Source organism: Phoenix dactylifera, chromosome 1, assembly GCF_009389715.1.
Source record: "Phoenix dactylifera cultivar Barhee BC4 chromosome 1, palm_55x_up_171113_PBpolish2nd_filt_p, whole genome shotgun sequence".
In the NCBI taxonomy this organism is placed as follows: domain Eukaryota; kingdom Viridiplantae; phylum Streptophyta; class Magnoliopsida; order Arecales; family Arecaceae; genus Phoenix; species Phoenix dactylifera.
The window spans coordinates 20341165-20485343 of NC_052392.1; the positions used below are offsets into that span (position 1 = coordinate 20341165).

Consider the following 144179-nt stretch of genomic DNA (forward strand, 5'->3'; position numbering starts at 1 on the left):
ATTAAGTTATCAATCTGACCTCTTAGATCGATGGAACAATTTAAGACAAGGTAGCCGCACAGCTACTGAATACATCGCCCAATTTGATGAATTTATGATGCGTAGTAATGTAGCTGAAGATGAACGTATGATCTTGAGCCGATTTCGACGAGGCCTAAATGATGAGCTTAGGAAAGAACTTGTCCTTCGTGAAGTGGCCACCTTAGACCAAGCATATAAATTTGTGCAAAACTACGAACAATTCTCCAAATCTATGTTTGCTAGGCGCCCTGACACCAGGCGTGTTCCCACTAGTGCCCAACCATCTGGACCCAAAACCCCAGTCGGTTCTGTCCCACCTAAACCCTTTTCTTCTCCACCTATCCAAAATCGAGATATTAAAGGCAAAGGAATTTTAGGTGAACCTCCAAAAACAAGTTCAAGAATTCAGTGCTTTAAATGCCAAGGGTTTGGTCATGTTGCCTCCCAATGTGCAAATCAGACCCTTGTTATTGATGCACATGAACAGAAGGATGACATAGATAATTTGGAGGAACAAATTTATGAGCCTAATTTAGATGATATTCAAGATGTCGAAGATGAACCCGAGGAAGAATCACACACTTTAGGTTGTATCCGACCTACTCCCCAGATAATTGCCCACGAACCTGACCGATCCACTATGAATGTAGTAAGGTGTGCAATTACCCAGCCTAAAGAGACTGATGACTGGAGACGAACCTCAATTTTCCACACTTACATTAAATGCGGCGAAAAAGATTGTAAAGTTATCATTGATAGCGGGAGCTGCATTAATGCGATATCTTCCAGTATTGTCGCCCGCTTGGGTCTGACTCCTGTGTCCCAACCTCAACCTTATAAGGTCTCCTGGATCGACACGTCGTCCATTCATATTAAGGAACGGTGTCTTGTACCTATTCAAATCCTCTCTTATTGTAATAACCCCAAATTTTTTTTTTATATATAAAAAGGGATAGAATAGTCCTTTAAAATTGATATAAGGGGTAAAATTGGAAGGAATCAAAAGTTAATGGCATAACCGTAGATATATTGAAGTGTTAGGAGCAAAATGAAAATTTAATAATATTAAAAAAAGGGTGAATAGTATCTTGATGTGATTTAATTGGAGGGTTTGAGCTGGCTTTTGGAATGAAACCGAGAGAAAGAGGGAGGGGGTTCTCAGGCGTGAAACAGAGGAAAGAAAGAAAGAAAGAAAGAAAAAGAGAAGAAGAAGAAGAAGAAAGAAGAAGAGGAAGAGGATTCGAGGAGGAAAGAGATCCCGGTTGCACTTCCAGCTGAAGGAAAAAACGTAGATCTCCTTCTCCTCTACGCAAGGACCTCGATTTCCAAAAAGAAAAAGGTAAATGTCCATCCCTATCTAGTCTTTTGATAACATTAGGCTATACAAAGGGTGAATATAGTCTAGAGGGGTCGGATAAGGGTTGTAGAGGCGGTTAAAAGAGGAAGAATCGGATTTTGACAAATTTTTCCGGTACTACGGAAAAACTGTGTCGAAGTTCCAACTTCGGCGAATTATTTAGGGGGTCAAACGGCCTCCGATGATGATGCATGTTATCTCTTTGGAATCCCCTATGAGTGTAGAATGTTAGGTAAAAATTTCATCAAATCTGGAGTTTGGAAAGTGGATCAAACCCGGGATGAAGTAACCGGCTGTCGGTCCGGGTTACTGTTCATCCGGGTGGAAAATAAGGGATTTCATGCTATAATAGAGTATTAAGCCTAGATCAAGCTAAAAGGGACCTTGTACTCATGCAAGGGAATCCCTAGTATACATAAATGATGAGTTAATTAATAGAAAAAGAAAAAAAGAAAGAAAAGAAAATATTTAGGGAACGGGGGAGTTGAATCAATTAAAGTTCCCTATATTATAAATGGCACGTAGATTATAGCCCTTGATACAGGACTAAATGTATTATAAATGCATGTCACAGTTGGGCAAGAAGTTAGGGAGCAAGAAGAAGAAGCCCCTACTGCCTACCATAAAGTTTTGGAGGCGTATCAGGGCTGTGTCAGATTGACAGGTGAGTGGGAGTTTGTACTTTGCACCATGAGCACATTCCTTATTCATTTTCATGAATGTTGCCAAGTGTGACTTGATTCCACTTGAGCATATTGATTGATATTGTAGTAGATTCCTCTATAATCTTGATTCTCCATGCTTGATTATTCTGTACATGCATTTGAGGGAACATTGAGAGGAATTACGAGGGGTTGATGAGTAATCAAATTGATTCCGAATTGTGAAATGATTTCTTTTGTAAATTGATTTCATTTCCTCTATTTTAAAGACTTGTGAGTCGTAGCTTGATTATACTCTTTTATGAGTAATTAAATTGATTCCAAATTGTGAAATAACTTCTTTTGTAAATTGATTTCATTTCCTCCATTTCAAAGATTTGTAGAGCCTTTTTAGTGGTATATTGAGTTGTATTGCACTTCCTTGACCCTCACTCCTAACCCTGATGTTAGTTTATGATTGGGTCATGATCGAGTGAGTGGTAATCTTGATCATACTCCTTTTTAGTAGAGTATTGGGAGGGTGCATTATGACATTTATGCATGGCTTGGCAGTATCTGCAGGACACCTATAGTCGATGGGGTTGAACATCGGCCTTTGTGCACATAGTAGCCTTCTGGGTGGGCGGAGCCCAGTCCCTTCCTAGGGGGGACACGGCCCTAGGCGTAGGATCGGCCGGTCCTACGACTTATATTCTGCTTGCCGCCGGGCATAGTAAGACCCCGCGAGGTGCAGTATGGCTTTCCGCGGATGTAGAATTCCCGCGAGGTGCCGTTTAGTATGTAGATGTGAGATGGATTTCTGTTCTGGATACTGGCCGGCATTTACATGATTAGTGTGGTGTCTTATCCTGCATATGCATGTGACAGTAGGGAGTTGTTGCTGGTTCGCCTGGGGCGTAAAACCCACCTTCCGACAGCTGTCTAGCATTTACATTATCGATATGGTGTCTTATCCTGCATATGCATGTGACAGTAGGGAGTTGTTGCTGGTTCGCCTGGGGCGTAAAACCCACCTCCCGACAGCTGTCTAGTGATGATTTCAGCATATTGACACCTGATTTGTATGTTCCAGCATTATGATCTGTTGAGCATATTCATGAGTAGCATATATGTTTGCTTGATTATTCCATATATGCTTCAGATGAGTTGATATTGATTGAGGTGATATTGATGATTTATTCCATATTCTCTATGTTGAGTTCATGTTCATGTTGTTATTAATCTTGAGATTTCATCTCGAGCCATGATTATATTCTGTCTCATGTGCATAGTACTCTCTACTCCACTCACTAAGTATTTATATACTCACTCCCCAGTTTGGTGTATTTGATTGCAGGGCAGGTATTGTATAGAGAAGAGCAGGGTTAGAGATTGCCTGCTAGCTGTGCCGCTCCATAGTATAGTATAGTATAATGTAGATAGAGGTTTATACCCTTTTGGTGTATTATAAACCTTCTGTTGTATATAGTATATATTTACAGTCATAGATCCTGTTGTGGATATGGGTTTGACCATGGATAGAATGGGAACCAGATTTTTATACAGTTGAGTTATATGCCTGTGATGATGTATTGATATATATTGTCCAGGTTCGTTATGTGACGGATTATGTGATTGCTGCTCTGACAGGTAGTGTGTTGTATGTATTGAGATAATCCTGACAGGTCACTATAGGAAAAGTGATCATTTTGTGCATGCATCATGCCAAATTTTTCAAGATTTATTGATGATTGATAGGTAGTTGGGTTCTACGCGGTGGCTGGTGGCCTTATGCCTACCCGCACCCTAGGACCGTCGCGGCGGCCCGCCGGGAACGGGGCGGGGGTCGTGACACTTATAAAGACACTGTCTGGTGTGACGTACTCCCAATGGACGTAGGTCATCTGATATTAGGTAGGCCTTGGTTGTTCGATCTCGATGTCACCATCTACGGTCGAACTAACTCTTGCTCCTTTGTATTCCAGGGCAAAAAGATTAAGCTTAATCCTTTACGGCCCAAAACGCTAAATAAGAGTACAGACAAGAGTAAATCAAAGGGGAAGGAACTGCATATCCTTAACCCCACAGAATTTGAGAGGAACGTCTTTAAGGACTCTCCGGTGTTTGCCCTGCTAGTTAAAGAACTTCAGCCACATCTTAAAAGCACATTATCGGCTGAATCCCTCGCTATTCTCGAGGAGTTCAAAGAAGTTTTTCCTGAAGACCTTCCAGATCATTTACCCCCTTTGCGTGATATTCAGCATGCCATTGATCTAGTCCCGGGAGCTACCCTTCCTAACTTGCCCCATTATCGGATGAACCCTTCTGATCATGCAGAGCTCCTAAAGCAAATTAACGAGCTTCTACAAAAGGGATTTATTCGAGAGAGTCTAAGTCCTTGTGTCGTACCTGCCCTTCTTACTCCAAAAAAAGATGGGACTTGGCGAATGTGTGTAGACAGTCGGGCTATTAATAGAATCACGGTCAAATACCATTTTCCTATTTCCCGGCTCGACGATATGCTGGATATGATGGCAGGTGCCACGATTTTCTCCAAGATTGACTTAAAAAGTGGCTACCATCAAATCCGGATTCGTCCAGGAGATGAATGGAAGACAGCCTTCAAGACAAAAGATGGCCTCTATGAATGGCTGGTAATGCCTTTCGGCCTCTCGAACGCTCCAAGTACATTTATGCGAGTGATGACTCAAGTACTCCGGCCTTTTATGGGCAAATTTTTAGTCGTGTACTTTGACGATATCTTTATTTATAGTCAAACTAAGGAGCAACATTTAGGCCATTTAAGGCAAGTTTGTACGACTTTACGCAACGAGAGCCTCTATGCTAACATTAAGAAGTGTTCATTTTTTACTACTCACGTAAACTTCTTAGGGTATATAGTCTCCTCTGAGGGCTTATCTGCTGACCCTGCGAAAATCACCGCAATTGTTGAATGGCCTGAACCTAAGAATATTACTGACATCCGTAGTTTTCACGGCCTGGCCACATTTTACCGTCGTTTCATTAAGGGCTTCAGCACACTTATGTCACCTATCACAGATTGCCTTAAGCGAGGTGATTTTCAGTGGACACGCGCAGCTGCTAACGCATTTAGTGCCATAAAGCAAAGAATGACGGAGGCGCCAGTTATGCGGCTCCCTGATTTTAGCAAAGTTTTTGAGGTGGAATGTGATGCATCTGGCTTAGGAATAGGTGGTGTGCTTAGTCAAGAACGTCATCCTATCGCCTATTTTAGTGAAAAGCTGAACGAGGCTAGACAAAGATATTCCACATATGACAAGAAATTTTTTGCCATAGTCCAGGCACTACGGTATTGGCGACATTATCTCCTTCCTAATGAATTTGTTCTCTATTTTGACCATGAAGCACTTCGTTTTCTTAATTCCCAGAAAAAACTTAATCATCGACATGCCAAGTGGGTTCAATTCCTCCAGGATTACACTTTTGTCCTTTAGCATATGTCAGGTGCCGCGAACAAAGCTGCTGATGCGTTAAGTCGTCGAGTAACTCTGTTGTCCGCCATGTCTGTTTCCATCACCGGTTTTGACAGACTTAAGCTCGATTACTTGTCTTGCCCAGATTTTGGCCAACTCTATAATGCCCTCGCTGATGGACAAGGACCTTTGATTGATGGTGTTTATCTTCAAGACGGGTACTTGTTCAAAGCTTCCAAGCTCTGCATTCCGCGAACTTCTGTGCGCGATTTCTTGATATGGGAAGTACATGCCGGCGGTCTCGCTGGACATTTTGGCCGTGATAAGACCATAGAAGAAGTTGAACGTCAGTTTTTTTGGCCAAGTTTGAAACGGGATGTTGCTAAGATTGTGGGACAGTGTCGCACGTGTCAACTAGCTAAGCACAAAAAACAAAATACTGGCCTCTACACTCCGTTACCTATCCCAGATCGCCCTTGGCTTGACCTTAGTATGGACTTCGTGCTCGGCCTTCCTCGCACGTTTCGGAAACATGATTCCATTTTTGTGGTTGTGGATCGTTTTTCTAAAATGGCCCACTTCCTCCCTTGTTCCAAGACTTCTGATGCCTCTCGAGTAGCCAAGATATTTTTTGATGAGATTGTTAAGTTATACGGTCTACCGAAAACTATTGTATCCGATAGGGATGTCCGCTTCATGAGCTATTTTTGGAAAACCTTGTGGCATCTGGTTGGCACCAAACTTAGATTTTCTACTGCTTATCATCCTCAAACCGATGGTCAAACCGAAGTCGTCAACCGAAGTCTAGGTAACCTTCTGCGAAGTCTAGTAGGGGATCACAATCGTAACTGGGATTCTATTCTGCCTGTCGCCCAATTTGCATATAATTCGTCGATCAATAGGTCTATCGGGATGAGTCCATTTGAAGTGGTCCATGGTTATAAAGCTCGCAAACCTGTAGATCTCCTACCTATGTCCACCCATATTCGCATTTCTGAGTCTGCACATGCATTTGCACAATACATTCATAATCTGCATTAGGAAATTAGCAAGCGCATTCATATGAGTAATGCTCAATATAAGCTACAGGCTGATTCTCATAAGCGAGATAAACAATTTCAAACTGGGGATTATGTTATGATACGTATTCGGCCTGAGCGGTTTCCATCTGGAACCGTCAAGAAACTGCAGGTTCGTAGTGCTGGGCCCTTTCGGGTATTGCAACGAGTGGGTACTAATGCTTACGTTCTTGATCTTCCCTCTGATTTTGGTATTAGCTCCACTTTTAATATTGAGGATTTGGTTGCTTACAAGGGCCCCCTTTCTATTCCTACTGATCCTTTCGCTCAGCCTTCACTTGAGCTTGATGATACTCCTATTCTTGATTCCATACCATCTCCGTCCACTCTAGCTTTACCACCAGCACAAAAAGAACATATTGATGCCATTTTAGATGAGCAGACTGTTTCTACCAAAGATGGGGGTGTTCAGCGTTTCCTGGTTCGTTGGCGAGGACGCCCGGAGTCTGATACTACATGGATTACTCGTGCGGAGTTGCAGCGCGTTGACCCAGATCTTTTGGAGTACTACCAGAGTCATTCGTCGGGGTCGACTTCTTCTTACCCGGGGGGAGTTGGTGCGGACACGAGTACTGGACTGATTATTTTGCAGGATCATGGTTGTCGCAGGAAGACGGTCCAGCCACTTTCGTTGTGGCTGGATTGATTGATGTCATTTTTATTATTTATTTTATGTGGGTAGGATTAGTTTGCATATTATCTTTTGAGGGCCTCTTTCGAATTGTTTTCTTTATAGGGACTTATTTGTTATTTGGTGGCCCTACATATATAGGGCATGCATTTGCTTAATTTTTTAATGAATGAATTCCAGAAAAATTAGCCTTCTTCTTCTTCCTCCTCCTCTCCTCTTTCTTCTTCTTCCCCTCTTCTTCTCCTCTTTCACGCTGCCTACCATCTTTTACATCCGTCCTGCATCAATTAATATATATATATAAATAACTATCTGATCCATATTTAAATATTTAATTTTATTTATAATTTTGTTTAATTTTATATAGCGTCATAAGTTTTTAAAGTAAATATATAATCATATTAGTATATTATTAACTTAATTTACCATACACTAGTAATATCGTTGATTTTGCGACTATAAAATTTAATTTTCTAACTTATATCTGTATTTATATTCATATCCGATTTATATTCATATTTATTTAAAATAAATATAAATATAATTTTTTATATTCGATAATATTTATATTTATATATTATTTATAAAATAAAATAAATTTGAATATGTTGACTTATTAGTATCCAATTCTTTTTTTTTTTCAACCTTACTTTCAAAATAAACATGCAATCTTTTTCTGCACAAAAGGCTTGATGGGCGACTGCGCAAATTGTAGTCCTGCTACATTGTGAGCTCAACACGAGAGGGCTCAACAAATATGCTGTTGGGGGCTATAGCCTCCTTATTTGGTTTGTAAATGAATATATATGAAAAAAAAAGGCTCAGCTAATTTTGTTCACGCAAATAAGGAGGCTCAAACTGTATGTGGTGAGCGCTCAAACTCCCCAAACGCCATGTAGTTTGCCATGATCGCTGCTTTTTATGGCATTTGCCGCTCCAGTCAGTTTCACAAGAGTTGAAGCATCCATCTTGGAGGCCAGCAGCCCACCAGTGCCGTCTTTTTCTAATTAGAGCCGTTGTCTGTTTTCGAGATAGATGATATGGTATCCAAATGCGAGGTTAGAGAAGACATCTTAACTGAGTTTCGGAATCATTTAAGAAGGGAACAATGAAAACGAGGTAAGACGTCTAGATAAGCAAAAGCATCGAGATGAAGATACCCTGGTATACGTTTTCCCTGCGAGCTTCGTGGTCATTAGCTCCATCAACAAAATATTCTGGTTGGAACTGGTGCTTTAGGGCTGTAGGGCATTTTACCTAGGATGGTAAAGGGCTTTGAGAATATTTGAGATTGAAAAGAAGGAAAAAGAGCAGCTCCTTCGACTTTTAGAATCATTGTTAGACAACATGAAATGAACTCTTTCAACCTGACACGGGCATCCAGTAATCTGTAACATCTAGAAGACAGTTCCATTGAAAGAAGCTTTAACCACAACATGAGCAAATAAATTTTTTTTTTTTCATGTATACCTCCCAAAATATATAAAATTATGTAAATATTCTCGTAAAATTATTATTTATATGTATAATATCATAAAATATTTATTTTGCATGTATGCCTTTCCTTTTCTTGCTATTATATATATATATATATATATATATATATATATATATATATATATATATATATATATATATATATATATATATATATTTATACTATCTAATACCGTTAAAAAATAAACGATTTAAATTTAAAATGATTGAAATACTCTTACAAATAAATATGTAAAAAAAAAAACTTTCTAACGATGCACATGCAAATAGCAACTTTTGCAATGGTATTCATGCAATTACACATATTTAGGAGGATATATTAATATTATCATGTCACATGATCTCATGTTAATATCAATTCTTATAGAATGAATTATATTACTTTTACAAAATTTTCGACTAAAAAACAAATAACTCAATATTTATAAATTACTAAAAAATATTTTACCAAATTAAGCATCTATATTTAATTTTAAATTGATATGTTTTAATCTTTAAAAATTAATGAAGAATATATATATATATATATATATATCATAGATTCAATAATGATAATTATTTCAAAATCAAATAAAAAATAGCATTACCAAAATGATCCTCTAATATGAGTCATGATCTTAAAAAAAAATTGATAATATGACTCAATATTTTTGACTTATCGATCTAACTGAATCATAAAAAGCTTAACAAAGTTTCAACCGAGTTTTGATTTTTATAATAATTTTTTATTTGCATACTTTTTTAAATATGAGAAATTACGTGAAGATCTTTGTAAAGTTGCTATTTGCGTATATACCCTTATAACTTTTTTTTTTTGTGGCAAATCTACCGATAAAGATATTTTAGTCATTTTAGTTTTAAGCCGTTTATTATTTAATGGCATTAGATGGCATGGATACATATGCAAATAAAAAAAAAGAATATACATACAAATAATAATTTTACGAGGATATTCATATAATTTCATATATTTAGGAGGGTATACATGCAAAAAAAAATTTCTAACAAATAAAACCCTCTAGATGATGAAGCCACCAAAGATCTTCATTTGACACACTAAAAGTTAGCATTGTTTTATTTCTCGAAGCTCACATAGCATTGCCTGCCCCTGCTTGCCTTTTATGGCTTTTTGATGCTTTTATGCTTAGTAAGGCATCACTTAATATCCATGGGAAGCTCAAGAATCTATTTTCTGAGTAATAGCTTGGATGGTAGGTCACATGATACCATGCCGACGCCATCCTCAATGACTCGCTCTCTACGCAGCTACTTTTGAACCAACCTTGAACCTCTTTGTGCAAACTCTTAACCCCAATTAAGATCCGGTCCTTCATTTCCCCATATTTCTTCTTATCCCTCTGCAGATACATTGATCGGCTACGCAGGTTACCTGTTAATATCTCATCTTCATGCTCTGCTCCATAATATTTCATTAATGAGCTCAACCTCTCAGAATACTGATTATAGTAATCTTCAGCGACTTCGAGAAAAGCCTCGAATCCTTTGATTTCCAGGTCATGGTCATATGCAGATTGAGGGAGCATTTCAGCATCCATAGGGTCAGTGTTTGGCCTCTCTATATGTCTGGAGGCTGCACGGTAGAGTTTTCCAAGTACCCCAGTGGAGACATACATCGTCCTATCCCATCTTTCCATAAAATCTGGGAACATTTTTGGTTTGAGTATCCTTGGCATTTCGGCTGAACTTCCTGTCTTTGCAAAATCGACGGCCATGGAATGAAGGTTTGCTAGCTCAAGGCATTTGGGGCTCTGGGCTTTGCCTGGTTCACTGTCAGCATAAACCAAGTGGGCAGTTGAAATGATCCCTAGGGTGTCGTTGATCATGTAATCAACAAAGAACTTCTGAATTTCCTGCAATTGGTACATGTTGAGGCCAAGAAAAATGATATAGCTATAAGTAACAATCAAATAAACCAACAAGCTCCATTTTAGAGCTTCTAAGAGAATGATATGCTTTTGAATATAGAAGGAATCTGACCGTTAGCTCTACTAAAATTCATCAACACACTTACCAAATTTTCATAGATTTAACATTTTAAATAAAAAGAAAATATTTTGAAAGCAGACACCATATCCTGAAAATCTCATGAACTAGTTGAGGGCATAAGTCAAATGCTATAGAATATAAAAACTCAAATTGCAAATTGACTATAATTCAAAAACTAGCAACTTAAAACCTCCTAACATATTTAATATTCTATTTTCTCATCTTCTGGAAATGTTAGTACATTTACACCACTATAGGACCAAAATATATACCGTACCATGCTTATCCAATAACATAACATGGTATATTAGCAAAGCAAAACTACAATTTGATATATACCAGATGATTTTGGCATGAATAGCTTTTCTTTTCCTGGTGCAAACTTCCATTTATAGCGGCATCACAAAATTCATCTTGTATCAGTCATATTGCTAAGACATAGTTATATCTAGATTGTGCAAGCAGCCACTCTTAATTTAAATGTTCATGGTCACTATATATCTTTATTTTCCAACTGCAAGAATGCATCAAAATAAAAGCAATGAAACAGAACCAAATAAGTTTGAATTCAAGTTAGAGCATGCCTCGAGGGTTACATCATGATCTGTATGGCGTTGCCTTCGTGCATTATAGTCCATAGGTGTATCCATCTTCGGTGGGATAAGTTTTTCATCCCAACAAACAAAATATAGATCGCCATCCAGATCTCCACCAGAGCATTCATTTGGATGAGGCCTGCACATATCGACAGCCCATTATCATAAAGAATGCGAGGAAGATTAAGCATATTAACAACTTATTTTCCTAAAAAGATGAAAAGTTATGCTCCACAACAATTTCAAGATACGGAGGATTTTTAATTTTCAACATCGAAACAATTGAAAATAACTTGCTAAAACCAGATAGCATATACATCATCAGCCTGATAACTAATGGACCCTTTACATAGAAGATGTTTCAGCTTATGTGACTTATACATGTCTACCTGGAGAATCACAATAGTAGATGCAGTTGGCAAGCAGACTAAGCTCTGTTTGCTATCGTATGTTGTAATATACATGGCGAAGTCAACTATTAAATTAAGATTTTAAACTAATACATGGTAAAGCAAAAAAACTTAAATATCCAAAATACAATTGAGAGGCCAAATACCCCTTTTTGCTTATTAAAATGTGCTATGACAATGTACATCACTCAGCATCCGAATATTATCAAATTGAAACAAAAAAGATTAGCCGACATTGTTTCCGTAAATGGACAAACATGACATTATCTGCATGCCATTTAATGAAAGAAGAAAATTACATCGCAAATGCCAAAGGAAATTTCCAGAGGCCATGGATCATCTTCTTTCAAAGTTATGCTTAAAAGAGTGGACAACCACCTGATATAATTTCTTCCTGATCGACAATTTATAGATGCTTCAAAAGTATCCTTGTTGTTTCAGTCGTTTCCTGGTTCTCATGTGTATATTTTTACTCCAACCCTTGAATATGGATTGTGAGCTGCTCCTTTGGTGGCAGCATGCAGTCAAGATCAACCGCAAAGCAAAAAACTCATCCAACATCAGTTGATGTCAACCATTTTTAAGCTGAGCTAAGAGCAATCTAAACAGATAAGAAAAGCATAGGAAAGCATGAAAGGTTCCCTCAGAATTCTTTTTCCCCTATTCCCCTTTCCCTCTTGTTTTCTTCTACAAAGAACTGTAGTTCTTATCACGTTAAAGCCCAAAAGATCCTAGTTCTTCATTCAGCATTTTTACCTTAACAGATTTCTTTAAACAAATTTACAGCCCTAGAAGGTAATAGATGAAAACTTCAATGAGGAAAAGAAGAGTGGACTTAAATTTTCAGAAGAGGTGGCTTGATTAGAGTGGCACCATGATGTCATGCCATATGAAAACATAATTCTGTTTCTCTTTTTCTTCTTAACTTGTACCTTGGATAGTTGGCTTGCAACACATAAAATGGTTCCATACAAAAAAGGCACATAAAATGAATTTTGAACTCTTTTTGTGACTGCAATAAGAAAGTAATAATAGTAACGCTTCCTATTCTTTATTTTTTTAAAAGAAACATTCAGCATAAATGATTGATTTGAACTTTACTCAAAATGGCTGACATAAGCACACTAAAACTTAAAGCTGGGGCCTTGGTCTCTAATATGTAATATTTCCCAAGCAATACAGATCTATGAAAAAACAATAATACAATATAATATGTTGAGAAAAAGGAATCAATTAAGACCAATAATCTTTCTCTATGCTACCTGAATTAGTAAAAGCTTGTTAATCATGTTACTTATGCAATTATTTAACTCAATAAAAAAGGTTGGCTTGGACAAATAAAACAATCCATTTTTCTTAATTTAAAGAAAAAAATTATAGAATCATATACCTTCTACCTTTCTGAGGGAAGACAATGCAGTCAACCAAACCCATGTTATCCAATTGAGGGTTATAGACAGCCTGAAGTATTCTAACATCACCAGGGTGGAGGCAGGGATTTCTTGTGACCACGACCTTTTGGACTACTACTGCTGCTGTTTGGTCAACCTTGTCAAAGCAAGTTTCATATGTATGTTGTAGCTCTTCCTTTGTCATAGTTACTTTGACATATATTTGTCCATAGTCTAAGGACCCTGTTTCATCTAAGCATCCAAGGAGGACACGGCCCTTTGGAACAAAGATCCGGCATTTACTTCTTATATCAGATAACTGATATTCCCGGTAGGCTTTAAGCATCATTAACAGATAAGGCTCTGAATTTGGTTCATAACCTTGCATCAACATCTTTACAGTTGTTCTGGTATCAGGAAAAGCCATTTTGTCCAACATTCTCAAAGCAATTTCTCTGTTGGTTAGCATTTCATCCAAAAGACTCATTTGATCATGTTGCATTGATTCAAATACTTCATCTTCTATCCCCAATGTGGAGAGGAGACATATAATTTCACGATTCAGATAGCATGGCAGATATTCACTCCATTTAGTGACACAGAGCATGGTGTTCTCTGACTCGAACTTCAGCATGCTAGGACGTAATGAAAGCTTCTGAAAGGAAGTGCGGTCTACAGCTATAACTCCTTTGTAACCACCATATCTAATTTGGAAAGCTGAAGGAGTATGACTCAATCCACATTTCTGAGCAACTTGCCTGGCAAATGATAAAGATATTTTTCCAATACCATCCGAAAAGCAATACGGTATGCCATCAGTTGTGACTGTAATATCTGAAATTGTCCTTACATCCCGAAATGGAACATCTATTGTTTGCAAAGAGGAACTGAATAACTGACCCATTCTTGCCGCACATTTAGATATACTATGAATTTTGTTAAAATGACCCATCCATTCTCTAATGCCCTCTGCAGTCACCTTGTCATTAGAAGCAAACATCCAAACAGAATTTGAACGAAGCTGACTAGCAGAAAATGCCAGAAACTCAAACTTCTTTGAACCAATCACAATCCCATCTCTGAGAATTGATAATATACGATTATATATCCCAGTTCTGTAGGGTTTAGAAAACAACCCTTGCTCAATACTTGGTGAAATTGCATCAGAGGAAAGCTTGCCCCAGTCTTCCTCAACAAAGGAAACCCTAATGAAGTCAGAAGCATATTCAGAATAATGTTTTACGACATAATTGGAGGTTTCAAGTTCAGGACCAAAAAAGTAAACTTTTGATGGAGTAACAAGAACCCTATGACAGCCCATTATGTTTTCTGCATGGGCGCTTTGGATGGGTGACGAAGCATTTCGATTTTTTCTCATGTTAGCCAACTGATTTTTGATGAATTGCATGGGCTCATAGCAAGTTGAGTTCAACTTATGCATCCTTGTGAGGATTTTCATAGTTGTATCTAAAGATAGTCCTCTGAGAATGTCAAACAGATCATTATTGACTTGTCCACAAGAGATTTTTTGCACGTGAACTAGAGAATTAAGCTGAAAAAGGATCTCATATGCCACCGAATGTTCAGGTGGGCAACTTATTATGGGAACTAGTTTTGATGGAGCATAAAATAGCTCCCCCATAGAGAGGGCTAATTCACCAAGTTCTCCTGCAAATGGCAATTTTTTTTGAATTTCTGAACCTGGCAATCCTTCCACGAGTTCCAAACATAGATAACAAGACCTCCCAATGGAGCTGTTTGATGAAAAATCTGTCGCACGAACCCACAGGAACCGGAAGTCTTCTTTACAGGCATGGTAACGATCATTGCTAAATTTTGAACTAATCGTACGCCCAGAAATTCTTTTATAGATTTTTGGTGCATAGTGGAGCTGAGATATTAAAGTTTCAAGTGAGATTGCAATCAACAGAGGTTTTTCTACAAAACAAAAGATAATACAAGATATCAAAAGTACAGAAAGATGAATATGAGTAACATGCTTCTATTTAAGAACATCCTTACAAAGCTAAGTCTGCACAAACTGAAACACTTCTATAAGTATATAATCTACCGGTTAATCAAATATACAAGATGTAAAATATTTTTAATACCCAAATTTTAAATAAATTTGCCTTTTCTTCAAGAATTACTTAATTTACGTTCATAAGAATTTACAAGAAGCATTAGGAAATGCCTGGTGCACAAAAACAGTATTCATACAGGAACCTTTTTTTTGAAGGTATAAATTATGAGGGATTAGTTATGGTAAGGATTGGAGTCCATCCATCACAAATACATAACCAAGACTTCTTTAGGAGAAAAGGGTCAACCACTGAGATCTACTCTGTCACGATTACTGAGTTTATGAGCATTTCAAATATCTGCTGCAACATCTCTACACTTTACATCCAGGAAAGTCAGTGAGACTTGGACCACCCTCCAAGAACCATATGCCAGTTACAGTTAAACACAAATTTTGCAATAATGGAAAATCCTGCTAGGAGGATTATTAACTTCATCTCTTCTTTGGTGGAGGTAAATGAACACACATAGGCTTTTATGCACATAAAAATGTACATTCATATTACATGCACGTGTGCATGAATACACCCTCCACTCCCACCAAAATCCCCCAAAAAGGAATGCATACGTTAATATAATACAAGATGTATGTATCCATTCATAGTAATGGATATATTAGAGCCAGAATCACTAAATTGTTGTGCCTAACTGTTCCAATGTCATGCTCTCATTCCACCACCATGTCTTTGCTACTTTGAGCAACATAAAATGCATTTTTTCTTTGGCCATATTCTTGCTTCTGCAACCAATCTTGATTTTAATGTTATCATACAAGCAGTCTAGATCGAACATATGGCCCTTTCATATATCAAATGACCATCCACACCTCATCCTACTCAGAATTTCTAAACAAGTTTATAAAGCAATTTTGCAGCACAACTGCAGATGAGCTTCAGGAGACTTTTTGTTTACTTGACAAAGTTTTCAAATAACCTTTCAATATCTCAAAAAGGCTCAGTAATCAACTATTTTAGATGGTCAAGGCATTAAAGAAACAATAGCTTATTATGCAAGATGTGCTATCCATTCAACATGAATGCAGACTATTTATATTTTATATTTTTCTAATAGATTTAAAAAAGAATAAACTGTAAATTTGATGCCCCGCCATCAAAATTTCTTCAACCTCTGATTGTAGTGGCAGCTATCAACTAGGCACGGACCATAAACTGAAGTCTTAGATCAAATTTCATGTCCCGTAATCATAACAACTTTGATCATGCAGACCATTCAATCATGTTTTCTTCCTCCACCAAATATGCTTTTTTTCTGTCCTGTCATTCTTCTGAATATGTTGAGGAGCTAATAACATGCAAGATTAAGTCACCAGGCTAACACAAATCATCTATTTTGGACCTGTTTTTGGCCAAATTTCTAGAAGGGATGCATGGGCTTTTTTCGTATTATATTAAATAGGCAATGCACTTGCTCATGAACTCCAATTTAACAGTAAATGCTTTCACTGGCTCCTGTAGTGGCAGCTATTTTTTGCATCAGGGCTACAACTGATGCATAACCTGGTAAATTGACAAGCCAGGTGCAGCCTGAATGAAGCTCGGCTCTTTAATGGCCTTCTCCTTTTTCTAAAAAGCATTGTGCAGTCCATAGCCAAACTTCAAACACTAAAGGACATATACATCTTTCTAATTAAAAGAAAAACCAAGGCATAAAATAATATGCCTTCACCTCGTAATATAATTCAATGTGATCTTTCATTCTTTCAAATGCATTAGGCACAACATTGCTGAGAAAGAAAGGGTTACATATAAGAGATTCCTAAATTGAACAATAATATGTGCAAGATAAGTTGCTCCTAATTCTCATGGGGAGCACTTGCTGCTCTATAGATGAAGCTGAAGTTATATAAACAGAGCGAGTACTGCCAGGCATACCCCGATGCAAACATGGGATGACTGCAAACCTGGTTTGGTGCCCCACTACATGGGAGGTAGGTGCTTGGGCCTTAATACTCATTTTACCCATAGCATTTCACGGAAAATCCAGTCAGTGTACATGCTGGGGTACGCTAAGCACCATTCAAACAGAGCGTATTCATTACCAAATAGACCAATTGACAATTCTAAGGGAAATTACAACTGAGTACAGCTTGGCATATCTAGATTACTAATAATTTTTGGAAGAATGTTGGATACCTAGTGGTGATATGCAAGGGATATCATATACCTAAATAGGAGAAAGGACCAAGACATTATTTTGGAGAAAGAACCAATAAATTTGTAAAAAAGTTTCCAACCTACATTTGTTTACCTATATAGCAATAGGGATTATGCAGAAAATTTCTACCATGGTCTGCCATGCCGGTATCAGGCCCCAGACCGGTTGCTCGGCAGCACAGTTTGGTACGGGCCGCGCCGTGCCGGGCCGGGCCTATACCGATGCAGTAGAGGAGGCGGGGGAGAGGGTGAACGGGAGAGAGAAAAAGAGAGGGGGAGAGGAAGGGAGAGAGGAGGGTGGTGGAGGCCGGTGGAGGGCCGCCGACCCAGGTAGGAAGCAGAGGAAAGCTCCACGGCCGAGTCCCCTGTTTCCGGTCCTTTTTTTATTTCACGATTTTGAACGAAATAAGGGTCCAGCATCTTTTTTTTATTTTACAATTTTTAAGTAAAGTCGGCAAGTGATTTGAAGTGCTAGAGAGAGAATCCCAAACCTCTTTCTCCACAACTCTGAATTAACATGGATAACAACAAGAAAGATTACAAACATGAGGAAAGATTACAAAACATAATATCAATCCATTGTCGGTTTTGACGTGCTAGAGAGAGAATTCCAAGACTCTTTTTCCATGTATAGTTCTGCTAATAGCTGCTTCACATCCTTTGTGGTTCAGTTTCCATAACATCTTCAATCTATGACTTGATAGACCGCACCAGACTTCTTTTTGGTGGCACATGTGCCATCTTTTCATTGAGTCATAGTTGTTTTTGCTCACTATTACATGTGTTATTGAATTATTAGTAGTAAAAAAGTCGGGAGCATAGTGGTATAATGATCCAACAAAGTCCAAGATGGACGATTTCTGCATCAAAAAGTTGGCCTAATTTTCCAAATACAAAACAAAGTGGATTTTCTTGCAAAATCCCCTATCGCCATCATTTTATTTTTGTGGCATCCAGAAAATCATGATGTTTTAGAGTCCACAGCCTCTCCAGTCCGTCCTACTTCTTTAGCTCTACTCAGCTAGAGGGAAGGCTCCATATTATCTTTCAAAAGAAATATGTAGGGTTCAAATAGATAGAGAAGCAACGTGAACCTGTTGGGTAAGATTTATACATTTAGCTTCAACTAACCCAAAGTTTTATACATTTGAAGGCACAAAATGCTTTCCTGGTAGATCTGTCTCTTCATGTCAAATGAAAATTACACTATTCTTGCACAAATGGAACATTCTGTTTCTTTTAGCAAGAAAATGCAACATTGACATTCCAAAAAGTTGGCAAAGGAAGCACCACACATGACCGCAGAAGAGGAAGAAAATACCAATCAGAACGGAAGCTACTGTGTTATCTCTATATGAGAACATTCAGATTCAAGCAACAAATAGTACTAGATCACTAGCTGATGAAGAAACTGATCAAAATAAAGAAATCTGAAAAGTTGTACACAGATTACGTGCATCATTATACAAGCATGCATAGTCCCATAGCACCATGCAAGCCCATGGAAGAGGGAGAAGATACTCATTACATAATTATATGCTTCATCAGCGGGGAAAGACTCGTCCAGACAATATACAGCACCATGCAACTTGAAGCAACGAATAGTACTAGACCCCTAGCTAATGAAGCGCATCCAAAGATAGAAATCCCAAAATTTTATGCAGCTAGCATACAATAAGAGCAGGTACAGTTCAAAAAAATGCCTCAAATCTAATATTATATAACCTAACTTCCTCATTGTGTATTTTATTATCTTAAGAAGCTTTGTAACGCTTTTAGAAGGTATCATACATTAAGTCAGCAACTACAAGTACAATGCAACCAATAAGAAGGGGGAAAACCTAAGTGTTATGTTGATGCATTAATAAACACATGAACAACATACTATAAAATGCCAATTCCATATCATCTGTCCTACCACCAAAAAATCCAAAGGCACAACCACTGCCAAAAATAGCAATTATCACAAAAAAATTTCAAATTTCACTCTTTTGAGGCACAACCAATGTACATGCTCGCAAAATAGTAATGACCATTGCGTGGCATTTTACCCCATTGGGGTTCAGCTGACAATCAAAACTAGAACCTTTATATTATTACTACATTTACATGACAAAACACTAGCAAATGCCGAAAATTTATGATGTAAAACAGTTCCATAAATATGCAAAAGTATTGAAGAAAGAATATATATATCTCTTAGCTTGGAACTTCAAACTAAAATAAAAGCATATACAAATACACCTAAATTAGGCATCAAAAAGAAGTGTTCACCTGCAATAGAATGGCATCTGTCCCCCGTCCAGCCAACCGGCACCCGAAGGTGGCAAGAATGTCGCCGAACGTGATCTCCAGCTTGTACCTCACCCCGCCATCTTCCATGAAAATGTCCAATTTCTCCCTCTCAGGCATGATCTCGGCCCTCACGCGATCCCACGAACCGAACATCTCCATGCACCGCTCGGACACCAGGACCCCCGCGTGGAGCGCGGCGCCCTCGACGCGGTTCCGGGCCTCGGCGGCCCTGACGATGATGTCCTCGTTGGAACGGCGGACGGCGAGGCGGGCGCGCTGGAAGTCGGGGAGGTGGCCGCGATCGGCGAGGAGGCAGGCCCTGTCGGCGGCGGTGAGGGAGTCGAACTGGACGCGGCCGAAGCCCCGGGACTTCCAGTTGCGGTGGGCGGTGGCGATCTCGCAGGCAAAGACGGAGCCCACGGCGGAGTCAAAGAACTCGAAGAGCTCCTGCGCGACGGCTGTCAGCGGAATGTTCGACACCTGCACGGTGGCGCGAACGCCACCCATCGGAAAGAGAGAAGAAGAGAGTGGAGTTCGACGGTGGAACGGGAGGGGGTTTAGGGTTTTATTGATAGATGGACCTCTCGGCCGAGGCTGGCGGGAGAAGAAAGAAAGACACAAGTACGCATGGGGTTTACCCGTAGGCCGTGGCCTTTCACGAGTCCTGGCGAGCTCCGGCTTTTTCTTTCCCCCGAAAGAAACTAGACCGTCCCAGGGGGTGGGCAGCGTGCTGGTGCCTAAGCCCTGCAAGCCGGCCCAGCTCAGACTGTGCCGGTTCGAGCCGTGACACTCGTGTGAGACTCTTCCGTCACCTAAAGTGGGCCTTGCAGGGAGAACAGAGCTCGGCTGAGAGGGATTATGCGGAGCTGGTGAGCAAAGAAAACTCTGGACTTGGGGAGGGGGTCCATACTATTCCCAAGGATAATTGATGAAGGTTTTACTATAGAATTATCGGACGGCAGGAAAGTCCTTCTTTGCTCCGGCTTTTCGTAGGTTGGTGCAGCTCCATAATCCTGATGTATGTGTCCTCTTCGAGATCCGCCTGTCAGTAGGGGTGGCAATCGGGTTGGGTTGGGTCATTTCTCATAAATGGGTCGGATCACATGTAGATCGGATCAGAAAACCATAAACCTGAATCCGACTTGTTTATTAAACAAGTCGGATATTACAACCTGAACCTGTCATGTTTAATAAACATGTAACCCGATCCGACCCGTTTAATCTATTTAATAAACAGATAACCTGTTTGCCCAACCCGACCCAACCTATTTAACTTGTTTACCCAATCCGTCCCGTTTAACCTGTTTAGACCGGTTTAACCTGCCCAACCCGACCTATTTAGACTTGTTTAGACCCGTTTAACATGTTTAGACTTGTTTAACCTGTTTAACCCATTTAACCTGTTTATACCTGTTTAACCTGCCCAACAGTTAAACAGGTTAAACAATTTAAACGGGTCAGATATCTAAAATCCGTATCTGATCCAATTAATAAACAGGTTAAACGGGTCGACCTGTTTATGACCCGAACCTGTTTAGGCCAAATCCAAACCTGTTTATGGCGGGTCGAACACGGATCGGGTTGGCGAGTCGGGTTATATTTTGCCACCCCTACCTGTCAGGGAAAAGTTTACAATAGGCTAGATGGACCTTCCCTAAATCATAGGGTTTCTATACTATGGAGTCCCGTGGTTTGTCGGGTGGGATAATTGCTGTCTGGAGGCTGGGGCTTGGTGATTTGGATATCTTCAATGTCTGTGAGCAACAGGTGGTGATGGTGATCTCTAAAGGTAACAAGAGACTGTAGGTCCTAGCTGTTGTATATGCTAATAGGGAGTTCATAAAAAAAAAAAATCTTGTGGGAAGAGGTAGCTAAACTGTCTCAGTAGGGACCCCCACTACTGGTAGCTGGAGACTTTAATTGTATTGATGACCCATAAGAGAAACTGGGAGGAAGGCCTTCTCTAACAAAAGTGAAGTTAGAGAGTTCCAGAAGTTCATCACTAGCAATGGCCTGATTGATCTTGGCTTTGATGATTCGAGGTTGACATGGTGCAACAATCGTCAGGGGCAGGCTGGTCTGGGAACGGATTAACAAAGTCTTTGCCATGGCTGGATGGGTACAGAGCTATCCGAACTATCGGGTGAACCACCTACCTCGGATCGCCTCGTACCACTGTCCGATCCTGGTGAATACCTCCTCCACTATTCCTTATCATTGTCCATTCAGATTTGAGAAGTTGTGGTTGTCATATCCCCGCTCCTGGGAGATGGTCTAGAAGGTTTAGCGGGTGCCAATCTGGGGTAATGTCATATACAAAGTTTCTCGAAGGTTGGAAATAACTAAAAGACGGCTGCGGAAGCGGAATAGGGATGAGGTGGGCAACATCTTCAGGAGGGTAGAGGAGGACGAGGAGGCAATTTCCAAACTGCAGTCCCAGGAGGTATAGGGGGGCCTATCAGAGGTGGATCTGGAGGAGTTTGGATTCGACTTATCCACTCATGAGTCACTTCTTCGCTAGTAGGAGACATTTTTGAGACAGAAATTCAGAATTTAGTGGATCAGGAAGGAGGACCGAAACATCATATTCTTCTATCAGTCTACCATCATCAGAAGGCAGAGGAATAGGATCCGGGGTATTAGGGGTACAAATGGCCAGTTGATAGAGGATTTGGATGCTATCAGAAGGGTCTTGGAGCAGTTTTTTATATCCAAGTGGACAGACCAGACTAGCAAGGGGAATTCGCCTTTTATGCCACCGCCCTCTGCCTGTGTCATGGAGGAGGAGAGTGTAGCTATGATCAGACTTATGTCGGCCGAGGAGATTCAAGAGGCTGTGTGGTCATTGAGAGAGAACAAGGCCCCGAAGCCGGACGGTTTTCCTTCGATTTTCTTTAGGAGGTCTTGGCCGATCGTCAGACGGCATGTGGTGGAGGCGATACAGTTCTTTTTTAGCTCGGCAGTCCTACGAGTTGACTGGAAGAGGATATTTGTCATCATGATCCCAAAAAGACGGGATGCTATGGGGCCGTGTCACTACCGGCTGATCAGTTTGTGCACTACACTGTACAAGGCTATAGCGAAGGTTCTTATTGCTAGGTTGCGAGGCATCCTACTTAGACTGATCGGTCTGAAGTAAGGGGCCTTTGTGGGAGGGCGGAGTATCAGAGATAATGTCCTTATTGCCCAGGAGTTCATGTTCGACTTACAAAGAGCCTCAAAATTGAGGAGTTTGATGAGCATCAAACTAGACATGGAGAGAGCTTATGATAGGATAAGCTAGGAGTTCCTACGGAGTTCTCTAGTGTGTTTTGGCTTCCATGAACAGTGGATTGATTGGGTCTTGGGTTGTGTGTGTACTCCATCTTTTGCCATTCTAGTGAATGGCTCTCCCACATAGTTCTTCAAGTCCGCAACTGGCCTCCGTCAGTGCTGCCCGCTATCGCCCTTGCTCTTCATCCTATGCTCGGATGCCTTATACATGGGCTTTGCGGCACGCGGAGGAGACTCAGGCCTTGGAGGTTTACAAACCGAGGGTGGAGTCGGTTCAGATCTCGCACTTCCTCTTTGCCGATGATTGCTTGTTGTTAATTCAAGTGACTAGGTGAGTTGTGAGAGTGATTCGAGACATCTTGGTGGGTTACTGTTCTGCCTCTAGTCAGCAGGTGAATAGGGCTAAGTCTGCCATATGCTTTAGCTCAAAGATGTTGAGCTAAGTATCAGATGCATAATGGAGGGACAGCAAAGGGATGCTCTTTTCATAATGGGCAGAGTCATCCTGGTGCGGTAGGTGTTGAGCTTGATTTCAGTGTATTAGCTGGCGAACACCATGGTTTCACTATCACTACTGAGGTCTCTGGAACAGCTATTCAAAAACTTCATTTGGGATAGGCGGGATGGCAGAGGAGGCACTCACTTGGTGGCGTGGGAGGTGGTCTGTCAGCCGCTCCGACAAGGTGGCTTGGAGATTGATTCACTGGCAGCAAGGCAGGAGGTACTAGTTGTGAGACGCTCCACTAGGTTTGTCTTGGAGACGGACAACCTGTGGAGGACCTTATTGAGGGCCCAATATGGGGCGTTCATGGCGAGGGAGGAGTCTCAGGCTAGGCGTCACTACTCCCTCATATGGAGGGAGATTGCTCTCGCGCCCCGTCAGTGCTATCGGAGATCAGTTGGGCGATTAGGGATGGACAATCCATTGATATCCTAGAGGATAAGTGGGTGACGAAGCTACTGCTAGGTCAGATGCCGACGATGGTCAATATGGCGAGGGTGGCTGGGCTCAGAGTCAACGATCTGCTCATCCACGGAGAGGGTTGGTGGGACGAGGTGCTGATCAGGGAAACGTTCAGGATGCAGCTTGCCTAAAGGATCCTAGCTATCCCACTACCTAAGGGTGCTTCAGAGGACAGACATATTTGGGCAGCCACAAGGAGGTCAAGAGTGCGCTCTACAGACTTATGTGCGGTGATGGGTGGTGAGGCCTCCAAGCGATTTGATGGTGGATGGATTTGGAGGATATAGGTACACTCCCGAGTGACTTTATTCACCTGGAAGGTGGCCTGGAATTGTCTGCCGACCAAAAGTCTGTTGGTGAGGAGAGGGGTCAGGGTCTCTCCGATGTGCGTGGACTACTCGGAGTCGGAAAGACCATCAGCCATGCTCTGATTGAGTGCCCACGAGCCACACGGATCTAGAGAAGGGTCTCGTTCCCCTTATCGGGGTCTGTCGTGTCAGTTGGAGATCTTATTCGGCTCATGAGGTCTGCCACACGGTCCCTAAGCACCACTAGGTGGGGTATTGCTGTCGTCTACTTAGCTTATCACATCTGGTTAGAAAGAAACGAGAGAGTCTTCGAGGATAGGAGGGCACCCCTGAGGTCCGTCGTGGAGAGAGCTCTCCGTTAGGCTGCAGAGGTTACTGAGGCTACTGTGGTGGTTTCTTCTGGGATGGCTAGAGACATATGGGACCCCTTTTCTGCTATAATAGCGCCTAGGTATGTCATTGTTTCTTGGGTGCCCCCATCCCTTAGCCATCTCAAGGTGAATTTCGACGGTAGCGTGCCTATGGGTAGAGACAGAGCTGGGATTTGTGGTCAGTGACCAGAATTCTAGGTTGGTCACTGCCGGTGGGCATCGTTCCTTTGAGGTGTCAGCCTTTGGGGCAGAGCTAAGGATAACATGGGAGGGACTCTCTTATATGAGACAAGTGCTTAAGGCGGGGCGTATCTTTCTCGAGGAGGACTCAGTCGAGGTGATTGAGCGCATCCTGAAGGCGGGGCGAGGGGCTGAGCACCCGTTTCTGTGTGACATCCAATGGTTGTAGAGGGAGTGTTGTGCCTTCCAGACCGTGCACGTGTTTCGCGAGGCAAACAGAGCTGCTGATTAGGTCGTCTTTTTTGTTACCCACCATTCTGGAGAGATCCTCTAGACTGGGCATGCTGATATTCCTTTGCCACTGTGTAGTCTACTTTCTAGTGATTTAGATAGCTGTACTCATGTGAGATTAATGTTAGTAGCCGATGTACCCAAAAAGAAAAAGAAACTAGCTCTTCTCGTATTAAATTAAGGGGGTCTCAAAATATGCAAGAAATTCATTAAAATTCGAGTTTGGTAGTGCATAATTAACTAGAACGTAATTAGCAAGTTGATAGTAATTTAATTTCTATTCTTCTTAGGAATTGCAAGAATCAAGAATAGGCGGTATTGGATCAATACCCATAGTTTCACCACTTGAAAGGCAAAAAAACATATTTAATCACATGAGTGCTGCTGAGTTTAAAGCCAATTTTTTATGCAATTCGTGAGTGGGTTGAGTGGTTAGGTTACTCCTTGGAGATACAAATGCCAATTTTATCTTAGGTGTTTCCAAAAAACTAAGGTTTACTGCTTTTTCTGGTCCTTGCAGCAGAGACCTATCCTCGCCACATTCATTCAACCCATATTTTTTCGGATGGACACGAGGATCCTGATGCTATGGTTCTAAGAATGTCATTCAATAAAATAGAATAAAGTAAAGTAAAATAAAATAAAATAAAATAAAAATAAGATAAAATAAATTACAAAGTTCGATTCACCAAGGATGCTAACTACAAAAAATCTTAAACCTCCTGATAAAGTTTGTCTTATAACTTATCACCCATGCGAGCATGTATTTAGTCCTAGATTGGCTATGCATTGGATAGATCTTGAATACTTATACAGGGCCAAAGAATCCAAACAATATTTTTCGGCTAGTCTTCTGAGCAAGATCCTGTGTTGTGTGACATGCTTTACTTCATTTGACTGTTGTCCCCAGCACAATAACAAATCCAAACCCTAGAATGCAATTTGGTTTCGGTGCATCTCTCTCTCCTTCCTGGCTCAAGTCTAATTGGGTGGGTCTACTCCAGTCAAATTGGGTGGACCAATGAGTTTAAGCTAGGTTTGGTTGGGTCCCATGAAACCTGGTTCAGATAGGCAGGGGCCCTAAAATGACATCCATTAACTGAAGTGCGTGTCCGGCTTGTGGGGCGGTGGGTGGGTGGCCAGGGACTTACACTTCCAGCACAACAATGCTTTGATGGTCAAGAAACTTTTGACTTTTGGAATGGGAAAAGATTTCCAGCAAAAGAATGATTGGAAGTGATAGCTCCCAGTCGATATGGAGTTTGACCCCTCCCGGTACAGTATACAAGCACAAGAAAACACATCCATGATCTCATTGTATCAGTCCAGAGGAACAATGCTCTTATTTTAGTCATTTGATTCATCAAAGAGGGCACAGTGTGGCTTCCTTGAGGGCCTGTAAATCTCTAGTGTATTGCGTTGTTCCCTGGTCCGTGCCAACCCCGTGGCAAAAGAGCTCACCAACATGACACTAGTTCCACAGCTAGTTCAATATAAAAAAATTTACTAAAACTAGCTAAATAACTGTCTGTGCTTTTATGATAACCAACCTAAGGCCAAAGAGCTTACAAACTCCCTTGTACCATTCATAACTGACCTTTTTAAGTAGCGGCAATATATTCTTGATGAATATGTGAATTGCAGTTTTGAGAGAAAGAACAAATCAACTTGTTGTAGGACAATGCACCAAGTATTAACAAGTGGTCTAAGTTAGGATTTACTAGAAGATTTCAGAAGGGCTCCGCTAATGATCTGCTCTGGCTCGACTCTACTCTTTATAGAACAAAGGACTCGTTTGGTTCGTAAAAAAAGGAGAAGGAAAAGTAGAGTCAATGGAGAAATGAAGAGATGCCTTATGTTTCGATGGAGTTTTCAAAAGAAAAAAATAGAACAATAGTTTTTCTATAGAAATAAGATTTCTTCATTCCATGGAAAAGAAAAATACATATGCCACATGGAAAAGTTTAGTTCTACTAGTTGGAAATTAGGTATTTTTTTTCAAAAAATATCCTTAAGCTTTTAAATAGAATAAAGTAAAGTATTTTTAAAAAAAAAAATGGCATAACGGATATTTTATACAACTTTAACTTTTCAGAAATGTATATGCTCAACAAAATATAAGCCATTATGGAATATGTCATTTTTCAATGATCAACCAAATATACAAAAATCAATTTCATAGGCATTATATACCCAGACACCAGTTTTTCTAGAAAAATACTCCAGCAAGAGAAATTCTTTCCGTGAACTAGACAAGTCCAAAAAGTTGGTTGGTCATGGAAAATTTATCAATGAGTCTCTCTTTGTCCACCTTTTTTTTTATTATAATTTTGATCATGCTAAAGGAAACTGAAGATTCTGCAAACAAAAAAAAAAAGGGAGATGGTATAAAAAGAGGAAAGAACACAAGATATAAAAGATGACTCCTCAAAGTATAAGACTTTCGGCAAAAAGGAAGAAGATTAAAGGATTAAAGAGATAAAGAGGATTCAGTATAATTTGAATTAAAACAATCCGAGTTACTTGGTTTCGGGAAGAGAAGTATGTACTCTTCTTTTACTTCTGGTCGAACTAAAGTTTTTTTTCAGTTAGAGTGAGGCCATGGCTTTCAGAATGCAACATGGAGCATATTCCAGTTAATCATAGTGCCATTGTAAGGCACTTGATAATGGACAGAAAAGCACTTGGCACCCAAACAAGATTCTTTCTCAAGTGTAAGCATGAGTCCCACAAAGTGCCCTTGGACCAAGTCCATATTGGGAGATCCTGAAATCTGTTTGCCATTGCCTTGCACTTCCTTTAGACAGAAGTCCACAAGATACTCAATGGCCATGAGTAGAATGAAGCTGTTGGCTTGAAGGGGTAGGGCTATAGTGCAATTCAAAGTGCAAGAATTTCCTAAACCATGAAAGTGCTTGTCAATAAAATTAATGAGGTGCCTCACTATGTTATCTGCGACGGCAAATTTATTGAAACCAAACACTGCAATAAGCCTTAGAATCTTCACACTTAATAAGAAGCACAGTGGTATGTTGGATAGGCTGTTCATATAGTTAGGAGCTTAATTTGGGGTAATTACATATACAAATTAACTTCCCAACTGCATCCATGGCATACATTGTTCCACATAAAATGGCCACTGGCGTAAACCAACTAACCCCACGACTATCTAACCCAAACTATTGCATGGTTCCCTGGTTCCACTACTAGCCTAAGAGTTGCACCTCATGTTTGATTTTCTTATTTTTTCCATTAACTCTCCAAGAGACTTGCAAATACACATTCATCTTCCATTAAAATACAGGATACAGTTCCAAGTAAGAGACTTGCCAACCTTCTCTCTCTCTCTCTCTCTCTGCGCGCGCGCGTGTGTGCGTGACATGCGAGCGTGTGCATAGAGGCACAGAGAGCACCAATGTCAACACCTAGTATTCGAAGTTGCTTTAAACTTCGTGGTTGTTACATCTTCCTGCCAACTTGCACTAGTTAACATCTGTTTTTTTTTTTGGCGAGTCATCAGTTAACATCTTCTAGATATATCCTCTGTACCTACTCATAGTATTTACATATTATTATGCCATAAACCACCAACACTATACTTCCGAATTCAAATTTAAAATGAGATTAAGGGTACTTATTGCCACCCAAGACCTTAGAATCTCTTCCACTGCCCTCCCATCCAAAAGGTAAATCTGTGACTCCAAACAGAACAACTATGTTACAGTGGTCCTCTCAGTGGCCACTGCACCATCTTTAATTGGCAAGATCATGAGTGGAATCTTTGTGGCTCAGAACTTGCTTAAATCAATCATACTAACAAAATCGGCGTTGTTATAATCCAGTGTAACCAGTGTGCATGGCTTTCTCTGCCTAGAAGCAATATGTACTCTTCTATTCTTTGAAATTATCGTCCTTCATATAAATCTAGCATTGTGGACAGCTATTAAACATATGTATTTCAAAGTGAAAAAACAACTAAGCACATTCATTCTCCTATTATTTTTTGAGAAATATCCAGGATCCGGACCATGGACCTCTTCTGAGAGCAAGCCATTAAAGAAAAATATTCTAGTCAACTGAGCTAACAATCTTTGATCAGAGCATATTCATTCTAGTGCAAATAAAATTGAATTTTTATTTTCATATCGGTGCTTAAAATTTTGTATTTTGGCCTGCACCATCCTAAGAAATGAATAATCACATACAAACACTACAACAACATACTATCACCACAATTCTTCACGCTAGATGTTGGTTTGGGAAGCAGATAGTATAAATCCTACTCTACAATTGCTTATTTGGCATCTATGTCAATCTAATAAATTTTGTAGGAACAATTAATGTAAGCCTTTGTGAATCTAAATTTAGATTTATTCCAAATCTCAAAAGCCGATATTTGGATAAGCTGGAAATAAGAACAGGCAAGTGCTCCTTCATGAACCAAATCTATCTATGTGGTAAGAGCCTACTTAATAATAAAAATTAATCTAAAATCAAAACCCTAGCCAATTATGAATCTTCAATTCATGTCTTGCTGTTAGACCGGTTGCTTTTAATTTTTGACTGTTTGGTGAAAAATAAACAGTTTCGATAAAGGGTCCAATAAATATGAAGAAAAATGGCATGGCTGCGTGCATGTATTTGTATTTTCGTATGCACCCAACAGTTGCCAATGCCCAAAAAAGCAAGGCATATTTATTTACGTGCATGTATTTGTATTTATATTTTTGCATGCACAAGCATACATGAATTTGTATTTATATTTTTGCATGCGCGCTTGTCTCTATGTGTATGTGTGTGTGTGTGTGTGTGAGAGAGAGAGAGAGAGAGCGATAGCTACAAATTTTGACCACGCGGGAGGTACACTGTGGACGACCGAGAGAGAGTTGCCTAGAGTATTTCAGGACATTTTGTTTTCTGATTTTATTGGATGTGTTCGTATCCGAATGATATGAATTGCTCGTTTAAGCAAAAAAGACAAAAACAAAAAAAACGAGCTGCAAATTTTACAAGTATATGACCAATGCATTGCAGCTCAGGTGAAGAGTGTCATTGCTAAAGGGTTCAGTTGAACTAGTGCCCTTGCTCAACCAAAGAAAGCATGAATGGTAATCTTATTTTCAACACCAAATTAAGCATTGAATATACATACTTGGCCTCTTCCACATCACAGAAAATAGTGAGGAGTGATTCTGGTGCTTACATACTGGGGGGCCATTTATGTCAATCAAATGGATGTTCAAGAAGTGGCAGTAGCGATGAGCATGAAAGGAACTCATGCCGGATAGAACAACTGCTTCAAACCAAAATCAAGAAAGCTACAACACTGACAAAGCACAAACTTCCTTATCATATCATCGCAAGAATCCACTGTCCAGCTTTTTTATGGACTCCCACCATCTCATGGAAGAAAGAGAAGCAACAAACAAAACGAACCAAAAATTGAGCTGATGTAACAAGGCACGTTCAAAGATGTTTTGTTCTATAAAAACGCTGCAGGGGCATCTTAAGCCTTGGGTTCCGAAAATCTGCTTCTCTGGAGCCTTCAATCGGTGATGAAGCTGCAGTCCTGAGACCATAACAAGGAGAAGGTAACAAACAAGAAGGCAGTCTGAGCTCTGCATCACTCGTCTCTGAGTACCCAGAAGCAAAACGGAACCCAAGAAAAAAAAAAGAAAGAAAGCTAAAAGCAATCTAGAAGGTCAGGGAATTAAACCTCAGGAACACCACAAAATAATTAGGCAATGAGCAATCCAAATTATCATATTGGAAAACCATCTTCTGCTCATCATCCAACCACCCTCCAAAAAATTTCATCGACTAGTACAAGAGGCATAAATAAAGAGAAGCAAAAGAGGGGTAGTAACTATGAATTTTTATGATGGGATTGAATAACCACCACTGAGAAGAAAAAACAACAATTATCACAGCAGTACAAACAAGTTTCATATATCCCCAACACTTCTCCTGGCCCATGGAAATGCCCCATCCAAAGAGGAAGCATCTGCAGAGATTGGGAGCTTCCCCTCTTTCTTATTAGGCCACTGCCAGATCTTTGACACTGAAAAGCTCTCACCTTTGCCCGCAATCCCTAGCCTCTTCCCCTCCAAAACCTCATTACATGCTGGATTTCCACCAACTCCCCTTCCCCTGAGAGCCTTACCATTACCAATCCTAGTAGAACCACTGCAGAGAGCCACTTGGAGATTGGCCTCCCCAAGAACATAGCGATACGAGCCCATGGAGTAGCACCTCCTTGCATCCAAGCTACTGCTGCTGCTCTCCCCTTCCTCTCTTCTCACAGTGCCTTTGACATCGCCGTTAGCATCGATATCATCACCACCAGCACCACCATCGATATTGCCAAAGCTCTTGAATTTCCCAAGCCTCACTGGGAACACCCTCTTCTCAGCAGCAATGTCCTCCACATCCGCCGGCTTCTGACAGCCAGGCGTCGAGAAGCCATCCTCCCCGTCCCCGGCGAATCCGCCCTCCTCCCTGGGCTCCTCAGAATCGAAAATTGGGTTCTCTATCGACAGGTCCTGCACGAAGAGTGCCCCCCGGCAAAGAGGGCAGGTGGAATTGGAGAGCAGCCAGGTGTCAATGCAGTTGATGTGGAAGGCGTGGCCGCAGATGGGGAGGAGCCGGAGCTTGTCGTCGTCGGCGAACTCGCAGAGGCAGACGGCGCAGTCGAAGGGCTCCTTGGGGCCGACGATCTCCCTGTAGAGGAACACGGGCAGCGCGTCGATGAAGGCCTGGTCGAGGCCCGAGTCATGGAGGTGAAACAGCTGCTGGAGCTGCCGCTGGAGGGCCTCCGAGCCCGAGAGCTCCACTGCCGCCTGGTTCCCATTGGACTGGCTAGAAGAGGAACCAGAGGGGTGCTTCTTGATGAGGAATCTCAACAGGAGGTGGAGGAGGCCAGAGATGAAGAAGATCACTGCCAGGATTACTATGATGAAAAGGACTGCAGGGCTTATTCTACTGCCGGAGGATGGGGAAGATGGTGGGGGCTGGGAGGAGGAGAATGGGAGTGAGTCCCCCTGGAAGCTATGGAGTTGGGGAGATGGAAAGGGAGGTAAAAATCCCATTTTTCTCTTGATTTGCGGCAGAATAACCTAACGGGTTCTGGTAGCGGATGGCGAGGATACAACAACCATCTCCTTGGTCTGGGACCAGGCCCAGGTCATCTGAAAGGAGTAGCTGGGGAAGGCTAAAAATTCAAACTTTTCTGGGAAAAAGGACTAATCCAACTCATTTGAAGAGAAGCGTAGGCCAAAACAATGATCTTTCTTGAAAAAAAAAGAAAATAGATCAAATCCAGAAAAAACAGGTTGAGAAGACGCAAGAGGGAAAGGTTAGATTTTTTTTTTTTTCACAAAACAGCTTTTTTTCTAGCTTTCAGCTAAAATCCATTTATACAAGCAATAGACATGCCAGCAAAGAAGAGGAAAGGCTCAAAGTTCAAATTTTTTGAGGCGAAATCCATTCCCCAGACCATGTATAACACCAGTGCTACAGCTTTAGGAGAAAAACCAAGCTTCCTTTTCCACCCTCAAACCAGCTGGACAGCAAGAGAGTAGAAGGAAAGGGAAAGAGCAAGGTTTTATATGTTTAAGGGGGTGTTGTTGGCCTACCTCTGGTTTGTGGAGTCCTCCATTAGAGTAGTGAGATCTCCTTAAGTTTTCGCCGGAGTCTCTCTTTCTCTCTCCCTCTCTCTCTATCTGCAGTTCCTATCTTTACTCTTTAGCTTCCTTTGTGTCTGGTTGCAGGTGGGGTGGTGGGAGCTCTCCCCAAGCCCGAGGTGGTTTTCCGGTAAAGGCTCAGATGGGAAGAAGAACGGTTTTGTCCTCACTATTAAGATAAAAGGATTTTTTTTTTTACATATAACCCCCTGGAGAGTTTTCAAGAAGTAATAAACTTCAATCTGACACAAAGTAACGATATATTTAGCTAGAGGAGCTTTGATGTTGGAATGAAAATAACTCCAACTCCAACTCCAACCGTTGATTGGGATTAATCTTTGAAATAGAAACATTTTAATCCTTCAAAAAATAAATCTCAAGAAATAAAAATGCTTTAATCTTCAAAAAAAACTAATTTTAGGGGATGAGAACATCTCAATCCTCTAAAAGCTAATTCTATCTCTTCTACTGATAACTTAATTCTGCAAAGTTTAAGAATTTGTTTTATAGCTAAAATCAAAATCAAAATAAAAAAAATCAGTCAATCATATATTTTGCCATTCTAATTTTTATTCAAATCTATTTTGATTTTAACTTTAATTTTGATTTTGGTCGCAAACTAAATACTTAATTTTTGATCCAAATTTTTTTTAACTAGCTTTAACAAATTTAGGGCCTTATTGGAGAATCAATATTTGTTGGGGGGTTTTCTTTTTTTTTTCTAAGAAAAGCACTGATAAATAAAGATATCAACGGTACCTTTTCGGCATCGTGATAGATCATCTGCTACAAAGGGGTGGTTCTATATACACCCCCCCTATTGCTAAGGACACCCCCCCAAAAACCAAAAAGAAAATACCCAAACTAACCTTTAGTGTAATTACCATATTGCCCTTGAAATTTTCTCAGTACCCCCCCTCCTCCTCCTCCGTTTCGTTTTGAAAAGAAAAAAAACCTTGCCCCCCTCAAACCCCCCTTAAACCCCTCGATCCATTTACATCGTTTAGGCGATCTTTGAAGGAGATTTAAGCCCCATTCGAAGCATGGACAAGCAACTAGTGATTTGGGACGAAGATTCGGCCGCAAAGGTACGTGTTCCACCTTGTTTCGAAATTTTTTTTTTCACGGTTCGTGCTCCGTTCGGCACTGGATCGCCGAACAAAAGGCTTCTATTCGGCTACACAGTGCCGAACAGAAGCCTTCTGTTCGGCACCCCTCAACCGAACAGAAGCCTTCTGTTCGGCTGCACAGTGCCGAACAGAAGGCTTCTGTCCGGCACTGTGCAGCCGAACAGAAGGGTTCTGTCCGGCTCAGTGCAGCCGAACAGAAGCCTTCTGTCCGGCTCAGTGCAGCCGAACAGAAGCCTTCTGTTCGGCACTGTGCAGCCGAACAGAAGCCTTCTGGTGCCAAATCACGTGCCGTGCTGAATTTTGTGCCGAACAGATCCTCTGATTCATTAATTCTTGGTGATAAATTATTTTATATGTAGGGCTATGCTACAACCGAATCGAGTATAATTGGATCAGAATTTGTACTGGATTACACAAGCGAATTTACAACTTACCAGGTATTATAATGTATTGTGCAATTTTGTATTAGTTTAGCGAGCTATTTTTACAACTGTGTACTTACATAAATTGTTTAATGTATAGATCTTCAAGAGTAGAGAGGACTTGTGTAATTGGTGTCGTGAAGCTGGGAGGCGAAATGGTTTTGTTGTTGTAACCAAATCATCCGATGCAGGTACCATTTCTAAGAAACCCAGAATTACGTTAGGTTGTGAGAGGGGTGGGACGTACCGAACCAAAAAAGAAAAGCGAATAAAGACTGCCTGTGGGACAAAGAAGTGTGGATGCCCTTTTGCATTAAGAGGAAAGAAATTGGATACTGCGGATGATTGGATATTACTGGTCGTATGTGGAGTGCACAATCATCCCGCTGCAGAGAATCTGGAGGGGCACTCATATGCAGGGAGATTATCTGAGCAGGAGACGGAATTGTTAGTGGATATGTCGAAGAGTTTGGTTCGTCCAAAGGACATATTATCCACATTGAAGGAAAGAGATGCCCTCAATGTTACGACTATCAAGACTATCTACAATGTACGTCAACGGTTTAAGGTTGCAGAGAAAGCCGGGAGGTCTGAAATGCAACATCTATTAGGTAAATTATCAGAGGCTAAATATATTGAGTGGCATAGGAATTGTACTAATACGGATGTTGTGCATGACTTATTTTGGGCACACCCTGGCAGCATTGATTTGTTCCGTGCATTTCCCCGTGTGTTGATAATGGATTGCACGTACAAGACGAATAGGTATCGTCTTCCGCTCTTAGAGATTGTGGGGGTGACATCTACTGACATGACATTTTCAATTGCTTTTGTATACTTAAATTCTGAGCGGGAAGAAAGCTATACTTGGGCATTAGAGAGATTGCGCAGTGTCATAGCTGATGATGTTTTGCCTGAGTTGATTGTTACAGATAGAGACTTGGCTTTGATGAATGCAATTCATAGAGTATTTCCTACTGCTAGACATTTATTATGTAGATGGCATATTAGTAGGAATGTTTTGGCCAAGTGCAAAAAATTTTTCGAATTGAAGGAGAAATGGGATAAATTTATTATGAGTTGGAATGTACTAGTGCTGTCCTCCACGGAAGACGAGTATAATGATCGCTGGAGTGCACTGCAGAGAGAGTTCGGTACCTATCCAGATGCACTACAGTATGTGTCAGATACTTGGCTGAGCAAATACAAGGAAAGATTTGTTGCGGCGTGGACGGATACATGCAGGCACTACGGAAATGTGACGACAAATAGGTATCACAAATAAAGACTCATTTAATTTTAATTTGCCTCAATTGTTATATCTAACTTTCATTTGTTTACTAGGGTCGAGAGTGCACATGCAAAGCTCAAAAAGCAGCTTGGATCAAGCCAAGGAAGTTTCGAGTCATCTTGGACTAGAATACATGGATTGATTGAGTTGCAGCACGGCTCCGTTAAAGCCTCATTGGAGAAGAGTTTATTGGTAGTGCAGCACAACTTCAAGCCAGCTGAATTCAAAGAGTTGCGAGGTTTCATATCTATAAGTGCGTTAAATCATGTCCTCGCCCAATCGAAACGAGCCAATTCAGTTGGGTTTGATGATTCAAATTGTGGGTGCGCTATTCGACGCACACATGGTATACCATGTGCTCACCAGATTGCGCGGTACAAGGTGGAAGGTCGGCCCATTCCTCTCGACTGCATAGATCCTCATTGGAGGAAACTTGATATTCTGCCTACCCCCCCCCCCCGTGCAGCCAATTCAGTTGAGTTGTGATGCAGAGTTAGATTTGATTGCGCTATGATTCAAGAAGTTAGATGGGGCTTCTCAATTGCAGATGATCAAGAAGTTACGAGAGATTGCAAGTCCAGATAGTACACCTCTTTTAGAGCCTGCAAAACGGAAGACCGGTTCACGTGGGCGCGCTTCAATGAAGGTTGATACGTCTACTCGACGTGACCCGTCTGCGTTTGAGTTGGTTCTATCTGGACAGGATAGTTATTCATCTGGTGTTGAGAAAGTTATTCATCTACTCAGATTCAAAAGAGGCGGCCCAAGCAAAAGGTAAGTACCAAATATTTATTTCCTTACAATAGGTATCACAACGTCTACGGGACGGTCCGTGCCGTGCCGGTATGTGATGTGCCGATACGGGACATGTCGGGACGTGCCGTGCCGAGATGTGCCGATACGGGACATGTCGGGACGTGCCGTGCCGAGATGTGCCGATACGGGACATGTCGGGACGTGCCGTGCCGAGATGTGCCGATACGGGACATGTCGGTACGTGCCGTGCCGATACGGGACATGTCGGGACGTGCCGTGCCGTGCCGGTACGGGATGTGCTGAGACGGATAACTATTTGGATATTTCTGCCATTGTTACATATTTTCTATCATTTGATATTATTTGCAGGTTTTTCGTACTAGAGCCCAGTCACATACGCCCATTATCTATATTGATGCTATTCCTTCTGCCTTGAGACCATACATCCAGCATATCAAGGATGTAAAAGCTGATGGGAATTGCGGATTTAGGGCAATAGCTGACTTACTGGGATTTGGAGAAGATGACTGGGTGTGTGTTAGGAAGGATTTATTGCAAGAGTTGCAATGTCATTCGGACCACTATCGCACATTATGTGGTGTGGAAGGGACGATTGCTGAGATCACTCATGCATTATCATATTATGATGATTGTCCACCATATGACAGATGGATGACTATGCCGGACATGGGTCATCTTATAGCATCCTGCTATAATGTTGTCCTATACCATCTCTCGTTGCAACAATGTCTGACCTTCCTACCTCTCCGTTCTGTGCCAGTACCTCTTCTATCCCGCAAAGATATCGCTATCAGATTCGTAAATGGAAATCATTTTGTTGAGGTACTACGTTCACAACACTTGCGAATATTTAATTTTGCTTATTAAATTTTGCTTATTTATAATTTTGTAGCTATTAATATTTTCTTATTTCTAATTTTGAAGGTGTTCTTGTTGCCGGGACATCCCGTTCCGCCAGTAGCGACCAACTGGCGAAAATATCATCTTCCTTGTGCTACCGGATGGGAAAATTCATATGAAGCCCGGATTCAACAGTTCAAAGAGAGCATCTCACCTAATGTTATAATTAGCGAGACAGTAGAGTTAGATTGATTGTTTATATATGTACAATTTTTGAAAGTTGTAAACAGATGTAAACATATGAAGACTGTTGTTTCCGTTGAGATTTCAGATGTAAACAGAAACATACTTAAGAGCTGGTGGGAGCAAACAAATCAAACAGGGGAACTAATAGACCTTTCTGATGTACAAGAACTTAACGGTGACAAGCTTGAGCAGATGATTAACACATTTGGTGGGTTTGATCTGGTTATTGGTGGAAGTCCATGTAATAATCTTTCAGGTAGCAACCGCTATAGTCGTGATGGGCTGGAGGGTAAACATTCATCTCTTTTTTATGATTATTTTCGCATCTTAGACCTTGTGAAGTGTATCATGGGGAAGAACTTCTGATTGCACCATCTCACTTTCTTGTTTTTGAGCAGGCATTATCATTTCTTTTGTTGGAAAAGAGGGCTCTGTGATGTTCTTGGTCAGGTGAGCGAAGCGCAAATAGGCTGCGTGCTTTATTTGGGGGAGTGAGAAATTAAGGGGGTGGTAGAGCATCTTTTAAATGTTTGCCTTTGATGATTGAGGCGGATTTTCTGATAAGCAACAGTTATGTTAGCTATGTATTTAAAATGTTGAAAGATCATGAGGATGTTCTCTTTGAACCTTAACTTGCATTGCAGAGTTAGATTGATTGTTTATATATGTACAATTTTTGAAAGTTGTAAATTTTTTTGGGCTCTTAGAGTCATGTACTGTGAAACTCCATCATCAATATAAATCAAAAAATATCTGTCTTCGCATTGTTAGATTGATTGTTATGTGCACTGTTATATTTGTGTAAAATAGAACGAGCCAGGCTTTACAAATATTACACGTAAATGTACCAAAAATATATATTTTTCATTAATATCAAAGGCTTTACAAAGATTACAAAGGCTCCATCATCAATCCCTATGACGCCGTCGTCGACGCGTGTACTGCTGTACGTCCGAATGAGAGGGTGCTGTACTCGGGCCAGGCTCATCACCCAGAAGTAACTGATGCATCTGACAAATAGCATGAAATAGGTGCCCGGCACCTAGTGACGTAGCCTCTGAGGGACCCATCCGTATAATGTCGGTACTGATACCGAGTGCATCTGCATTACGCCGCCGGTGCATGTCAGCATCATCATGACCTCCCCTAGCTCCAGAATGAGTACTCGAGCGCAGATGAGGAGGCTGAACTGCAACGTGCGTGATACGGAGATACCACTCCATGTATCCCGGTACGTTGTCTGATGGCCGGGTAACTGGGTGGCTCCTGCTCGCCTGGCTCAGCACGTGGTCCTCCCACCGCTCCCAAAGCTGATCCATATAGGAGTAATGTATCCGGTACGAGCCTGCTGTGGAACCTCTGTTGGCTCGCGTAGGGGCTAGTGGCGCTCGAGGGATGGTCTGAATACGACCAAACTGTCTAAGAACCCTTTCTGGATGATAGGGTTCTACGATATCAAGGCACTTGATGGAGCCACTAAAAAATGCGATATCAATATATGGGCGATCTCCCCGAAGCCGATGATGGGGATCCCAAATAACCTGCAAAACAAAAGGTCCATTTCAGTTTTATACTATATCGCATATTAAAAGTACTGACAAACACAAGCAAATGGTAATATGATACGTACCTCATCGATGCTCAAAAGGTCCAATGACTCACGTAGAACCACTAAATGGTCCATCGTGGTACGGGATGGAGTACCGGGCATCCAGCGGTGCACGCGGGGACTGGCATCAGTATACTCGAGCGACGGGTGAGGACTGAGTGCTGGAAAATGCTCATAAATCCATGCCTGCAGAAGCGTCATATAACCACTGATATGTCTCACTGATGACCTCGACGCAATCCCCAACTGCCGATACAAATATGCTAAGGCAGCTGTACCCCAGGCATATGTGCTCACCCTATCCAGATCCCGCAGTAAACACAGATACGCTATAGGCACCCTGGTCCCACTCTTATCAGCAAAGAGTGTGCAGCCTAACAAAAATAACAAATAGGCTCGTGCTGCACACTCTATCCTCTGCTGGCTGTCTCTATCAGATACAGAGTGAAACTGAGTCCTCAGCCACTCCATCCTCACAGACTGACCGCGCGATGACAGTACCTCCTGACGCGCGTCTCCAGCTGACACCCCCAACAACTCCACAAGTAGCTCCTCAGCATCCCGATCACTCATCCTCTCAGGAGAAACTGCTACTGAGGCACCTGCGACAGGAATCCCTAAAATGGCGGATACATCATCCAACGTGATAGTGATCTCGCCAAATGGTATATGAAAGGTGTTCGTCTCGGGCTGCCATCTCTCTACGAAGCCTGAAATCAGAATCTTATCGATGAATCGATAAGAGCACTGTACTAACTCTATGAGGCCCGACTGCCTCAATAGTGCTTTGAACCTGGTATTTGGTTGGTTTGAAGACCACCACTTCCATTCACCAACCTTGGCAGTATGGTTCATGCACTTTAGTGGAGCCCGTTCCTGTAATATAAATGTATAATTACTACTACTTTATAAAACATCAATAAACAAAATATAATGCTATAACAAATAAACAATACCTGTTGCCTCCAGATGGAAGCTGCTATATGCGTCCTGAAACTGATCAGGACGGACTCATCCTCTGGACCTCCTGGACATGGTCCAACGGACTCATCGTCTTCGCCCCTAGCGGGCATATCATCATGCTCTGACTCAGGAGAGGGCGATGGCATATGAGCAGGCTCGGGAGAAGCAATCCTAGCACGACGTCTCCTAGCTGACGCCGTAGGTCTAACTCTGGCGGGACCGGGATCCATGTCTGAAAATATAGAAATTCAATGTTAGGCTATATCAAAGAAAATAATTCAGCACGGCACGCGATTTGGCACCAGAAGCCTTCTGTTCGGCTGCACAGTGCCGAACAGAAGGCTTCTGTTCGGCTGCACAGAGCCGGACAGAACCCATCTGTTCGGCTGCACAGTGCCGGACAGAAGCCTTCTGTTCGGCACTGTGCAGCCGAACAGAAGGCTTCTGTTCGGCACTGTTCAGCCGAACAGAAGCCTTTTGTTCGGCGATCCAGTGCCGAACAAAAGGGGAGGGGGGGAGCTACCTCGAGGTGGTCGTGGAGGCGCCGGCGAGGTGCTCGTTGCTCGGGAGATGGCCGGGGAGGTGGTTCCGGGAGAAGCCGGCGAGGTGGTCGGAGATCGGGAGAATGCCGGCGACGAGAGGGAGAAGGGGGAACGGGGGGGTTTTGGGCGTTGGCGAGGTGCACTGCACCGACCGGCGACGAGAGGGAGAAGGGGGAGACGGAGGGGGTTTGGCCGCCGGCGAGGTGCTTGAGGCGAGGTTTTTTGGGCGGAAGGGAGAAGCCGGCGGGTGTTTTGGAGGGGAAGAGCGGGGTGGGGGGGGTTTGGGGGGTGTAGAGAGCAATTTAGGTGAGGGGGTGGGGAGGGTGGGGGGTAATTTAGGAATTTTTAATTTTTTAGGGGTGTCCTTAGCAAATGGGGGGTGTAGAGAGTATTTAATTTTTTTTTAATTTCTGGGGGGTGTCCTGAGCAATAGGGGGGGTGTATATAGAACCACCCGCTACAAAGCGGTTTTGCTTGTATCATCAACCTGTGAGCCACAAGTCTACTAGCTGCGGAGAGGATGACGCAACCTTCATCTGTACTGACGTTAGCATATCGATTAGGGATTAGAATTGACGGCTCAGATCCATCAAATCTGTCGGGGAACATCACGTTGTCAGCATGACTTGGTAAATGACAAGGACTTCGTCGCTGAGCATAGGAGAAACGGAGGTCTTGCGTGTCTTGAACAGGTTCAATCTAAGCTGCTTTCCTCGTCCATGCCTTGCTCGAAAGATGTATCGTGTATCATGTGCCACCAGGGTGGTCGCCTGGTGGTAAGGAGATAATAATTGCATCGGATTGTTCGAGTTCAAAAATATATATATCGATTAAATTAGAAGACCGAATACTTCATGTTTGGATGGTTTATTAGCGGATATGCTTTTTTTCCATCTGTACCAAGGTGGCGCTGGATGATGTACCCACACATGAGGCGGTGAGCCTAGTGGAGTGAGCCCACGGGTCAGAGAAGGCATGCGAAACCTACGACCTGTATCAAACATTCCTTGGTAGAAGGGAGGCTCAGTGGAAGCTGCTACCCGGGTGGGCTGGCCCTCCCCCCTCCTATTTTTTGACCCAAAAAAAAAAAGATGTATCGTGTAACTTTGGATTTAGTCAAGATTAATAATAATAAGGTATTGCAGGTTATGCTTACTAAATCCTTAAATGATAGGTTATATTTATCCATCTGATCATGCTATGTTATATTAGGTCGAATCAAGCGGTACAAAATATATCGTATTGCATTAGTTTGGTATTAGTATTTAATACGGATGGCATATCGATGTCCAATATATCAAAAAAAAAGTTGTACCATAATGATGTTGTATTAGTATGGTGTTGATATATGGTTTGATATCGAGAATTTTACTTAAAAGGCGTGTATAATAGAAATCAGTGGTTGCATGGATGAAAGGAAAATAGACTTGAGCCCCGTTTGGAAGATCAAAAAGTACTTTCTGGCCCTCCAAAAATACTTTTGGATGAAAAATGGTGTTTGGTAAAAATTTCAGAAAACTGTTTTAGTTTTTTCAGAAAGCTAAAAACAGTTTTTTAAGAGAAGCTCTATTTTGGAGCTTTACGAAAAAGCTGTTTTGGGCTTTATCGGAAAACTATTTTTTTGACCAAAATACTCATAATAAAATATAACAATTGCATACTTTGTCTCATTATAAATTTAAAAATATGTTGGAGCCCTAACAAAAAATCCTAGTCGTAGATCAGACGCCAACATTAATTTATGCTAATAATTATAATATTTTATACCTTTATTATTGCATTACATAATAAATATAATATTATATCATATTATATCATAATACATTAATGTGTTATGTTAAATAATTTAATATTATTTTAAATTATTATGCTATAGTATACAATGTTATATTACTATATTACAATAATATTATATTATATTGCAGTAATATTATACTATATCATATATTTATGTATTAATATATGTTATATTTTATTATACTTTGTTGTATAATACTATGCAATGTCCTTTATGGTAATTTTGTCATATAAAAGTATTTTCTCAATTTGTTTACCAAATACATGTTAAAGTGCCATAGCATTTTAGAAATATAGTTACTAAACAACAAATAGGTTTTTATGAAAGTTCTAATTTCAAAAGCTCTACGGCCAATAGCTCTACTTTCAAAAGCTCTACTGCCAAACAGCTTATTCAAATACGGCTTCGGTGGTTTTCACTTAAACCTTCAACAGTTCGTTGTGCTGTTCCAGTTGGTGTACTTGAAAAAAAATAAAATAAAAAGTAATGACATTATTTAACGGTACTTTTATCTTAGCTAAGGTTTATCAGCGTCCAACGTACATACAAGATAGCAGCACCATGCATGTGCTGCATCTTTGTATCACTCCAAAATTTTGCAAACAATTCTCTTAAAATTTATAAAATAAGCTCAAATAGGGACACACGGCGGCAACAGAGGCTAATATAGAGACAAATGGACAGACTCATGGTTGTTTGATTAGATGCAAAGCACCGTATGTCAGGGCCTTTTAGGTGAACCTTTTCATCTTTCAGTTTGTTTTTTTCTTTTTTGAAAAGAAGGGAAGAGGGGGAAGAGGGAACCAATTTGAGTAGGGTAGGTTTCGGAAAAAATTATATCTCTGTACTATCGAAACAAATTAGGAGGCACAAATTCATAAAATTTGTGGAGCCCCAGGATAATGAATCAAGTCCTTGAAAACGAAAAACTTGATTGGCGAGGAACATCCCTACTGTTGTGCGCACGGTGTAGAGTATTATTTCTCAAATTTCAAGCGATGAATTTGAGTAGGAGGGTTTCGAAAAAAAATTATATCCTGCACTATATGCACCATAAAAAAAATAGAAAGTATGAATTTGTAAAATTTATGAAAACCACCGGATAACGAATAAAGCCTATAGAAATGAAAAACTTGATTGGTAAGGTGCACTACGAATATAGTACATATGGTGCAGAATATAATTTCTCAAGCGTAGAAAATTAATAATGAGGTAGTCCAGCGTTTTAGGTTTGGAACATAAATTTTTTCTCAAATGCATGCATTTAGAGGAAGGGTGGCAGCGGATGGATCCAAGTCTCATTGCTCCAGAAGATTTCATTTTGAAAACGACAGAATTGAAGCTGGTATGCACGGAAGCTAGTTTTTCATACGAAAGAGCTGTAAACAGGATCCATCCAGACACCAACTAGTAACTATTGGCGCACCAAGTTCTTGTCAACGCAAGTTATATAGGCTTAAGTTCATACCTTAAACCACAATTTGAATAAAAATCCAAAAGAACCAAGCATCGAAAATGTAAGCGAAATTAATTAGACTTCCACGGAAGACATGGGGTCACGTCAAACAATGAAATAAATAAAACAATTGGTACTATCATTAGACAAACTAACTGCAACATTTATAAAGTAATTAAGGTTGAAGAGATGTATGTTCTACGACAGTAACGAACTAAACATCGGTAAATTTTCGAAGGCCAATATATATGAAGCTTCGGAATGCTCATAAGCTCGTTACCAACCGGCAGCATATTTTGGAGATTATAATGCTCTTCTGATGCTCCCACCCTTCTTTCTCAGGAGGAAAAGGAAGAAATAATGCTCATATAATGAATGCCGTCCCTCAGATCAATCTTTCTGCATTAAGCTTCGGAGGCTATAGACCTCTCGTCCTCTTCTTTTATAGCATCGATCATCGTAGCAACTTGGTTCATGCTTGGCCTAGCATCAGGGGAGGGATTTGTGCACTTGAGCGCCACCTGAAGCAGTTGCACCATCTGGTCCTCGCCTGCTCCACTGGAGAGGAGAGCCTTGTCGAAGACCTCCACGGTCCACTCTTCTCTAACCACAGAGTTCACCCATCGAGCTAACTCGGACCCATTGTTCTGAGTCACCTTCCCTGTCAACATCTCGAGAAGAATGATTCCGAAGTTATAGATGTCAGCCTTGAGGATGGAGCCTTGAATGTTATCGCTTGGAGCGGGGGGGCTTTGGTGGTTGTTTTTGGTCATTAGGCCATATTCACTGATGCAAGGGTCCATGTTAGTCTTGATCAAAATATTGGAAGACTTGAGGTTCCCATGGCCAATCCCATAGTCATGGAGCTCTTGGTGCATGAAAGCCAGGCCATCAGCAATGCCACCAGCCGCACTTAGCCTGCTGCCCCAGTCGAAAGCCTGACCATTTTGGCTGCCTGAAAATTACGTAAAGAGAGGCTTCACTTAGGTAACTTCACATATAAAGCATCCATTAGTTCTTTTATATAGTTCACAAAATTGCTGGTTTTGCTTGACAGAGTGCAAATATACATAGCAATTCGAGTTCAAGTTTTGCTTCAGTTCCTCTGAAATGAAGGCTCACTACCTCCATTAAAATCTTATTTCGTCTCCCCTTTATCACACCCTTTAATCTATGTTTTAGACTCTCATTCTGACTTGGTCCATCCTAATTCAACCATTCCTCCATTACTTTTAAAGCCGCCTGACCGTGGAAATGAACAAAGTCCAAAACAGAACGATCTGTGGCTCGTGCTCTTGTCCATAACCCTTAACTGAATCGAAGATAAGAGAATTGAAGGAAGTATTTGCTCGGAAAAAAAGAGAATTGAGGTCAGTCTTACCTCGGAGGAGCTTGAAGAGGCTTCCATTCTTCTGATACTCGTAGACCAACAGCTTCTCCTGCGTCGAGCAATAAAATGCCACGGCCGACAGCACGTTCGGGTGCTTCACTCGGTCTATCCTTTCCATCCTCTTGCGGAAATCTTCCGCCGAAATTGCCCAATCCTTGATCCTCTTCACAGCTAAAGCGGTCGTATCATCAATCATCACCTTATAAAGGCTGCCAAATCTTCCTCTCCCTAGCAACTCGGCAGGGGCCTTCAACAGGTCCTCAAACTTCAATTCCTTCGTTGTTGGATTCACCAGAACCACCAGCGACGATGACACCGCCGCAGGGCTCTCATTCGACGCAGGAAGGGAGTACTCCGATCTGCTTGCTGCAGTCTTAGAGCCACTCGAACTCTTGGTACTGCTGTCTGCTGCCTTCTTCTCAGAGCCGTCCTTCTTGGCATCGGCTTTTCTTCTGTAGACCAACTTGTATGTGAAGAAGAGTAAGACGACGAGACCAAGAGCAATATAGCCAGAAAACATAATGGCCTTGTCTGCGGATAAATTCTTCGACTTCTTCTTCTCCCCCGGCGAAGGTGATGGAGCTGGCGGGCATGCCGCAGGAAGCGGCTCCCCACACAAGCCAGCGTTGCCCACTAAGCTTTCTAGGCCGGCGCCTTCAGGGACCGGACCGGAGAAGCGATTGTAGGCGACGTCGAATTCCTTGAGGTTGCTGAAGTCGAGCTGCGGGATGGTCCCGTCGAGGCTGTTGTTCCGAGCGAGGAAGGTTTTTAGGCCTGATATCCTGGGCAAGTCCGGCGGCAGCTCCCCGGAGAAGTTGTTGAAGGAGATGTTGAGCCTCTTGAGATTACTCAGCAGGGAGAGAGAAGTGGGAAGGCTTCCTGAGAGACGGTTCCCGCCGAGATACAAACCGGTCAGTTCGGTACAATTGGAGATCTCGGGCGGGAGCTGTCCATGGAGTTCATTGTCTCTGAGGCTCACAACTGTGAGCGACTCTGCCTTGCAGAGGAGGCCGGCATCGATCGACCCGTCGAGGCCCAGACCTTCAAGGACTATTTTTCGCACCGTATTTGTATCCTTGCAATCCACACCTGCCCAACCATTTAGGCATGGATCAAGGGAAGCATTCCATCCCAACTCAAGATCAGTTCGGGAATTGTTACTGGAGAGTTTCCGGAGAAAACTGATAAGGGAGAGCTTCACATCATCCTTTTCCGCGTTGGCCGAGTAGGTTAGGAGGAGGAGGAGGGGGAAGGAGATGGAGATCACCCAGGTGGGGATCTTCTCCATGGGCAAGGTGGAGAATTGGTTAGCCAATGAACTGGTTTGGGGTGGTGGGATGTCGATAAGAAATGGTGGGGAGAGAAGAGGTTGGAGAAGGAAGGTTGGTGGCTTGTTTTTTTTTTTACTTCGTGTTTTTGGAGGGAATGACAATGGGAAATGTCCCAAGAGGAGATGGTTTTTCAGAAGAAAGGAGGCCGGCCGCATGGCTGAGTTTTCGAAGGATGGGCATGGGACACCAGAGTAACGACGGGCTGTGAGATTTTAAAATTTGGACGCCGGCGGGAGGAAACGGTCTGCCGGCGAGGTGATTCCGGTTGGCCGTATTTAAATGAAGCCATGCATTAGAGTTGAGCTGTCCTGCTGCTGCATCGTTGTTCAGATGGAAACATATGTCGGCAAGCCATCATAGTTGCGCTCTATTTTGACCTATTTTTTATTTTGTATGTATAAAAGAGAAATTTAGAAGGGTATGCATATAAAAGAGAATACTTAGAAATTCTCTCTCTCTCTCTCTCTTTGTTTTAAATTTTTTGGTGGCAGAATGGAGAACTGATCTGGACCTGGTAATAGCTTCCTAGACTACAATGACATGCGTCAGAGGGCACGCTCTGAACTGGTGAATCCGGCTGCTTTTCAGGATGCTTGCATGCTACCTTTTCTGAAGACTGTAAAAGCGTACGACCATGCACATATCTAAAAGGAAGGGCTCTGCCGGATGCTCCGTTCATGATGAGCCAAAATGTTGCAGACTTCTGTAGAAGATTATACACAAGAGTTCTGAAGTTAACAAGTGGAAATGGTTCATAATGGAAGAAAACATTGAGTACAATACTCAGCTAGGAAACTCCCTAGGATTCCACCTGAGCTAAATGTGAGGATGGATGGTCACTTATGCACCTTGTCAGGCAATCTCTGTCAGCACAACTTACGAGCAAGGTTTTAAACTAGCTAATTGGTGGCCTGGATATCAAATTATGAACCCATATATCAAGTACCAAAATGAAAGGTTGAAGAATTTAAGTGTGCCTAGATATCCAAAAGATATATGATAACTGAAATATCATAACAATAATTGATGTAGGTCACTGCTCTCTCTCAAAGAAAAGATATAGTACAACTGAAACTCATTAACATTCATTCTACATTTTTATCTTCAGTATATATTAACTATAAATTTTTAAAACAAGCGAGTTAGGAGGAGGAGGAGGAGGAGGAGGAGGGGGGGGGGGGGGGGGGGGGGGGGGAGATCTCAGCTGATGATCTCATATCATTTCTCAGAAATATATTTAAATATTGTATCAGCCTCAATTATGCTGATTTAATACCAGCCAAGGTGATACAAAACGCCCCTAGAGTCAAAAACAAAAGAGGGACCAATGACAATAAGCACCACTGCCTCCAATGCTGATGCCGACCATTATCTCAGCTGAGATACCATTCATTATCTCAGCTGAGATTGCCGCTGAGATGTCAACCATGCTTGTGCAGTGCTGGCTCCAATGCAACGCTGCAAGACAAATCCAGCTCCTGATAGCTTTGGTCTAAACTGGCATGGATTGCTTTTCAGTTAATTTTCATTACAAACTGTGTCAAGTCTCCACTCTAAATTTTAAACAGCCCTGTCTGCCAAAAAAACTTGTCAACCCACGACACAAGTTTGCAGAAAATAATAGAAACATTAATAAATAATAAACAGTATAAAACTGTCTACTGGTTGCAAGGGAGATAAATTCAGTTAAATCATGTTGATGGTTACATAAGTTATAGACTAGAACATTTCAAATTTTACTGAGTTGGATGCCACAAGTGTGCCGGCCATGCAGCAGCATCACTAAGGGTATTACAGATAAGCAGTACAGACATATATACCGCAACATTATAAAAGCTTGCTGCCGGTCTAATTAAGGATAAATGTTGTATTGTTCTGAGTGAAATACATGGCCTGTCACTTTAGGGGTCTGCAGCACCAAGAATGTCATCATTGGCCGACCCTGTGCTTTCATTGTCACTGATCTCTTCATCAGTACTCCCATCGAAAGAAGGATTCTCGAACTTCTCCCTCTTTGCATAACGCTCACAATATTCTGTTGAAACATTTTTTTTTTTTTTTGATATCACAATATGATGAGAGCTAAAGAAGTTCTTGCAAATGCATAACATGCATCAAGAAGAAAGATTAATCTGTTTTTTCATTAGTTAAATCAAGCAGTGCAATCACGGTCGAGAATAAAAATCACATACATTCCCTCATCCAATACTGTAAAAGAAAAGGTCGTATTGAGCGACAACAAGAAACCAAAATCTAGTACTTATAGAAGATATAAGACACAACAGCACCTTCCCGATCCACCTGATTGAGCAAGCCTCTTTATGGTCATTATACCATGAGCAACAGTGACCCAAAATCATGTCATGAGGAAACTCAAAAGTAAAAGCTAATTGTCATGGAGCCTGCCTCTACCAGATGGTACCATGTGTCAACTGAAGTTTAGCCCGTATATATAGGAAGCTTTAATTTCTGTAGTTTGTAATGATTGGAAGGTGCATCATTTTATTGATTTAGGTAACTTCCCTACCATAACTGTGCATAAGCAATGGAGCTTATGCATCATGCCTTAATTCTTGTGCAATTTAACATTTTCAGCTCCAGAAGAACATGGTAAGGAGAGGTCCTTGCTCTCATCTATGTAAGTATGAAGAAGGATCTAGCGACAGATTTGATTAGTCTATAACACATATGGATATTTTTCATATCGATAGAAGCAGGAAAAACTAGTGACCATTTAAGAGAATCATCAGTTCTATAATCAAAATTAAAGAGTTTTACTTTTTAATTGATTTTGACAGGATTTGAGTCAGGAGAATTGTACTATTATTTACATTGTATTTCTATTGACACAAATCATAATAATTGACTTGACAGTAATATAGAATATAATCAAAACTTCAACAAAATAACTTGTTATTTGCTCGTATAAGAAGCATCGAAGACATTTGTTGTCATCTGCTGTTTGTCTGGCATCACTATTGGTGTCAATCATATTGACTTTCTTGCATCTCATTAATACCCAACTTGTTGGGTAATTCATCCCTTACTGTTTATAGGTGTCCACATCCCAGCAACTCTACAATGAGTTGTGATTCTTGAGAAGATATTCTGATTCATAATACTTTTCTACTTTAGTAGCGTCTCTGAACTATATCTTGTGTGCAGGACCCTATAAAAGATCTTTTGAATAGAAATATTTCATCTATAAGATTTGCCCAAACTATAATATGGGAATGTACATATTATCTGATAAAAATTAAAAGGACTAGTTGAACATTGAAAATGCTTCAACCTTTTACTTTTTGCTCATATTGTTGCTGGTCCTTCAGCATCAGTGAAGCTGCATCACCATTCAGTGGATCAGCAGGGTTCGGGTAAAGTAACAGCTGTGGAAGAAAGACTTCAAATATGTTTGAAAGATCTGCAGCCCCACATAAACATGATGAGATATGGAAAATCCAAATATGTTTTTTAGGAAAAAAAAGGAAAAAGTAGAAAACCTGATATAAAAGATGAATGGATCACTCGAGCAAATTCAAATCATGATATACTAAACTAATAAATTCACTCATAATTTCACATATCTAAATTGATTCATGTGTAGCTTGTTTCATTAATAGTCTTCTAAAATGTGTTAGTGCGTTGAACAAATTGGCATGCAAGAATGCAAATGGATGGTCTAATAGGCAGCCAAGGGAATCCTGTAAATGGTTGTTTCTGTATTATTTTTCTAACAAACAAAAGTATAGAAAAATGATGTAATACGTTTAACTTCTAATATATGGTCTTACCAAACATTGGGCTCCAGGATTGGTTGATGACATCCAAGCATATTGAGCCGGATCTGAAATTTCCCATACAATTATGCAAAGAAAGAAACAAAATAATTGTAAATTCAGGGAAAAAAGGTATAAAAATTATTTATATTTCCTACTCTTCTAAATATATTGTTTGCAAGAATATCACTAATTGGATATATATAAAGCTGACAATACTGATGTAATAAGTCCCCGTCCCCACCCTCTCCCTTCCTTACTTTCTTTCAAAAGGCTAATGAAAGTAGAAACATCCAATTATATACAATTTTATAGATTGATCATATGAGCACCTAATCTATAAAAAATGGTGGCAGTTAGATTATTATTAAGAAAAACCTGTTCAATACATATGCTGAACCAAAGGAAAAGTTGGAGCTTACAGCTCATCGACATTAGGATGAAATATTTTGTTCAGAAAACCAATAGATGGGGACTTGTATGGGTATGCATCTGGAAGCTCAACATGGACTTTCCACACCCCACCTTCATACGGACCTGCAGGCACCGCAAGTCTAATAGCATCAAGAAGTAAAAGATTAAGATAAAAAGAAACATCAATAAAATGCTTAACAGCAAAATTACAAAAGTGGCTGCACATTGATGCACACATATATGCATCTGTAAAACAAAGTAAACAAGTGACCTGGTTTGCAAAGTTGACATGCTTTTAAGCCTATGCTAACATAACTGTTCTACTGAAAGTTACATGATCGAAACATTTATGAGACCTTTCAACATCTACCATTAAGCCTATCTGTAGCAAAGGTCTTCAAAACATTGATCATTTGCTTTACTATTCAATTTCTTGCAACTCATCTGCAAATTCCAATAAAAGAAAGGCATCAACCTCTCACCTATCTAAATTTTGTATACTGATGAGACTAAAGAAGCATGGCTATGTTATATTCTTTACTGGAGGTTGTAACCCAAGATCAAAGTCAGTAGCCAACAATTCAAATCACTCTTCTAGTTACTGTTTTTTAAGTTCACTTTCATTATTGCAAAGTTTGAAGTTGATCATACACTAGACCATAGTGAGAGCAATACAGATATGAGAAAAATTTGTTTATATTGGCAAGGTAACCACAAGGACTCTGAAATCTGGGTTCTACACCAAACGTTAAGAAATGCCCTTCATCATAGTTACTTTGTCAGAGCTCAATATGGAGATTGCTCTTAGCTTTTGAAACCTCAATGGCTCAATCCATGTCACTATATTTGTACCATGCCACCAAAAATCAGAAAGAAAATCTTCATGATTAGTTTTTGTTTAAGCTTAATAGAGCCTCTAAGCTAGGTCCAGAAATGGTTTAGGCCAGGCCGAGGCCCGTCAGGCTGGGCCAGCTTCAATTTGGGCTTTGGGCTTGGCCCAAGGGAGTTCAGATCGGGTGTGGGACCCATTGTTAGATTCCAATAAATTTTGACTTGGCCCAAGCCAACCAAAAGCCCAACTCAACCCAAGCCTAAGTGATAATAGTGGGTTTGTGGTTAGGGTTTTCCCATACCCTATTTCTAATTTTGCCAAATGGCAGCAAATGGGGATCCTCTTTCTTCCTCTTCAATCATCTCCCTCTTCGACCATATCACCTACCTAGTTGCCTCCCCTCAATATCCACAATGACATTGCCACCACTGCTAGATCCTTCTTTTTCCTAAACTGCTCCCATGGCTTCTCACCATCGATGGATGCTGCCTTGCCACCAAGATCGGTGGAATCGTCCCGAACCGGGCAGTTCCATTCGTACCAAGCCGTCCCGGTGGCGGACCAGGACGGTTTTGGCAACGGAAACGAAACCCGTTGTTGGAGAAGGAGGAGAAGAAAAGAGAAGAAAAGATAGAGCGAGCGGGAGAGGAAGAGGAAGGAAGAGAGAGGGAAGTGGAAGCCGGCCGGCGGAGGCCAGCGAGCTGTACAGAGGATGCTCCTTCGGGCTCCACGGCCGAAAAACAGGCTGGGTCCTCTATTTTGAGCGGCCACTTTTTAATTTCGTGATTTTTAAGTGAAATAAGCAAAAATCGCGAAATAAAAAAAAAGGTGCCGACTTCACTTAAAAATCGTGAAATAAAAAAGGGCCAGACCCTTGTTTTGAACGAAACAAGAGATCCAGCAGCGGAGCCTTCCTCCGCCTCCTGTCTGGGTCGCTGGCCTCCGCCAGCCCTCTGCCGGCCCTCCTGTCTCCCTCCCTCTCCCCCTTCTCTCTCTCTTTTTCTCTCTTCCGTTCGCCCTCTCTCCCGCATCCTCTACTGTGTCAGTACAGGCCCGGCACGGCACGGCATGGGCCCATATCAACCCGTGCCGCCGAGCAACCGGTTCGGAGCTCGGTAATGGCACAACAGACCATGCTTGCCACCATCGCTATAACCACTATCAGCAAATCTGCTCCTCTCCCTCCTAAGCACGAATGGATACCCATGATCTACCCTGAACCACCCTTTTGGCTGATCAAGGCTTGTTTAGGTTTGGGACCGTTTGGCCTTCGGACGTGCTTGGGCCTGTGTCAAGCTAAGCCAGGCCCTATAAAAACTTTTCAAGCTTAGGCCCAGGCTCTAAGCCAAAAAAAATTTCAAACTAGGCTCAAGCGAATGAGAAGCTTGTCCGTAGCTTATTCCCAACCCTATTCTCTGCCAAGTAATGGTCATATGTTAGTGATAAGGCCTTTACCATACAATTCCTCGAGCAATATCTCCAATAGAGTTCTAGGAAGAAGGATTCTAAAACATTTAGCAAATTATAGGGCCCCAAAACCGGTCACTTCTATTTAACTTGTAGCAGAATTTTACCCGTGCCTTAAATTTGTCTCTCATGCTATATATAGGATAATTATATAGATGTTCAGTGAAGGATTGTCCTGCCAATTGCAAATCCACTCACAAGACCACCCAAAGTTTAATTAATAACCTACCATGCGAACCTCAATCTCTCATCCATGTTGAGAGTAAATTCACCAATATTTACACTTCATTCACTCTATGGCTCCTAAGTATTATTTGACACCTCCTAGACAACACATACACACTTTTCTTACTTTCTCCTTTGTTATTCTTAAATTGATCAAATTGCAGACTCCACTGACCATTGTTTAACCATGGTAATATGCATCTTCGTTTATTATTGTTACATCACTTCAAAAGGAAAGAAGAAATAACTTACCAATCACTCTAGCACGAAGGGCAAATATCATGTGATGAAATTTTGGTTTATGGTTTTGTTTTAGTGCCCAAAACCTTAGGCATCAAGTTGATTAGACAAAGTCCAAAGTTTGTTGTACCGGTCAGTATCGTACCGAACGTACCGCACGTACCGGTACCGAATCAGTACGCAGTTTCGTACCATACTGACACTTGATATGCCTTGCATCTCGTACCGTACTACATACCGATACCGTAATAAAATATACCGGAACGGAATCCAGGTATTGAGACGCGAACCTTGACACAAACTCTTACAACGTTAAATTATACTTAGATCTACACCAACTCGTCTGCTCAACTCATTTAGGAAATCAAACTTGCTATTTTGTTTTCTCATTTTCCTTCTCCTCCAATCAGCTAGTCAATTTCCCTCTGTATAGATGCCTATATTTCTTAGGGAGAAATATGAGGAGGTTGTAGTTGTCTCTAATTAGAATCTTCCTACCTAAATCAGAATTGCATTTTTAACTTGATCTACAGCAACTAAGTTACTTTCCATTTGAAGTGAGAAGTTCTCGAATTCTGTGAACATACTCTTGATCGGGCCCACATTCCTACAATTTTGTCAATGCATAGCTTATTTGATCACTGGGCTCAAGTATCATGTCGAGTTGCAAATTTAGCTTGTCACCTACCCACTGTATTGCAACATTATAATATTAAGATAGTTAACGGTCAATAACCTGAATCACAACGAGATTGATTTCCATTTCATTCACAATGAAGACCTCATATCTCTCTCACCTTCCATATTGACCATCTATAAAAAAAAAATTGACAACCTTCTTGTGATGCCCCACATGGTAGAATATTAGAATTGAATATAAGAAATCCCATAGATGTACATTTGTGAGTAATTCCCATGCCTGTCCTAACATGTACTAGCTAAAGTGTATCCAATAATCTACTAATCCCATTAATACTATATTTTATTTATACGCTTTGTTTCTTTCATCTTTTAATTAGAATCCAAAACATGATAAGCAATAATTAAGGTGTAGCCTTCCAGAGGAAGCAAGGATAAACAACATAGACAAAGCCTAATCCCATCTATTTGTAGTAGCCCATTTATTCTTTGTATGAAAATCTTAGTATATATTAGAGTAATATTAAACTAGTAGCAAACAAAATGTATAATACAACCTTCAATCCCATGGTGGTAGCTACACAAGAGGATTGACATACAAGGATTAAACAGCTGCCTAGGACCCACTATTAAGAAATTTGTGCACCAAATAACGATTGCATGGAACAAAATTAGTTCTTCCTATTTCATTATAGCCATTATATTAAAGGATAGATTTATCTTCCAAGTAAAACTAGGAAACCATGCACCTACCTATACATGTCCACAGGATCATACGAATACTATGCCATACTTGAATAAAAGAAAAAGGTGAGGGCGGATAAATAATATACTCTCTTTGGGGCCATGAAATTCAACGTTAAATTCAGAAAGCCCATCATTTATGGTCTCCACTGTGTAGTCACTCATCATCCTGCAAAAGAAAAAAAGAACCAATTAGTATTTGTCACAATAATTAGAGAAAAAAAATCATTTTAAAAGAGAGCAATATGGCCCCTTCTGGTTATTTAAGAAGGCCATGTCAACATGTTCTAGGAGATAAAAATGGGGCTTGTTGGAACAATTAGATAGCCCAAAACAGGTAGCAACATGTTAAAGGGGATGGAAGAGGCAAAGATGGCATTAAATGCAGACATGCTCATGAAATCTCAATGTCAAAATTGCAATTTTTATATTAATATGGTAAAGGGACTCAAACAAACAATGGCAGCAACAGTTAGCAATCAAATAACAGTAATCGTAAAACTAGAGCAAGGTCACCTCTTGATGAAAATCATGTTGCTTTAAAAATCCACCACAAACTAACAAAGCCTTCTACAACTCAATCAAACCAGTTGAATAAGTCATGATTTTACGAATGAATCGACATAAAGTAGCTCTCTTATGCTATAAGTGAGTAAGACAGTCTAATGATTGAGTCTGTTTAGAAGCAAGGAGAAATTTAGCCTTAGTCTTCTACTAGAAAACTTACGGTATATCTAAGACTCAACCTAACAACAAAATGTTACAAGAGAATACAGTAATTCAGTGGTTGCAGGCACCGACCACCACATAAGCTGCTTCGGTGGATGCTGGTCACAAGGTTATAGTGCTCAAAATTCATCAAATTCACTATATCTTTAGTCATAAAAGGGAATACATAAGAAAAATTCAGCAAGCATGCCCAAATTGAGGGGTGAGACTTTTGGTTATGGTTAGAGATTAAGAACTGCACCAGAAAGATTGTTTGCTCGCATTTTTCTTCTGCCTAATGCACCAAATCCTGCACGATCACAACCTGCAGTTTCTGAAACTAGTCACCTTCCTTCTAGATGATTTACATAAATAGATTATTCTGTAACTATTAAATAAAGATTTTGCTTCAGATCCCACAAACTGTCACAAGAACTAGATAGTTGTCTCAGTTGTATGTATTATGCTTCCAGAAGAATTGACATATCCCAAGCCATGCAGGATTTATCAATTACACACCACTTAGCGACTGCAAATCAAAGTACAATTTGATCAATTTTAAGTCCTAGTACTGCAGGCTGAGCCTATGTGAGATGGTCAAAAAAATGAATCACAATACAAGTGCAAGTAACAAGAAGAACCAGCATAGAGTTAGAAGTTAGAAGAAACAATCAGATTCACAAAGAAACTGGTTGAAGATTTTGTACAGCAAACTTCATGAATTTCTTATAAAATTATCATGCCATCCATGTATTTTGAAAGGGCCACATTTGTTTTCACCTGCCCTGCTACACTAAGCAGGCATATTGTGGAGCTTGCATTGCTCCCTGGCATCTCTCCATGGTTATGTTAAGAAAAAAGCCTATCAATGTGGAGGAAATAATGGAGGAAATAAAAATGCTTACATAAGTCACACTTCAAACAAGGATTCATAATCGAATATTGTGGCACTATATCTTAGCCACAAAAGTTTTCTCCTATTTCCATCAAATGCAACTAAACAATTAATGGTTACACAAGTCTCACTGCAGACAAAAGAGTAGTATAAGAACTTACAACTTCATGACATCCATATCTCGCCTCTTGCTTGGAGAAGACATCTTCGTTGAATTAAACCCTATTTTCCAACTGCTGCAACACCAACATCAAATTAGCATATATTGAAAAAAAGCCAGCAATGATACGTTCAGAGTTTAGTCCAATTTTATTGGATGTTTCTTCTTCTTTTTTTTGATAAAAGCGGCATTTCATATAATTCTAATATGAGTACATCCTGCCTATTGGACGTTTCTTAGAAGACAGTTGGCGAAACAGAAGGATGCAAAATAAGAATGACTCAAACAAACCTGAAATCAAAAGCCAATTGCTCAAGATGACTCATAAGAATGGGGTGAACTAAAGGAGAAGAAACAACTATTTCGATTTCTTTGCTAGTCCAAATCAATTTAGCACTGACTTTACACTTGTCTTCAGAAGTCAGGTTCCCTCATAATGCCTAACTTACAATCAATCTTGTTAGGGATAGGTGAACCACCAAACTAATTGGAAATCTCTTCTCAAAAATCCTTTTGAGCGTCGAGTCTAGTAGGTAACTAAAATATAACGATTCAAAAGTTATCGCTCATCAGCTTATATTCTTCTGCATTTTGCAATCTTATAATTTCCAATAAGTAATCATAACAGGCTTAAATTTTCCCTTGCTAAAGTTATGCAAGAACATCGAAACAGCTTAAGATATAGACATTCGCACAAAAAATAAAAGACATGAATCCGTTAAATAAAATTAATAGATCGGTCGGATATGAATATATCGAATGCAACCTAGAAATTCATACAACAAGAATAGGGGGAAGAATAAACGTATTGTTACTTGAACAACGCATAATCGAATTCACAAGAAAGAGGGAGAGCGAGCAAACGAGAGATTAACTGATTGTTTTTTTTCTTCTTTTTAATTGTTTTATGGAACGGCTGCGTCCGTGAAAGAGTGAAGATATGCATCGAATTGAAAAGGCCATAAAATAAGATGGAACAAAAAAGATAAAAAAGGAAAGGAGGGGCCTGCTTCCGACTTTAACGTCTCTTTCGGCCTCCGACCGGCTTCAAACGACACGCGAGCCCACTGCCCTTCAGGGCTCGTTTGGTTCGCAGGAAAAGGAGGGGGGAAAGTGTGGTCAACGGGAAAGTAATGAAATGCCTCTTGTTTGGTTGGAGTTTTCAAAGGAGAGAGATGGGAAAGTTGTATTCCCATGGGAATATGATTCCCACATTTCATGGGAAAGTCTTTCCCATGAGAAACATGGGAAAGTTACTTTCCCATGAGGTGGGAATCACTCCTTTTTTATCTTTTCCCAAAAAGACCCTTCAACATTAAAGAAGCATTAAAGAGGCATTAAAGAACTAATTTTTATTAGGGGCATAATAGGAATTATACATAACTTTCCTAGGAAAGTGGAGGGTGGTTCTATATACACCCCCCTATTGCTCAGGACACCCCCCAAAAATTAAAAAAAAATTAAATACTCTCTACACCCCCCCATTTGCTAAGGACACCCCTAAAAAATTAAAAATTCCTAAATTACCCCCCACCCTTCCCACCCCCTCACCTAAATTGCTCTCTACACCCCCCAAACCCCCCCCCCCCCACCCCGCTTTTCCCCTCCAAAACACCCGCCGGCTTCTCCCTTCCGAGCAACGAGCACCTCGCCGGCGGAGGAGGAGGGGGGAGGCGGAGGAGGAGGACGGGGAGGCGGGGGGAGGCGGAGGGGGAGGTGGGGGATGGGGAGGAGGAGGAAGGAGGACGGGGAGGTGGGGGAAGAGGAGTGAGAGGTGGCGGAGGAGGAGGGGGGAGGCGGAGGAGGAGGACGGGGAGGTGGAGGGGGAGGACGGGGAGGTGGAGGGGAGGAGGGGGGGGAGGTGGGGGATGGGGAGGAGGAGGAAGGAGGACGGGGAGGTGGGGGAAGAGGAGTGAGAGGAGGTGGCGGAGGAGGAGGGGGGAGGCGGAGGAGGAGGACGGGGAGGCGGGGGGAGGCGGAGGGGGAGGTGGGGGATGGGGAGGAGGAGGAAGGAGGACGGGGAGGTGGGGGAAGAGGAGTGAGAGGTGGCGGAGGAGGAGGGGGGAGGCGGAGGAGGAGGACGGGGAGGTGGAGGGGAGGAGGGGGGGGAGGTGGGGGATGGGGAGGAGGAGGAGGTGGTGGAGGAGGAGGGGGGAGGTGGAGGGGAGGACGGGGAGGTGGAGGGGAGGAGGGGGGGGAGGTGGGGGATGGGGAGGAGGAGGAAGGAGGAAGGGGGGTGTACTGAGAAAATTTCAAGGGCAATATGGTAATTACACTAAAGGTTAGTTTGGGTATTTTTTTTTTTGGTTTTTGGGGGGTGTCCTGAGCAATAGGGGGGGTGTATATAGAACTACCCGAAAGTGGATGGTCAACCAAACATAAGCACTTTGGAAATTTGTCATTTTCCAATGGTTAACCAAACATGCCAAAAATACTTTCCTAGGTATTCTCTTCCTAGGAATATGATTCCCAGGAATCATATTCCTAGGAGGGAAAATCCTTCCCGCGAACCAAACGAGCCCTCAATCTCTCTCGCACCCGTATTAACCGACCCTGCACTCTTTCCCCTCTTCCATTCGATCATCCTCCATTGCAATTCGTTTGGTTCCGAGTAATCTCGCTCTCTAACCAGAGCTGGTCAAAAGGACCGCAAAAAATAAAAAAAGGTACAAATACTTCTAGATGTGGACACGGAGCACTAACATCTGCCATGATCCAGTGGGGCAAAACCCATTCCTTGCTGCATCCTTGCTTCGGCCCACTCCGCAGCCTGATCAGTATCTCAAATGGCATAACTAAAAACAACTTCTTCAAAATCACAAGCACCAAAAATTCAATCTAAACCTAGTCGATCGATCATAAACTGGATCCGCTCTGATATTATTGGTAACAACTCAGAACTCATCCAGAAAAACTAGCCCGAAGATATTATTTAGATTTCTTAGCTCTAATAAGTACTCAGGATTTATCTATTGCATAGCCGACGGGTTAGATGCACCTCATGTGCGTTCCAGCTCCTATAGAACCGAATTCTCTCATTATCTCTTCTCCCAACCATCACCCAACATAATATGCTTTTAGAAAGAGACACCCGCCCATTAATCTGTTGATAAATAGTAATCAGATAGGGGATCCATACTTTCCATCGCTTGTGGATATGGATGCATGATATTCCATTTTAAGTAAGATTAGATCAATCACCTTGCGGGATGTCAAAATTTTGCAGCATGATTTGCAGCTTGACACCAGAGCCTACAATTTGTGATTCTAATATCTCAACCTGACCGAGCCTAAATATCTGATACGTATGTTGACTGATGTGTGTCAAGGCATAGATGGTACACGGTGAAAAGAACAACTGTACTCAGCCGAAGTAGCAAGTAAGTAGCACATGAATTAGGGCTAACAAGGAATCATCTTTTTTCTCCATCGACCTGGAAGTAGTGTGTAAGGCTGGCTCGGTGTCCAGCCCGCTTTGGAACTTCTTCTCAAGCTCAGGCCCAATCAGCGGGCCCGGACGAGAGAGTTATTCAGGGTTCATTAAGCCCCGGCAGGATAGGCTGCTGCTTGTTACTGGGCCAAAATGCAGGCCTGAGCCCAGTACCAGCTTACTTCTAACTAAAGATACGGCAATCGGTCTTTGCTTGCCCCCTACTCCTCGGTCTAATCTATCTTTGTGCAATAAAAAGATAATACCTTCCTTCTTAGCCACGGAGCCACCCAAGTGGTATAAGAATTTTTTTTTGTTTGGAATTATATAGAACGTCTCACTATCCTTGGGTGTCAATTCCGCACCCAATTTGCATTCATGCATTGTTGACCTTCTGCATGATTCCAATCTCCAACGTGCAGATGTGGAGCCGCCCTCGTGCATGGTTTCTTTTCTCTTTTTTTTTTCTTTTTTTTTTTGGATGAAAAATGGTATTCATATAGATCTTATATGAGTACAGTCTGCCAAAAGATGATACAGAGGGTGAGGTATATCTTCAACCCTAGTCCAAATCAATCCACCCGAATGCCGGACTACAAAGAAGGTGATCCAGTCTGCCGCACTGTTCGCCTTCCTATAAATATGTGATACTTGAAAAAAGCCAGTCTCTTTGGCCAAACCGCGGATCTTGCAAAGCAACAGATGCCTGTCTCCATCCAAGTCCACACCCCATGTCCAGTCAACCACTATGACAGAGTCCCCTTCTAAGAATATCCTATCGGCTTTTAGGATTCTCCTTGCATAGGATATGCCCTTCCAGACAGTCTGTAGCTCCATCTCAAAGACGACCCGGCCTGTAGTGCGTCGTCCTCCAATGGTAAAACATGCTCCTTCGCAGTTCGCGCGGATATGACCACTCAGAGACTTATATATGGGTCTGGGTCCACCAATGTATGTCGAAGCCCAGTTCAGGATTAGGGCCCGTACCAGCTCGTTTTAGGGCTAGAACTTATGGTGGAGCTCTCCTTCTCTCTTTCTCTCTCTCACGCGCGCATGTATGCATGCATGCACAGATCCCTGAACTAGTTTAGGGTACGTTGCTTCTGTTATGGGCGCAAGCTGTTATTGATTTCTACAAATAACGGGAACAAGTTAGGTGCAACTAGGTTACTGGTATGAATGATTGATCGACAACTGCACACCAAGTGGCCTAGATATATATGCAGCAATTCTGCTCCATTAAATACAAAAGTGTATCAATTACCTAACAAATGACATCGGAAACACATGTCATGCATCCGAACCATATAATTAATGATCGACAATCCTAGACAACTCCTAGTGCAGCAGTACCGCACCTAACCTGCTTCTGCACACAATGCCAAGATACATATGATCTTCCCTCGAGCCATGGCCAATTAAACACCAGTCGAATTGTGCCATAAGATACTCCAGCCACGCTCTATCTTCTCCCATGTGCCATTGCATGCAATTTGTGCTGCAACTTTTCATGGAAGCAAGTCTTCATGAACCAAGTTGAAACCATTGTGGGTGGCAAGACCTCGCTTGCCTTGGGCACCAAAAGCTCGATCATGTGGCATGTTTTGCTGCAAGTATTGCTCAAAAGTATGCCCGTAAGGGCAGATTGTAAGCAAACTGGGAGAATTAATGAATTTTACAAAAGCATGATACGGAAGACGTATCGCCAGCCATGATTGCTCAAATACTGAAATTAAATTTCAGATGATCTAACACGATCTTAAGCCCTCACTCTTGGTTCTATAATGGAGAACTTTGGACAGGATTTTTGGCTTTCTCTGTGTTTCCTCAGAAGAGTCTATCGTCTTTTTATCAGAGAAACTAAGATCCTTGCCCACATACGTTAACCCACTTCGTACCATCAAGAAAGTGGTAACTGGCCACTCTATCAGAACTGCATAGTTCTTTGACTGAGTAAAACTCTCATCATCTTACCCATAATATCTCAAATATAAAAATAAAAATAATATATATAATATATAATAAGTTTAAAACACATGGCATGTGGGCCATCTTTAGTCTGCTAATGGGACTTGGTTAACACAAATGCCATGGCATGTGGCGCAGGGGGTGTATCCCAACGGACTCGAGTTGGCATGTGCTTGGGCACGGCAAATCAGGGCAGGAGGAACGCTTGCATGGCCATAGAAAAAGTAACGAGAGCGGCAAAGAGCCCTTGGGAAGGATTAGCCGATTAGGAACGTTGAGACGTATGCGATAATACTGGTAGGAGATATGATGACAGGCATAGCAAAGAGTCCCCGTGAGGTAGGGAGGATGCAGGGCCACGCAAGGCCTATATATCAAAAGAGATTCCCTACCAATCTTGTCACCCAGCTGTGTTTCTATCTGTAGGCAAGGCATGATTAGAGAACATGCATGGCATAGTTGAAGTGTCGGGCATGCAGAGAATGTATTGCTCTCTCTCTCTCTCTCTTTCTCTCTCTTTCTCTCTCTCTCATGAGTCTCACAGATCCTCAAATGTGGCCCATAGATCGTGGAAGATGATGTTGCATGTCTAAGATGACTCTTTTATACCTTTCTCCACCTTTGGCTAAGATCAACTGATAATATAGGCTCTTCTAGCTAGTGCATGTTACTGAGAAGAATATCTGCTATCAAGGCCAGCTGTATAGAAATTCATGACTTCTGATAAGTATAGATCACGCATGTCACATTGATCAGCTTTATGCATGAGATTAATCCTAACTGCATTAGTTGCTATTTGTTCAGTTCCTAGGTAACATCTTATGGTAATTATGTCATTTCTTATGAGCCTTGACACCACTCGTATATTCTCAGGGGTAGCTAGCTAGCCATAAATTAACACCCCTTGGAGGCACACACCAATAATATTACTGGACTTTTTTGAGTTCCTTGGTTATATTTGAGTGCCTCCAGCAGTGACCGAGGCACGAGCAGCCACCTTGCCGCGTTAGAAGAGGAAAAGCAAAGCGAGAATGCGATCGAGATAAAGGAAAGAAGGGTGGGTCCTGTGAGCTGCGATCATATGAGGTGGGCTTTGGATTAATGGCGGCCCCCCATTCTCCACCTCTAATTACTACAAATTTGATAGAGAAATAGAGATGGGGAGAGGGCGGGTTCATGTGCCTGCATGTGCGCCGTCCCGTTCCACCCACAACAGCTAAGCGAAAGGGCCAAACACCATTACTGCTCCCACCCTCGTGGGTGTGCGTGCCATCCACAGCAAACTCCTTTTTATTTACTTTCCCATGGATGCACCCCTCCTCCCCCACTGAGCTGGTCATGTCCCTTCTTATCATGGTACCCCCATCCTGCCATGCATCCCTACACAATTCTATACAAAATTCGAGGAAGGAATTCGACCATGATCATCACTTGCAATGTCCATAATTATTTAGTATCATATATACTAGCCATGTAAAGAGGAGAGTATTGTTACTTGTTCGACTCTATGGTGCATGGATGAGTTAGAACATGTGGTGTTACTAGGTTGGTGAAGTGTAGCTTATTTGAGCTTTTAAAAAAAGGTCGAGCACCCACTGATTTGTAAGATTCGTAGTCTAGCTCGGGAGTTTACCTAGCTCCTTCCAGACAGCACATGTGTTCCGAAAGACGAATAGAGCAGCAGACTGGATCGTCTTATTTGTAGTCCGACACTCCAGAAAGTTCATCTAGACGACATTGACAGTTTTACCCTCTTCCTTTTATCTTTTACTTTCTTTTGACTTGGCAGGATGTACTTACGTTAGAGCTACATAAAATGTCATTTTTATTTTAAAAAAAAAAGAAAAAAAAGAAAAGAAAGGTGGACCGTTAGAGGAAGGACCACCTTGGTCGTGAAGATGTGATTTGGCTGTGCCGAGCGGCTTGCAATCACTATGTCACCGTCAAGGCCATCAAGGCAAATAGGATTCATTAACTCGATCGCCAGAAGAGCCACGAGATTTCATATGTTTGTTTGATCATTGGTTGAGCACTGCCGTGCTCGTGTGGTCGTTTGGGTGCCTTAATACTATAGAAGGATATCTGGGGTCATGATGTCGAAAGCTTGGACAAATTGGGGATTAATGAGCTCTATCAACTTCGGATACTATGGACCAAAACTTCAAATTGATTCAGCTATTTGATATGTGGATGAGGGTGAAAGATCCTTTCCTGTCTAAATGTCTAATACCATCATGTCTTCTCCATACGATGTATGATTTGATATCCTAGCTAATTTTGAGAGTTGTGAAACTCGAAGTTCAAGTGATCAATGACCAACAACCTCGCCATAGTTGGAACATTGGCAGGCATTCAACTGAAGTTGGATTAAGTTTTGATGGGCAAACAACAACATATTTTGATCAAGTTGGGATTAGGCAATCCCACCTAGCTTAGTCCCAACACAGCAAAGTCCATTCTTTATATATATGATAAATTCATCCATGGCACATTACATCGCTCTATATGTGGTTTCCTACGCCATATAGAACAAACATGCCATTTAAAATTTTCAGGTCCCTCATTTGTACTCCTGTAGGTTAGATGTATATAGTGGTGAGATAGTTTGTAGAATTTTAAATTAATTGAAAATTATTGACAATCATGGTCAAAGTTAAAGGGAAAAATTATTCTAACTTCTAAGGATGTACTCATACTATATATAGTGATTTTGAATATTCTTTACCATATACTTTTCAGGACCTCACAAAAGCAATTAGACCTCAAATATGAAACTTGTATCCCCATCCAGTTTGACCTAACTTGATCTCCTATGCCGCCACCCTGAACCAAATTTTACAATATATAGACATATATAAGAGTGTTAGGACTAGGAGAAATAATTTATGCATTTCACTGGATGCTCATCAATCAGACTGGTCATAAATTCGGTTCACAACAAACAAACCATATGAAATTGCATCCTAACAAAATTAGTTATTCGTATTGAAAACCATTTGTCATACGTATGCATGTATAAACTAGCATCGTGTCTGACAGGGCATTGTAAATGGCAGAGTGGCATTTATGCCCACTAAAATCCAACTTTGAGTCGCATGGATTTGTAAAATAAAAAAAACAAAAAAAAAACGTGGCATCCTATCCAATAATCAAATACAACTATAGATTTGGTGCAATGAAGAAAGCAATATGAATACTTTTACTTAGCGTATATGTGCAGGTTTGAAGCTTCATGACATGCTGCAACCCCTCAAACCCCAAAAAGAGAGCAAAGTGGGGTGGGGGACCAGCTATGGTCTAACTGGAAAAAAAGCTTCTAAGATAATATGTGCTGCTTGAAAATTGCAAGCTAATAAGGTGGCACCTAATCAAATCTAATTTACTTCAACAGTGAGTTTCATTTATTTGTCAACTTTTCCAAACCCAGCACTTCATAAATAACAGCTCCCAATCCAATTTTATAGTATTTAGATTCTTTTAGTTCAGTAAAGAATTTTGACGCAGCAGCATCATGTTGCTAGCATTATTTGGATGGATAAGTTGGCATCAATCTTCAATGCTTGCCATTGTGGTTACATATGCATGCGAGCCAACCATGAGCTACCATATGGACTTATGTCTGTGCTTTGGAGCCATCTAATACTTCAGTTAGGACCTTTAACTAGATTCCTCCTATAAATCCATGCCTGAATTCAACGCACCACATAGACAGCATGAAGCTTAATGCCAGGTTGACAGTAATCATGGTGATGATGCATCCAAGAAAGTTTCGTGCGGGGTCTCACTTTTTTTATTGGCAATCAAGCTTTTCCTTGTAAACCATGGATTAAGTAGCAAGTTTAGTTTGGCTACTAATGGATTGGATTTGGAAATTTCAAATATAATGGATTAGATTGGCCACCAAGGGCTGACAAGCAGGTAAATGTGCCACCTTCCGCCACGTGGCAAAACATGCAGGGCTTCGAGAACGACGAGGACGGAGACATGGACTGAGTGAAATCTCCCTTGCAGTAAAATAGCAAGCTCCGGTCTCCACGTGCGAGGGCTGTCAGACACGTGCACTTGATATGACGTGGCACCTACGAAGTGGGGCCCCTGTCCGGCAAAACGACAAAAGGCCGCCATGCTTTAGATTTTTTTTTTTTAAGCCACCCTTCCTCCGAGGGCAAAGCCCGGGTGGCGCACATGGCCTTCTTTTTCCCCTCTATATATCTCCCCTTCTCGCACCTTCCTCATTTATAAACTCCTCCCGTATTCTTCTCTCCTTCCTTCACCAGTCGCCACCACCTTCTTCTAATGAGGAGTCCACGGCGAGAGGAGGTGAGAGGGTGCCGGCGTGCGCCCGCCGGGCCAAAAAAGGCCCGTCGGCGGAAAGGGAGGCGAGCCCTTCATGGGTCGGCGTGGAGCAAGGTGAGGGAGCTCCAAAGTCTCGTGCCGGGGGGAAGGGAGTTGCCGGCCGAGCAGCTTTTTGTGCGCACCGCCGAGTATATCTTCCAATTGAGGTTGCAAGTGCATGTGTTAAGAGCTCTTTCCAAATTGTACATGCCATGATGCAAGGAGGTGCCCCCAGTTTATTATAGTGCTCTTATATAATTTGTTATTGTCATTATTTATGGTATAAATGTTATAGATATATTTATTTGAGTTTGCTTGAGAAGATCATGTGATGTTCTTTTGTTAGATCTGAATTGGTTTATGGCTTGAGTTTACCGGATTTATTCATTTGGGACTTATTTGGGTTGATTGATGTTGATATGGTTTTACACTCTGAAGGATGATTTATCTTCGTTTTCCCCTTCAATGATTTTTTTTCACATATTGAGACTTTTATGTTCAGGATTTTTCGCTGATAAGGCAATGCGTTGATCTCAGGGGTTTGGTTTTCACTGTGTTCTTTCTTTTCGTTGAGGCTCTCAGTTTTAGGATTAAATCTTCTCTCGGTTGTAAAGTCTAATAACAATATTTTACAAGTTAATGCCTTTCTGTTTGCTTGGTCGAGAGTTTGATCAACGGTCATAATTGTTGTTTTTTCTTCTTTTCTTCCTCGACCATTGAACTAGTACTTGAAAGTCTTTTGTTAGTGATTAATTATTTACGCATAGCTTTCTGTTCATGGAAGTAGGGAGATTAAATTAATCTATAACCATATACAAAATATCTACCAATCAATTAATAGATGTTGTGCACGCTTAATTCTAAATAGTCTCAGTAGCTTGGGAACCCCATAATTCATCATGGTCGATCTCAAGCTAAATTCTAGATTTATATATATCCATTCCTCACTCTTGACAAACCACAGAGCATTATTCCATCAAAAAAGAAAATAAAAGAAAAAAAAAACAAACAAAGAGCAATTACATATACTGTTGGTTGAAACAATTAGTTAAACCTTTTGTAAAATCTATCAAGACATGGTTCTCAGCGGATCTATCAACAGCAAATTAATTCTCCTCTTTCTAGCACCACAATCAGAATTCATCATTATCCATAGTGTTTTGGTTCTTGCCACAAGCTAATTAAAATTTTGCCGGATCGACAAATTCTATACAGTCAGCTGCTGTGTTTGGCATCCATTTTGTCTCCTAAACGGCGTGAACATTGGTCCATATATTGTTTCTACTTTGAAGAAGACTGCATTCATTTATGGCTCGTGGAGATAGATGAAGCCACGCAACCCGTTGCTTGCAAGTCCAAAGGAAAGCATCAGGGCCTTTCTGCGACTCGGTTAAAAGAGGTAGAACGGTGAACCATATACGGCAAGGTAGTTCTCATTTAGCATAGGCAAACATATGACGCAAAACCAGGTTTCCTTTTACATTTTCCAAAGAATAACATCAGGCATGGCTCACAGGAGAGCCCAGGAATCTTTTATAGCTTTATTGTAGAAAGATTAAGCCCACTTTTACGAAAGAAACAAAAGGTATTACTACCTTCCGTGCGTCCATATGCAACCCTATGCCTCTCTGGAAAATAGCTACTAAAAATTAATACATGCTTTTCTAAGAATAGTGGGTACTACCGATATGAACAATCGGCTATCAAATACATGTTTCAAAAAAAAGATTGGTTCTCAGAAGTCTCAAAAGTTCACGGAATATTAACTTGGTTCTTATTTCAAATAGAAATAAGAATGATAGAGAAGATAATTGATGACTTCAGCTTTTCTAGCTTCCCCGTGGACTGGATTTTTTGAAAAAAAAAGTGGATAGCCACCAAGGTAGTAGCCTGGTGGTAAGGGGGCGATAATTCCGCCCAAGTTGCCCGGGTTCGAAACGCGCGGGCGTCGATTAAATTTGGGGACCGGATGCCCCACGCCCGGCTGGCTTGTTGGCGGTTATGCTTTCCTTCCACTTGTACCAAGGTGGCGCTGGGGTGACGTACCCACACGTGAGGCGGTGAACCCAGTGGGGTGAGCCCACGGGTCGGGGAAGGCACGCGAAACCTGCGACCTGTATCGAACATTCCCTGGTGGAAGGGGGGCCCAGTAATGGGGCTGCTACGCGGGTGGGCTGGTCCCTCCCCCTCCCCTCCTATTTTTTACCAAAAAAAAAAAAAAAAAAAAAAAAAAAAGTGGATAGTTGGGTCTAAGGAGAGCCAAATATTTAATCTCACATTTCTTCCTCCGTGGATATTTCACGCAGAAGGCTTGGGGGTGTGCAGTATACTTGCATTTTCTTTGCAAATTCCACAGTTCTACGTGAAGTACCGGGAAACTAACCACATGCCTGTTCTTCTTCGGCGGTAACGTGTTTGAGACGGAGGCTTGAACTCAGAGACGCGGATTTCAATTTACTCTCGTCCATCAGTGCCTTTGCTAGAAATCTGAAACAGTAGGCTAAGTTGCCTAGGTGCATTATTGCACGGAAGCAACTCGGTGGGACACAGTGGAAACCTGTCTAATAAAAGACAGCTTCAGAGGTTGGAGTCCTCGGAGATGGTGATGTGGTAGCGACAAATTTAAGGGCCCTTCGGCTGACTGCCGTGTGGTGTGTGGGATATCTCCCACGAGTCGGAGGTGAGGAGGTGGGAAGAGATACGGAGAGAAATAATTGCAGAGTTGCTTGCTGAACTCTCTGAGTCCGCCCCTAGCTACTACTTCACACAACAGCAGTAGGGTGCAGAATACTAGGGTACTAGGCTGTCTCCACAGTATTGAGTGAGTTCATCTTAGGACACATCCCCAGCTAAACTCCTTCTGTGGTACGTAATATCTCTGCATCCATGGGCCCGCCGGTTCGAGGCCATGGCCTTAGAGCCAACTTAACGACAATAGCGTGAATTGCCTCCTGAAGCTGGGATTCATACCATCTTGAGTCATTCTAGTGAGCTAAAACCGACTCCAGGAGTACGCTTCTCAATTTGCTCAGGAAAAGCTAAGAGAAGCAATGAGAAGAGGAAAAAAACTAGATGCAACTTATCCAATGAAAAGAACTCTAAAAAAAAGTCTTCTAAAAAAGCATGAGCTCCGTGGGTACTTATATAGAACTAAGAAACAAAAAAAATACTGAATTGTGAAGATGCCCAAAGAGCTAAAATATGATTTAAAATCTTTGGAAAAGCCTTCCATTCTCTTCCAAAAAAACTAGAACTTTTTGTGTTTTGGCTTTTTACAAATAATTGGAAGTGGCATCCAATTGAGATTGATGTGGGAAATAGAATTTGGGAGGACTTAATATATGGTTGTTCATACTTGTTCAATTTAGTCGAAATTTCTTTAAATTTTTTCGAAAATAAAAACAGAAAAGCCTTTTTTTTTAAGCCTAGTGGTAATCAATAGATGGCACCCTCCACTCACGCCTGGCCCAGCAGTACAAGAAGCTGACCGGGCCTAGCGCGTGATTGCCCAGCCATCCAACAACTCATGCACACCTCGACACGTGTGAGAGGATTTAACGACAAGGGCGGCCGATTCAGAGGCCTTAAGCCCGAAAGATACCCAAAAAACTCGACGGCACCATTTGACAAAATGTTGGGCCTTCAAGAATGCAGAGGGAAGCTGCTTATTCCAGAAACAGCGACGAAAAATTTTCTTTCTGACGAAGCACAAAGATACCATGCATCAGATTGAGAGAAGGATTTATAGAGCGTGGTGAAGCAAATCTTTGCTCGAGCAGCTGCCCCCAAAATACAGCGTAGGATATTCAGAGAATTTGTGCTTGATGGTTTCAACAGCACGGTGACATCTCGGGTATGGAGGAAGAGGAACGAGTCCAAGACTATTTGAGGCACACGACGCAATGTAGTCGAAGCCTAACAAGGCTTAAAAATGAAGAATTTATCCTTGGAAACAGTCAAAACTTTTCCAAATTAGCCACGGCGGATCCGATGAGCAGTAATATATAGCACTGTCAATGAGCAATTTGCAATCTTGTTCCACATTAACTTCGTCACCTGTTGTATTATCCAGTACCCATTTCGCACAACTGTAACTAATACAATTTTAAACATTTTATCCTATTTATTTCCTTGCCTTGAAGAAGAGACCTAAGAGAAGTGTAAACTCCAAATGTTCTCATAAAAAAAAAAAAAAAAAAAAAATCTGTACTCGTTGGCGATGCATGAAGAGCATACGTACACCCTTTCATTTCTATCATACATGCAAAACTCTAATACGCTTTATTAAAGTTTGAGAATAATTTGTAATGTGCTTTGACATGCAGTAGTGCATCCTGTCGGTAATTAATTTCTGACAAAAAATTTATGGATAAAGAAGAAGAATCATACTTTACATAAATAAATCGCATCCGGATGAGGGAATCCGCGTTTGCGGTTTGCATGGCTCTCCAACTTTGTTCAGCACTCAGCAGCAGCTTGTGGGTAATCAGAAAAGTGGATATGATCATTTTACTGAAAAAGGTGGCTGCCGAAAAACTTCAGAGTTCTTAGATGTCAGCCGAAAAAAGCATTGTTTATATTCCCGCAAACTCGAAGCTACGCAACCGCGTAAAAAATCCTCAGATTACCAAAGAAGTGGCAAGGTCAGAGTCTATTTAAAATATGTAGGAAGTTTTCTTTTCCTTCAAAGCACCAAAACCGACAGATCATTGTATAATTTGCATGAGGCTTGCTTGTTAGAAAGGCACATTATTAATAATAGCATAGAGACAACTGACCAAATTGAATGATAGATTCGGTCAGAAACGTAGGACAAATGATGCGATGAGCACTATCCGACACTTGGATATAAAATTACATTGCATGTTTTGTTTCTGAAAGCAAGGCCATGATTTCAGAAGAAAGGATGTCAAAACAGAGACGACCATTGACAAGAAAAGGGCTCGCAAACCATCATTTCAAAGAATCAAGGCACTCAACATCCCGTTTAACAAGAATAACAGTATATTATATAAAAGTATGTAGCATTAAACAGAGAAACCTGCCTCACAGGGTGCTGGATGCTTGACCTTTCTAAAACAAACTATTTACAGCAAAATTTGGTCAAGGATGGTTCCTTATTTACAGTGATATTTACAGAAGAATTATATATGCATATATGTACATACCCAAAATGAGACAAATCCCTCATGGGAGGCAGAAGACGAGGGGGTTAAACAATATAACCAATTAGTGACTTCAAGAATCCCCAATCAAAATGTGCAGAACTTTCAATGCTTATCCACCAAGCAGTTCGCTTCAGTATCTTCACAATAATAATCCAGCTGGAATTTCAAACACCCCATCTCTCTCTGTCTCTGTTTGTTTTTTCCTTCTCTTATCCATTTTTTTTTATTTTTTCATCTTTTCCCCTTTTTTTTAGTGTAGTAAGAGCCCAGGATATTTGAAAGATAAAGAACGCATCTATAGAAGGCCAAGCTGACAAGTAGTTTGTTTATGAGATCAGGAGTTCTGAAGAGAAGAAAACCACTGTTCTATGGAATTCTTCCCATCTGCAAAATCAAATTTGACTAAGCATTAGATAACAACTTTTCTACATAATAAAACTGCATGAATCTTATATTGTTCGAGCATTCGTTATCTTTTGTTATGTGATGCATCCGACCTGCACTGATGGACAAATTATATAACGAGACCTATATCAAACTAACAACAACATGATTTGAAGCTGGCAGCAAAATCGAGCACAAATTTCAGTATCAACCACTAAAATATGTAAACGGTTAAAACTTGATCACTATTTCGTCTATCATTTTTGCCCAGTCGGATACACCAAGAAGAAATGCCTTTTACCATGGAAACTAAATCATTACAAACACACACAAAACATTACATGCAGCTTTTCAGAGCAAGAAATGCAGTAGCTAAAAGAAATTAATGATGGAAACAATTCTAGTCCATGACCAGCCTCATGTTGTGTAAAAATTATAACATGCCTAAAAATAGATAAACTGACGTCTATAGTATAGAGTTACCATCATGAAGAAACATAAAGGCCAAGCAGAGGCAACTCCACATGGCAAGGTCAACATAGGGTACCAGTAATCTGGATTTCGCATTTTCACACTCAGAACGTACTGGGAAAATGGAATGTGGAACTCTTATGAAATAACATGAGCTTTCTGACCCCAGAAAACATTTATCAGATTCCAATTTTTTTTCCGCAAATACACTGTTAAATATTGGAAGGCTCACAAATGAACGATGGTCCTCCACTAGAATTGACCCAACTAATAAATCTATCAAAGCTATACTGCTAATAACCATGATTACAAACACAAGATATTCAGAGATGCTCGTATGAGCGCCTGCATGCATACAAGGTAGGCTATAGAGCGCAGCTCAAAACTTGAAAGGCCCCATGAGAAGATTAAGCTAAGTTTACAACCACCTGTCTACCTACATCTAACCTTCGATGATTTTGTTACAGGTTTCACGCCAAGGTATATTTAAGCAAGAAAGGTGCTTGTCATAATGTGTGTGCGTGTGTGTGTCTGTGTGGGGCCAGTTGGTGGCAGAATTCTACCTCACTAGTCACAGTTTAAGCTCAAGCAACCTATAAGTAACTCTACCAAATATTGAAGAAGAAGGTGGGAAGATAATATACTCTCGTGATTTAAGACAAGATAACTGAGCAATAACATTAAGAATTCCATTCATAATCAACAAGCCTCATCTCAATTTTGTACAGCCAGCTCCATGCATCAAGTTGGGCATTCATTGTAAAAGCAAATTGATAAGGTGAATGTTTTGCACCAGACTAGCTCAACAACAAGTACCTTGATTAGTATCATTACTTATGTTAAGTTGACGAAGATTTTTCTTTGGGCAGATTAGAGAAAGCAAATCATCAGTAGCTGGAGTCCTTACAAGGCGAGGAAACTCAAATTTAACAAACAGATAAAAACTTTAGCCAGGAAAAAACCGTAAACATTAGATAGACATAAAGAACGCTACTTCCTTTTTCTGGCCCTTGGATGCGGTTTAGATTTATGGCACAGTGGAAACAAGAGTTCCAACTGGGGCATGACACCATTCACAACAGACCTTGAGAGTTGTTTGTGGCAGATGTTGCAAGCAACACTATGGAAACACCAAACTTGGCCTTTAATTTAAATAATCAATGCAAAAAATTAGAAGCTCAGCAAGCAGAACTGCACAAACTGAAACAAAATGTCTAAAAACTGCTACATTTCCATGGAAGGACAACGCACACGTCCCACAAAGAAGTGGTACATAAAACATCCATGAAAATTAGGTTATAACAGAAGTTATTCAAATAATACCAAACACCATAATCAAGCAATATTAGAATGCATTCCGTAAAAGAAACCTATCAGTAATATGACTGTATTTTGTATCTCATTAGCTCTACATTAATTCAGGTATTATCAATAGCTATGAGTTTGGTAGCTTTTTCTGAGGTAAACAAGCTGAAGGCATTGGTAACCAAACAAGACCTATCTAAAACGAAGTTCAAACTTTTAAGCAAAATATAAAATAACATATTGAATTTTAACAAGATATCATGGTTTGTCTCTCACCAGAAAGATTACCATCCATAAGGTCACCCTCACCCAGGATATGAGTCTTCAACCTCTCCGGCTGCTCGCAGCGACCACGTCCATAGCACCGGACCAGGACAGCAAAGCTGCTCTCTGTTTCGTTCTCACTCTGGAAGTCAGTGGCATGGGGTTCCAACCATCCAATCGACCAATCCGAATCATCCGATTCAGAACCCGACATGCATCCCCCATCCGAGGGGACGAGAACAATATCGTACTCCCTGTCAATCCTCCTCTCTTCCCGGCTATGCCACTTCTTCTTACTTCTTCTCGACGATGACCGCATCTTAGGCCCGTTAACAGAAGGGAATTTCAAGGAATCCGGCTCCCTAAACCCCGATGGGAAATCCGGAGAAGAACTCAGAGAAGAATTATTCTGGGATTCGTGATCTTTTCCGCCCCAAAGCCAGTAAGAAACACGGGTAAAAGCCACGTCCATTTTTCCTCAGAAAAAAACCTCTCCTTTGCCCAGCCACGCCACAAATCCCCCTTTATAATCAATTTCGACCCCCAAAAAAAAAACTCTGGAACAAAAGCGATGTTTTTAAATCTGACGAAACAAGAATCAAAATCAGCACCCAATCGAACGCAATCCCGCAATAAAAGGCCAAACTTTCCTCCCCAAATGAATCAAAGCATCCTTTTTCTATCAAAACTTCTATCAAAACAACCACCGAAATCCCCTCAAATCACATAAAACAAGATAATCTCGATTTAACTATCAAAAAATTCCCCGATAAACGAAATCAAGAAGAAAATATACGCCGAAAGAAACCAGTAATCGTACCAAACAAGACAAAACCCTCCTTTTCTCCCCCTGTTCTTCTACAGAGCCAAATAAAATAAAATAAAAATCAAGTCAAGTATAAAAGAGAAAAAGATAGAAAGTACTCTGACCCTTGAAGGATTTTATCTGGGGGATAAACTCCAAAAAAATCACGAAAACTTATCAGGGCGAAAGCCAATCTTCGAACTGAAACCAAATACGGCAACCGAAGCCCCTCCTCTGCCCGAGATCCGGCGCATCAGCGTCATCCACGCCTCCCCCACGGTCTTCGTCGGCGATCGCCGGCTCTCCCTTCCCCCAAAACGCCCAAAGAGAGAAATAGAGAGAGAAGGAGAGAGACGGAAGAGAAAAATGAGGAGGAGGAGGAGGTGACGTGAAGAAGAGAGGAAGCGGTTTTAATTCGTGGACTCGTCTGTGCGTCGTTCCTCGGCCCCTTCCATTTATAACCATCTGATCTGTTGTGACGCCTTCGGATTCCGCAAAATCATCGACCGCCCAGATCTTGCAACAACTAGATTTCCAGGAAGATCAGGTCCGTCGATCGTGGGCCCCACAGGCACCCAATCATTGGACCGGGCTGGAGTCCCCTTCATTCGAGCGGACCGGATTATTCTATCCGTCGCACCACCGGACGCTGACGTGTCGGACAAAACCAGCCCCATATAAATTTATGTGCGGCAACACCTCTGCCGTCCATATACACCAGCACTTCGCCGAATGAGAGCCACGCGCTGGGATGGGGATCGTTTGGGGTTATTTTATTGGTCCATTTGGTGATTAATTTATAGGGGGTGTAGGGTTTGGAGCTATTGGGACCAATGATTACCTGCGTTTGCGGTGCAAGAAAGTGCCACGTCATAACATTTTCTTGTACCAAAATAAGTGCAATATAATTTGAAATGTGCTCATGGTCTTGTTACTAAGCACGCCCATGATAAAAAATAACACCGTATAGTATTAGTACTATCATGCAAAAGAAGCCCACAAAAACTATATTCGTGCACATCGCTAATGACATATGCTCGTTTCTGTAGCAATATACTACGATAAGCGCTTGATAAATAAAACTCATAAAAATAAATAATTATGATTATAGCATGCACGGTACTATATGGGATATAATTTTTTTCAATCAATCATCAAAACCATCATTTTTTTTTCTAGTAAAGTTGCCTGACACAATGGTGCCAACCAACACAGAAAATCAATTTCACATGTGAATTACATAAAAGTACCCAACAAGTATGCATGCGAAAAATTACTGAAATGACCAATTAAATTTCTCCTCATTTATCTGGGGGCACAGAGTTAGACATTGAAGAATATCAACGCACATACCCAACATTCTCATGACTTCATCTTAGCTAGAAGAGTCCCAGGCATTTGCATCCAAATATTTCATAACCTCGCCATTAGAAGAATCCTCCACCTAGGGCTCGTTTGGTTCGCGGAAAGTATTTTTTCTTCTAAAAATATAATTTCTGAGAAGTAGATTCCTAGGAAGAGGATGTCTAAGAAAGTATTTTTGGCATGTTTGGTTGATCATAAAAAAGTGACAGATTTTCAAAGCGCTTATGTTTGGTTGACCATCCACTTTTCTGAGAATGTTATGTGTAAATCCTATTATATCCTTAATAAAAATTAGATTTTTAATGCTGAAGTGCCTTTTTGAGAAAAAATAAAAATGGAGTGATTTCGAGCACATAGAAAAATAATTTGTTCATGTTTCTCATGAAAAAGACTTTTCCATAAAATGTAGAAATCATATTTCTATAGGAATACAACTTTTTTATCTTTTCTTTTTTTGAAACTCCAACTAAACAAAAAGCATCTCATTACTTTCTCATTATCTATATTTTTTTTATTTTTTGTAACGTAAGCGACGAGCCACTATTGGAATCTATGCATGACTCTTCCTTTTCAAAAAGATGGTTGGTATTAGATGGCGAGTGAATTGCTCTTGGAATCTTTGGGCCTATCAAAATTTGCTCCGTACCGAAGTTTGGCCTCTCGAAATTTGCCCCACGGAAGCAGTGGGAAATTCTTATCGTTGGATTTGTGGAGGATCGGCTGCCCATGCGTCCCCTTGAAGAGCTTTTTTTTACGCTAACCAAGTGGATATGGAACGAGCACAGATATGTAGATAGACACCCATTGCCCAATGGCATTTGCTGGTAGGTAAAGGTTGTGGTTTCTTTCATATCATGGCTGTGGACTAAATTTTTTTTTTTAACTCCTTAGCATTTAGGAAAGATTTTTTTTTTTGAGAAAGTTATGTAGGTGCTCGCAAAAGCTGCACGAGCAGCTGTTGTACTCGAAAAAAAAAAAAAAAGAGCTTTTGCTGTTTCGTATTCTATACCCAAAGATGGCAGAACTTTGTTTAGAAGCAATCATATCCGGATGCGATTGTTTACTAGTCCAAACCTTAGCGTTTTCTGGACCTTAATAATGCAGATGGGACCACGTAGTCCTCCATTTAAAGGATTCAGAACCGGTTTAGATACGATTACATCTAGATGTGACGTAAGTTAGTTTCATATTATAACCTGTTTTCAAATGAAATGCTTCAACAACGTAGCCTATTTTAGCACGACACATCCATATATCATACCAAATCCTTTTTCAAAATATGGGATTAAAATGAAATGCTTCAACAACGTAGCCCATATGAAATGCTATACATTTATATGGGATTAAATTTTTTTAACTATTATTAGATAACCATTAAGGTCAGACATCATCTACTTCTACAGAACTATTAATAATGTAGCTGATTGGATGATAATTATATGACTACTCATATCAGAAATATATTATCAGATTCCAATCTTTTTGCTTAATTTTTAAATATTTTATTTTCTAGTGCTCACATACATATATTTATACTAAATGATTTAATGTTATCTGATTTAACCGACAATAAAAGAATTAAAAAAAAAAGCTAATGTTGCTTTTAAATTCCATCCTCCCATGCGATATAGTTGCTATCGGCCCACGGCTTTCAAACTTTGTAGGCTAATATCGTGCCCTATGGCCCACGGGTCACCATCAACTACTGGAGGCCACACAAGAAAGCCGGATTCAATTGTCTTGGCCTTGTCCGCATGAAGTGGATCCAGCAAAAGTAGGATACTAAAACATATTTTACTATCACCTTCGTGCTAGCGACATCGATCTCAAGTGTTGCCAAAATAAATAAACAAAACGAGAACCACACCGACCTCAAATTGGGTATTGGCATTTGGACCATGTTTGTGGCCATTGACCCCCCCACCTAGAGCATGAAAGGGCCCCACATATTAGAGCTACGTCAGCTCATACAAAATTCTTCAAACTGTTCTTTTCCTTTTGAATTCAAAGAGAATACTACTTGAGAAACCTACCTTTCTAACGTAATCCTCTGCCATCATGTTGTCATTTCGTGTAAGGCTACCAATCTCATGTTGTCATTTTTAACATATTTTACACATATTGCTTCTGGCTGTTGTGGAAAACAAGTATTTAACCCAACATTTTTAAGCAGTACGTAGTAAGGTAGCTCCTGCTGATGTTTTATCTAAACTTGTTGCCACCAAAACCGGATCATGCTTTGGTTACCATGCTTGGACAAAGAAGTCTGCTTTGACCTGAAAATAGAAAAGACGGCATCGGAGGTTGCTGGATTTTGCTCGACCCTCCGATGCTTAAATCAGGTAAAAATTTTGGAAAACAATGGATACATGAGAGAAAGCATAAGTAGCGTGAGTACGAAATAGAGCAGACTTAGAGATCCCTAAGGTGTAGATTATATAGAGCGAGGGTCAGTATTTGTTACTGAGTAAGGTGAATGTGTGCTTTAACTGCTCAATAACCGCTCTCACGCTATGCAAGTAGCTGGGCTTAACTACGCAAGGCGTACATTGGTAAGCTGAGTTGTAACTATAGTTGATTGGAAGAGCTTTAAGTGGTTTTATGGTGCTTTTAGTGGAGGCTACGTGGCGAGCTGCCATTATCAACATGCATTTGGTTGTATATTAATCTCGAGACAAACCCCATTCTCCATGTTTTCGATGTACAAGGCACCCGTTCTGTAAAGTCATTGATCTGAGAATAGCAATGCACCTCCGAACACTAGCCAGGTTCGAACATAAACTGGATCCTAATACAAGATAGTCTAGGATCCCATTATATATACTCTAATTATTGTTTAAATGGTGAAATCCTATGCAAATCACCTTGCATTTGTGAATTGCAAAACACCCCACCCCCCCACCCCCCCACCCAAAAAAAAAAAAAATTTGCGTCTCAGACTCCCTTTTGATGAATTTACTACAACAAATCCCAGGTTACGTGTTAATTTCAGATTCCAGATCTTCCTCAATGCCATGCCTCCATCACGTTTACGAAAGCTACCAATGGCCCCCGCTAGTCGCTGTCACCTTTTAATAGACTCCGTTCTCTTGCCATGCAGCGTTTTCCACATTAAATTAAAGAGAGGTGTCTAAGAAGCGTCACCCTTACGACGAGATACAAGCCACCCATGGCATAAAGTTAATATTCTAGTATGAACAAGTGGTCGACATTTTAGATGTTAATAGACTTTGACCCCTGCATCATCTCCTGCACCATAAGTGAAAGTAGTTTTGAGTTACTATCAGCCAAGCAAAGCTGCCTTCATTCTACTGTTTGTCTTTTCAAGTGAGAATTATATATTGAGGCATGCACCCACCTTTATAGCATAATTTTGTGCTCATATGTTGTCATCTGCTGCAGCATGCACCAAAGCAAGAACAGTGGTACAGAATTGACTGAAATAACAAGGCATAAATGGTGAAACCTAAGTTGCTTTTTTCGTCGACAATGGATTCTTTGTATTCCAAATTGTACAAAGTTCCTGTGATTTGAATACCTTGGGTCGCACTTCAACATATAATTCACGTGTAGGGAGACTAGATTTTCTTGCAAACCTAATCTCTGAAGATAGAGATGGACTAGTAATACAAATGCCGACATTTTTTTAATGACTTGTATCAAGTAAGAGAATGGGACGAGTGACTCGAAGTCTTTCTCTTTTTTTTTGATGGAGAACGAGTGACTCAAAGTCATCGCTGAAAATAGTAGCTTCTAAAGTCTGACATTACGCATCAGAGTATGCACATACTAATAATTCTTTGGGCCACCCTGTTACATCACAAAGAAACAGAAACTGAGTGATCAGAAAATATCTGTTATTTGTATTTATGATTGCCGGTGGTATGTAAATATCACAATCATTTTTTTTTCTTGTTATAAATATCATGATGATTGGAGCATGACTTTTCATTGCTCGCTGAACTAGTATTATTTGATCGATATTTTTAAAATCTTAAATTTGTTGGACGGTGAGAAGATAAAATTTTGTTAGCTAGTCACCTGTTATTTTCCGATCAGATGAGGTTGTTTTTGGGGTTTTTGCGCAGCCTGTCCAAGGAGGGGAGCTGAGGGAATTGCAAGGGTACTGCTTGAATAGCCAAGGATGTAAATTGGGATAACATGCATGTCATTGAGATAAATAAAACACTTTGTTAGGTTCGGTTCAGCATGGGTCAAATTAGGTTGTAATGCAGCTTGGTTAAAATTGGCTTCATATTTGAAAGTTCAAGTGCCTGAGCCCAAAATTAGGTCGTCGATTTTTCTGAAGATTTGTCGACGTTTTTTAGAAGCGTCAATAAAGTTTGGCATTGAACCAAAATTATCCGATGCTTCTTCCTAACGTCGGAAAATCTCGCTTTTCCTGTAGTGATTGCTTTAGTGCATGGCATGTGCTATAAATAAAATAACGGCATGCTCTGTTTGCCCCACAAATATCAGTAGGATATCAATATAATGCTTCGTGCTATATTAATAGATGTCATTAGATTATTTCATGGTTAGGGTTTAGGTCAAGGTATAACAATAACAAATTTGGCTGGTACCTAATATAACCTGTCAATATGTTATGATTGCTTAGCTAGGGGCTGTAAAGAAAATAATGCTTGGCTCAATAACTAGTTGGTCCCCTAGAAAACGAGCCTAGCTTGATCTTGTTGATAGTTTGCAGCGGAATTTCAAATCTTATTCAAAATAATTTCATTTTATCCATATTCATAATATGGAAATTTGGTGGAGCCTAGATCATTGTTTGATGTACATGGATTCATGTCACGGGACATACTTTTGTGATGATATTACTCACAAAAGACTTCACAAATGCAAAGTCCTCCTAAGTTCACATGCGATGCCTCTTCAACTTTGGCTATCTTTTTTAATTGGTGAGAAAATTTCTCGTCTTTCATCTTTACTTGTTCTCTCCTTTTTATAGAGGAAGTATAATGAAATCTCGTTCAATGACATTCATTATAATGAAACCTCTCTTATTTATGTCTCTTCATCTACTAACGTTTAGTCTATCATATTCATTCCATTATAATGAATAAAAAATTAATCAAATTTAGTCATATTCATCTAATGAATAGTAAGAGACTATTCATAATAGAAATCTCATTCAATAACATTCATTATAATGAAACCTCTCTTATTCATGTCTTTTCATATACTAATATTTAGTCTACCATATTCATTCCATTATAATAAATAAAAATTAATCAAATTTAGTAATATTCATCTAATGAATAGTAAGAGACTATTCATAATATGATCCTTCATATTACGACCTTTTGGATGCCAATTAGTAAGAGAATGAGCATGTTGCGTGGGACCCATTAGGTATATTCTTTTCTCTCGTAAGCTAAAATCTAATTTGGTTTGGCAATTGCAATTATGCCTATTTGCAAACTACAATCTTACCCAAAGAATAGAACATGTAGTGAGTATCCCTTGTTACATTATATGTCCACATAATTTCCTTCATCAATTAATATTTCATATGAACTACTGAATTGATATGGACCACCACGAGACTGTCTATTAATAATTCACATGTATGTTTCTTTATTTAATTTGAATTAGACAATTTAAAATTGTACCGGCCAGGTTTCAAATTCAATTCTAAGGAACACAGTCTTGAATATTCTTTCCTTCTTAAGGAATGATGAATCCCTGTTTTGGATTTTCATGACTCTTCACAAATCTCCATATTTTATTTATGCAACCCAACATGTCTGTATATAGTCTTTTACTAGACATCAACGGTTGACAATATCAAAGCTACACAAACTCTACATGAGATTATGTAAATCCTTAGGTCGTTAAGGAATTATGAATACATGACTAGAACCACTCTTTCATTCTAACAAATTTTATGGTCCAAGAGTGTTCTAATATTTGGTCCTGTTCAGTATTTGTCATCTTACAGATACCCACATATTTACTAAGAATCTCTATTCTAATGATCGAACACATCATCCTATCACATATAGTAGTACAACATGGGACAACCATAATATAAATATATTTGCCCAATATATATTTATTTAGGTTGTGAACTATTTTAGATTAAAAAAAAATGGAGTATCATATCTCTCTGTATTAATCGCTATTATTATATGACCTCCATATAATGTAATCATGGACAAATTTTATCATCATATAATAAAATTAACTTACCCGCAATATGCGTGTAATAGAACTTTATTAATATAATATTGGCTTTGTTGGGCACATTAACTCTTTCAATCTCCCATTTGCACTCAAAGCCAATCAGATACAAGCCTAACACCCGTTGAATCTAAATATTTCTCAAACACCTTCTGACTTAAAGGTTTAGTCAACGGGTCAGCCATGTTATCTACTGAAGCAATCTTAGAGATAATTATATCTCCTCTTTTGATAATCTCCCACACTAAGTGAAAATTTCTTTCAATATGCTTTGTTCTTTGGTGAGCTCGTGGTTCTTTTGCTTGAGCAATAGCTCCATTGTTATCACAAAACAAAGCTATAGGAGATTCTATGAAAGAAATGATTCCCAATTTCATGATAATTTTTTTAATCCAGACTGCTTCTTTTGCTGCTTCACAAGTTGTAAAGATGAAACCAGATGTTGATTTTCTGAATCAGTATATCCTTCAACCATTAAAGGACCACCTCCATAAACTAAACAATAATTTTTAGTTCTTTTTAAATACTTAAAAATATGCTTCACAGCTGTCCAATGATTCTCTCCAAGATTGGATTGATATCTACTCACAGCACCTACTGCTTGAGCAATATCTAGCCTACTACACAACATAGCATACATTAAACTACCCATAGCCAAAGCATATGGACAGTTTCTCATTCTTTCTATTTCCATATATATCACTTTGAGGTGACATTTTCTTAGAAAGAGCAATTCCATGTCGAGATGGTATCGATCCCTTTTTAGAATTTTGCATGTTGAACTTGGCCAAAATCTTATCAATATAAGTTGATTGGGATAAACTAAGTAATTTATTTGCTTTATTTCTATATAGTTTTATCCCAAGAATATAGGATGCTTCTCCTAGGTCTTTCATAGAAAATTAGTTTGATAGCTACAATTTCACTGTTGATAGCATTCCCACATTATTCCCAATAAGTAGAATATCATCAACATAAAGAACCAAAATTGTGACTGAATTTTCTTGTGTTTTCTTGTAAACACAAGCTTCATCAAAATTTTGAATAAAACCAAATGTTTTGACCGTTTCATCAAATCTAATATTCCAACTTCTTGAAGTTTGCTTTAGCCCATAAATGGATTTATTAAGCTTACATACTTTATTCTCCTGCCCTTGACAGATGAATCCTACTGGCTGATCCATATAAATATCTTCATTGAGATATCCCTTTAGGAAGGCTGTTTTTACATTCATTTGTCAAATTTCATAGTCATGATAGGCAGCAATAGCTAACAAAATTCGAATGGACTTTAGCATTGCAAGTGGTGAAAAGGTTTCGTTATAATCAATTTCTTCCTTTTGATTATAGCCTTTTGCCACCAGTCTTATTTTATAGGTCTCTACTTTTCCATCTGGACTTCTTTTTCTCTTATAGATCCATTTACAACTAATTGTTTTAACTCTGGTAGGGCAGTCAACAAGAGTCTAAACGCCATTGGAGTACATTGAGTCCATTTCGGATTTCATGGGAATTATCCATCTATCCTTATCAATGTCTAACATTGCATCTTGGTAAGTATAAAGATCATTGTCATACATTTATTCAGAAGACTCAGTCTTATTGGAGAACGAATAATCCTATTACTCTTATGTGTTGGAATTATAGAATTTTCAATCACACCAGGTGAGCTATCCTTGCGAACCTCATTAGTAGGCTCTTCTATCATTCGTTCATGTGTCTCTTCAAGAATAATCTTATTATCCTTGTTATTATTTAATGCAAATTCTTCTTCTAAGAAAAATGTGTTCCTACAGATGAAAACCTTTTTCTCAATAGGATTGTAAAAATAGTACCCAATAGTTTCTTTGGGATAGCCTATAAATAAGTACTTATCTGTTCGTAATTCCAATTTATCAGTATTTTGTTTCCTGACATGAGCAGGACAACCCTAAATTTTCAAATGTCTTACACTTGGTTTTTTATTTGTCCATAATTCATATGGAAACTTTGGAACTGCTTTAGTTAGAATTCTGTTTAACAAATAAATTACAGTTTGTAGTACATAACCCCATAAAGATATAGAAAGATCTGACATACTCATCATTGAATGTACCATATCTAATAAAGTATGATTTTTTCTTTCTGAAACACCATTATGTTATGGTGTTCCAGGAGGGGTAAGTTGAGATGTGATCCTATGTTCTTTTAGATAGCCCTGAAACTCATTGGATAAGTATTCTTCTCCTCGATCTAATCGAAGAGATATAATACTTTTTCCCTTCTGTTTTTCAACTTCATTTCAAAATTCTTTAAATTTTTCAAAGGATTCTGATTTATGTTTCATGACATAGACATATCTATATCTAGAAACATCATCAGTAAATATTATAAAATAGATAAATTCACCTCTTGCCATATGGTTCATAGGGCCACATACATCTGTATGTATGAGTTCTAAAACATCTATGGCTCTTTCACCTTTTCTTTTAAAAGGTAATTTAGTCATTTTTTCTTGGAGACAAGATTCACAAATTGGGTAAGATTTCACTTTAAGAAAAACCAAACGACCATCTTTCACCAATCTATTAATCCGATCTACATTAACATGACCCAATTGTAAGGGCCACAAATATGTAGGAATCACATTTTCACTTTTTCTTTTTCTTTTGTTGTTCACAACAACATTCTCATCAAATGTTAAAGTATCACAAAAAGAACTAATAAAATAAAGATCATTTTGTAGAAAACCACTAGCCACAAATTTATTATTCAACTTAATAGTAACTTTTGTTCCAAACAAAATAAAATAACCACATTCTTGTAACTTTGAAACAAAAATTAAATTTCGTCTAATTTGTGGCACATAAAGGCAATCTTTTAGTAATAAAATAGCTCCTTCATGTAACACCAAATTAAACACTCCAATAGAAACTGCTGCAATGTTTGCATCGGTTCTCATAAATAGTGTTACTTCCTCTTTATTCAGCTTTTTGCTTTTTTGAAACCCCTGCATTGTATTGCAAACATGAGACATTGCTTCGGAGTGAATACACCAAGAGTCAGAATAATTAACCAACATATTGGTTTCAGTAATGTGAGTATCAAACATACCTTTAGAAGACTTATTTTTGAGTGAAGCAGGGTATTGAAAACAATTTCTTTTCCAATGCCCATATTTACTGATGCGGGATTTGCACCCCGTCACCAGCAGAGCCCACACACCAGCCGAGCAGCAGAAGAGAGAGTGTCCCCCAGAAGGTATTGTCCGCTTTGGGTCTGATTCGGGGGTCGAGCGTACGTGCGCGGAGCCCTCCTCACGGCGCCTCACGGTTTTGCCCCACAAAAGGCGCCTCCTAAGGGAAGGGTGATTGAGCCCCCCATTATATGGCACAGACCTTTCCACTACAAGGCCGATGTGGGACTAAATTCGGGGAACCCCCCGTAACACAGCCCCCCAGCGGGGAGGTCCTGTGCCCGGGTCGGCTCCTTGCTGGATAGGCGGAGGGCCGAGGCCCTTCCTCTAGCGCCATCTGATGCGGAATTTGCACCCCGTCACCAGCAGAGCCCACACACCAGCCGAGCAGCAGAAGAGAGAGTGTCCCCCAGAAGGTATTGTCCGCTTTGGGTCCGATTCGGGGGTCGAGCATACCCGGAGCCCTCCTCACGGCGCCTCACGGTTTTGCCCCACAAAAGGCGCCTCCTAAGGGAAGGGTGATTGAGCCCCCCATTATATGGCACAGACCTTCCCGCTACACGGCCGATGTGGGACTAAATTCGGGGAACCCCCCGTAACATTTACCATGATAATGGCAAGCATCATTTGATTTATCCTTCTTCACTCGCTTCCTATTTTCATCTTGGACTTTCTTAAAGTCTCTTTTCTTCTTATATTTGGACTTAGGCTCAGAGGACAGTCCTCTTTCATATACCATAACAACTGGTTTATTTTGTTTCATCAAATCTTCCGCACGTTGTAACATATTACGTAGTTCTGGAAGACTCACCACCAAATTGTTCATATTGAAATTTAATACAAACTGATTGAACGATTTAGGTAGTGAGGATAAAATGGCATCCACCTTAGTTTCATTGTCCATCACAGATCCAAGGGATTCTAATTCAGTAATGTATCCTATCATCTTCATGACATGATCATGAACCAGTGTCCCTTCCAACATCTTTGTAGACATAAGTGACTTCATAGCACTTTGCCTTACAAAACGATTCTGCTGCCCAAACATTTCTTTCAAGCTTTCCATCATTTCTTTAGTTGTTGGCAAAGTTTCAAACTGCTTTTGAGGTCTATTTTCAAGTGAAGCAAGTATGTAACACTTTGCCAAAGAATTACATTCTTTCCAATACTCATAAGTATCTAGTGCTTCTTGGGAAGCATTATCTTCGAATTTTTCGGGTACATCATTAGTCAACACATGACTCAATTTTTCAAAAGTAAGCACAATATTCAGATTTCTTTTGCAATCACTATAGTTTGAACCCTTCAAACGATTGTCATCCAAAATCTTTACTAAAGGAGTATAGTTGGACATGATGCCTACATCACAATGCGATAAGATAAAAGAAAAAATTAACTCCACAACATATACATGCATATAACCATTAAAATTGGGATTTTTTTTTTATGGTGCACTCACAATTTCTTACAATCATAATTCCCTCATTTATTGATGCTTAAAATATTTTCATAAAATACTATTGTGAGTAACATGAACTTCATTCAGAAAACTCAATAACCCATTTTAGGATATATTAAGCTCTTACAAGAAGCAGATGCAACTTATCTACCAATAACAATTAAAGAATTCATGTTATAATTTGGCCTCCAATCAGAGTAGACCACTCTCATTTTAGATTGTCACACTCCCATTATTCAGGTACAAACCCATTGTCTAAATATATCATGTAACTGTAGGTAGCAACCCCATTTTAGTTGTAGCTCCCACTAGCCATGACATATTTATTATCCAATAAAATAAATAGCAACAATGATTCTTCGAAATAAGTCTTATCATTTTAGCATCGACTCATTTCTAAGATCATCACAATTATTTATCAACAATGGAAGACCTTTAGAGAAAATCTTCATAGGATTATATCTCTATCTCCATACTTGATATAATAAAATAAGGGAACATATAATTGTCATACAATTAGATATAAATGTTTAGTGTATCCTATAGACAAATCTATCGCCATAAAAAAATTCCAAACTTGTGTAATTCTTAAAATCATATTTTGCAGTGCTACACAAGTCAAAAATATATTCCAAATACATATAAATAAAAAAATTTCTAAATCACAATCTCATTCAATCAAATAAAATAAGATCACATTAAATATACAAAGCAAGGCATGAATTTAACATTCCAAGAAGTATATCATATGATGAATGAGTCTAATCCAATTATATCAACAAAAATCAACAAACAAATAATTCAAAAATTATTTATGAAGCCATGTACATCAAAGAACCTGGGCTCTGATACCATTGATAGTTTGCAGCAGAATTTCAAATTTTATTCAAAATAATTTTATTTTATCCATATTCATAATATGGAAATTTGGTAGAGCCTAGATCATTGTTTGATGTACATGGATTCATGTCATGGGTGTTGCCCAGATAGACAACCCAAGAGGGGGGGTGAATTGGGTTTTAAAATAATTTAGCTATTTAAAACGTTGTGGATGACTAATTAAAACTGTTACGGGGGAACTTAGCCACCATGCCCCACGTGACCGGCACGCGCGCCCAGGAAGACTACGGCAGCCCCTTGATCCAGCAATCCGACCCCGAGTCGGACATCTTCGGCTCCGCAGCCCGACCCCGAGTCGGCTGCCCCTTGATCCAGCAATCCGACCCCGAGTCGGACATCTTCGGCTCCGCAGCCCGACCCCGAGTCGGCAGCCCCTTGATCCAGCAATCCGACCCCGAGTCGGACATCTTCGTCTCCGCAGCCCGACCCCGAGTCGGACATCTCTCGACAACGACAGGCTATTCCCCAGAGGCACGCCGCGGCCCTCTGCTCCACTACACCCAGCAACGGTCGTATCCGGCGCTGCTCCACGATCCCCTGTAACAGCCGTACAAAGCGGAGCTCCACTACGCCCTGTCATGGCCGTACCCAGCGCTGCCCCACGACGCCCTGTAACGGCCATGTCAGTGGCAGCTCCATCGTGCTACACGATGACCAACCCCCCAAAAGGACCCCCCAGCCTGGTATATATGCGGCTGGGGGGAGAAGGGGGGAGGTAAGCAAGAACTTTCAGAGCATTCTCTTACTTGCTACTATTATCTCTCCTTCTCCTCCAATCTCCTCTGACTTGATCGTCGGAGGGCCCCCACTACCCCAGTGGTGGTGCGAGGCTTGCTTGCAGGTTTTCCGGTGGAAGGTGGAGCGCAATCAACACCAACCAAGGCAACTCAAACGGAACCCCGTTCACACCGCTGTGCCAATCGTTCTCGGTTTGGACCACCAGCAACAGTTGGCGCTAGAGGAAGGGCCGAATCTCAGAGCGATCGTAATGGCACGGCGAGGTGGTCGTGGAGCTTCCAATGCCTCCGGTCGCGGGGCCTCTCGCGCCTCCGGCCGGAAGGCCGCTGCGTCTCCAACACATTCTCAGCAACACTCCACCGCTCCACCTCCCATTCAGATGGTCGAAGCCGCTCAGTTCGACCAGTTAGCCCAGCAGGTTCGCACCCTCGCGGAGGCAGTGCAGAACCTGCAGGGTGTGATGTCTCGGGCGCCGCAGCGGGCCCAGGAGCCGCTGCTCCCTGAGCGCTCACCTGTCCTCCTCAACCCGCGCTCCTTCCTCTCCCATGGGGAGGAGCGCCGGCGCGAGGAAGATTCTCGAGCACGGTCCATTCTGCCGGGACCTTCCCATCGGAGCTGCGCGGGGTACGAGAGGCGGGCCCGGGCGCGTTCCCAGACCCCCCAGTCCTCAAGGAACCCGCGCTCCAGTCGGTCCCCCTCTCGGTGCTCCTTGTCTCCCACCCATCGGTCGCGCTCCCTGGACCGGCGGGTGGACGATCTCCACCGACAACTCCAGGTCCTGAAGGGCCACTCCAAAATCCCTTCGCCGACTTGGAGATCTCCTCCCAGCCGGCGCTTGCCTCGAGGATCCTGCGGACCCCGAATCCGCCGGGGTTTAAAATGCCGGCGATCGAGCCCTATGACGGGGCGGCGGACCCGCGGGATCACGTCGAGAGTTTCAGGACCCTTATGCTCCTCCACGGAGCATCAGATCCTCTCCTCTGCAAGGCCTTCCCGGTGACCCTCCGTGGCCCGGCAAGGGCGTGGTTCGCCGGCTTTGGAGGCTAACTCAATCCAGTCCTTCGACCAGTTTACTCGCCTCTTCATCACCCATTTCGCCGTCAGTAGCCGGCGGCGACTGGTCTCCGACTCCCTCTTTGATGTCCGGCAAAACGAGGGAGAAAGCTTGCGGGATTATCTTACCCGCTTCAACAAGGCTACGCTGGAAGTCCGGAACCTGAGCCAGGAGGTGGCTCTTTCAGCCCTGAAGCGTGGCTTCCGAAAGGGCAGACTCACCTTCTCCCTGGACAAACGCCTGCTGCGGAGCTTCCCGGAGCTGTTGTTCCGGGCGAACCAGTATGCGGACGCCGAGGAGGCGGCCGCCCACCGGAGCAAGGAGGCCACCGAGATCCCTCCAAAGCTCGGGAAGAAAAGGCGAAAAGAGGCACGCCAGAGGAGGAGCCCGACGCCTCAACGTCGGCGCAGAAGCCTGTCGCCGGCGAGGAACCACGGCGCCCTACGCCCTCGTTCTCCGCCCCGACGTTTCAACCGGTACACTCCTCTCCTGACTCCCCGGGCCCAGATCCTCATGGAAATCAAGGGGCGGGAGGACCTCCCGGTCCCGAGACAGATGAAGAAGATTCCTGGGAGGAGGCCCTCTCGGGCGTACTGTGAGTACCACCGGGACCACGGCCACGACACCGAAGACTGCTTCCAGCTTCGGGACGAGATCGAGGCTCTCATCCGCCGAGGGCGTCTCGGTCGATATGTGAACGACCGACGTCCCCCCGCAGACCCGCGTCCGGCCGACCCGGCCCCTCAGGAGCCTCGGGAGCAGAATCGACCCGTCGCGGGCGTGATCCACACTATCACTGGGGGCTGCCCCCGGCCCGAGAGGAACGCAGGGGGCTCGACTGAAGCGTCAGGGGCAGCCGTCGCAAAGAGGCAGAGGGTCGGTAATGTAATCACTTTTTGTGATGAAGATGTAAAGGGGGTTCAGACCCCCCACGATGACGCCATGGTGATCTCCCTCACTATGGCAAACTATGATGTAAGGCGTGTTCTTGTGGATAGTGGAAGCTCAGCTGATATTTTATTTTACGAGGCCTTTCCAAAAGATGAGCTTGTCCAGACAATTGTTGCACAAAACATCCACCCCCCTCATAGGATTCACTGGTGACGCTATCTCGGCCGAAGGTGTCGTTGAGCTGCCTGTGACTGCGGGCGTTGCACCCGCAGAAGCCACGGTGCTGCTCGGGTTCTTGGTCGTCCGTGCTCCCCTCGGCCTACAACGCTATCCTCGGACGACCCGGACTGAACGCCCTTCGCGCGGTGGTCTCTACGTACCACTTGCTCATGCGGTTCCCCACGGCGGCCGGGATTGGAGAGGTCCGAGGTGACCAACCGACCGCAAGGCAATGTTTCCTAGCAACTCTCAAAGGGAAGAAGCCCGTAGAAGCCTTAAGCGTCGAGTCCCTCGACGCCAGAGACGAGGTGGCCTTGCGGCACGGGGAGCCGGCCGAAGGTGTGATCGAAGTTCCCCTCGAGGAAGGTCGCCCGGACCGGACGGTCCGGGTCGGCACCAATCTCGACCCGGGAGCTCGGGCCCGGTTGGTGGAATTCCTCCGAGCCAACGCCGATGTATTTGCCTGGTCGGCGGCCGATGTACCTGGGATCGACCCGGAGGTCATTTCTCACGCCCTCAACGTCGACCCAACCCACCGACCAGTAAAGCAGAAGAAGAGACACTGTGCCCCGGATCGGATCCGAGTGGTCGACCAGGAGGTAGACAAGCTCTTGGAGGCAGGATTCATAAGGGAGGTCAGCTACCCCGAATGGCTGGCAAATGTCGTACTTGTCCGGAAGGCGAGCGGAAAGTGGAGGATGTGCGTCGACTACACCGACCTGAACAAGGCATGCCCCAAGGATAGCTTTCCGCTTCCGCGGATAGACCAACTGGTCGACGCGACTTCCGGATATCAGCTGCTGTCTTTCATGGACGCCTTCTCCGGCTACAACCAGATAATGATGGCTCCACAGGACGAGGAGAAAACTGCCTTTATAACATACCGGGGGCTGTACTGTTACAAGGTAATGCCCTTCGGTCTGAAGAATGCTGGCGCCACTTACCAGCGCCTCGTCAACAAAATCTTCAAAGAGCAAATCGGCCGGAACATGGAGGTGTACGTGGACGATATGCTGGTGAAGAGCCGCCATGCAGACCAGCACATCGCGGATCTGGAGGAGACTTTCGCCACCCTGCGGAAGTTTCGCATGAAGCTGAACCCAGCGAAGTGCGCCTTTGGCGCTTCGGCCGGGAGGTTCCTCGGTTTCATTGTCAACCAGCGGGGGATCGAAGCCAACCCGGACAAAGTCAAGGCCATCCAAGATATGTCCCCTCCGACCAAAGTGAAGGAGGTTCAGGAGCTCGCTGGGAGGGTCGCCGCGCTTGGACGATTTGTGGCAAAATCGGCCGAACGCTGCCAACCTTTCTTCAAGGTGTTGAAACGCCCGAAAGACTTCCTCTGGACGGCCGAATGTCAAGCAGCATTCGACCAGCTCAAGAAATACTTGGCGTCTCCTCCCCTGCTGTCCAAGCCGCAAGAAGGGGAGATGCTCTACCTCTATCTGGCGGTCTCCCCAACCGCAGTCAGTGCGGTACTGGTTCGGGAAGAGGCAAAGCTCCAGAAGCCTGTGTACTACATCAGCCGGGTCCTATGGGATGTCGAGACGCGGTATACGAAGGCTGAAAAGATCGCCTTCGCGCTGCTGACCGCGACCAGGAGGCTTCGCCCCTATTTCCAGGCCCATTCTGTCACCCTCTTGACCGATCAACCGCTGCGGCAGATCCTCAGCAATCCTGAGAATGCGGGACGGCTGGTGAAGTGGGCAGTAGAACTTGGTGAGTTCGACATCCGCTACCAGCCCCGACCCGCCATCAAGGCCCAGGCGCTCGCGGACTTCCTCGCTGAGTGCACGGTGCAGGAGGCGGAACCTAGGTCGCCGGAAATACCCAGCCTCGACCTCCCGATTTGGACGCTTCACATCGATGGGTCGTCGAACCCCGAAGGTGGAGGGGCCGGGCTGGTCCTCACCAACCCTGATGGAGTGATAGCCGAGTATGCCTTGAGGTTCGGATTTCCAGTGACCAACAACGAGGCGGAGTACGAGGCCCTAGTCACGGGACTCAAACTCACCAAGGAGCTCGGCATCCGGCGCCTGAAGGTCTTCACCGACTCCCAGCTGGTGGTCGGGCAGGTCCGTGGGGAGTTCGAAGCCCGGAACCCGACCATGCAGAATTACGTCCGGAAGGTGCAAGCACTCATTCCCGACCTCGGCAGTGTCGACATCCAGCAGGTCCCAAGAAGTGAAAATGCCAGGGCCGACAGGTTGTCCCGCTTAGTGGGCGCAGACGCGCACAACTTGTCGAGGGCGATCTACCTAGAGACCCTGGATGCCCCGAGCATCGGCGAGGCTGGAGCGGTGATGGCGATTGATCCGGAGCCGTCTTGGATGGACCCGCTTGTCGCCTACCTCGCCGAAGGGATCCTCCCTGAAGACGAAGATCAAGCTCGGCGACTTGTTATGAAGTCCGCCCACTACGTACTCTATGAAGGGAGGCTGTATCGGACCTCGTTCACCGCCCCCCTCTTAAAGTGCCTCCGCCCCTCGGAAGCGGTCTACGTCCTCGGCGAAGTCCACGAAGGCGTTTGCGGATCACACTTGGGGGCTAGGTCCTTGGCGCACAAGATCATGAGGCAAGGCTATTATTGGCCTACCTTGTTGGAGGACTCAAAGGATCATGTACGGAAATGCGACGCCTGCCAGCGCCACGCCAACGTCCAGAGAGTCCCTTCTGTCCCCTTGGCACCAATCACTGCACCCTGGCCCTTCGCCCAGTGGGGAATGGATATCCTCGGACCAATCCCCGTCGCTTCAGCTCAGCGGAAATTTTTGATTGTTGCAATCGACTACTTCACCAAGTGGGTGGAGGCAGAGCCGCTGGCCACTATCACGGAGGCGCAAGTCCGGAAGTTCGTGAAGAAGAACATTATTGTCCGATTTGGGGTACCTCGGGTCCTCATCTCGGATAATGGCCGACAGTTCGACAACAAGCATTTCCGTGACTTCTGCGAGGAGTTCGGGATCGAGCATCGGTTCACATCTGTGTCGCATCCCCAAACCAACGGCGAGGCCGAGGTCACAAATCGGACAATCCTCCAAGGAATCAAAGCGCGAATCGGTCGGACGGGGCAAGCTTGGGTCGAAGAACTCGAGAATGTCCTTTGGGCGTATCGGACCACGCATCGGACCCCTACCGGGGAGACGCCTTTCGGCCTAACCTATGGCACGGAAGCCGTTGTCCCCGTGGAGCTCGGACTCCCCTCACCTCGGGTGGCCGCGCACCGACCCGAGGCCAATTCGGAGCAACTCCGAGGAAACCTGGATCTCTTGGAAGAAGCGAGGGAAATGGCGCAGGTTCGGATGGCGATGTATCAGCGGAGGGTGGCCCGATATTACAACTCCAAGGTCCGACCGAAGCTTTTCAGAGTTGGAGATCTGGTGCTAAGGCGAGCTAAAGCATCTCAACCTGCGGAAGGTGGAAAGCTAGCGCCAAATTGGGAAGGCCCGTATAGGGTTCGCTGGGTAAACCGACCTGGCTCCTACCAGTTGAAGGCCCTAGATGGTCGAGAAATTTCAAGGAGCTGGAATTCCGCTAACCTGCGGATGTATTACCAGTAGAACGACAATGCCAGAAAGACAGTTCAAAAATGTATAACACTTTTCATTTCAATAATTTCTGGTTACAATGGCGTGCTCGTGTGATTACAAGGAACTCCCAGAGGGGAATTAGGGTGTAAAGAAAGTAAAGAAGAGGCGGAGACTCCGAGGAGCTGAAGATCTGGGATCCCGAAACCTCCATCCGAAGCGGCTGCAATCCCGCCGGAAGTGGGTGCTTCCAACCGGAGGCGCCATCGGCGTCTCACGAAGAAGACGAAGAGCCGGCGCGGATGAAGAAGAAGTGGACGAAGGAGAAGTCCACACTGCTCCTACCCAGAGGCGCCATCCACGCCTCACGAAAAAGACGAGGAGCCGCCGCAGACGAAGCTCCCGCTGCCTCCAGGGGAACGCCACCTCCAAGGGATATTCCGGTCCTCCCCAGTGTTAGGGGAGAGAAGGAATACAAGGGGGAAGAGCATATGGAGGCGCGGTCCCGGATCAAGCGCCTGGTGCGGAGCTCAATCGGGAGGCCGAACTTCAAGGAGGGGAGACGTGATCCCGGATGAAACGCCTAGAGCGGAGTTCCGCCGGGGAGAACCTCCTTGTTGATCCCAGATGAAACGGCTAGTTGGCGGAAGTCGCGAAGGGCGCGCCTCCTGTTCCTTCGGTAGGGGTCTCTCAACCATGCGCCGGAGAGGAGGCCCACGATCCATGGCAACCTGAACAGCTCCGGCTTGGCAGGCTCCATCGCACCTGCACCTATATTTATAGCCAAACTGCGGCCCCCCGGTCGTTCCGATGCGGGTGGCTCCAATAAATGCGGGCGCATTGAATCCGGAGCAGATCCGGCTCTCGAGGCGTATCTTCCCGCGATTTTCTAAGCGTCATTCTCCTTAATCGCATTCTTTGTGCAGGACACTCCGGGTGGCCTGTACCCCTAGGTCCATGTATCTCCGCTCGCGCCCAGGCCGCATCCGCCTCGAAGAACGCGCGTATCGCGGCCGCTTAACTGACACTCCTCGCAAGCAGCAGCTGGCGATCCGATTTCCCAGGTAACCCCTTAATTAGCATTTAATGCCCATCTGGTGTTCCCCAGGCGACGCTTGGGGAGGAGGAGAAACACGATCGCAGCTGGCCACGGAGAAATCCCGTCGGGCGGCAAGCGACAGGCGCACGACCAGCGAGCGGAATTTCCTGAGGCTCGGCCCTCGGATGCCAGGCTAACCCGATGATCATCCCGGGAGCAGACTAGCCTGAAGCCCCGACCGGTCGCCTCGGCTTGCGCCAGCCTTGGCCGACCAACGAGCGGAATTTCCTGAGGCTCGGCCCTCGGATGCCAGGCTAACCCGATGATCATCCCGGGAGCAGACTAGCCTGAAGCCCCGACCGGTCACCTCGGCTTACGCCAGCCTTGGCCGACCAACGAGCGGAATTTCCTGAGGCTCGGCCCTCGGATGCCAGGCTAACCCGATGATCATCCCGGGAGCAGACTAGCCTGAAGCCCCGACCGGTCGCCTCGGCTTGCGCCAGCCTTGGCCGACCAACGAGCGGAATTTCCTGAAGCTCGGCCCTCGGATGCCAGGCTAACCCGATGATCATCCCGGGAGCAGACTAGCCTGAAGCCCCGACCGGTCGCCTCGGCTTGCGCCAGCCTTGGCCGACCAACGAGCGGAATTTCCTGAGGCTCGGCCCTCGGATGCCAGGCTAACCCGATGATCATCCCGGGAGCAGACTAGCCTGAAGCTCCGACCGGTCGCCTCGGCTTGCGCCAGCCTTGGCCGACCAACGAGCGGAATTTTCTGAGGCTCGGCCCTCGGATGCCAGGCTAACCCGATGATCATCCCGGGAGCAGACTAGCCTGAAGCCCCGACCGGTCGCCTCGGCTTGCGCCAGCCTTGGCCGACCAACGAGCGGAATTTCTCGAGGCTCGGCCCTCGGATGCCAGGCTAACCCGATGATCATCCCGGGAGCAGACTAGCCTGAAGCCCCGACCGGTCGCCTCGGCTTGCGCCAGCCTTGGCCGACCAACGAGCGGAATCTCCCGAGGCTCGGCCCTCGGATGCCAGGCTAACCCGATGATCATCCCGGGAGCAGACTAGCCTGAAGCCCCGACCGGTCGCCTCGGCTTGCGCCAGCCTTGGCCGACCAACGAGCGGAATTTTCTGAGGCTCGGCCCTCGGATGCCAGGCTAACCCGATGATCATCCCGGGAGCAGACTAGCCTGAAGCCCCGACCGGTCGCCTCGGCTTGCGCCAGCCTTGGCCGACCAACGAGCGGAATTTTCTGAGGCTCGGCCCTCGGATGCCAGGCTAACCCGATGATCATCCCGGGAGCAGACTAGCCTGAAGCCCCGACCGGTCGCCTCGGCTTGCGCCAGCCTTGGCCGACCAACGAGCGGAATTTTCTGAGGCCTGACAACCCTCAGATGCCAGGCTAACCCGATGATCATCCCGGGAGCAGACTAGCCTGAAGCCCCGACCGGTCGCCTCGGCTTGCGCCAGCCTTGGCCGACCAACGAGCGGAATTTTTCGAGGCTCGACCCTCAGATGCCAGGCTAACCCGATGATCATCCCGGGAGCAGACTAGCATGAAGCCCCGACCGGTCGCCTCGGCTTGCGCCAGCCTTGGCCGACCAACGAGCGGAATTTTCCGAGGCTCGGCCCTCGAATGCCAGGCTAACCCGATGATCATCCCGGGAGCACACTAGCCTGAAGCCCCGACCGGTCGCCTCGGCTTGCGCCAGCCTTGGCCGACCAACGAGCGGAATCTCCCGAGGCTCGGCCCTCGGATGCCAGGCTAACCCGATGATCATCCCGGGAGCAGACTAGCCTGAAGCTCCGACCGGTCGCCTCGGCTTGCGCCAGCCTTGGCCGACCAACGAGCGGAATTTCCTGAGGCCTAACCCTCGGATGCCTGGCTTAGTGCCGGAAGAATTTCCTGAGGCCTAACCCTCGGATGCCTGGCTTAGCGCCGGAAGAATTTCCTGAGGCCTAACCCTCGGATGCCTGGCCTAGCGCCGGAAGAATTTCCTGAGGCCTAACCCTCGGATGCCTGACTTAGCGCCGGAAGAATTTCCTGAGGCCTAACCCTCGGATGCCTGGCCTAGCGCCGGAAGAATTCCCTGAGGCCTAACCCTCGGATGCCTGGCTTAGCGCCGGAAGAATTTTCTGAGGCCTAACCCTCGGATGCCTGGCTTAGGGCCGGAAGAATTTCCTGAGGCCTAACCCTCGGATGCCTGGCTTAGCGCCGGAAGAATTTCCTGAGGCCTAACCCTCGGATGCCTGGCTTGCCGCCGGAAGAATTTTCCGAGGCCTAACCCTCGGATGCCTGGCTTAGCGCCGGAAGAATTTCCTGAGGCCTAACCCTCGGATGCCTGGCTTAGCGCCGGAAGAATTTCCTGAGGCCTAACCCTCGGATGCCTGGCTTAGTGCCGGAAGAATTTCCTGAGGCCTAACCCTCGGATGCCTGGCTTACCGCCGGAAGAATTTCCCGAGGCCTAACCCTCGGATGCATGGCTTAATGCCGGAAGAATTTCCTGAGGCCTAACCCTCGGATGCCTGGCTTAGTGCCGAAGAATTTCCTGGGGCCTAACCCTCAGATACCTGGCCTAGCGCCAGAAGAATTTCAAGAGTCGGGAGTCAGCGAGACGCTACCAAGAGTTAGAAAGAAGAAGGATGAAAGTAAAATGAAGAAACTCTATTTGCATTAACTTTCATTGTTTCAGGGCCGAGACCCATACAACTTGGCAAAACGCCAACACACAAAGAAAAGTACAGAGGGTCAGCTTGGAGGAACCCCCGGGTCGGCAACGCCCGGCACGTCTGCAAGGGGTAGGGAGACGGTTGGAGAATCAACAGGCAATGGCGCCGGAGGGGAGTCGAGAAGGGAGATCCCACTCAGGTCAATTTCGGGGTACTTAGCCGACACCCTTGCCAGGCCTTCCTCGAAGCCTAAGACAAAGGAGTCGGACCCCGCGTCCGACATGTCACGGACGAACTCGTCAGACTGACGATAGGCCTGTACCGCCCCCGACATGTCACGGGTGAACTCGGCGGACTGACGATAAGCCTGTACCGCCTGACGCCCGATCTCCGCACTCTTCTCGGCCAGCGCCGCCTCTGCTCGCTCCATAATCTGAGCTTTTGCCTCCAAGACCTTCGCCACAATCCGGTCATCCGCCTCGGAGGAGACCCTCAGCAGATCAGCTTGGGCCTCCTTGTGCTTCGCCTCGGCCGCGATGCGAGCAGCCCCAGCCTCCTCCAGGCGCGAATGAAGCTCCTGGTCGCTCGCGCGGGACTTCTCCAAGGCCGACTCCAATTCGCCCAGCTTGGCTTCAAGAGACCGGGTCCGGTTGCGGGCGTTGTCGGCTGACCGCTGGGCCTTCTCCCACCTCTTCCGGTAGTCGGCAGCCTTCCGGGACTGCTTCTCGGCCCGCTCCTCCGCCTTCTTGATCTCGCCCTCGAGACCCGAGGCAACCTTGAGTTGCTCCCGAGCCTCCAACAGTTGCTTCTCGAGGGTGGCGAAGCCGAGTGCCCGCTCTTCGGCCACCTGGAGCCTTGTCTCGAGGTTCCTGGTCGTCCTCCCCGCCGCAGCCTGACCTCCCTCCTCTACTGCCTTCAGTTGGCTCTCGGCCCTCGCCAGAAGCCTCGCCTGTTCCTCGTAACACTCCTCCAGGCGGATCATGTACTGGGCGAGCTAAGAGATAGGAAAAACGAGGGCGTCAGGCGGGGATCAACAGAGCCTATAAATGATGAAAGCGACCGAAAGAACACTCACCGACATGAGACAGACGCAGCTGGCAGCCCCAACGTCAGGGACCCTCATCTCCCGGACCTGCCTGCGGTCCTTCTCCAGCAGTACCGTCTCGATGAGGTTTCGGGCGCCGGCGAAAGTGAAGGCCGACCCCGACTTCTCTCCGGAGTCGGACGGTGGTTCTGCAGCCTTACCCTTACCCATCGCTTGGAGAAGAGTCATGCTGACCATGCTCGGGGCGGGGACCGCCCCTGGAATTGACAGGGTCCCGCTCGGCCGGGGCCTCGGCGCGTCCCTCCTCGTATCATCCGGAGCCGACCGAGTCGAAGGCTGGGCTGGGGACCGATCACGTCCGACCCGTCCATCTCGGGCGCGCCCGGGTGATGCCTCCGGAGAAACGGTAGTATCGGCATCGGAGGGCTGATACAGCGTCAACTCCCGGTCCGCGCCCGCGGCGTCCCCCTGATCGGTGGGTCCGGACCCGTCTGTCGGCGTCGGAGTCGCCTGCCGGCGGGACTTCTTCGCCGGTGGGGCCCCGCTCGGAGGAGCTCGTTTCTTCCTCCGGATTGCTTCCAGTAGGGACGTCCTACCAACAGCCGTTGCCTTGTCCGACCGCATGACGTCGTCGATCTCTGCAAAAAGGACGAGGTGGTCGGAGGTTGAGAAACTGAAGGAAAGAACGAAACGAAAGAGGAGAAAAGAGCTAAAAAAGAAATGGTGGCGGGCTCACGGTCAGTGGGGACCGAGCTCAGACCGACGTTCACCAAGGTATCCTCGGAAATAAGGCGAGCCACCGGGGGGAGCCGGCCCTCGGCAACCAACTCCTTCAAGACGGCGACGCCATCGGATTCCTCCCTCGACAACCTCGATAGGCCAATCGGGGACTTCATCGGCGTCTCCCAAGTTGCCCTGATTCCCCAAGAGGGATCTGCGTCAACGAAAAAGAAGCGCCCCTTCCAGCCGTGAATGGAGGTAGGAGCCTCCTTGACGAGGCCGCACCCTCGCCGCGCCGCAAAGCACCACCACCCTTTATCCTGGGGGTGGCCGCTCAGGCCGTAGCATTCCCAAAAGACATTCAGGGTGGCGGGAACCTCGTGCATGCGGCAGAGAACCTGAAAGGCCGTCAGGGCGCGCCATGAGTTCGGCACCAGTTGCGTCGGCGCCACTCTTAAACCCCGAAGCACCTGAACGACTAAGTCTGAGGGGGGAAAGCGGAACCCGGCCTGAAGAATGCCCTCATTGATGGCAACCTTCCCTGGAGGAGGATGGGACATCCTCTCCTCAGGCCCCCGGGAGTGTAACATTGCAGGCCTCGGGAAGGTGGTATCGAGCCACGAACCTATCTAGGTCTTCGGCGACCAACTCCGACTTAATGCGGTCTGCTCTCACTTCGCCCATCCCTAATGGCCAGTGAATCTACGGTCAGGACAGGGTCAAGAAGGGGGAAAGGACCGGAACGACTGGAGTACACTAATACAAAAGGAGAGTATGGAGAGCCCTAAATTAAAGAACGAGGCAACTCACCGGAAGAGAAGGAAGAACGGCTCCGAGAGCGTCGAAGGAGGAGCAAGCGAACAGTCCGACGGCGATGACGGCAGCGCAAAGGAGAAACTCGAAGATGTCTGTAAAGAGAAAGGCGGACGGAGGAGGACCCCCGGTTAAATAGGCGGAAAGGTGGGTGACGCCTCGGTGACGCCAGAGGACGCCTGGCTGCCGAAGGGTCGCTCGCGCCCCAAAGGCGAATCGACGCCATTAAGGAAGGATGTCCGCCGAAATCCTCAGACTGCCAGGTCAGCAACAACCGCCATACGCCATAAAGAAGGCGGGGAGCTCGAAGCGCGCGCGCCTCTCCGAGGGATGGCGGCAATCTCGAAGCATCACTTCCTTCACCCGTTCCCCTTCTGGTTTCAGGCTCGGAAGTGGGGGGCTACTGTTACGGGGGAACTCAGCCACCATGCCCCACGTGACCGGCACGCGCGCCCAAGAAGACTACAGCTGCCCCTTGATCCAGTAACCCGACCCCGAGTCGGATATCTTCGGCTTCGCAGCCCGACCCCGAGTCGGCTGCCCCTTGATCCAGTAACCCGACCCCGAGTCGGATATCTTCGGCTTCGCAGCCCGACCCCGAGTCGGCTGCCCCTTGATCCAGTAACCCGACCCCGAGTCGGATATCTTCGGCTTCGCAGCCCGACCCCGAGTCGGCTGCCCCTTGATCCAGTAACCCGACCCCGAGTCGGATATCTTCGGCTTCGCAGCCCGACCCCGGGTCGGCTGCCCCTTGATCCAGCAATCCGACCCCGAGTCGGCAATCTCTCGACAGCGACAGGCTGTTCCTCTGAAGCACGCCGCGACCCTCTGCTCCACTACTCCCTGCAACGGTCGTATCCGGCGCTGCTCCACGATCTCCTGTAACAGCCGTACAAAGCGGAGCTCCACTACGCCCTGTCATGGCCGTACCCAGCGCTGCCCCACGACGCCCTGTAACGGCCATGTCAGTGGCAACTCCATTGTGCCACACGATGACCAACCCCCCAGAAGGACCCCCCAGCCTGGTATATATGCGGCTGGGGGGAGAAGGGGGGAGGTAAGCAAGAACTTCCAGAGTATTCTCCTACTTGCTACTATTATCTCTCCTTCTCCTCCAATCTCCTCTGACTTGATCGTCGGAGGGCCCCCACTACCCCAGTGGTGGTGCGAGGCTTGCTTGCAGGTTTTCCGGTGGAAGGTGGAGCGCAATCAACACCAACCAAGGCAATTCAAACGGAACCCCGTTCACACCACTGTGCCAATCGTTCTCGGTTTGGACCACCAGCAACAAAAAGAGAATATTGATTCTATTTTAGCCGAGCAAATAGTTTTTGCCAGTGATGGAGGCATCCAGCATTTCCTGGTTCGTTGGCGAGGACGACCAAAGTTCGGCTACACTTTGGATCCCACGTGAGGAGCTGCAGCAGATTAACCTGAACTTGTTGGAGTACTACCGAGGCTACACCGAGCTGCTTTTATCGAGATCGACTTCTTTCTACCCAGGGAGAATTAGTGTGAACACCAGTGGCAAGTCAGCCGATGCCACAGGTTCCAGCCAGTTCATCCAGTTTTGGATTGATTTTTTTGTGATTTTATCTTGTTCTATTTAATGTTGATTAGGCTTGTTCGCATATTATCATTTGAGGATCTTTATGGAATTGTTTTCTTTATAGAGGTCTTTTTGTTACTTTGTGACCCTATATGTATGAGCCCATATACTTTTTAGGATGAATGAATGAATGATTGAATGAAAATAGCCTCTTTTCTCTTGAAGCCCTGGTGTGAAGCCATGGCCAGAGCCAGGTGAGAAGTCTGGCTCTTCTTCTCCTTCTCCTCTTCTCTCCTTCCTCTCTCTTTTCCCTACTGTCCTGCATCAAATTCAAGTGAACTTAAAAATAACTACTTTTCAAGAAATTTACCCATGAAGAACGTGGATTCTTTTTCTATTTTTGTTCATCTTTTCCTTTTTCTTTCTTGAGATTCATATTTTTTTTTTTTTGCTAAAACTTGAGATTCATATTCAATTGGCTTCATATATATATATTTAATGATCATGTCACATGTAAGTTTTTGTACTTGAAGCCTGCACAAATTTGTTGCTAAATCTTGTTGATTTTGATTTGACTTTATGGAACCTGCAATCTTCTGCAAGAAATTTGATTAAGAGAAACTTCAAGACCTTTCAACAATCCAGATGAATTCTTATCTTTGCACCTAAGGAAAGACTTACTTACACCCTACAAAGATGAACAAACTACAAGAAATTTACATCATGATTTCTCAAGCTCCAAAGTTTCATAGAAAAGTATGATCAACATCCAGAAATAGGGCCTACGCTGAAAACTAATCTTATTTTTTCTTCACAAATTACTCTTTTGCTCCATGGCCTTGTCACCTTCATTTGACTTGATACTTCACATTTCTTTAGAATTCTGCAGCTTTAACAATCTCAACTTTGCATATGACAACTATCCATCTACACACACACACATGAAAAAATAAGAGAGAGAAAGCAAGAGAAAATTGTTAGATGTTGGAGTTTAGTAGCACGTCATAAAAATGAATATAAATCAACTTTATATAAGATGAGAAAATTATCTAGTCCCTTTCCTGTATCAGTGTTCTTTTGATCCAAAAACATTAGACTACAAATAGTCAGCTCATTATTTCTCCACAAAAAGGAAAAAAAAACAAAAAAAAACTCAGCAGACGGTATAAAATATAAATTTAAAATCAAGGAAATAATATCAACCTTTTCCTTGTGCAACAATAAACTGCTATGTGAATATTCTGATTACCAAGTAACATACAGAAAGTTTTGGTCTCATTAACAAGATTCTATAACAAGCAAATCTTGTGACTCATCAAACGAGTTCTTCACTAAAAGAAATATTATAAACCTGTGGCTGGAGATGGATCCAACATATTTGCAACTCACTTATAAATGAATATAGGTGCAGCATACCTCTAGGAAACAATAATCCTTAGCAACTCTTAACAACAATAAAAATTCTGCAGCTATCTGATGAATGATCATTATCAATGAAGAAATAACTGGGATGGACTTTCTTAGAAAAGGGTGGAATATCCCTCAACTGAAATCCACAATTACATCTAGAAACGAGTCCTGAGTGCATGCATGTCTTTTGGTAGCTCCAAGAGTTCAGCACAAGATGGCTGGTGCATAAAGGTCTGTCTACATTTTGTGAGGATACCTATGCTTTGTCTCTTGAAACTTTTCTCAGTTGGGACTCTCAACTGAGAGTGACATTGCATGCATGTGCATGTGTGTGTGTGTGTGTGTGTGTGTGAGAGAGAGAGAGAGAGAGAGAGAGCCCATATAATTTTAACAATAGAAGGCCTTTGGGCTTGTTTTGTATGTCAATCACCTTATTTATATGATATCTCTCAAGAAAAGGAACAGCCGTACCATCGCTCCTCGTATCCAAAGTTCTCAAATATCCAGTCCATCTAAAAAGCTGTTTTCCAGCATGACATAAATCATGGGATTGCAGAACAGAATACACAACAAACACACCACCACCACCCCCAACCCCCCCACCCCCCCCCACCAAAAAAAAAAAAAAAAAACTTCATCATGCCCAACCCCCACAAAGTTTGTTAAATTCTTGACCTTCTCAACCACAAGAGAAATATAATAAGGATAGGCTAATTGGGAGTTCACAGAGGTTCTTCATCCCCCTTAAAATTTCAAAACTCGTTTGTTTATGTATTTTGGGCAAAGTTTCAAATAGCGCCAAATTGGGTTAGTACAAACGACACTCTACTGTTCCAGCAGGTTTCCCAGCACTGGAAGACAGTGTATTGGTATAGGATGCAATCCTGCACTGTGTTGGTAGCCAATACCGCAGCATTCTAGCAAAAAACCAGGACAAGACCTGACACCAATATTTGAAACCTTGGATTTGGATAATAAACTAATATTCCCATTGTACAAGTAAGATCAATCTAGAGAAGAAGACATTAATTATCAACAAAGCTTGAATGCCATACATATTTTCTTAGGATGTTCCAGCCTATAGGACGGCACAATCTCTACATAGGAGAACCGTCCAATGCTCGGGATCACCACAAATAAGCACCAATGTATCACAATAAACTCTCCAAACAATGCTTAATGTAAGTCATTACTTCTAGCAAGAATAAAGCAGAGGAAAAAAAGGTCAGAAATTTGTAATTTGATGGGAATTCAAGAAGTAGAGTGTCATGAACAATATCTGGGTCTTCCTACTGTCTTTGGAAAGTCAAGGAAACGTGAGTTAAATTCCAATAAGTTGAAGGAATGGAAGAGACTTCAAGGTTGGAAAGAAAAACTATTATCAAATGCTGGTCAGAGATGCTTGCTAAAGCCATTGCACAAGCCATACTAAATAATGCAATAAGTTGCTTTGAATGCCAACAAAATAATATGATGAATTAAATGCAATTGTTAGTAATTTTTGGTGGAGTCAAAAGAAAAAAGAGCACAAAATTCATTGCCCGAGATAAAATAAGTTATGTAATTTTATGAATCATGGGATACCTGGCTTTCATAATTTGCAAGCTATTAACAAAGCCCTCCTAGCAAAGCAAAGCAGGCAATTGATATATGAGGATTCACAATTTTCAAAAGTATACAAGTTAAAACATTTTCCTCAATCCTCTTTTTAAGATGCACAATTTGGAAGAAATCCTTCTTCAATATGGTGAAGTATTTGGGAATCTCAAGAGGTGCTGAATGTGATGTGAGATGACAAGTAGGAAATGGCAGAATAACAAATTGATGCCAAATTCTAGCACTTTCAAGGTGGCTTCTACAGCCAAAATCTTACAAAATTAAGCTGCAGCTTCTCCTGTCAAAATCTTACAAAATGAAGATATGGTAACTGAGGTCATTGATTAAAAGCAAAAGAGTTGGAGAATGGATATTGTTAGACAAATCTTTTTACCTCACGAAGCTAAAGCCATAAGTAAAATCCCTATTGGCTGCCCCAAGATCGTCATGCATGGCATTATAACAAAAAGATAGTCAACATTCACTTGGCTGTTTATTATGTAGCTTGCACATGACAAGGGTTATTGAAGCTGAGAAATGTTAAGAATATCAATTTTTGGAAAGGATGATAGTGATTGGAAGGCTTTATGGAAACTAAAAATTCCAGCGAAAGTGAAAATATTTCCTTGGAAGGAAGCTAAGAATATACTTCCAGCAAGGGCAAACTTGATCAAAAAGACAGCTGCTGCATGTTTTGAAAAAATGCCACCATACAAGGAAGGTAGAGCTTCTGCACCCTCTGCACTCATAGCTGTAATTCAGATTCTTTTCTTGACTGGTTCCATGAAATCAAAAATCAATCAAATAAAGACACCTTAATCATTATTTGCAATGATTGCTTGGGCAATGTGGAAGCATAGAAATGAATTTCTTTTCAATGGGATTGTTAAGGATCCAATGGTTACAGCATATATAGCATCAAAGTTATTGGATAATTTTGTTCAAGAAGGACTAGCACTGTGAAAAGTATCAACTAAAATGGAGAACTCTTTCTAACAATTACTACAAGAATAATTTTGATAGTGCTATCTTTTCTGAAACTGGTGATGCAGGGATTGAGGTGATGTCCAAGACCATAAATGTGATCTAATTGAAGGGATGACAAAAGGAGTGGAAAAGGTTATCTCAGATGATCATGTTAAAGCTTTGGCGGCAAGGAAATGTCTGCAATTCAGTCTTGATTTGGGTCTTCGCAATGTGGTTTAGAAGGAGATTCTTTAGCAACTGTTCTAGGATTGCTATCTCAAGAACTCAACCATTCTTTTGTGGCACATATAATTGAGGATACAAATATCTAAGCTACTGATTTTGCTAATTGCACCTTTTCATATGTGAGATTCAGGAATGCAGCAGCACACGCTCTTTTTAGACAGACTCGACCTTATGATGCTTTGAAGAGGTGGATGGAGGAGAAAAAGAATACCGTAGTATTTTTCTCACTAAGGAATGAAGAGGACTTTACTCTATATTAAATTTCTTTAACTCTCTTCATTACAAAATGACTAAGTAACAACCCTTTATAAAGAGGATTTTACAACCCTTTAAGTAACCTCTATACAAAATACCAAGAGTCATATTTATGAATGACACTACGGTTTACTCATGAAGAGGAATTCTAAATAACTTTCATAGGTAAGACAAAAGGTCTCTTGGAAACACAAACGTCTCAAATAACATCTCTTGATTTAATGCACAATTAAGTTTATTTATTTCTAATACCCCCCTTTAAACTTAATTATCTTCCATCCTTCATACCAAGCAAACCTTTGAATTTGTTGAAGAGATCAACTCCAAGTGGTTTAGTGAAAATGTCCACAACTTGATCATGAGTCTTCACATAAATAAGCTCCACATCTTTGTTCTTTACATGCTTCCGGATTGAATGAAAACGAATATCTATATGTTTGCTCTTTTGATGATAAACCGGATTCTTCCCTAAAGCAATTGACGACTTGCTATCAATGTAAATTTGTGTAGCTTCATTTTGAGCAAAATTAATCTCTTTTAGCAAGCTCCTTAGCCATATTGCATGACTAACACATGAAGATGCCGCAGCATATTCTGCTTCACAAGTTGAGAGAGTAACAATCGCTTGCTTCTTAAACATCCATGAGAATGCCGTATTACCCATGAAAAATACAAATCCGGAAATTCTTTTTCGGTCATCCAAGTCTCCACCCCAATCACTATCAGAATAGCCTTCAAGTTGAAAATTATTAGAATAAAAATAGAATAAGCCAAGGCTTAGAGTACCTTGAACATAACGTAGGATCCTCTTTGCCGTCTTCCAATGAGATGATTTTGGTTCATCCATGAACGACTCACCAAACCAACGCCATATAGTATATCTGGTCTTGTACATGTCAGATATCTCAAGCACCCTACCAAGCTTTTGTAGAGTGTAGGATCAATCACCTTGCCTTCATTATTCTTAAACAATTTTGCACCACAATCCACTGGTGTGTTAATAGGATTGCAGCTTGAACCTTTTAATCACTTTCTTTGCATAGTGCTCTTGGGAAAGAAAAATCCCATCTTCTAATTGATTTACTTCTAAACCAAGAAAATAGGACATAAGTCCCATGTCAGTCATTTCGAACTCCTTTGCCACTGCTTGTTTGAATTCTTTGATCAATTGTATAGAATTGCCGGTGAAGATAAGATCATCAACATACAATGAGACAAGTAATTTGTTCCCATCCTTCTCTTTAATATAGAGAGCTTGTTCATAGGGGCATTGAACAAACCCATTTACCTTGAAATAAGCATCAATTCTTGAATTCCAAGCTCTAGATGCTTGCTTCAAACCGTAGAGCGTCCTTTTTAATTTCAACACTTTGTCTTCTTGTCCACTTCTAACATAACCTTTGGGTTGCTCAATGTACACTTCTTCATTCAAATAGCCATTAAGAAAGGTTGATTTGTCATCAAGTTGAAAAATCTTCCATTTGTTTTGAGCCGCCAAAGAAATCACCAAGCGAATGGTCAATTCGAGCAACGGGAGCAAAAACCTCCTCGTAGTCAATTCGAGCCTTTTGCTTGTAGCCTTTAGCCACAAGTCGTGCTTTGTATTTCTCCACTTCACCTTGCGAATTTCTTTTGACTTTGTAAACCTACTTTAGTCCAATTGGCTCAAGCCCACTTGGTAAAGAAGTGAGCTCCCATATCTCATTCTTTTCTATGGCTTCTATCTCTTCATTCATGGTATTCCACCACTTTTTATCTTTGATAGCATCTTCAAAAGAAATTATTTCTTCATTAGCAAAAAGACAAATAAGATTTAGGAGAGTTGTCACCTCATATAAATCTTGAATGCTTCTTATCTTTAGTGGTGTTGAAACATCTTCAACCGATGAAGTAGGAGATGAAGGTGGTGTTGGCTCTCTAATTTGCTCCTTGATCTGCTCTTCATCTTGTATCATCACCATGTTAGTGTTCCAATTCCAAATACCGTCTTCTTGAAACTCCACATCTCGGCTTACAATGACTTTTTTCTCCTTTGGTTCATAGAGTTTATAGGTTTTGAATCTTGCATTGTACTCGATGAAGATGCATAGTAAGCTTTTATCATCTAACTTGCTTCTCCTTTAATCCGGAATATGTGCATAAGCTATGCACCCAAACACCTTCAAATGAGAGATATCAGGCTTGTAACCACTCCATGCTTCTAGTGGTGTTACTTCTTCCAAGTTCTTTGTGGGGCATTTATAAAGCAAGTAAACCGCACAATTAACCGACTCGCCCCAAAACTCCTTCGGCATCTCCTTTGTTTTAAGCATGCTTCGGACCATGTCAAGTATAGTCCGATTTTTTCTTTCTACGATGCCATTTTGTTGAGGTGAGTATGGAGCGATTAAGGGTCTCCAAATGCCATAAGTTTCGCAAAAAGCTTCAAACTTCTTGGATGTGAATTTTTCTCCATGATCTGACCGCAACGCCTTGATGGTATAGCCACTTTGATTCTCCACCAAAGTTTTAAACTCCTTGAAAGCTTGAAATGCTTCTGACTTCTCCTTCAAGAGATACACCCATATTTTTTTTGCTGAAATCATCAATAAAAGTTAGAAAATAGCGACGACCTCCAATTGAGCTTGAAGTGATTGGTTCGCAAATGTCGGTGTGGATAAGTTGAAGTAGTGTTTTTGCTTTGTTGTAAGAAAGTTCAATAATTTAAAGGGTTCCGACGAAGGAAGAGCTTGACTGCTACTAAAAAAGGTACGCCCTAATCACTTCCCTTTTATTATTATTAGTAAGATAGGGTGGTTGAGAAGCAGGTCGTTCGTGTGCTTATTGTAAAAACTTTGGAAAGCTCCTCCTTGGGTGTTTGCCAAAAACATACCCCTCACATATATTATTAGGGACATCAATATAAGGCAGCCCCTTTCATCATTCTTTTACTTGAAAGAAGCTTTAGAGCACCAAAGTTTACATGTTCGAACCGTAAATGCCAAAGCCAAAATACATCATTCATACATGCACTTAGACATTTAACAACAATATGATTTATGTTTAATACAAACATGCGGTTATTTGACATAAGAACATGAGCAATCAATTTATTTTGTTTCCTCAGATAGAAGCTCCTTCCTTTAGTTGCATATCAAATCCTCTCTCCAAAAGTTGCCCAATACCAAGAATGTTGGTTTTTATATCAGGCACATAATAGACATTGGAAATAAACTATTGGCTTCCATTTTTGAGTTGAATAAGTATCTTACCAATACCCTTCACCTTTACCTTGGAAGCATCTCCAAATGAGATATGGCCATTCACCGATTCATCAAGCTCCATGAAAATTTCTTTATGCCCCGATATGTGGTTACTTGCACCGGAGTCCAAATACCACATATTTTGATTGATAGCATGTCCTCCTTTTCGTGCTAGTAGAAGCACGTCATCTCCATCATCTTCCTTTTTGGCATAATTGGCTTTCTCATGAACTTGACTAGATTGATTAGAGTAGCACTCAAAAGAATAATGCTCAAACTTGTTGCAATTGTAACATTGAACTTGACCCTTGTCATACCTTCGGCCTCTACCTCTTTGTCCTCTTCCTCCACGATTCTGGTTGCCTTCCTCAATATTGTTGTGGTTACCATGGCCTCTACCATGACCATAAGATCCACCTTGACCTCTACCATGACCACGTCCTCGGCCACGACCACGGCCTCTTTAGCTACTTTCTCCTCTTGATTCCTTTTTGTTATTGACGAAGAGCTTGCTTTGTAGAACTTGCTCCAATGGCTCTTGTCTTCTCTTTAGTATTCTTTGCTCATGGGCTTGAAGTGAACCCATAAGCTCATCCACCGTCATAGTGTCCAAGTCTTTGGACTCTTCAATGGCCGCCACAACATAATCAAATTTGTGGTCCAAGGATCGTAGGATTTTTTCCACGACCCGATTATCATCAAGTGTCTTGCTGTTCCTCCTCAATTGGTTCACAACGGTCAACAACCTTATGAAATATCCGACACAACTTCGGACTCCTTCATTTGCAAAGCTTCAAACTCGCCTCTCAAGATTTGGAGGCAAACCTTCTTTACTTTTTCTACACTTTTGTAAGAATTTTGTAAGATCTCCCATGCTTGCTTGGAATTGGTAGCACTAGCAACCTTCTCAAAAGCAACCTCATCTAGGCCTTGGTAGATGAAGTAGAGAGCCTTCTTGTCTTTCTTCAAAGTCTCTCGTTGCTGCGCCGAATATCTCTATCTCCGGCTTCTACATAGCCTCTTTCGACTATGTCCCAAATATCTTGAAATCCAAGCAACGCCTTCATTTGGATGCTCCAATTCTCATAGTTGATATTGGTAAGACGAGGAATGGGAAGCACTTCGGTAGCTATGATCTAGCTCTGATACCACTTTGAAGAGATGGATGGAGGAGAAGAAGAATACGGTGGTATTTTTCTCATTAAGGAATGAAGAGGACTTTATTCTATATTAAATTTCTTCAACTCTCTTCATCACAAAATGACTCAAGTAGCAACCCTTTATAAAATCGATTTTACAATCCTTTAAGTAACCTCTATACAAAATACCAAGAGTCATATTTATGAATGACACTACAGTTTTACTCATGAAGAGGAATTCTAAGTAACTTTCATAGGTAAGACAAAAGATCTCTTGGAAACACAAATGTCTCAAATAACATCTCTTGATTTAATGCACAATAAAGTTTATTTATTTTCAACAGCTAACACGGTGTGGATGAAAGATCCTTCAGAGTTTTTAGTCAATTTACTGCATGAAGATATCGTATCACAACTAGCTTGATATATACTTAATCATCCTTCATGAAAAAAAATTTACTAAAGTTTCTAGATGAAAGGAGATGCACTCTAAAAACATGATGATTGGAGCAATATTTGCTCTCTCTCTCTCTCTCTCTATCTATCTATCTATCTATCTATCTATCTATCTCTATTTCTCCCTCCCTCCCTCCCTCCCCAACACTTGCTGAATCGCTAGGACTCCCCAATGAATTCAATGCAAGGACTAAAGGCTCACTGTACACTCACACAGCCACTGATCACATCAACCTGTTTTGAAAATTGCAGATGCATATTTGTTGATTGTTGGATTGGCAATTTTAGGATCCAAGATGCACTTAAGTTGCTTTGATGGAATGTCTAACATCAATATATGTCAAAAGATAATGATATGAAATCTCTTGATATAAATGATTGTTGTGCTGGGAAACCTGGATTTCCTAGAGATGGAAGACTGTTTCTTGACAAAATGCCCATACATGCTGTAAAAGCAGAGTTAGGCAACACATTAATCGTGCCTAGTGAGATCGGAGTTAATGCTTTGGATCCACCATCGACCCTAATCCTCGAAGAAATTTCCCATGCAACCTACTAAACTGCTAATTTAAAATTAACTAACAAAATCTGATCCAGGGAAAGTATTCGTGCTAATATGATGTAACTAAAGCATATGAATTCTTAGTAAACTCAAAACTCCAAAAACAAACATCAAACAGTTGAACAAATATTATAATAAAACTAACGATCAATGTATGCAAGTATCCAAGGCAAAAACAAAAGCCGTTTAAACGGGGCCTAAGCTGTTCTATTCTGTTTTTTTCATTCCAACCCAACCTCCTATATGCACCGGAAAAAAAAAAAAAAAAATTGCGATTTGCCCTACTCTCTCTCTCCCTCTGTGCCAATCGTTCAATATTGCTAATCACATGATCGTGAATATAAATTTTGAAGCAATCTTTCAATATTGCTAATAAATTTTAAAGTGGAGAGAGTGTGCAGTTACTACGATGTTGTTGGCAAGCCTATTTCTTGATGCCAAAATTCCAATTCTGAGTTATAGTAGAAGACCATATTATTGAGTAGAAGCAGATAAATCAAATCCACATACGGGCAGCCACGAAACCCAAATCATTTTAAGAAGGTGATGTATATGTGACACCAAAGGGGCCCTCTGATGCCTCCTGATTGTGTGATGCCTCGTTACATAAACTGAATGCATCGCTCAAGGATCAATTTTAATGCAGATTGCAGGATCATTTATTTCTTTAATAATTACTAGCACGACTTACCATGAAAAACTTTCTTTCAAATTTGATTCCACCACCACTCTCAACCTCCAAACTTAGAGCCCTGTAATACTTAAAGCTGACAAACCGTTTCTCCAAGCAACTCCACAATGAACTATCACCATATTCATACCTCATTCTATCATTGAGTTTCACCACAAATCGATCCATGCTACCATTGGAGTAGTCGAGGAACCGAGTAGTGACATCATAACCCTGGTCCCAACAATCTCCAACCCAGTGCAGTGCTGGGCAGCCAAAGTTCAACCTCACAAAATCAGTGATGCCTTCGATCAGGGCCGAGGCGCCTCGCCATTGCCATTCCATTGCCACAAGTGTGTGATTTCATGGTAGAGCACACCGATCACCTGAATCCTCACCGGAGAATGCAGCAACGTAGTCAGCACTTATAGGTGTGGCTACTTGAGTGAGCCACCCTAGCAATGGTCGCTACAAGATTCGCTTGCTCAATAAGTCTCCAGTCCCCCAGAGCATGCCTGAAGGTCTGCCGGATGAAAGAGGGCAGAGTCTGTCCCGCCAAATGTGAGGCCAATCTCCGGATTAATTGGGTATCACCAGGTGTGCCAGCTGCTTTATTTAAAAAGATACTAACAGTTCTGACTCCTTCCATTGTAACTGTGCTGGCCGTGAGTTAAACAATGGCAACGTTCATAGATCCATGTCCTACTTAGGCCCCATTTGGGAGAGCTTTTGGAGGGCCAAAAAGCACTTTCTGGCCATCCAAAAGCACTTTTAGATAAAAAATAGTGTTTGGTAAAATTTTTGAAAAGCTATTTTAGCTTTTTTTGAAAAACTGAAAATAACTTTTTGGCAGAATCTCCATTTTGAAGCTTTCCGAAAACGTTATTTTGAGTTTTGTCGGAAAGCTCTATTTTTGACCAAAATATCCCCATTTTAAAAAAAAAAATTCTCCCAAAAACGTCATCTCACTGTTTGTTCCTCTCCCACCCACCCCCCTCCCTCTCCCCCGCCGCCGTACCCCCTCCCTCTCCCTCACCCCCACGGTGGGGAGGTGCCGAAGAAGAGGAAGAAGGGTCGGTCTTCCCCTTCCTGCGGCCGCCGCTGGCCACGATGTCCCCATCACGGATGGATGGGGAGGTGCCGAAGAAGAGGAAGAAGGGGGCTCCCTCCCCCTTCCTGCGGCCACCGCCGGTCACGACTTGCCTCCCTCTCGCGTCTGCCACAGCCTAGCCCCTTTCCGACGTCGTCAGCCTCGTGGGAGGAGAACACTTCCCGGGGGGCTAGCTGCGGCCGCCGAGACTGCCGCAGACACCACCGGCCACAGCCCGGCCCCCTCCCGCCGCCGCCGCGGCCTGCCCCCTTCGGCACCGTCGGCCGCGCAGGAGGAGAAGAAAGGAGAAAGGGGGAGAGGAAGGAAGAAGAAAAAGAAAAGAAATAAATAAATAAATAAATGCATACATAAATATTTATATAAATGAATTAATGAATAAATAAATATATTTCAATGAATAAAATAATAAATAAATAAATAGATAAATGCATAAATAAATATATATACGAATGAACGTATAAATAAATAAATAAATAAATAAAGCAAGTGGCAAATAATCTGATCTTTATAATATTGATAGGTACAATGAATTTGTCACCATTGCAAATAGTTAAGTAAAGAGATAATCTGTTAAAGAGATAAATGGTCATTAGAAGGATGAAAAATTAATTTACACTAATAATTATTGTTGGGGGAATAAGGTTTTTCCCCCAAATGACACGAATGCCCCAAAGAAGCCGCACAATCGTCGACCCTGGAAGGCCGAAGTCGGCACCCGATGTAATAACCCAAAAAAAAAAAAAAAATTTTTTTATATAAAAAGGGATAGAATAGTCCTTTAAAATTGATATAAGGGGTAAAATTGGAAGGAATCAAAAGTTAATGGCATAACTGTAGATCCGTTGAAGTGGCAAGGGCAAAATGGGAATTTTTAAAGTTTGATTTGACTTAAATGGGGGTTTGTCTGGCGGTGGGTTGGCTGAGAAGAGGGAATTGAGACAGAGAGGGAGAGGAGTTCTCAGGCGACAGAGAGGAAAAAAAAAAAAAAAAAAGAAGAAGAGGGAAGGAAAGGAAGAAAGAAGAAGAGGAAGGGGATTCGAGGAGGAGGGAGATTCCGGTTGCACTTCCAGCTGAAGGGAAAAACGTAGATCTCCTTCCCCTCTACGCAAGGACCTCGATTTCAAAAAAAAAAAAGGTAAATATCCGTCCCTACCTAGTCTTTTGATGATATTAGGCTATACAAAGGGTGGATGTAGTCTAGAGGGATCAGATAAGGGTTGTAGAGGTGGTTAAAAGAGAAAGAATCGGATTTCGACAAATTTTTCCGGCACTACGGAAAAACTGTGTCGAAGTCCCAACTTTGGCGAATTATTTAGGGGGTCAAACGGCCTCCGATGATGATGCATATTATCTCTTTGGAATCCTCTATGAGTGTAGAATGTTAGGTAAAAATTTCATCAAATTTGGAGTCCTGAAAGTGGATCAAAACCGGGATGAAGTAACCCACTATCAGTTCGGGTTACTGTTCATCCGGGTAGAAAATAGGGGATTTCATGCTATAATAGAGTATTAAGCCTAGATCAAGCTAAAAGGGACCTTGTACTCATGCAAGGGAGTCCCTAATACACATAAATGATGAGTTAATTAATAGAAAAAGAAAAAGAGAAAGAAAAGAAAAGATTTAGGGAACGGGGGAGTTGAATCAATTAAAGTTCCCTATATTATAATTGGCACGTAGATTATGACCTTGATACAAGACTAAATGTATGGTAAATGCATGTCACAGTTGGGCAAGAAGCTAGGGAACGAGAGGAAGAAGTTCCCCACTGCCTGCTGTAGAATTCTAGAGGCGTATCGAGGCCGTGCCGGATTGGCAGGTGAGTGGGAGTCATGTACTTTGCACCATGAGCATCCTTAATTCATTTTCATGAATGTCGCCAAGTGTGAATTGATTCCACTTGAGCATATTGATTGATATTGTAGTAGATTCCTCTATAATCTTGATTCTCCATGCTTGATTATTCTATACATGCATTTGAGGGAACATTGAGAGGAATTACGAGGGGTTGATGAGTAATCAAATTGGTTCCAAATTGTGAAATAACTTCTTTTGTAAATTGATTTCATTTCCTCCATTTCAAAGATTTGTAGAGCCTTTTCAGTGGTATATTGAGTTGCATTGCACACCCTTGACCCCTCACTCCCAACCCTAATGTTAGTTTATGATTGGGTCGGAGTCGAGTGAGTGGTAGTCTTAATTATGCTCCTTTTTAGTAGAGTATTGGGAGGGTGCATTATGGCATTTATGCATGGCTTGGCAGTATCTGCAGGACACCTATAGTCGATGGGGTTGAACATCGGCCTTTGTGCACATAGTAGCCTTCTGGGTGGGCGGAGCCCAGTCCCTTCCTAGGGGGGGACACGGCCCTAGGCGTAGGATCGGCCGGTCCTACGACTTATATTCTGCTTGCCGCCGGGCATAGTAAGACCCCGCGAGGTGCAGTATGGCTTTCCGCGGATGTAGAATTCCCGCAAGGTGCCGTTTAGTATGTAGATGTGAGATGGATTTCTGTTCTGGATACTGGCCGGTATTTACATGATTAGTGTGGTGTCTTATCCTGCATATGCATGTGACAGTAGGGAGTTGTTGCTGGTTCGCCTGGGGCGTAAAACCCACCTTCCGACAGCTGTTTAGCATTTACATTATCGATATGGTGTCTTATCCTGCATATGCATGTGACAGTAGGGAGTTGTTGCTGGTTCGCCTGGGGCGTAAAACCCACCTCCCGACAGCTGTCTAGTGATGATTTCAGCATATTGACACCTGATTTGTATGTTCCAGCATTATGATCTGTTGAGCATATTCATGAGTAGCATATATGTTTACTTGATTATTCCATATATGCTTCAGATGAGTTGATATTGATTGTGGTGATATTGATGATTTACTCCATATTCTCTATGTTGAGTTCATGTTCATGTTGTTATTGATCTTGAGATTTCATCTCGAGCCATGATTATATTCTGTCTCATGTGCATAGTACTCTCTACTCCACTCACTGAGTATTCATATACTCACTCCCCAGTTTGGTGTTTTTGATTGCAGGGCAGGTATTGTATAGAGAAGAGCAGGGTTAGAGATTGCCTGCTAGCTGTGCCGCTCCATAGTATAGTATAGTATAATGTAGATAGAGGTTTATCCCCTTTTGGTGTATTATAAACCTTCTGTTGTATTTAGTGTATAGTTACAGTCATAGATCCTGTTGTGGATATGGGTTTGACCATGGATGGATGGGAACCAGATTTTTATACAGTTGAGTTATATGCCTGTGATGATGTATTGATGTATATTGTCCAGGTTCGTTATGTGACAGGTTATGTGATTGCTGCTCTGACAGGTAGCGTTGTTGTATGTAATGAGATAATCCTGACAGGTCACCATAGGAAAGGTGATCATTTTGTGCATGCATCATGCCAAAATTTTCAGAATTTATTGATGATTGATAGGTAGTAGGGTTCTACGTGGTGGCTGGTGGCCTTATGCCTACCCGCACCCTAGGACCGTCGCGGCGGCCCGCCGGGAATGGGGCGGGGGTCGTGACAAAGCTTGGTATCAGAGCCAGGTTAAACAAGAGTCCTGTCAGAGCAATAGGGTGAGTCAGGATTAAGTATAGCATTATACTATGGAGCATAGGATTTTTCTGTATATTAATTTATGAGTCATTTACAATTCAGTAAAATATATTATGGCTCTGTGTAACGACTGTCCTCTCTTTTTGACTCTTTTAGAGACATATAAAGAATACTTCCAAGGAGAATGGAGCCAGATATAGCATTGGATGCGGGTTCCGCACATGTGGAGCCCCAAAGAGAAAAATCTCCTCCTGCTGATAGACGGAGGGTTGATGATCAAGGAGAGGTAGGAAGTAGAGATGCATTAATGGAACAGTTACTGGCAGAGAATCAGGCTCTGAGAGAGCAGATTGCTCGGGGGAAATCTCCTGCCCCGTCAGTAGTATCCATCCCACCTCCTGTAGTTGTGCCAAGAAGTTTGGCCAGGCGGGCTCTAGATGATGAGGGGATTACTGTACAGGAATTTCTGAGGCTCAGAACCCCAGAGTTTAAGGGGGAAGAAGGTGAAGATCCTCAGAGATTCCTGGAGGAGACTGAAAAGATGATACGGAGACTGCCCTGTTCTGATGCAAGGGCAATAGAACTTGTAGGGCTCACAATGAAAGAAGATGCCTGGGGCTGGTACCAGAGGCACGTGGAGGACAGATTGTACAGTAGGAATCCTCCAACCTGGGAAGAGTTCAGGCAAGCAGTGATGGATGAGTTTTTGTCTCCGGCTGAGAGGCAGAATCGGGCTCTTCAGTTTGAGAGGCTGAAGCAGATGCCCGGAATGAGCGTATCTGAGTACGCTCGTGAGTTCACTAGATTGGGGAAGTATGCTTCTTACATCATCCCCACTGAAGCTGCCAGGATAGAAAGATTCAGGCGGGGTCTGATTTCCCCGCTTTATAATGCAGTACTGGCAGTAGAGGTCCCCACCTTGTCTAGGCTGATTGATAAAGCAAAACAGTGGGAGATCAGAAACAAAGAGGAAAGGGCTGAAAGAGAACAGAGGAAAATGAGTAAGGGGAAAGGGCAAAGCAGCCGAGGTAGATCTGAAGGAGCAAGTCTCCCGGAGGGCCCGACAGAGCAGTCTGTACGCTCAGCTCCACCTGCCCCACGTAAGAGGAAGTGGAGGAGAAGAGGTCAGTCACAGGATGCTTCTTTACCATTAGCACCTCGTCCTCCGGTCACTATGGCCAGAACTGAATCTAAGTTCCAATCATGGCCAATGTGTGGCATATGTGGGAAGCAGCACCCTGGCAGATGCAGAATGGGTCAGGGAGTGTGCTACAGATGTGGACAGCCGGGTCATTTTGTCAGAGAATGCCCGCAGGGTGCCACCCAGCAGTTTGTGCCTTTAACATCCTACCCTTCTGTGCAGATGGACAGGCCTAGTAGTAGGGGGCCTGTAGGCAGAGGCAGAGGTCAGACACCAACGTCACAGCAGAGTGTTGGACCATCTCAGCTGTTAGCTCCAGCAGGCAGAGGGCAAGGAAGGGTGTTCACGGTAAATCCACAGGAGGCACAGGCATCAAATGCAGCTGTGACAGGTATGCTCCTCATTGATAAGATTAAAGCTAGAGTGTTATTTGATTCTGGAGCTACCCATTCATTTGTGTCCCCTTATTTTGCTAAAAAGTTAGCTAAGGATAAGATATTGATGCATATTCCCTTAGTTATTAGCACACCTGTAGGGGATAGTATAGAAGTGAGATATGTGTATCCTACCTGTGTGGTAGAGGTAGAAGGTAAGACACTCCCAGTCGATTTGATTGAGTTGGCAGTGTTAGACTTTGATGTCATACTGGGCATGGATTGGTTATCAGACAATCGTGCCACCATTAACTGCCAAGAAAAGAGTGTTATTTTCAGACCTTTAGATAAGGGAAAATTTACATATCAAGGGGACAGGAGTGAGATCCCAATGAATTTGGTGTCTGCAGTAAAAGCAAAGAGGCTGCTGAGAAAGGGGTGTCAAAGCTATCTAGCTTATGTGATGGACACCCAGGTAGAGTCTGTGGATCTGCAGCAGATTCCAGTTGTTAGGGAGTATCCTGATGTATTTCCAGGAGAATTACCAGGATTGCCACTTGATAGAGAAATTGAGTTCAGTATTGAACTTCTTCCTGGTACAAACCCTATATCGATTGCTCCCTATCGTATGGCACCTACAGAGCTGAGGGAGTTGAAGGTCCAGTTGCAGGATCTGCTAGACAAGGGGTTTGTTAGGCCCAGTACATCACCATGGGGTGCCCCAGTTCTGTTTGTGAAGAAGAAGGATGGATCGCTGAGATTATGTATAGATTATAGACAGCTGAATAAAGTGACCATCAAAAATAGATACCCACTCCCCAGGATAGATGACCTGTTTGATCAATTACAAGGGGCTGAGTACTTCTCGAAGATTGATCTGCAGTCTGGGTATCATCAGTTAAAAATCAGAAAGGAAGATATATTGAAGACTGCATTCAGAACGAGATATGGGCACTATGAGTTTCTAGTGCTTCCATTTGGGCTGACAAATGCCCCAGCAGCATTCATGGATTTGATGAATAGGGTCTTTAAACCCTATCTTGACAGATTTGTGATAGTCTTTATAGATGATATCCTCATATATTCTAAGAGTCAGGCTGATCATGAAGAGCATTTGAGGATAGCACTACAAACCTTGAGAGAACATGAATTGTATGCCAAACTTACCAAATGTGAGTTCTGGCTACAAGAAGTTGGATTCTTGGGACACATAATATGTAAGGAAGGAATCAGGGTGGATCCCAAGAAGATTGAGGCAGTTATGGATTGGCCGAGACCAACAAATGTAACAGAAATCAGGAGCTTTCTGGGTCTGGCTGGGTACTATAGGAAGTTTGTAAAGGACTTTTCAAAAATAGCTACCCCATTAACAAAGCTGACTCGGAAGCAGGTTAAGTTCACTTGGACAGATTCTTGTGAACAAAGCTTCTAGAAGCTGAAAGATTGCCTCACATCAGCTCCAGTTTTGACTCTACCCACAGATACAGGCGGATTTGTAGTCTACTGTGATGCTTCTAAAGTGGGATTGGGATGTGTGTTGATGCAGAATGGCAAGGTGATTGCATATGCATCCAGACAGCTAAGAAAGCATGAAGTAAACTATCCCACTCATGACTTGGAAATGGCTGCTGTCATATTTGCACTAAAGATATGGAGGCATTATTTATATGGTGAGAAATGTGAAATATATACTGATCATAAAAGCCTCCAGTACATTCAGCAGCAAAGAGATTTGAATCTCAGACAGAGGAGATGGATAGAGCTGTTGAAGGATTATGACTGCCAAATCCTGTATCATCCGGGCAAGGCTAATGTAGTAGCAGATGCATTAAGCCGGAAGTCAATGGGCAGTTTATCTCACATCTCCATCCAGAGGAGAGAGATAGTCAGAGATCTGGCAGATTTATTTGCTCAGGGACTATCTTTTGAGTTATTAGAGGTTCGTCCTTTGATTGCACAGTTTCAGGTGAAACCGAGGTTGATAGATGAAATCAAAGTTTCACAGGATTTAGATCCAATCCTTGTGAAACTGAAAGGAGAAGTGCAATCAGGACAGTCAGAAAGGTTTCAGATTGTAGATGGAATGTTGAGGTGTGGCAGTAGGCTATGTGTGCCAAATATGGAAGATCTGAGACAGAGGATTATGCATGAAGCACACAATACTCCCTATAGCATTCATCCTGGTTCCACCAAAATGTATCATGATATCAAAGGCATATATTGGTGGAACGGATTAAAAAGGGATGTGGCCAAATATGTGGCTTCTTGTTTGACTTGTCAACAAGTGAAATTTGAACATCAGAAGCCAACAGGGCTTTTGCAAGAGTTACCTTTGCCCGAGTGGAAATGGGAAAGGATAACTATGGATTTTGTGGTCGGGCTGCCCAGAACACAAAAAGGATATGATTCCATCTGGGTGATTGTGGATAGATTGACAAAATCAGCCCATTTTCTACCGGTGAAAACCACATATTCAGTAGCTCAGTATGCCGAAATATATGTGAATAAAATAGTATCTCTGCATGGAGTGCCAGTTTCTATTATATCAGATAGAGGTTCACAGTTTACCTCTAGATTTTGGCAGAAACTCCATGAGGCATTAGGAACTCAGCTTGATTTCAGTACAGCATTTCACCCTCAAACAGATGGGCAATCGGAGAGGACCATTCAGACCCTCGAGGATATGCTCAGAATGTGTGTACTGGATTTCAGAGGTAGCTGGGACAGATACTTACCTTTAGTGGAGTTTGCATATAATAACAGTTATCACTCCACTATTGGTATGGCACCTTATGAGGCACTTTATGGGAGAAAATGTAGATCTCCCTTGTGCTGGTCTGAGATTGGAGAGAAGCACCTAGAAGGACCAGATTTGATCAGAGAGACATCAGAAAAAGTGCCAATGATACAGGAAAGGTTGAGGACAGTGTTCAGTAGGCAGAAGAGCTACTCAGATGTCAGAAGGAGAGATATGCAGTTTGGCACGGGGGATCACGTGTTCCTAAAGATCTCTCCTATGAAAGGGGTAATGAGGTTTGGAAAGAGGGGCAAGCTTAGTCCCAGATACATTGGCCCCTTTGAAATATTAGATAAAGTTGGCAATGTATCTTACAGATTAGCACTGCCTCCAAACCTCAGCCATGTGCATCCAGTATTCCACATATCTATGCTCCGAAAGTATGTGCCGGATCCATCTCATGTGCTATCAGTGCAGGAAGTTATAGTAGAAGAAGATCTTTCTTATGAAGAACTTCCTGTCGCTATTCTTGATACTCAGATCAGGAAGCTGAGAAATAAGGAAATATGTATGGTAAAGGTCCAATGGCACCGGCACAATGTTGAAGAATGCACTTGGGAGTCGGAGCAAAGTATGAAGAGCAAATACCCTCACCTCTTTGAGTAATCAGGTAATTTACTCTTTTAAATTCGAGGACGAATTTTATATAAGGAGGGGAGGATGTAATAACCCCAAAAAAAAAAAAAAAATTTTTTTTATATAAAAAGGGATAGAATAGTCCTTTAAAATTGATATAAGGGGTAAAATTGGAAGGAATCAAAAGTTAATGGCATAACTGTAGATCCGTTGAAGTGGCAAGGGCAAAATGGGAATTTTTAAAGTTTGATTTGACTTAAATGGGGGTTTGTCTGGCGGTGGGTTGGCTGAGAAGAGGGAATTGAGACAGAGAGGGAGAGGAGTTCTCAGGCGACAGAGAGGAAAAAAAAAAAAAAAAAAGAAGAAGAGGGAAGGAAAGGAAGAAAGAAGAAGAGGAAGGGGATTCGAGGAGGAGGGAGATTCCGGTTGCACTTCCAGCTGAAGGGAAAAACGTAGATCTCCTTCCCCTCTACGCAAGGACCTCGATTTCAAAAAAAAAAAAGGTAAATATCCGTCCCTACCTAGTCTTTTGATGATATTAGGCTATACAAAGGGTGGATGTAGTCTAGAGGGATCAGATAAGGGTTGTAGAGGTGGTTAAAAGAGAAAGAATCGGATTTCGACAAATTTTTCCGGCACTACGGAAAAACTGTGTCGAAGTCCCAACTTTGGCGAATTATTTAGGGGGTCAAACGGCCTCCGATGATGATGCATATTATCTCTTTGGAATCCTCTATGAGTGTAGAATGTTAGGTAAAAATTTCATCAAATTTGGAGTCCTGAAAGTGGATCAAAACCGGGATGAAGTAACCCACTATCAGTTCGGGTTACTGTTCATCCGGGTAGAAAATAGGGGATTTCATGCTATAATAGAGTATTAAGCCTAGATCAAGCTAAAAGGGACCTTGTACTCATGCAAGGGAGTCCCTAATACACATAAATGATGAGTTAATTAATAGAAAAAGAAAAAGAGAAAGAAAAGAAAAGATTTAGGGAACGGGGGAGTTGAATCAATTAAAGTTCCCTATATTATAATTGGCACGTAGATTATGACCTTGATACAAGACTAAATGTATGGTAAATGCATGTCACAGTTGGGCAAGAAGCTAGGGAACGAGAGGAAGAAGTTCCCCACTGCCTGCTGTAGAATTCTAGAGGCGTATCGAGGCCGTGCCGGATTGGCAGGTGAGTGGGAGTCATGTACTTTGCACCATGAGCATCCTTAATTCATTTTCATGAATGTCGCCAAGTGTGAATTGATTCCACTTGAGCATATTGATTGATATTGTAGTAGATTCCTCTATAATCTTGATTCTCCATGCTTGATTATTCTATACATGCATTTGAGGGAACATTGAGAGGAATTACGAGGGGTTGATGAGTAATCAAATTGGTTCCAAATTGTGAAATAACTTCTTTTGTAAATTGATTTCATTTCCTCCATTTCAAAGATTTGTAGAGCCTTTTCAGTGGTATATTGAGTTGCATTGCACACCCTTGACCCCTCACTCCCAACCCTAATGTTAGTTTATGATTGGGTCGGAGTCGAGTGAGTGGTAGTCTTAATTATGCTCCTTTTTAGTAGAGTATTGGGAGGGTGCATTATGGCATTTATGCATGGCTTGGCAGTATCTGCAGGACACCTATAGTCGATGGGGTTGAACATCGGCCTTTGTGCACATAGTAGCCTTCTGGGTGGGCGGAGCCCAGTCCCTTCCTAGGGGGGGACACGGCCCTAGGCGTAGGATCGGCCGGTCCTACGACTTATATTCTGCTTGCCGCCGGGCATAGTAAGACCCCGCGAGGTGCAGTATGGCTTTCCGCGGATGTAGAATTCCCGCGAGGTGCCGTTTAGTATGTAGATGTGAGATGGATTTCTGTTCTGGATACTGGCCGGTATTTACATGATTAGTGTGGTGTCTTATCCTGCATATGCATGTGACAGTAGGGAGTTGTTGCTGGTTCGCCTGGGGCGTAAAACCCACCTTCCGACAGCTGTTTAGCATTTACATTATCGATATGGTGTCTTATCCTGCATATGCATGTGACAGTAGGGAGTTGTTGCTGGTTCGCCTGGGGCGTAAAACCCACCTCCCGACAGCTGTCTAGTGATGATTTCAGCATATTGACACCTGATTTGTATGTTCCAGCATTATGATCTGTTGAGCATATTCATGAGTAGCATATATGTTTACTTGATTATTCCATATATGCTTCAGATGAGTTGATATTGATTGTGGTGATATTGATGATTTACTCCATATTCTCTATGTTGAATTCATGTTCATGTTGTTATTGATCTTGAGATTTCATCTCGAGCCATGATTATATTCTGTCTCATGTGCATAGTACTCTCTACTCCACTCACTGAGTATTCATATACTCACTCCCCAGTTTGGTGTTTTTGATTGCAGGGCAGGTATTGTATAGAGAAGAGCAGGGTTAGAGATTGCCTGCTAGCTGTGCCGCTCCATAGTATAGTATAGTATAATGTAGATAGAGGTTTATCCCCTTTTGGTGTATTATAAACCTTCTGTTGTATTTAGTGTATAGTTACAGTCATAGATCCTGTTGTGGATATGGGTTTGACCATGGATGGATGGGAACCAGATTTTTATACAGTTGAGTTATATGCCTGTGATGATGTATTGATGTATATTGTCCAGGTTCGTTATGTGACAGGTTATGTGATTGCTGCTCTGACAGGTAGCGTTGTTGTATGTAATGAGATAATCCTGACAGGTCACCATAGGAAAGGTGATCATTTTGTGCATGCATCATGCCAAAATTTTCAGAATTTATTGATGATTGATAGGTAGTAGGGTTCTACGTGGTGGCTGGTGGCCTTATGCCTACCCGCACCCTAGGACCGTCGCGGCGGCCCGCCGGGAATGGGGCGGGGGTCGTGACACCCGAACTCGGAACCTCCGACCTAAGAGAAACCCCAATGCCCGAGGCCTACTTTTGTCAGCCACCTACTACGGCTATACGTCTCCGAGGTCCGGCCAGAGACCGTACTATGACGCCCCTCCGGCATTTATTGCGCATGACCGCTGTGATCCTCCGGCACACTCCACAATAAATATGGATCTCCAGCTTACTCCACAATAAATATGGATCTCCGGCTTACTCCACAATGAATGCGGATCTCCGGCTTACTCCACAATAAATGCGGATCTCCGGCTTACTCCACAATAAATGTGGATCTCCGGCTCACTCAACAATTAATGCACGTGACTCCTGTCATCTACGGACTCCCAGCTCTCCACGGCAAATAAGCCCAGCAGAGTCTAGTCAACTGTGATAAGTCTCTGATCTCGGCCATACCTCCGACACTGATGCAATAAATTCGCCTGGTAGCGTGCTAGTTCGGGTTGTACAACGCCCTCATCGCCGACATCAGTGCAATTATTCGCCTGACCAAGCGCCGACCTGAACGACATGCCGAGCCGTACTACGGCTTCGCCCCGTTACATCGCAGGTAAACCGACCCCCGGTCTATAAAAGGGGGTTGGAAAATCGATACTGGGTAGACGCACCGTTTACCTCTACTCTACACGATTTGCCCCCTCCCTGACTTGAGCGTCGGAGGGCCGGCGCCGGGAGACCCGGCCACCGGCTCGTGTGCAGGCACCCAGACGGAGGACGCCGCCCACTGTCGGATCGTCGCCCAGCCGCGGGAATCAGCCGCTCCTTCTCGCCGATCGCCCCAGACGGAGGACGCCGCCCGTCGACGAACCACCGCCCCGCCGTGAGTAACCACCTCCCGCTCCCTCTCCTCGACCGAAGATTGCCCCCGGGTCCAATTTCCAGCAACAGTTGGCGCTAGAGGAAGGGCCCGAGTAGCAGTCATGAAGTTGAGAAGTAAGGGAGCCTCTAACGTCTCCCGGCGTCCCCCGCAAAGTCCTGGACACTCCGTCCAGAATTTCCCAACTCCAGCTGACCCAGGTCCTCAGGTCCAGCTGGAACAGTTCAATGCCCTGGTACAGCAAGTCCAGGCCCTGGCCGCCGCCGTGCAGGGCCTACGGCGCGTGGAAGCTTCATCGGCGCTTCCCCCGCAGGCCCAGGCCCCGCCGGAGTGTCTCCCCAACGGCCCGGTTCTCCCCAGTCAAAATCTGCATGGCTCCTCCAGAGCCAACAACGGAGAACGGGCTACTCCCCGTAGGGAGTTACCGAGAGAAGGTTTCGATCGGAGACCCCAACTTTCCGAGGCGGAGTCAGCCCCGGACCGCCAAGGGCCGGCGCAAACCACAACGACAATCCCACGGGTGGGGGAGCTCGACCGAAAAGTTGAGCATCTGGAGCGCCAGATTGCGGCACTCCACGGCAAGAAGGCAAGACAGGAAGGGGACTTTGAGTTCACTGCCAAGTCCCCCTTCTCCCGCCAGATCGAGGACGAGCCGGTTCCCGTGAGATTCAAAATGCCTCAGGTGGAGCCCTACAGCGGAATCACCGACCCCCTCGACCACTTGGAGAGTTATCGGGCCCTCATGGCCCTACAAGGGTCCTCGGAGGCCATACTCTGCAAAGCCTTTCCAGCGACCCTCCGAGGGACCGCTCGGCTTTGGTTTTCTGGACTGAAGCCGAACACGGTGTCCTCCTTTGAGCAGCTCGGCAGGCAGTTCGCCACCAACTTTGCTGCCAGCCGGCGCCAGCGACGGACATCAGACTCCCTCCTGGACATCAAGCAGAAGGAGGGGGAGTCCCTCAAAGAGTACCTGGACCGCTTTACCGCCGCCACATGGGAGGTCCGCGAGCTAGACCAGTCGATAGCCATGTCGGCTCTGAAAACTGGGGTTCGCTCCTACCGATTCCTCTTCTCCATCGAGAAGAGCTTCCCGGCCGACTTCACCGAAATGCTGGCCCGAGCCCGGAAGTATGCCAAGGCCGAGGAGGCAGTCGCCTCCAGGCGGGGAGCAATCGAGCCCGCCTCTAAGAAGCAGAAGAAGCGCCGCGAGGAGCGCGGCCGACAAAGGAGCCGGTCTCCCCGCAGAGAGAAAAATCTCCCCAGACTGAGGAGTCCGCCCCGTCAGCAGGGGCGACCTCAGCAGAGGACACCTCCTCGTCCGAGGTCTCAACCACGGCCCCGGACGTACCAGGCGAGGTACGAGAACTATACACCCGTCAATGCTCCCCGGGCCGAGATCCTGATGGAAATTGAGGGTCGGGACTTCTTCCGACCCCCGCCTCCTATGCGAGACACGGGATTTTTCCGAAATACCAGGAAGTATTGCCGCTTCCACCGAGACCATGGGCACGACACGGAGGACTGCTTCCAACTCCGGGACGAGATAGAAGCGCTCATCCGACGGGGAGTACTCAACCGGTTTGTGAGGAATCGACCTGAGGAAAGAAGGCCGGCGGAGAATGTCGCACCAACCGAAAATCCAGGCGACAACAGGCCCATCGCCGGCACCATCAACATGATCGGGCGGGCCTCGGCAGGAACGGCCGCCCAGGGAACACCCCCGAAGCGCCCACGTACTGATGAAGTCATCTCGTTCTCGGACGAGGACTTAGAAGGGGTCGGGACCCCTCACGATGACGCTGTGGTCATCTCCATGATTGTAAATAGGTTTGATGTAAAGCGTGTCCTAGTTGACAATGGAAGTTCAGCCAACATTTTGTACTACCATGCCTACCAAAAAATGGGGTTGACAGGAAGACATCTCCGGAGAATCAATGCCCCGCTAGTCGGGTTTACCGGAGATGCGGTCTCGGTTGAAGGTGAGGCTAGCTTCCTTGTCACAGTTGGCCTCGCCCCCCGGGAGAGCACTGTGAGGATGGACTTCTTGGTGGTCCGTCTGCCCTCGGTCTACAACGCCATCCTTGGGCGCCCAGGGTTAAACACCCTTCGAGCCGTGGTTTCAACCCGCCATTTACTCATGCGGTTCCCCACCGGCCAAGGAGTAGGCGAGGTCCGCGGAGACCAACTGGTCGCCAAGCAATGCTACATGGCGGCCCACACAGTGAAACAACCAGCTGAGGCGCCAGACCGCCCGACGCGCCCCTCACTCCCCATAGAAACCCTCGATGCAAGGGACACCCCCTGGAAGAAGCAAGTAGAGCCCGGTGAGCTCCTTATTCAAATCCCACTACGAGAAAATTTTCCCAAGCTAACCGTGCAGGTCGGCTCCGGCCTCGGCGCCCATGAAAGGGATCGCCTCGTCAGCTTCCTGCGGGATAATGCCGACGTCTTCGCCTGGTCGCCCGCGGACGTGCCAGGAATTGACCCTGAGGTCATGGTCCACCGACTTCAGGTGAAACCAACCAGCAGGCCTATAAAGCAGAAGAAAAGAGGCTCCGCCCCCGAGCGACAACGAGCTGCGGCCGAGGAGGTGGACAAACTCCTCGGAGCCGGCTTCATCCGGGAGGTCTCCTACCCGGACTGGCTCGCCAACATAGTCCTCGTAAAGAAGGCCAACGGAAAATGGCGTATGTGTGTGGACTACACCGACCTGAACAAGGCCTGCCCAAAAGACAGTTTCCCCCTCCCGAGCATCGACCAGCTCGTCGACTCCACCTCGGGACACCAACTGCTAACTTTTATGGACGCCTTTTCAGGATACAATCAAATCCGAATGGCGCCAGAAGACGAGGAGAAGACGGCCTTCATCACCGACAAGGGCACCTACTGCTATAAGGTGATGCCCTTTGGCCTGAAAAACGCTGGGGCCATCTATCAGAGGCTGGTCAGCCAGATTTTTAAAGACCAGATCGGCCGGAACATGGAAGTCTACGTGGACGACATGTTGGTGAAGAGCCGAGCGGCGGAACACCACATAGCCGATCTCGACGAGACGTTCGCCAAGCTCAGAAAATATCAAATGAAACTCAATCCGGCGAAGTGCGCGTTCGGGGTCACCTCGGGCAAGTTCCTGGGTTTCATAGTGACCCAGCGCGGAATTGAGGCCAACCCGGAGAAAATCCGGGCACTGCAAGAGATGTCGCCTCCAAAGACAGTTAAGGAGGTGCAGCGGCTCGCGGGGCGGGTAGCCGCCCTGGGAAGGTTCGTCTCTCGGTCAGCCGAGCGTTGCCTCCCCTTCTTCAAGAGCCTCAAACGGCCGAAAGACTTCCGGTGGACAGAAGAATGCCAGCAGGCCTTTGAAGATCTTCGGAGCCTTCTGGCTTCTCCCCCGCTGCTCACCAAGCCCGGAAAGGCGGGGTCCTTTACTTATATCTGGCCGTCTCCCCAGCCGCAGTGAGCTCAGTTCTCGTCCGGGAAGAGGACAAGCTCCAAAAGCCGGTCTATTACACCAGCCGGGTTCTCAGGGATGCCGAGACCCGATATTCTAAACTTGAGAAGACCATCTTCGCTCTCATCATCTCGGCTCGGAGACTCAGGCCTTACTTCCAAGCCCACACGATAGTTATATTGACTGACCAGCCCATGAAGCAAATATTGCAGAGGTCGGATCGTGCGGGGAGGATCGCCAAATGGGCGGTCGAGCTCGGGGAATTCGACCTCGAATATCGGCCCAGGCCGGCTATCAAAGCTCAGATACTCGCCGACTTCATCGTGGAGTGCACCCTTCCGGACGACCCCGACCTGCCATCTGGACCCGCGGAGGAGGCCCCGAGGCAGCCATGGGTCCTGCACTCGGACGGGTCTTCGACCTCGGGGGGTAACGCGGCCGGACTTATCCTCACTAGTCCAGACGGAGTGGTGGCTGAGCAAGCCCTGCGCCTCGAGTTCCCGGCCTCGAACAATGAGGCCGAGTATGAGGCCCTGATCGCCGGGCTCAAACTGGCGAAAGAACTAAACGTGGGAGACTTGACGGCATTCAGCGACTCCCAGCTGGTGGTGAACCAGGTCCAAGGAGATTTTGAAGCTAAAGAGCCATCCATGCAAAAGTATCTCCAAAAGGTGCGGGAACTCATATCTGCCCTGAATTCTTTCAACATTCAGTACATTCCCAGAACGGAAAACCTCAGGGCAGACCAGCTATCCAAGCTGGCAAGCTCCCGCATGAGCGAGCTTCCTAAGGGAACCGCGCTCGAGTATCTTCAGACCCCCAGCACGGAGGAACCCGAGCCTACCATGTGCATCGGCTCCGAGCCAAGCTGGATCGACGGGCTCGTCTGCTACCTTCAGGACGGAACCCTACCTCATGACGAGATGGAGGCTCGCCGAATCAAGCGCCAGGCCCCCCGATATGTCCTATACGAGAACAGGCTCTATCGACGATCATTTACTTCCCCCCTTCTCAGATGCCTCCGCCCCTCCGAGGCGGACTATGCTCTCCGAGAGGTCCATGAAGGGATCTGCGGAAATCACCTGGGGGGCCGGGCCTTGGCCCATAAGATCCTGCGGCAGGGATATTACTGGCCCACACTCCAAAAAGACGCAACAGATTTCGTCCGCAAGTGCGATCGGTGCCAGCGAAACGCCAATATCCAGCGCCGACCTTCAGCTCTGCTGACCTCCATCATCGCCCCCTGGCCGTTTGCCCAATGGGGGATCGACATCCTGGGGCCCTTTCCCCTCGCCACCGGACAGAGAAAGTTCCTGGTCGTCTCCATCGACTATTTCACCAAATGGGTCGAGGCCGAACCTGTCGCCCGGATCACCGAGCAAAGGATGCGGGATTTCGTATGGAAGTCTATAATCTGCCGATTCGGACTACCCCGTATCCTTATATCTGATAATGGTCGACAATTTGACAATATTCATTTCAGGGAGTTTTGCTCTGGACTCGGCATTGATCATCGCTTCACCTCGGTTGCCCATCCCCAGACAAACGGGGAAACCGAGGTAACTAACCGAACTATTTTGCAGGGACTTAAAGCTAGGCTTGATCGGTCCGGTCCAAAGGACAGTGGGTCGAGGACTTGTACAATGTCCTTTGGGCGTACCGGACCACGTTCCGACTACCCACGGGAGAGACCCCCTTCAACCTAGCATACGGCACTGAGGCCGTCATCCCGCTGGAGATCGGCCTGCCTTCTCCCAGAATGGAGCATTACGACCCCGACACCAATTCTTCCCAGCTAAGGAGCAACTTGGACCTTGTCGAAGAAACGAGAGAGGTCGCCCGGGTTCGCATGGCGAGATACCAACAGCGAACGGCCCAATACTACAACTCCAGAGTCAAGCCCAAGCTCTTCAAAGTAGGGGACCTCGTCCTCAGGAGAGTCGAGGCTTCTCAACCGACCGAGCAAGGAAAGCTCGCCCCAAATTGGGAAGGGCCGTATCAAATCGCCCGGGTACAACGACCAGGGGCGTACAAATTGAAGTCCCTGGAGGGGACTCTGATCCCACGAAGCTGGAACTCCGAGAATCTACGGATGTATTACCAATGAAACCCTAAGGGGTTCAAAACAATCAGGACAATGGACTCAGCTCCTTTTTCTGCAAAAATTTCTCTCACCTTGATAACTGTAATCCTCTTTTAATATTGGGTCGTCTGTGATCCTCAGATTCCCCGGCCAAAATCGGAATGCCTCGAGGCTCGACCGTAGAGTCCCAAACTCCCTCGACCTCGGGAAGAATCGCAAGACGACGAAACGTGGAATGGAGCAGGATCCCTCGACTAAGGTCGAGATGCCTCGAGTGTCGACAGTGCGTGCCCAGACCCCTCGACACTTCGGGAAGACGGGGTAGTACCTTCGCGGCACCCCGTGGCGCTCATCACCAACAACGGGGTAGTACCTTCGCGGCCCCCCGTAGCGCCTCCTCAACTAAGGTCGGGATGCCCCGAGGGTCGACCGTAGAGAACCAGACTCCCTTGACCTCGGGAAGGCGCCGTGAGGGGTGGAAAGGGTGGCTCCACCTGGGGCGCCACGAAGTGGACCCCCAGGAGCGGTCGACGATCCCCGATCCCCGAAGCGAGCGATCCCTCGACTAAGGTCGAGATGCCCCGAGTGTCGACAGCGCGTACCCAGACCCCTCGACACTTCGGGAAGACGGGGAAGTACCTTCGCGGCCCCCCGTGGCGCTCATCACCAACAACGGGGTAGTACCTTCGCGGCCCCCCGTAGCGCCTCCTCGACTAAGGTCGGGATGCCCCGAAGGTCGACCGTAGAGAACCAGACTCCCTCGACCTCGGGAAGCGTCGCAGGTCGACAGTGCGTACCCAGACCCCTCGACCTGACGAACGATTCCTCGACCAAGGTCGGGATGCCCCGAGGGTCGACCGTAGAGAACCAGACTCCCTTGACCTCGGGAAGGCGCCGTGAGGGGTGGAAAGGGTGGCTCCACCTGGGGCGCCACGAAGTGGACCCCCAGGAGCGGTCGACGATCCCCGATCCCCGAAGCGAGCGATCCCTCGACTAAGGTCGAGATGCCCCGAGTGTCGACAGTGCGTGCCCAGACCCCTCGACACTTCGGGAAGACGGGGTAGTACCTTCGCGGCCCCCCATGGCGCTCATCACCAACAACGGGGTAGTACCTTCGCGGTCCCCCGTAACGCCCCCTCGACTAAGGTCGGGATACCCCGAGGATCGACCGTAGAGAACCAGACTCCCTCGACCTCGGGAAGCATCGCAGGTCGGTAGAGCGTGCCCAGACCCGCCGACCTGACGTATGATCCCTCGACTGAGGTCGGGATGCCCCGAGGGTCGACCGTAGAGAATCAGACTCCCTCGACTTCGGGAGGTACCACAGGTCAGCAAAGCGTCCGCGGACCCGCCGACCTGACACAAGACCCCTCGGCCAAAGTTGAGGTGCCCCGAGGTCCGACCACAGGGTCTCAAACTCCCTCGACCTCGCAAAGAGCTACAAATCAATAAAGCCTCCCCAAGCCCTCTCAACCTCGGCGGGTGCTGTCGGGTCCGTGAGAAGCCCGAGCCCCCTTAAAGTCAAAAATGACTCCGCAGGTCGACGAGGAAGGGAAGCAGCCTACTCCACCATGCGAAGCATAACTCTGAGAATGAAAGAGGTACATTCAACTGGACATTGCCAGAAATTGCTCCGAGCACCGCCGGCAAAATTCGGTTGAGGGAGAAAACAAGGGAAAAAAGACGACGAAAATGAGGGGAAGCCAAACAAGACCTTTAGGGCAAACTCGTGGGGTTTATATAGACCCCCCTGACGGCCCAGATCGATGGGGTCGGTTCCCATCCCCTGATCGGGCTGCGCCACGTGGCAACCTCTGAGGCCGAGGCACTGCATCCACTCCGGATCAATAAATCGAATACGAAATCAAAGTGTTGTCCCATCGGATCTCGGGACCTCATTATGGGTCCACAGAACCCCATCGCCTCGAAGAATGAGCGGACGGCACCCCCGCTCCCCTCGTTTAATAAAATCTGGGACACGTGGAGCCCCGGTGTGGCCTCCACTCCTCCGAAATTATGACCCGGTAACACGAAATCGGAAGCGTCCGACCCCTGGTCATGCCGCGTGCCCGTTTTGAAACCCAAAATGGCACGCTCATTGATGAGCGGGAATTCTCGATTGTGGGGCCGAGGCGCCACCCCGTCGAACCCGAGGACCCTCATCCTGGGTCCGCCTCACAAACCAACCTCGGTAATCCAAGAGACACCGCCCCCGCTATAGTCGCCTCGAAAGACGTAGGGATATGGACCCCATCATTAATTCGCCGAACAAAGTAACCTCGAAACGCCCAAGGGCGCAGGTCCTACCACGAAAATTCCAAGAAACATGAGGGTGCGGACGAAGTTCGCCCCCCAACTTTAACGATGGACTTTACTTCCTACGTCCGAGCCCACAAGCCGCTCGAACTCGGAAGTCGGGGGGTAGTGTTGGGGGAATAAGGTTTTTCCCCCAAATGACACGAATGCCCCAAAGAAGCCGCACAATCGTCGACCCTGGAAGGCCGAAGTCGGCACCCGAACTCGGAACCTCCGACCTAAGAGAAACCCCAATGCCCGAGGCCTACTTTTGTCAGCCACCTACTACGGCTATACGTCTCCGAGGTCCGGCCAGAGACCGTACTATGACGCCCCTCCGGCATTTATTGCGCATGACCGCTGTGATCCTCCGGCACACTCCACAATAAATATGGATCTCCAGCTTACTCCACAATAAATATGGATCTCCGGCTTACTCCACAATGAATGCGGATCTCCGGCTTACTCCACAATAAATGCGGATCTCCGGCTTACTCCACAATAAATGTGGATCTCCGGCTCACTCAACAATTAATGCACGTGACTCCTGTCATCTACGGACTCCCAGCTCTCCACGGCAAATAAGCCCAGCAGAGTCTAGTCAACTGTGATAAGTCTCTGATCTCGGCCATACCTCCGACACTGATGCAATAAATTCGCCTGGTAGCGTGCTAGTTCGGGTTGTACAACGCCCTCATCGCCGACATCAGTGCAATTATTCGCCTGACCAAGCGCCGACCTGAACGACATGCCGAGCCGTACTACGGCTTCGCCCCGTTACATCGCAGGTAAACCGACCCCCGGTCTATAAAAGGGGGTTGGAAAATCGATACTGGGGAGACGCACCGTTTACCTCTACTCTACACGATTTGCCCCCTCCCTGACTTGAGCGTCGGAGGGCCGGCGCCGGGAGACCCGGCCACCGGCTCGTGTGCAGGCACCCAGACGGAGGACGCCGCCCACTGTCGGATCGTCGCCCAGCCGCGGGAATCAGCCGCTCCTTCTCGCCGATCGCCCCAGACGGAGGACGCCGCCCGTCGACGAACCACCGCCCCGCCGTGAGTAACCACCTCCCGCTCCCTCTCCTCGACCGAAGATTGCCCCCGGGTCCAATTTCCAGCAACAATTATAATATTTTATATATTTATTATTGTATTATACTATAAATATAATATTATATTACATTATATTATAATACATTAATATGTTATATTAAATAATTTAATATTATGTTATATTATGAGAGATTAATTTATACTAATAATTATATTATTTTATACCTTTATTATTATATTATACTATAAATATTATATTATATTACATTATATCATAATACATTAATATGCTATTTTAAATAATTTAATATTATGTTATATTATGAAAAATTAATTTATACTAATAATTAGAATATTTTATACTTTTATTATTGTATTATACTATAAATATAATATATATTACATTATATCATAATACATTAATATGTTATGTTAAATAATTTAATATTATGTTATATTATGAAAAATTAATTTACTCTAATAATTATATTACTATTATATTATGCTATGCAATGTCATATTACTATATAATAATAATAATATTTTATATTGCAGTAACATTATACTATATCATATATTATGTATTAATATATGTTATGTTTTATTATGCTCTGTTGTATAATACTATGCAATGTCCTTTATAGTAATTTTATCATACAAAAGTACTTTCTTAGTTTGTTTATTAAATATATGTTAAAGTGCCACATCACTTGAGAAATGTAGACAGCAAACAACTTTTTATAATAGCTTTACTTCAGACAGCTCTACTTCCAACAGCTCTACTGCCAACCGCTCCCCCAAACAGAACCTTAGTCTTATGTTTCGCGGTTTAAATCATACTTGTGTAACTGTAATAGTACCATACTGAAAACCTGTTTGCTATGACACACAGATGATAGAACAGCCCTCTGGCAGCCAAAAAAGTCAACTACTTTATTTCCCAGCAAACTGACAACAAGCTACCAATGAATTGAAAGAGTAATCCAGCACTTCAACTGCATGTTTTACCTTGTTGAAGTACTAAACTAATCCTTCATACAGGCCAGCATGATCACCAACCGGCCAATCTTTGGTAGCTTGTCAAGTGCACATCAGCTGGTCATGGTAGTATATGAACCAGGTTATTTGAGCTGGCCAGCATACAGTTATGGTGACAAGATACCATGGTTTAGGAAATCTTGCATGCCAGGTAACCACACAAAGCAGAATCTGAGGCATTAGTCTCGCCCACAATGCAAACTTGGAAAATGCCAAAATAATATACAACCCTCCAAAACAACCTTAAGTAAACAGGGCAGCATGTGTAACAAGGCATATGAAGAGTGCATATCCAGGTCCAATACAAACATGTCATGCAGATGACCAGAAGATTTTTCAAGCAAACAGGTGCCCCAATTGATTTTTGACTAAATCCTTATCATTTGATACCATCCTTACCAAAACCACCAGAAGTCAAAATCCATGAATTGGACAGCCTTACAACATAGCCCTACAACAATAATCAACAATAATATGAAGAGAAGGCCAGAGCCATACATGGCTCTTATAGCATGAGTATACCATCACTGCTTCACTATTCACCATCTTCTGCTTTTCTCAGGAAGATGGCACCAATCAATCAGAATGATTACTTGCCATTATTCATATGGGTTTTTGAAGCTTCTCAAGAGTTCTGGAATCTCATATCCCAACATGTCATCCACGGTCTGTATCATTTTAGGCTTCAGCTTCTCAAACTTATCGATGCTGTAACCACTCAATACCTCCTTGAAGTGTTCAACATTAGGGAAATCCCCAGCTGGTAGATGAAACTCCCTTTGAACCTGTTTCAACAGATTTCAGATACTATGGCGCCCCCCTTTTCCAAACAGAGTTGCAGCTTCAAAGTTCAATCAAAACGCATGAAATAATATGCTGAAGGCATGCATAAATGTATTGACAAATGTGTAGTATTTAATTAAGTGCCCAAATTGATTTTCATTGTAAGAATTACCACAAAACTTAGCCAATAAACACAATAAGAGAGGCAGGAAGCTTATTTGCAAGTGTAAGGTCACCATATCAAACCCGCTAAATAAAAATATCCAAACCATGTTCATTACTTCCATAATATTAATGGGACCATGCAAATGATGCTAATCAACGTCTGATGCAGGAAATCGAAGTTTGATATATATATTAGGGACACAATTGTAGAATTTTTTATGTACCAGACATGCAATATAGAAACAAACTACAATAATATGCCAGCAGAAGAACAAAAAATCCACCATCATTGAGCTACCACTACAAATAAAATTTCAAGAAAGCATTTTCAAATATGCATCCAAGTAAGAGCTGTTCAAACTTTAAGACCAAGCACTAAATAAATAAGTGCTTGTCAGTTGTAACCAACAGAAATAACATCCAATAATTCCTTTGCTGGAGGAGGACAGCAATCAAATGAGGTTTATTTGGATTAAACCCTAGCTACACAAATTATTGAATCTAGCAACAATGTGAAAAATCATTATAATTTTATTGTTTCTCAAACCTTATTTTTCTAGTAACTTGTAAGAATCCCAAACCTCGCTCAAAAAGGCTAACCAGAAACTATTATTTGAGTTCTTTGGTCTTGTATAAGTATCCAAGTCTATTAAGTGCATAGCTGATATGGGACTAAACACACACCTGCACGGATCCTCACATGCTCCCTTGGTTTAAGCCCCGGCATCCTCGCCAAGCTAAGGATCCAAATTCATGAAAATCCATTCATAAGCACTACAAATCCAATCATAAATACTATGATCGGCCTGTGGTCAGCCCCAATAGACCCATGTTGCAGTGTCCACTAGTCCATATAGGCTATAATTGCATTTGCTCCGATACCATTTATAACAATCCAAAATCTTAGTCAAAAAGGCCAGCCGGAAAGTATTATTTGAGTTCCTTGATCCTATATAAGTACCCAATATCTACCTTGTGGGACTAAACACATGCCCAAACGGATCCTTATATACTCATTCGTATGCATGCACACACGTATATATAAAACATTAACCCACCAGATCTCAAACAATGGTCACCCCTCTACTATTTAGAGAGATCTCAAGCTTGAGTCGGGATAGTCGAACTTCCACCATGTTTTCAGAAAAAGAAAGAACTGATTGTATTGGTCAATTACTATGCATTTGTCCTGCTGACATGCTAAGTTGAAGAAAATTCCAAACAGAAACACAATTTAGTGCAGCCGCATATTTAAATTGACTTGCAACATATTACATTATCAAATAAATTCAATAGCTTCCACATGGACATTTAGTTCCACGAGTATTTGATAATATTTCACCTGCTTGAGTCACCTTAAAAGCATGTTAGGACAGAAATAGCTAACATGCATTGGGGGGAAAACTGACAATTTTTTTTCAAAAAATTGCTCTTTCAGTTGTTCATACATGCTGTTCCATGCTTGCAGACACACACAAACATGCACATAGACATACATGTTCTTATGAATGTATGCATGTATTATATAACAATTTACATGTCTCTGTATAGAAAGATCACAAAAGAATTTTACTACCTTAGCAAACTCATCCTCCAGGTTATCAATGAGTCTTTGTTGTGCTTTAGCCTTTCCTATCATTGCAGGCATCTCCTTCTTTAGGTGGCTAATTATATAGGCATGAATCTTAGCTGCTCTTGCACGCTTAACAAATTCATTGATCTAAAGTGAACAAAAGAAGGTTTACTGAATCATTTTCATTGACCATTTTTTGAAAGAAAAAAAAAAAATCAATGATAAACAGAAAACTTACACGGCGATCACAAGCCTTCTTGGGAATATCTTTCAAATCAGAAAGGAGGTCATCTTGTTCCCTTTCAAAAAGTTCCTTTCCAATTGGACCAACAGCTGCTTCATTTATTGGTTTGTCATTGAATGAACTGTAAAATTCTCATTAGAAATAGTTTAACTTCAGTAATTTTTAAGCCAGTGAACTACAGAAACACATTGATAGTGTAAAACAACCTGCAATTCTAGGTATATTCTAATCAGATATGGCATGCATACTTTTAAGGCATGAAAATATTCTAGGAATATAAGTTTACTAAAAGCACTCTCCTAAATGAACAATAGATAAGTCATTAAACATCTAGCATTTCCCTTTTTAATAGATACTAAAAAGGAACATGTTTCTGCAAGAAAATAAACTGCATGAAATATATTAAAGATACAACTATATCAACAGCATACCCAATATACACACGCATAACTTCAGGGGTGTTCAAAACTTTCCCAAGCGACCACATTAACGCACCATAAACTCTCATTAGCTGCAATACAATAGCAAATGACATTTGACTATGTGTCCAATAAGATTGCATCAGGTAATAGCGAAAAAATGAGAACAAAGAGTCTGTAGAATTACTATATGATGACTAACAGATGATACAATAGACAAAATGCTTCACCTGCTGGGTGTCAACCTGGTCTGCCTTATTCAGAACTACACGTATTTTGTCATCATGGCCACGCAGAGATCCAATGACACGCTTGAACTCATCACTGACATCCAGTTTATGAGGGTCAAACAGAAGAAGAATAAGATCACACTTTGCTGCAAACCATGATGTAACACCAGTAAAATCATAGCTACGTTGGGTTCGTTGTTTTTCTCCAGAAAGAACCCCAGGTGTATCGACAAATGTGATGTGTTCCAGTAGCTTCAGAAATACAGGGTATAGTGAGTACCTAAGCTATAATGATTTTCCATCCAAACCAAGATAAATCATACCGGGTGGGGCATCTGTGAGCACTCAAACTTTGATAAAAATGCAGTTCCAAATGTAGTCAGACCACTGAAAGGCATGTCTGCTTGAACAGCAACAGTATTTCCAGGAATACTCCGTTCATCAGGTCCTGACTGAAGGGGGAAAAAATCTATTGAACTTAATCTATGATAAGGACCTTCATACTAACCGAGAAACTAAAAATTCATGTAAATACAGATCAGATCTATAAATATAGTGCATGCAAACTGTTGTGATTGTCATGGTTAAAAGCTTTAAAAATAGTTTAATAAGAATCCTTGAAAATGAACAGAGTTAAGAAGTAACCACAAACACTTGGACTTGTGACAGTAAGTATAACTTACACATTTATGTTGCCAACAATCCAGAGAAGAAGAAGAAGAAGAACAGCAGGAATACGAGAGAACAGTAAAAACTAGGGAAGAAATAAAATAAGTATAATAGTGATAAGAAGAAGAAGAAGAAGAAAGAAAAACAGAAGAGAATAGGGATAGAAAAAAGAGAAAGATAAGAAAGACCAAACCCGACCTAAAGAAACCCTTTCATTCAAATTGACTCATGTAAAATGCTTTTTTATTCAACATTGATAGACCATTTATAGACTTTACATGACTTGCTTTCCAAGCAAACTAGGACTCTTGATGGGCAAGTAACTAATCCTTAAAATATTTATGAAAAAATAAAATTCTAGATCGCATATAACCCTTTATAGAAAGATACCTAACAACCAAAAACCAAATCCTAATGATTTCAGGACCTATCCAACCCAGCATATAACTAATATATAAATCTTTTATACCAATTTCACTTAAAATATGACTCTAAAACTAATTCTAAAATTACCTAAAAAATAGTTCCAAGAAATACAGAAATGAACTACACTTGTTTTATTCACCATCATGCGCTTCTGCTGCAAGTGGTAAGCCTTGGAGCAATGGTAAAGTTGCTCCATTGTGACTTGGAGATATCGAAACAACAAAACATGCTCTCCAAATACAGTGGTAAGGCTGCATGCATCTCACCCTCCCCAGAACCTGCAATAGCAGAAGCCTAATGCACTTGGCTGCTCTTTTATTATTCGTTTCTGCTACACAAATCTCAATCTTGAGCTCTTCATGACATCACTCATAAGCTCGATCCACTATTGAATCTCCAAGATCTAATGATGAAGACCCATATAACAATTTCTCGCAAGCACATCGTTGGTTAGTTGGTATGATATCCATTGCTTGACAACCAGCAAGCTTTAGGCCATACTCCCAATAGAGATCTTCGTTAAGTCCAACAAATCGGCCAAGAATGGATCTTCATATTGCTCAAACCCCATCATTGCCTTTAGGGATGTTAAAATCTCACCATGAGTGCTTTTCATACAAGTATTCATCATTGTGATCTTTTACTTTCAAAATACCTAGTAGATCATCATATATAGCATCCTTAATCAATAAATCTTCAATTGCAACATTTTTGCATGATGGAACTTTGATTATTTGCTCTTCACATTCAAAAGCTTCGATTGTAAGCTCTTCATGAAGTGTTTCTTGAGCTTCCTCATTCTCATAACTCTTGATCTGTTGTTCATCTTAGAGAGCTTTTCAATGCCTGAAGCCAGTACAGCTTTTTGCAATGTATCAGTTACTGACATCACATCATTGTTGATAGATGTCAACCTATCATCCATCTAACAAAAGAACTTCTCATGCTTGACATGCTCATGAAGATCAATTTAAAACTCAACTCCTCATTTGATTACACAATGAAAGGTGAAAAAAACAAAGAGAATAGAAAGAGATCAAGAAAAAAAACTAGAAGAATGGAGCAAGACTTTTTAGCTCTAATACCAAATTAATGTAGGACAGCAAGGGGTTAAAACAGTTTAAAGCTTATTCCAACATAGATCTGATTTAATATGCTATAGAAAATCAATCTGCAGTGCCAACAATCCAGCGAAGAAGAATAGCAGCAGAAATAAGAGAATAGTAGAAAGTTGGAAGAAATAAGGTGAAGTAATAAGTGAAGAAAAAGATGACGATGATGAAGAAGAAGAAGAAAGAAAGAAAGAAAGAAATAGAAAAGAGAACAGGGATAGGAAGAGAGAGAGATAATATAGACCTAAAGAAATACTTTCATTCATTCAAAACAAATAATGTCTAAAGCTTTTCTGTTCGACCCTAATGGACCCCCTTGTAGACTTTACAAGACTTGCCTTCCAAGCATACTAGGACTCTTGATAGGCAAGTAACTAATCCCCAAAGTATTTTCTGAAAAAAAAATTGGAAGGGCTGGTAACCCTGTACAGAAAGATGCCTAAAACAACCAAAATTCAAATTGTAATCATTTCATGCCTTGTCCAACTCGATATAAAAATAATATAAGGCTATTTTACACCAATATCACTTAAAATATGATTTTAAAAGCCTAAATAAAGTTTCAAAACTACAAAAAAAAAAAAATGAACTTTACTATTTTATAAGCCATCTGGTCTTAATTGTAGTAATGGTCAGTTTCAGCTATGCATTCCACATGTTCCATGTTCATGTACTAGAATTTGCATGCAACCATATCATTCACCATATAGAAAATTTTTTGAGACAATTTATTTCAATTAATAGGACAAATGACTGTCAAAAGATTTCAAACTTTTAGCCGAAAACCAAAATGTTCTAGCTAAAACAGATCAGTTTCAGCTAGGAACCAAGTTAAAACTGGTCCTCAAGCTTCGATGAGTTTTGGTCAATTTCAGCCAAAACTAGTTATATCCACCATCCTCAAGTTTAAAACAAGTCCTCAAGCTTCTAGAGGTTTAAGAAGCTATAATATACAGGAGAAAGGGTCTATGGAATAGATAGTGTCCTCCATAAGCTGGCTTCAAAGATCTGAGCTGGAATCTCAAGATCTCTTAATGATCTCAATTGAGCAATGAAAAAAATGAGCAGTAACAGTTAAGAACATTAATCTGTGCTTCAAGGGTATTTTATGAGCAAAACAAGGATATGATGCTAGAGTGATAGGCAAGATATGTGGTCCTTAAATCATCTTCACCATCTATTGGCTGTTCTTTTTCTTATCCATTGTTTATGCAGATTAGATTATTTAAAAAAATTTGGATTAATGAGCAGACGTTACACTCGTTTAAACAAGAGTGCTTTTTCCATATACTACCTTATATTACATTTTTCAATTGCTTTTGGAGCTTAAAGGAATTTGTCGAGCTGTTGAATTTTGAGGGCAGGAGGTGGGTTTCATACTTCCTTTTTGTTAAAAGGCTGCATGGCAAGAGCTAAGCTGTTGAAGCTGATTGCTGGTAGCAACTTTCTGGTGCCCGTTAAGTAATTCTGCATTTACCAGTATCTGAGCAATCTGAGCAAGGTTCTAAATCCTCTCCTCCTATATTAAGAAATTTATATGTGTGCCCTACTTTTTAGGATGCAGGGAATTATCTAGCAAAATGTAAAGAAACCAGCACATAGTGTCCTTTGCGATATAAAAGCTGATGCCGTAAACCTACAATCCATTCTAGAGGGAGCAAACTGCTAGCTAGCTCATAGTGTCCTTTTCTGGACTCCTGAGTTGCCTCTCTCATCCTTCTCCACTCAAATACATGCATAGCACGTGTCAAGTTCTAATTCTCTACGATTTGCAACATATGGTACGCTTACTAATAAAAACAAACATCTCGCCCTAACTTGGAACAGATGGCAGCCTATTTTATGACAACAACAAGTTCACATTCATATCCAGTCAATAAGAGAATAAAACCAAATAATAAGAATAATTTGGTCATGATACACGATCATTGCATAAACTACCGAATTCTCTAGCTTTTGATATCAAATTTTAAGAACAAAGCGGGGAAAAGAACCATAATAGAATATCAATAGCAAAAAATATATTCCCATATAAGATTTCATATACCATGACAACAACAAATCGATCAGTTGTAGGCTCTGGTCCAATATGAGCACCTGCATAAATTGTTGGAAAAGGTAAGTGGGAATATGCAACTATGGTTCACTATGACAAATAAATAGAAAAACTAACAGAAAGAATAAACAGATAGTGGAGCAAACCTGGGTAGCTGGATCTTAATAAATGTTTGATGAACGTTGTTTTTCCAGTAGAATATTGTCCCAATAACATAACCATCGGCTTTGCATCAAAATCACTATTTGTCTACAAAAGAAACCAAAATGAAGCATGAGACAAACCTGTTTCTAGATCATGTCACAATGATATGTCAATAAAGCATTTCTAGTTACCATAGCCATGATCTGATATCTAAATGGCAATAATATGGTATTTGGACTGTAAATATGATTCTTACGCACCAACAATGGGGAAGCAAAATCATTGAATCGGTAGGTAACTTCCAAAGGCTTCAGCTTTTCAATATATAATCTCTTCAACCCATCAATAATTGAAGTAACTGAGCACAGAGGTATCTGATATCAAATGCATAATCATAATGTTAGTTTACAAGGCCAAAAATTAGGAATGATTCTCCAAGCATCAAATATTAAGTCATGCAATGATAAACATCACAGGG

At 43.2% G+C, this 144179-nt stretch overlaps 7 protein-coding genes across 16 annotated transcripts in view; 1 reads left to right on the plus strand and 6 right to left on the minus strand.

Moving 5' to 3' along the window:
* Nucleotides 1-9608: 9608 nt before the first annotated feature.
* LOC103700847 (probable RNA-dependent RNA polymerase 2) lies at nucleotides 9609-20298 on the minus strand. Its single transcript, XM_008782728.3, has 4 exons — nucleotides 19616-20298; nucleotides 13085-14976; nucleotides 11273-11423; nucleotides 9609-10552 (listed from the first exon to the last, which is right to left on the minus strand). Exons 1-4 carry the CDS (start codon nucleotides 20141-20143, stop codon nucleotides 9770-9772), a joined length of 3354 nt encoding a protein of 1117 aa, XP_008780950.1. The 5' UTR covers nucleotides 20144-20298; the 3' UTR covers nucleotides 9609-9769.
* A 10462-nt stretch (nucleotides 20299-30760) lies between these two features.
* LOC103700846 (RING-H2 finger protein ATL46) lies at nucleotides 30761-32865 on the minus strand. The gene has a single exon (XM_026802141.2). It carries the CDS (start codon nucleotides 32109-32111, stop codon nucleotides 30969-30971), a length of 1143 nt encoding a protein of 380 aa, XP_026657942.1. The 5' UTR covers nucleotides 32112-32865; the 3' UTR covers nucleotides 30761-30968.
* Nucleotides 32866-37331: 4466 nt separating this feature from the next.
* Nucleotides 37332-38043, plus strand: LOC120104399 (DNA (cytosine-5)-methyltransferase DRM1A-like). The gene is made up of 2 exons (XM_039115433.1): nucleotides 37332-37700; nucleotides 37810-38043. The coding sequence occupies exons 1-2, from the start codon at nucleotides 37466-37468 to the stop codon at nucleotides 37863-37865; spliced, it is 291 nt and encodes a 96-aa protein (XP_038971361.1). The 5' UTR covers nucleotides 37332-37465; the 3' UTR covers nucleotides 37866-38043.
* Nucleotides 38044-43897: 5854 nt separating this feature from the next.
* Nucleotides 43898-46939, minus strand: LOC103700918 (probable inactive receptor kinase At2g26730). The gene is made up of 2 exons (XM_008782817.3): nucleotides 45161-46939; nucleotides 43898-44734 (listed from the first exon to the last, which is right to left on the minus strand). The coding sequence occupies exons 1-2, from the start codon at nucleotides 46653-46655 to the stop codon at nucleotides 44184-44186; spliced, it is 2046 nt and encodes a 681-aa protein (XP_008781039.2). The 5' UTR covers nucleotides 46656-46939; the 3' UTR covers nucleotides 43898-44183.
* Nucleotides 46940-47694: 755 nt separating this feature from the next.
* LOC103700845 (ubiquitin-conjugating enzyme E2-23 kDa-like) lies at nucleotides 47695-59246 on the minus strand. Of its 10 annotated transcripts, none has more exons than XM_026802132.2 (8): nucleotides 59121-59246; nucleotides 57618-57672; nucleotides 56602-56673; nucleotides 54927-55006; nucleotides 50699-50813; nucleotides 50292-50344; nucleotides 49793-49921; nucleotides 48134-48535 (listed from the first exon to the last, which is right to left on the minus strand). In XM_026802132.2, the coding sequence occupies exons 1-8, from the start codon at nucleotides 59182-59184 to the stop codon at nucleotides 48402-48404; spliced, it is 702 nt and encodes a 233-aa protein (XP_026657933.1). In that variant the 5' UTR covers nucleotides 59185-59246; the 3' UTR covers nucleotides 48134-48401. The 10 variants fall into 10 exon arrangements, with proteins under 10 accessions (XP_038985192.1, XP_038985193.1, XP_038985195.1 ...); XM_008782724.4 differs by having other exon boundaries at nucleotides 56602-56676; XM_039129264.1 differs by lacking the exons at nucleotides 48134-48535; nucleotides 59121-59246 and adding an exon at nucleotides 47695-48070 and having other exon boundaries at nucleotides 49800-49921; nucleotides 56602-56676; nucleotides 57416-57671.
* Nucleotides 59247-71319: 12073 nt separating this feature from the next.
* Nucleotides 71320-75144, minus strand: LOC103700843. The gene is made up of 2 exons (XM_008782721.4): nucleotides 73938-75144; nucleotides 71320-71885 (listed from the first exon to the last, which is right to left on the minus strand). The coding sequence occupies exons 1-2, from the start codon at nucleotides 74395-74397 to the stop codon at nucleotides 71836-71838; spliced, it is 510 nt and encodes a 169-aa protein (XP_008780943.1). The 5' UTR covers nucleotides 74398-75144; the 3' UTR covers nucleotides 71320-71835.
* Nucleotides 75145-136082: 60938 nt separating this feature from the next.
* LOC103718510 (EH domain-containing protein 1-like) overlaps nucleotides 136083-144179 on the minus strand; it is a 13197-nt gene continuing 5100 nt past the window's right edge. The window contains exons 8-16 of the mRNA XM_008807373.4: nucleotides 143962-144075; nucleotides 143704-143806; nucleotides 143549-143598; nucleotides 139618-139746; nucleotides 139295-139546; nucleotides 139077-139156; nucleotides 138640-138766; nucleotides 138405-138548; nucleotides 136083-136665 (exon numbers count right to left, since the gene is read on the minus strand). Of these exons, the coding sequence (XP_008805595.2) occupies nucleotides 136480-136665; nucleotides 138405-138548; nucleotides 138640-138766; nucleotides 139077-139156; nucleotides 139295-139546; nucleotides 139618-139746; nucleotides 143549-143598; nucleotides 143704-143806; nucleotides 143962-144075 (1185 nt within the window). The 3' untranslated portion in view covers nucleotides 136083-136479. The remainder of the gene's footprint in view (nucleotides 136666-138404; nucleotides 138549-138639; nucleotides 138767-139076; nucleotides 139157-139294; nucleotides 139547-139617; nucleotides 139747-143548; nucleotides 143599-143703; nucleotides 143807-143961; nucleotides 144076-144179) is intronic.

What these genes read in the sequence shown, in the direction of transcription:
- LOC103700846 (XM_026802141.2), bottom strand. Translation starts at nt 32,111, where the DNA reads ATGGGATTTTTACCTCCCTTTCCATCTCCCCAACTCCATAGCTTCCAG.
- LOC120104399 (XM_039115433.1), top strand. Translation starts at nt 37,466, where the DNA reads ATGAAGACTGTTGTTTCCGTTGAGATTTCAGATGTAAACAGAAACATA. An exon ending in TAGTCGTGATGGGCTGGAGG is followed by an intron (nt 37,701 to 37,809) that starts GTAAACATTCAT and finishes GTTTTTGAGCAG; the next exon opens with GCATTATCATTTCTTTTGTT.
- LOC103700845 (XM_026802136.2), bottom strand. Translation starts at nt 57,546, where the DNA reads ATGCATATCTTCACTCTTTCACGGACGCAGCCGTTCCATAAAACAATT. An exon ending in GATATGGATGTCATGAAGTT is followed by an intron (nt 55,007 to 56,601) that starts GTAAGTTCTTAT and finishes TTTCTTTTGCAG; the next exon opens with GATGATGAGTGACTACACAG. An exon ending in CATCCTAATGTCGATGAGCT is followed by an intron (nt 50,345 to 50,698) that starts GTAAGCTCCAAC and finishes GGGAAATTTCAG; the next exon opens with ATCCGGCTCAATATGCTTGG.
- LOC103700918 (XM_008782817.3), bottom strand. Translation starts at nt 46,655, where the DNA reads ATGCGGCCGGCCTCCTTTCTTCTGAAAAACCATCTCCTCTTGGGACAT. An exon ending in CCTCTTCAAGCTCCTCCGAG is followed by an intron (nt 44,735 to 45,160) that starts GTAAGACTGACC and finishes CGTAATTTTCAG; the next exon opens with GCAGCCAAAATGGTCAGGCT.
- LOC103700847 (XM_008782728.3), bottom strand. Translation starts at nt 20,143, where the DNA reads ATGGGTGGCGTTCGCGCCACCGTGCAGGTGTCGAACATTCCGCTGACA. An exon ending in CAGATGCCATTCTATTGCAG is followed by an intron (nt 14,977 to 19,615) that starts GTGAACACTTCT and finishes TTAATATCTCAG; the next exon opens with CTCCACTATGCACCAAAAAT. An exon ending in ATCATGATGTAACCCTCGAG is followed by an intron (nt 10,553 to 11,272) that starts GCATGCTCTAAC and finishes TACCAATTGCAG; the next exon opens with GAAATTCAGAAGTTCTTTGT.
- LOC103700843 (XM_008782721.4), bottom strand. Translation starts at nt 74,397, where the DNA reads ATGGACGTGGCTTTTACCCGTGTTTCTTACTGGCTTTGGGGCGGAAAA. An exon ending in TATGGATGGTAATCTTTCTG is followed by an intron (nt 71,886 to 73,937) that starts GTGAGAGACAAA and finishes TTGATTTTGCAG; the next exon opens with ATGGGAAGAATTCCATAGAA.